Here is a 144,179-nt window from a genome sequence, read left to right on the forward strand (position 1 = left end):
TTTATTATCTTCCCAAACTTCAGGATACAGGTTTCATGAGGCCCTAAGCTACTGAAGGTAACGTGGGCCTATCACCCACGTACCTACGGTACTGCCTCTCCTGGTATGCTCCACGGGGGACCTTAAGGTCCACAAATGACAACACTTTGGAGGTCCCAAGTCGCAAGGTGGTTAGATTGGTCTCAACTAGGGCCAGGGCCTTTTCAGTACTGGCCCCGACTTGGTGGAATGCTCTGTCACAAGAGACCAGGGCCCTGCGGGACTTGACATCTTTCCGCAGGGCCTGCAAGACAGAGCTGTTCCGCCTGGCCTTTGGTTTGGACTCAGTCTGACCCTTATGTCTTCCCTCCCCTTATGGTTTTGATCTATGGGCTAATTTTAAAATGAGGCTGCATTTTAAATTGCATTTTAACCTGTATTTTAAATTGGTGGCTTTCCCCCCTATTATGTTTTTATTGTAATTTTACTGGTGTTAGCCGCCCTGAGCCCGGCTCTGGCCAGGAAGGGCAGGGTAGAAATAAAATTTATTATTACTATTATTAGTCCAGCTGTCCTTTGTCAACAACAAATTGTCACTGTTTTTTGTGTTGAATATATGCTATATGGTAATTTATGGACCTAATAGGTATCTAAAGCCTATTTGCACATGTTGGCATGCAACCAGTCCATGCAGAATGTTGTTGTTGTTTAGTCGTTTAGTTGTCTCCGACTCTTCGTGACCCCCTGGACCAGAGCACGCCAGGCACTCCTGTCTTCCACGGCCTTCGGCAGTTTGGTCAAACTCATCCTGGTAGCTTCGAGAACACTGTCCAACCATCTCGTCCTCTGTCGTCCCCTTCTCCTTGTGCCCTCCATCCTTCCCAGCATCAGGGTCTTTTCCAGGGAGTCTTCTCTTCTCATGAGGTGGCCAAAGTCTTGGAGCCTCAGCTACAGGATCTGTCCTTGCAGTGAGCACCCAGGGCTGATTTCCTTTAGAATGGAGAGGTTGGATGTTCTCGCAGGCCATGGGACTCTCAAGAGTCTCCTCCAGCACCAGAATTCAAAAGCAGGAGAGCCAGGGCCGGATTTAGGTTTGATGAGGCCCTAAGCTACTGAAGGTAATGGGGTCCTTTATATGTCCAGCTGTCAACAACAAATTGTCGCTGTTTTTTGTGTTGAATATATGCTATATGGTAATTTATGGACCTAATAGGTATCTAAATCCATTTGCCCATGTTGCCCTGCAACCAGTCCATGCAGAATGTAGGCACCCTATATATAGAAAGGAGCAAACCAGTGATATTTTAGGGAGCAGGCTAGCAGGCGGGATCCATGACTTACATCACAGGAGCCTACACAACACAAAACACTGTTGCTGTATGTAGGTTTTATTTTATTTGTTTTTTATATTATATTTTGGAAATGTACATTCAGGTTGTTATTTTCCTTTAATTTTTTGGGGGGCCCCCAAGAGAGTGGAGCCCTAAGGTACAGCTTGTTTAGCTTATATGTAAATCCGGCACTGCCCAAGTTCTATATATGTAATCCATGAGAGACCATTGAGGCAGTTCAATGGAAATTGATTCAGTGGAAATGGACTTGATTTGATTGAATGCTTGCATCCCACTTTCCCAGTGACAAATGCCAAACTCAAAGCGGCTCACAACGATTGCAGTAGCATTAAAAAAAAGAACAGACAGTACAATCGCTACAACTATCAAACACAACTGCGCATACATAAAGCAAATAACAGCAAATTCATTCAAAATGATGAATTCACCAGGATTCAATACAGTCATCAGAATTCAGAATATCAGAAAAACGTCATAAAATATCAGAAATCATTCATCAAAATGATCAATGGTTCAGTCAGCAGAGCATGAGACTCTTTATCTCAGGGCTGTGGGTTCGATTCCCACATAGGCCAAAAAAGATTCCTACATCTTGCACAATTCTTCGATTCTATGAAATTCAACAAAGCCACAGCATAGAAATGTTACATTTTAAGAGAGAAATAATGACTGAGCACACCAGCGAGTGCTCCTGCGGCTTTTGGGGAAAGTTCAAAAGGTTAGGAAACTGTAAAGCAGTCTCTGTGTTTCTTATTAATGTTTAAACCTTCCATGCCGATAAGAAGCTTTCAGCATTTGCGAACACAAGTGGCTTTTGAAAAGGAGGGGAATCGTTCAAGGGACGAAAGTTTCCACATTCTGCTTCTCTCTTTTTTCCATGCTCAAACCAGAGCTGTAAATTCTTTATAAAAGCATGTTGCAATTCATTTCCCCTTCGTCTGACTTGTCCCTTCTTGTTTGCAAATGTTTCTGAACATGACCAGAGCAAAAAAAAACACAACAACAACAAAAAAAAAACAAAAAGAAAGAAAGGAAGGAAGGAAGGAAGGAAGGAAGGAAGGAAGGAAGGAAAGAAAGAAAGAAAGAAAGGGGGAAAGCTCCGTTGGAGATAAAAATAAACACTTACCCCACTGTCAACCCCACTGGATAACATCATCAACACAGTTTAGCCACTAGGGGGCTCTGGATTTAATTGTAGTCAGCTCCTACTTTGCAAATACAGTGGTACCTCTGGATGCGAACGGGATCCGTTCTGGAGCCCCGTTCGCATCATGAGCAGAACGCAACCCGCGCCTGCGTGTGCGCAGGTCACGACTCACTGCGTCTGCGCATGCGCGTATGTAATGACTAGATTAGAATGAAGATATGGTTTTATTTGTAGATGTGTGCTTTCCCCCCTCCTTTTTGTGTTTTGTTTTTCTTTCTTGTTTGTATAGTTTTATTTTGGATTCAGTGTTTGTAATTTTTGTTGTAATTTTGCATTGAAAATAAAATTAAAAATTATATTATTAAAAAAAAGGAAAAAGATTTGCTTCCTTTGACCTTGCCATGGACCTCGGTTGGTCGCCGTTGAGGGGCCTGGTAGGAATTTTTCCACTTGGCAAACTGGCACCAGCCACTTGGTTTTCGCCTCCCTCGTAGCAAATCGTCACAACTTTCTGGGTATTGGCGGTTGGGCATTGGTATAGTTCTGTAATTGGAAGAGGGGAGGAAGCGCCATCACCTGCCCCCCATATTGAAGGGTAGTCCAGTAAAGGATTCCGGGGTGTGTGGTCCTGTCCGAAGCCTGGGGAGGTGAGGGCCTAAGGCACGCCCCCTAGCGGTGACCCCGGGGGAGTTCCTAGTTGATGTGCATCAGCAGGACTCCCCCTACTGGTGGTTAACCCTTCCCGGACTTCTAGCGGACGGGCTGAAGCCAGATATAGTCGGTTAGGACCAATGCCTAAGCCAATACCACTCATCACCTGTAACCAATAAAGTTGTGGCCTTTTTTAGCCCATTAACCTTAATAATTGTGTCATGTGTCATTATTTCTACATGGGGGGGGGCGGGAACTCCCCACGCAATTCCAGTGTCTAGTTCAAGGACACATTCCAGACTGGGAACACAATGCAAGGAGGGAATCTGGTGAGATCTCTGGCTGATAGATCTGACCAGGCTGGTCTCCCCTTGCCTTGATTTTCATTCTGGAAGGCAGAGGGGTCTTTCAGCCTCATGGCAACCTCTGCCCTCCGCCTGGCTGCTAGCAGGAGTCCCTGCTCTGCAGTCCCAAAGCAGATGCAGACAGGATCGTTTGAGAGGAAGAGTCTGGAAGCCACTGCCCGATAAGAACTTGCATGCCTGACTGCTGCTAAGTCCAGACATGGCAGGCGAGTGTGAATAACGTTTTAGTATGTGTGATGCAGAACCCGAATCATCGCTCTGGGTGATAAGGACTGGAGCACTGATATTTTGACCTCCAAAGGGTGCCCAGATGCATTAACTTGCTGGTCCCGTGGGTTACCTGAGAGGCGATGGTCAAAGGTGCAATGTGGAGGCAGTCCGTAGTAGCTGAAGCTGGGTGCAGGGCAGGGAGTCGGGTGAAGTCAGGAACAGGCTTGCAAGCAGGGAGCCAGGGCAGGTCAGGAGCTCAGGCAGGAAAGCAGGACAGGGTTCAGGCAAGAACTAGCGACCAACAATGTTGCTTCCCGCAACTTGCGACTGGGGCTGGCCGGCTTTTATCTCCTCTGAGGCATAGGGCGGCCCCAATCCTCTGGTGACTTGCCTCTCCTGGCCTGGAGGCGAGCACTCCTCCTGCGGGAACTTAGTTCCCTCCGCCTCTCTGCCCTGAGCCTCTGCAGCTCAGGAGAGGCTGGAGGGTTCCTGGACCCAGAGGCAACCTCCGCTTCCTCTGACGGGGCTGAGAGTGGAGCACCTGCAGGCAATGGGTCCTCCATCACCTCAGGAGCCAGAGCGGATTCAGCTGGTGCCTGCACCAGAGGATCCAGCACAGGTGAGGGCCCTTCAGGTTCAAGCCCCAGCCCTGGCTCAGCTGGTTCTGGAGGTGGGGAATCCTGTGCAGGCTGGGAACCGTCAGGTCCAAATCCCAGGCCATCACAATTAAGTTGGTTTGGATATTTCAGGAGAGAAGCACCCTGTGTTGCAGAGCCGGACGCACACTTCTGAAGTGCCCTTTTCCTCATCGGAAGCGAGTTGACAGAACATTTCCTCTCCAATAAAACCCCTGTGTCTCACAGGCACCTTCTTCTGGAGGTGATCCCTGGCTGCAAGTCCTGTTTGTATTGTGTTGTCTTGTATTCGCGGCTGTGGAGCCTCCGATGCCAGCAGTGGGAGGGTCAAGCCAGCTTGTTCAACATTCCCCTGCTGAACAACTCAGACTGTCAGATATTTGAAGATGGCTCTCATATCACCTCTCAGTCTTCTCTGTTGTTGTTGTTTAGTTGTTTAGTCGTGTCCGACTCTTCATGACCCCCTGGACCAGAGCACGCCAGGCACTTCTGTCTTCCACTGCCTCCCGCAGTTTGGTCAAACTCATGCTGGTAGCTTCGAGAACACTATCCAACCATCTCGTCCTCTGTTGTCCCCTTCTCCTTGTGCCCTCAATCTTTCCCAACATCAAGGTCTTTTCCAGGGAGTCTTCTCTTCTCATGAGGTGGCCAAAGTCTTGGAGCCTCAGCTTCATGATCTGTCCTTCCAGTGAGCACTCAGGGCTGATTTCCTTCAGAATGGAGAGGTTTGATCTTCTTGCAGTCCATGGGGCTCTCCAGAGTCTCCTTCAAAACCAAAATTCAAAAGCATCAATTCTTCAGCGATCAGCCTTCTTTATGGTCCAGCTCTCTCTTCCATACAGCATACCCAGCTCCTTCAACCATTCCTCATAAGGTTTGGTTTCCAGAACCCTGATCGTCTTGGTCGCCCTCCTCTTCAGACGTTCCAGCATGTCGATATCCCTCCTAAATTGTGGCGCGCAGAACCAGGCACAGGACTCCAGGTGAGTTCTGGCCACGGCAGAATTGACCACTGTGAGAACAGGATCCTGGACTAGATGGGCCATTGGCCTCATCCAGCAGGCTTTTCTTATGTGTTCTTCCCTGGGAATGTCTACCTGTGGTGGATACAGCAACTTTTGTATTGTTCCCCAAGGACCTTCATGCTGGGTATTTGGGTAGTTTGTAGCATGGTGTAGTGGTTAAGAGCGGTGGACTCATAATCTGGTGAACCAGGTTCGATTCCTCCACATGCAGCTGCTGGGTGACCTTGGGCTAGTCACACTTCTCTGAAGTCTCCCAGCCCCACTCACCTCACAGAGTGTTTGTTGTGGGGAAGAAGGAAAAGGAGAATGCGAGCCACTTTGAGACTCCTTAAAGGGAGTGATAAAGTGGGATATCAAGTCCAAGCACCTCCTCCTCCTCTTCTTCTTCTTCTTCTTGTATGGTTTGAGGTGTAATAAGAATCTTAAGGTCTTAGATATATAATAAATGTTCATAAATGTACCAAGCAAACGTGTGCATAAATATATAAACCACATGTCTGAAGCAGCACAGGAAGACAGTCCTGAAACCATTTTGACTCCCAAACTGACCAAATGTTTTCTCTGCAAGGAGGGAGGGGGTGAGGGAACCTTCCCATTGTCTCAGGAATTGGGTAATCATCATTTCAAAGGAATGGGCAGACTACCAGGAAAGGCAATCGATAAGGCATTATCAGATAACCTGGCAGACAGGAAAAACAACAACATTCAAAATTCTGTTGTAGACCACCTTTTATGTGGTGTAGGCATGATGTTTGTGGGGGGTGGTCTTGGGTTACACCCCTTCTGTGATGTATGCATGATGTATGGAGGGGTGGTCTTGAGCTCCAGGGCAGGGAATTTAAAATGTCTATATAAGGGCGGGCACACCTTTGTTCTGGGTCCTCCTCCATCCTCCTGCGTGTGAGGGGAGCACCCTGTTGCAACAGTTCAATAAAGATCAGGCTTACTAGTTGCTACGCTTCTCAGTATTTTCTGGTTGGCCTCTGTTATTTTCCCCCACTGATAGAGAACCCACTTAAGGACTCTCTATGGGCTCTTGGATACCCCATAAGGGAAGAAGGGCAGATTTTGTTTACAATAATATCAAGTCCAAAGTCGTCGTCATCTTCTTCTTCTTCTTCTTGTATGGTTTGAGGGTTGGGGGATGTTATATATTTGTCATTACGTACCAGAAATCCAATCCTTTTAAAAGAAAGAAAGAAATGGCTTGGAATGGAAAGGTAGTGAAGGAGCATCTCCACCCCCATCGTTCTACCCGGACACTGAGGTCCAGCTCCGAGGGCCTTCTGACGGTTCCCTCACTATGAGAAGCCAAGTTACAGGGAACCAGGCAGAGGGCCTTCTCGGTAGTGGCGCCCTCCCTGTGGAATGCCCTTCCACCAGATGTCAAAGAGAACTACAACTACCAGACTTTTAGAAGACATCTGAAGGCAGCCCTCTTTAGGGAAGCTTTTAATGTTTGATGCATTACTGTATTTTAAAATTTTGTTGGAAGCCACCAGAGTGGCTGGGGAGGCCCGGCCAGATGGGCGAGGTATAAATAAATTGTTGTTGTTGTTGTTGTTGTTGTTAAGAAGAAATGCTCAGCTTGGATGCTAAACTGCCCATCCAAGACAGAGAACTGAGGTGGTTTGCCAAAGTCCTTTTCAAAGGGGGGGAAGCCTTCATTCCCTGCCCCCATTGAAGAGCACATGTCCTAAAGTCAACACCCAGCAGGGCATCCTTATCACAACATTGAGGGTGGGGTGGGTGGGACCTGCAATGGCATCATTGTGTTGAAATCAGTAAACACAGCTGGTTTGTTGACAGCTGAAAACTCTCCACCAGAGCATAATTTTGAGAAATACAACCATTCATTGAGAGCCCAATGATAGATATACGGTATGACTAGCAGTTACTTGCGAGATTACATGGTTTGCCTGGAAATTGATGCAAGGCCTGAAAGCTCTTCTGTTTGCTCGTGGATGTTGCCTTGGCTGTTTATCTTGAAGTGGAGCAATGAGTGAGGAGGTGATTTGAGAACTTAAGAAACCCCGGCTGCTGAATCAGGCCAAGGGCCCATCTAGTCCAGCACCCCAATTTCACAGGGGCTAACCAGATGGGAAACTTGGAAGCAGGACCTTCAATTCTTGGCAGCTGGAATTTGTAAGCATACTGCCTCGAATATAGCCATTGTGGTTACAAGAGGAGCATAAGATAGGGTTACCAGACGTCCTCATTTCCCAGGGACAGTCCCCGGATTTGCGAATAAGTCCCCGGACAAATTCCATCCCCGGAATGTCCCCGGATTTCATCTAATGGGAAACGCAGCAGCGGCAGTCTCAGCAGCCTGGAGCAGTTGGCTCTGGCTGGCTTCAGGAGCTGCTCAGAAGTCCCCATCTGATGGTGGTGCAGGGGCTCAAAGATGCAGCTTCCGGGCTGCCTCCACCTTCCCTGACCCCCGCAACTAAGCTGTGAAGGGGGGCTTCATGCTGCCTATCGGAGCAGCCTCCCAACTCCTACTTGCATGCAAACAGGAGCGTGGCGGGGATCTCTCAGCTGGGAAGGGACGCTTCACGCTGCCTATCAGAGCTTGCATGCAAGCAGGAGGGGGCAGGGATCTCTCAGTTAGGCAGCGGGAAACCTCCCTTCCCAGCTGAGGGCTCCCCTCCTGCTTACACGTAAGTAGGAATGGGATTGGGGCTGCTCCGATGGGAAGGGAGGCGCCCTGCTGCCTGAGAGATCCCTGCCCCCTTCTGCTTACACGCAAGTAGGAGTTGGGATGGGGCTGCTCCGAAAGGCAGCGTGAAGCCTCACTTCACAGCTGAGGGATTCCTGCCCCCTCCTACTTGCATGCAAGTAGGAGTGGGATTGGGGCTGCTCCGATGGGAAGGGAGGCATCACGCTGCCTGAGCCTCGCCGCCGCCGCCGCTCTCTGCCCTCCTTCTCCGCCTTCCATGCCTGACCCACCGCCCACCGCTTCCCCACCACCACCACCGAAGAACCAACAACTCAGGGGCTGCCCAGGCTCATGGAGAAAGGAGATAGACGCCTCGGAGGAAGGGGAAACGTGGCAGTTGAGGTCAAGGTGGCGGCCGCCCCTCTCCCACCGCCATCGCCGCAGCATCAACGTCCCGAACGTGTGGTATTTAATTATTTAATTAATTAATTAAAGTGTCCCCAGATGCAACTGGTATTCGGAAGCATTGCTGACTCCAACTGTGGAGGTGCAGCAGGGGGGCAACTTGAATAAAACATTGGGGGCCCCAGGTAAGCCCCACCCCACATAATCAATCACAAGATGCAGCACCCCCCCATTTGAATGGCAGTGGTCGTCAACTTTGCGGGCCCCAAGCCCCCAACCTTGGCCCCTAGGAGTTGACGCCTATGAGGCACGGCATAGACATCATGGTCAATAGCCATCAAGAGCCTTAATCTTTGTGAATTTGTCTATTTCTCCTTCAGGTTGATAGTCACCACACAATCCAATATGGCTTGGAGTTCTGCAAATACCCTTGCATGACTTGGTGTCACGCTTCGGGGGATCAGATCCCTCCCCTGGGGGCAGTAAATAAGCAGATCAAACAAAAGGAGCCTTCTTACCAGATGAGTTCTTTAATAATCACGGCGAGAGACAAAGGAATGCATCTCTCTCTCTAAAAATGGCGGTGCTCCTACTAAAGGTTTACCCCTTCCGTCCCCATTAATCTATGTCACTCCTACATTGGGCAATCTGAGCTTGTTACCGTTGCACTTTCTGTTCTATCACTTTCCAAGCCCATCTAGTCTTCGGCGAGGGGGGGGTGGATTCAGGAGTGCGGTCCAAGGACACTGAATCTGCCAGCTGTCTCTCTACTGCCGTTTCCTTTTCTAGCTGTCCCTCACCCAGTATTTCCCAGATTTCCCCCTCTGGACTATGCCCTTCTGCAAACTACTGTTCTAAATCAATACCATTCCTCCTCAGTCCAGTCCCTGACACTTGGTCCTACTTGAAGGCTTCCCAGGGGTATCTGCTTGGCCATTGTGAGAACAGGATGCTGGGCTAGATGTCATCTTGATGAAAGCCACAGCATACGGCTGTCACCGGAGGCATCTGCTGATAGCAACTAGGACTTGACTGCATGGGTTGGGTTCCATTGCAAGAGCATCCTCAGAGAGCCAAGCCAGTTTACTACCCAGGGCAATAAAACCACCCTGCACGCTGTCAGTTTTGTCTGCTAGAAAGCAGGTTCTGTCTTGCCTTAGTGATCCTAAAAAAAGAGGCATTCATTCACCTGGTTAGAAGATGACACAACATGACTCACGCGCTCTTGCGAAGTCCAAACCTGTCTGTCTTGACCCAGTCACCTGGCAAACACAAAGGATGAGCTCTGGAGGTGGTTACCCAAGACATTTCCCTGCCATCTGCCAACAAGGCAGATGAGCATTGCCCGTTCTTGGCGCACCTGGGCATTCAGGGTTGGATTAAGCCACACAAAGCATTCTATAGAGGTAACCCCTTGATATAGTAGGTTTACTTGACTGTATCCCAATGTGTGAGTGCTCACTGGAAGGACAGATCCTGAAGCTGAGGCTCCAATACTTTGGCCACCTCATGAGAAGAGAAGACTCCCTGGAAAAGACCCTGATGTTGGCAAAGATGGAGGGCACAAGGAGAAGGGGATGACAGAGGACGAGATGGTGGGACAGTGTTCTCGAAGCTACCAGCATGAGTTTGACCAAACTGCGGGAGGCAGTGGAAGACAGGAGTGCCTGGCATGCTCTGGTCCATGGGGTCACGAAGAGTCAGACATGACTAAACGACTAAACAACAACAACAACATCCCAACGTGAACGTATGCAGAGGAAGGCGACCAAGATGGTAAATGGTCTGGAGACTTATGAGGAATGGTTGAGGGAGTTGGGGATGAGCCTGGAGAAGACTGAGAGATGCTATGATGGTCACCTTCAATTATTCAAAGGACTGTCTCATGGATGGTGGGTGCAAGCGTGTTTTCAGCTGCTCTGGAGGGTAGGATCTCATGAACTCAAATGTCAAGAAAGGAGAGTCCAGCTAAACGTTAGGAAGAACTTTCTGATGGTAAAAGCTGTTTGACAGTGGAATGGAACTCCTTGGAAGGTGGTAGACTCTCCTTCATTGGAGGTTTTTTAACAAAGATTCATTAGTGTGATGGCCTGGGACTCGGGCTCGGACTCGGAACCAGAGGAGACTCAGTCTGCACCGGAGCCTTTGCCTCAGGCATCATCTGAACCAAGTCTGGGGCCTGATCCTGAAGAGCCCCAGTCTGCACAGGTTCCCCTGCAACAAACACCAGCTGGGCCGAGTCAGGGGCCTGATCCTGCCCTGGCTCCAGATGTGAGGATGACCTCGTTGCCTTCAGCTGGGCCATCACTTACAGCTGCTCCACTACCAGTTGGGTCAGGGGAGGCTGAGGCGGCCTCTGGGTCTAGTAACCCACTGACGTCTCCCGAGCTACAGAGACTAAGGTCTGAGAGAAGGAGAGACCTGAGTACTCGCAGGAGGAGTGCTTGCCTTCGGGCAAAACAGGGAGGTGAGTCGCCGGGGGATCCGACAAAGATAAAAGGTTGTCGGACCCCGCCCCAGGTTGCGGGAGCAACATTGCTATATGCTAGATCCTGTACCTGTCCTTGCCTGGTTTCCTGCTTCGTGTCCTGCCTTGGCCCTGTTGGACTGACTCCTAGTGGAGCCTTCAGATTCTGGACCGGTCCTGGACCACGTTTCACGGGTTACCCCGGGCCCAGCACAATTAGATTGCAAGGGGTTGGAGTAAATAAGACTTGGGCATCCTTTCCAGCTCTACAATTCTATGAAGAACCCATAGATGTGTGTGGTGGAATCCAAAATGCTAAATGTTCCATATTCTGTTCTGAAGATTACTTGGTCCTTGAATTAAGAGGTCAGCTTCTGCACTGTGTTCCTAAAAGATCTGTGGCATCCTTGGCTGCAAGCAGTTTATTTCCCTTCCAGTTTCTGCTTGGTGCAGTACGTGCGAAGCCTCCCAGTCTCTCACCATTGCACACCTGACCTTGGCCACGTCCTCGGAGGATGTGCAAGTCGTAAAGGGAGACAGGAATGGGAAAGTGCGGCGTTTTCTGCTACACCGAGCAAATTACCATGCCAATTCATCAAGGCAAACATATGGGGATCTGCTCTCTTCCTGCCTTTGCAACGAAGGCGTTCTTGACTGCAGGCGATGAACTGCAAACCTCTCCAGAAGTTTGCAGAGAGCTGAAACCGCTGTTTCCGACCGGAGCGGCTTCTCTCACCCCTTTGGATACAACACCGAAGAACCTAAGAGCTTGCTGGAGCAGCCCAGTGGCCCACATAGTCCAGCATGTTGTTGTCACAGTTGCCAACCAGATTCCTGTTGAAAGCCTGTAAAGGAGGACTTGAGCCCAAGAGTCCTGTCTCCTTCTGTGGTTTCCAGGAACTGGCATTCAGAAGCACCACTGCCTCCAACTGTGGAAGAAGAGCAGAACCATTCTGGCTAGTAGCCACCGATAAAAAGGTAGCGGGTGGCGCTGTGGGTTAAACCACAGAACCTAGGACTTGCTGATCAGAAGGTTGGCGGTTTGAATCCCTGCGATGGGGTGAGCTCCCGTTGCTCGGTCCCTGCTCCTGCCAACCTAGCAGTTCGAAAGCACGTCAAAGTGCAAGTGGATAAATAGGTTCAGCGGGAAGGTAAACGGCGTTTCCATGCGCTGCTCTGGTTCACCAGAAGCGGCTTAATCATGCCGGCCACATGATCCGGAAGCTGCACGCCAGCTCCCTCGGCCAATAAAGCGAGATGAGCACCGCAACCCCAGAGTCGGCCATGACTGGACCTAATGGTCAGGGATTCCTTTACCCTTTACCTTTAAAGGACCCCTGACAGTTAAGTCCAGTTGTGAACGACTCTGGGGTTGCGGCGCTCATCTCGCTTTACTGGCCAAGGGAGCCGGCATTTGTCCGCAGACAGTTTTTCTGGGTCATGTGGCCAGCATGACTAAGCCGCTTCTGGTGAAACCAGAACAGTGCACGGAAACACCGTTTACCTTCCCACCAGAATGGTACCGATTTATCTAATTGCACTTTTTGGTGTGCTTTCGAACTGCTAGGTTGACAGGAGTAGGGACCGAACAACAAACGCTCACCCCGTCGCAGGGATTCGAACTGCCGACCTTCTGATCGGGAAGCCCAAGTCTCAGGTGGTTTAGACCACAGCGCCACCCGCATCCCTCCAGTAGCCACTGATAGCCCTGCTTGAATGTAATAAAACCTTAAAGCAGTTTACAGTTTAGGGGGGGATGCTATAATTTTTTGAGAAGTACATGGCATCCTACAATAGTGATATATATACCGGTGTGTGTGTGTGTGTGTGTGTGTGTGTGTATATATATATATATATATATATCACATAGAAAATACAGCAAAAGTGATAAGTGTAACCAATGCAAATGCATGCAGAAACAGGAAAAAAATGGGGAGGAAAAATTTGAAATAACTGAGAATACAACACAGCATTTAACTATCACATATATTTTTTAAAAGAAAAATAGGCAAGTCAATTCATTTCTCAATAAAGCCTTTCCACGTGCTTATCTGGAGAACAGGGAGTTTAGTGGGCCATTCAATTGATTTAACATAGGAGAAAAACTTAAAAGATTCTTTTTTAAATTGACATGGTTTAAGTCTTTATCTTACCATAGTGTGGAGCAAAATGGTGACCAGCTATTTCCTGTTTCTGAGGAACTTCACGCCCTCCTAACTTATCTTCCTTCTTAGAATTCTTCATCTTTAAACCAGATTTGGATTGGCGCACAGCCTTCCAAACAGAGAACTCTCCTCTGTAGAATTTAACACGTGGTCACTTCACGCTTTAGCTCAGTCTTGCCCAATCTGTCGTCTTCTAGATGTTTTGAACCACAGCTCCCATCAGCCCCAGTCAGGGATGATGGGACTTGTAGTATACAGCGGTACCTTGGTTCTCAAACACCTTGGTACTTGAACAACTTGGAACCAGAATGCTGCAAACCCGGAAGTAAGTGCTCCGGTTTGAGAACTTTTTTCGGAAGCCGAACATGCTCTGTTTTGAGTGTTACGCTTCCGATTTGAGTGCTACCCTGAGGTCTGTCTGCTTTTGCTATTTCTTTTGCGTTTTTGTTTTTGCGGCTTTTTTGTTTTGTTTTTGTGACTTTGTGGAACCCACTTCAGCTACTGATTAATTGTGTGATGGCAGTACATTGTTTATTGCTTTCGTTTTATGGATCGGTGGCCTCGTTAGATAGTAGCATTCATGTTAAATTGTTGTTTTAGGGGTTGTTTTTAAAAGTCTGGAACGGATTCATCCATTTTGCATGACTTTCTATGGGAAAGCGCGCCTTTGGTTTTGGAATGCTTTGGTTTTGGAACGGACTTCCGGAACGGATTAAGTCTGAGAACCAAGACACCACTGTATATTTAAAAATACTCAGAGAACAACAGGTAGTGGAGACCTGCTTTAAGCTGTTGCTCCACGGATGGTGGTCCTTTATGCTACTTGGCAAATCAGTTTTGAAGCTAAGAGGTTCTCCCCAAGCACAGCTCCGTGATAGAGCAATCATTTTGCACGCAGCAGATTTGGAGATTTGGAGTTCAATCTCCGTCATCTTAATTTAAGAGGATGGAGCAGGAAACCCCACTGGGCTTACCCAAATAGCCCCCTGGATCTCTGCCCAGGTCTGCTAATGGCAATTGTAGCTGTACTTTGGCGCCTGCTGACAAGTCCCATTGCAGATTCTCATTGTTTCCTCAAGGAGATAAGAGCTTCGATTCAGACAGATGGAGGGAGTGGAGGTGTGAAAAGTGCACAGGCAAGGAAGTGACAGGGCAGTCGATCAAGTTCAGATAGATCCCGGATGAATTAAAGCAAAGGGCGGATTATCGTGACCGGGAGCAAAGCCACGATCACACAAAGATGTTGAGATGAGGCTATAAAGGGAGCACGGACTGATGGGACCAGTCCCTTCTGTTTTGTTTTTTTGATAGCATTTTATTAATTTTCCAAAAATGACAAAAATAAAAACAACAAAAATACAAAATAAAATAAAATCAAAACAAATTGACCTCCCCCTTCCTTGGTTTCATTATTTATCAATATACCGCATGTCCATTGTTAAGTTTGAAAACCATTTAAATTACCTATTCATAACAAAATTACAAGTAGTCCTAAAATCTTGCTAATGTGTTAACCTGTGTACGATGTTTCTGTATATACACACAAAATATCTTCCATTCTTCCTTAAATTCATTGTCGTCTCTTCCTCTTAGTTTCATTGCCAATTTTGCCCTTTCAGCATATTCCATTTGACTTGCCAATCTTCTTTAGCTGGGACACTTTCTTCTTTCCAATGTTGTGCTAACAGCGTACGGCCATAGTTGCATATATAAATAAGTTCTTTTTTGGATCTTGGTAAGTCCACTCTTGTAATACCTAGTAGGAAAGCTTCTGTTTTTTTTAAAGCAAAGGTTATTTGAAACATCATCTGCATTTCATTATAGATCATTTCCCAATATTTCTTTATAATTTTACAATCCCACCACATGTGAAAAAATGTCAGATGGGTCCAGTCACTTCTGGTCACGGTTACAGAAGGTGGCCTGGCATTAAGTTGTGTTCTGGGACTGAAATGAGGTTTTAGAAAATAATTCCTAGGAATGCATGGAATGATTTTTAAAAAAATAAATTTTATTTATAATTTTCAATTTTACAGCATTCACACACAATCAAGGAAAGAAAGCCCTACGCTTAACACTCAATTCCCCCCTTCCATGGTTCATTTCAGTTTTTCTTTACTGCTGCATATTCTAATTATTCTTTATTATTTCTTTTCCACTTTCCCCCCCTCACTTTATACTTCTACTGCTAAATTTATTCTAATCCTGCTAATGTTTTGAGCTGCTTGCAATAATTTTTCAAATATTCCACCATTTTCCTTTCCAGACATACAAAATATCGTTTGGAAGTGATTTTCCTTTTCTAATGCATGCATTTATTTTGATGGGTTATGTTTGGGTTCTGCCAGGAGGGGAAAGGAAGGGGGGGGGGGGACCCAGTCTTGTTGATGTCTGTTGCCTTACATAAAACCAAATAAACAAATCTTTAAAATAAAACCTAAAAAGAAAATAATTCCCTTTGAGTTGCAGCTAACAAAATCATCTCATTGACGTGAGGACTTCTACATGTGCAATGAAACATTCCCTCTCCTACCACTTTCACTTACTGGTCACAATTTATGTGAAATCCTGAGCTCTGCGAGTGCAGCTTTCTCCTGATTGAAGTGGAGAGTGTTTGAGGACTGGGACCAAACCAAAATGCTTGTTTGCAAAACTATTGTACTACCAACCTTACTGCGTGCTTGTGAAACATGGACCACTTATAAACGCCATCTCCAACTCCTCGAAAGATTCCATTAACAGTGTCACCAAATTTTTTTACACATCACTTGGGAAGACAGGTGAACAAATACCAGTGTACTGGAAGAAGCAAAGATCATCAGTGTCGAAGCGATGATTCTTCAACATCAACTTCGTTGGACTGGTCATGTTGTGCGGATGCCTGGTGATCGTCTTCCAAAGAAACTACTCTATTCCGAACTTAAGAATGGAAAGTGTAGTGCTGGTGGTTGACAAAAGAGGTTTAAAGAATCTCAAATCTAAAAAAATGTAGTATAAACACCGACAACTGGGAAACACTGGCCTTCGAGTGCTCCAGTTGGAGAACAGCCTTTTCCAAACGTGTCATGGACTTTGAAGACACTCGAACTCAGGACCACAAGAGAGAAACACACTAAGAGGAAGGCACGCTTGGCAAATCCACACCGTGATCAACTCCCGCCCGGGAACCAATGTCCTCTCTGTGGAAGGACGTGTGGATCCAGAATTGGCCTCCACAGTCACTTATGTACTCGTTAAAACCGTGTTTATGGAAGACAATCTTACTCGGTTACGAGGGATCGCCAAAGAGAAGACAGTTTATACGGGGGTGGGGGGAAATAAATAAATCCCATCCCACCTCATTCAGGAGGTCTTACTCACTTACTGGGGCCAAGGGCTTTGGCAGCATCTCAGATGCTGGTTAGCCTGACCTTCCCAGACCCTGGTAAGCAGCCCTCTGTCTCATGGCACGAGGTGGGCTGGGGGTTCCCGGAGGTTCCTGAGGTTGCACAATTTGCACGTGGACCCCCGGAGCTGAACCCTCATGTAAAATGCAAGCCCACTGTACAGACAAATGTGTAGTTTGAGCAGAGCTATCAGGTTTTGGCACCGGAAATCCAAATTTATGCACTTGTATAAAGATACATGAATTGGAGAGATTTCCATTCTTCCCTCCAAACAATCCCCAAAGTTTCCTCTCCGATTTGCAAATCTGTATTTCATTTGCTTGTTTTGAAGCTTGCGGCAGACACTGCCAGCTGGAACGGAAATATATCGCCTCTCCGTTAACCGAGTCATCGACGACGGTGTTCGACAAGACTTATTACAAGACCATTTACATACAGGGATGGTGCAATATTTTGAACAATGTCAGCCGGGAGGAGCCGCTTAGTTTCTGAGTGAAAAGAGCTGTTGTCTTCCATGGCCTGCATGTTAACGTCCCTGAAACATTTGGCTGACCACTCCATGGGAAGGACTCTGGACAAGAGGGACCCTGGGCCTGATCCAGCAGGGCTCCCATTCAGCTACTATTTTTTAAAACTCCTCCAATGAATTTTAAATTAAACAGCAATTTAATTATTATTATTTTTTAAAAAAGGTGGGTCCCAAAAATGTCCACCTCAAGTGTCAAAAGCCAGGGGAAGAGGGGCATCTTCAACATTCTCCAAAAGCTGTGCAATGAGGGTGGGAGACACATATCTATGGGGAAGGAGTTCCATGACTTTGGGGCCACCACAGAGAAGACCCTCGCCCAGGCCACCACCTCTTACGTTCAAGTTTTTAATGGGAAGTTTTTAATGTTTGATGTTTTATCATGGTTTTAATATACTGTTGGGAGTTGCCCAGAGTGGCTGGGGAAACCCAACCAGATGGGTGGGGTATAAATAATAAATTACTATGATGATGAAGCCATGGTTTTCCAAGTAGTGATGTATGGAAGTGAGAGCTGGACCATAAAGAAGGCTGATCGCCGAAGAATTGATGCTTTTGAATTGTGGTGCTGGAGGAGACTCTTGAGAGTCCCATGGACTGCAAGAAGATCAAACCTCTCCATTCTGAAGGAAATCAGCCCTGAGTGCTCACTAGAAGGACAGATCCTGAAGCTGAGGCTCCAAGACTTTGGCCACCTCATGAGAAGAGAAGACTCCTTGGAAAAGACCCTGATGTTGGGAAAGATGGAGGGCACAAGGAGAAGGAGACGACAGAGGGCGAGATGGTTGGACAGTGTTCTTGAAGCTACTAACATGAGTTTGACCAAACTGCGGGAGGCAGTGGAAGACAGGAGTGCCTGGCGTGCTCTGGTCCAGGGGGTCATGAAGAGTCGGTCACGGCTAAACGACTAAACAACAACATGATGATGATTATTATTATTCTTATAAGTGGGTCTGTCTCAAGACCTTGTATCGCTGAGTTGTCCTGTTTACTGGTTGGTTGGTTGGTTGGTTGGTTGAACAAAATGCACACGCCTCTAAGTGATTTACAATGGCCAATAAAAATGGTTAAGAACGTCTAAGTATTAGAAATCACCCCAGAACTGGCCCTACTAAACAACTTCCAAGACAACAATGCCCACTCACATCACAAAGAACTCATAACCCACCTACTCTCAGCAGCCAGAAACACCATAACCAGACACTAGAGAGACCTGTCAGGAGTAAGGATGGACCAATGGTACCAAATAGTATGGGAAACAGCCTTACCAGAAAAATTAACCAATAAACTGAAATAGACACAGGGACAAATAGAAGAAGGTGCCTTCACCCCATTATGGCTCCCTTTTATCACATACACAGCACAACAAGACAATGACAATAATCCACCAACAGCATACGGATTAATATGGCTAACCTGATCCAAAACACGCATCCACCCCACTCACACATGAAAACAAAGACCACCACAGCCAACCACAAATGAACAACCACACCCTAGGCCAACCCCAACCTCTCTCACCACCAAAGGAACACAAGCAAATAGCAAAGACAACCTGCACAAATGACGCTGACACAAAACCCACACATACATTAAGTGAAATTGAAACATTGTCCCCCAACTCCACCCCCACCCACCATGCCCCCCTCCACCTCTTCCCCCCTTTTCTTCCTAATGTAACCCTCATGTCTCAACAAATGAAACTGATCTGTAGAAAATGTAACTCGAAAAAAGAGACATTGCACATACTTTTGTAAACCAAGAAATCTTTAATAAATAAATAAAAACACACCCAAGTAAAAACAATTAAAACTAAAGAGAGATTAAAACATGCCAATATCTGCATGCCTGGATAAAAGTAAAGGGACCCCTGACCGTTAGGTCCAGTGGTGACCGACTCTGGGGTTACGGTGCTCATCTCGCTTTATTGGCCGAGGGAGCCAGCGTACAGCTTCCGGGTCATGTGGCCAGCATGGCTAAGCCGCTTCTGGCGAACCAGAGCAGCGCAGGGAAATGCCGTTTACCTTCCTGCCATAGCGGTTCCTATTTATCTACTTGCACTTTGACGTGCTTTCGAACTGCTAGGTTGGCAGGAGCAGGGACTGAGCAACGGGAGCTCACCCCGTCCCAGGGATTCGAACCGCCGACCTTCTGATCGGCAAACCCTAGGCCCTGTGGTTTTAGACCACAGCGCCACCCGCGTCCTGCATGCCTGGATAGCCTTGCCTACACAAAAGTGTTTAAAGCAGGTGCTGAAAAGAATACAGCAAAGGCACCTTCCTTGTTTCAATTGGCTTGGAGTTCCGAGGGCAGGCGCTGCCTCAGTAAAATATCAATTTTGTATGAGTGTGGAACAATATTGTGTGGCTGGCTGGCACCCTGTTACCCTTCCAGGACACTCCATTCCATTCCCCCTCTCCCCTGGTTTTTTGTTCCCCACCAAATGTCAACCAGCACAAACACTGGAGTTTCACCAGCGGTGTCTTGGTTTCATAAGCAATGACATTCTCTGCCTGAAAAATGGATTCAGAGACAGAAAAGCGGGACCTGAACTCAAATGAATACAGCATGGAGGACTCTGGCTCCTGCCAGCCACTCAGCTATGCCCATTTCCAGGCGACTCCATTCCGTTCCCTCTCCTCTGTGGTTTTCCGATTATCTTTTCAGCAATCGTTGGCCACTGAGCATGCTCATTCCTGGTTGGGCTGTTGGGGGTTTGCTTGCTCTTTGGTGGATTTCCCCGGCTCCTGAATATTTTGTGTTCTACTGCGAATGGCTGGGTTTCTCTGAGTTTTCTATCATTTCTCGCTTGCGGGTGAATGGTGGAGTTTTGACCACACAAGCATCGGACCTTGGAGAAGGGAACTGACTAGTGGCATATTTAGGATAATGGATTCCATGCACTCCTGGACTTAAAGGTAAAGGTAAAGGGACCCCTGACCATTAGGTCCAGTTGTGACCGACTCTGGGGTTGCGGTGCTCATCTTGCTTTACTGGCTGAGGGAGCCGGCGTACAGCTTCCAGGTCATGTGGCCAGCAGGACTAAGCTGTTTCTGGCGAACCAGAGCAGAGCACGGAAACGCCGTTTACCTTCCCGCCGGAGTGGTACCTATTGATCTAATTGCACTTTAACGTGTTTTCGTACTGCTAGGTTGGCAGGAGCAGGGACTGAGCAACGGGCGCTCACCCCATCGCGGGGATTCGAACCGCCGACCTTCTGATCTGCAAGTCCTAGGCTCTGTGGCTTAACCCACAGTGCCACCCGCGTCCCTCCTGGACTTACTTGGAGGCAAAGGTCTAACAGTGCAATGGTGCACGATCTACTCAGAGACCTTTGGAGTTTAATGGTGCTTAGCCCCTTAGCAACTTTTGCTAAAGCTGTGCAGGCCACATTCCACTCACTAATTGCAAGAAATTTTAAATGGCAGTTCTGTGAAAACATCTTGGCACAGATAGGCCCCTTTCAAGGGAACAGAAGGCAAGCAAGGGATTCGTTCCAGGATAGTAAGAGCACTGCTGCCCTCTCCTGGCTCTCATGACACATTAATAGGCTGGCAACCGCCTGCCACAAGAGGCAATGGAGTTTGCTTCCAGGGGTGAAGTCAAACTGCTGTGTTTAGCAGCACTGAAGTGACCTCCTCGGGGCACAAACCTCGGGGCTGCCCAGATGACAAGACCCCCCCTCTCGGCCTCGCTGATGGGGTCCAAAGGAAAGCAGGGCAAGACGTTTGACACTAGCTGGGCTTCAGGAAGGGGGTGTACACAGAGCCATCCCATGGTCTTTGGAACTCCACTCTGGATTTTGGTATGGTTTACTCCAAAACCTTTCCTTCTCCTGAAGATATGCCTCAAGGCAGCGGAGGTTTAGGATCAGATTTTTCCTTCTCCTAAGTCGGCTCCCTTCCCAGGTTGACAAGCCCCATCTGCCCCTCACTTCCGTCTACAAAACATGCATGTTATGTACTGAGTTGAATAGGATCCAGAATGCAGCAGTCTGATTGGTCCTAGAACAATAGGATCCAGAATGCAGCAATCTGATTGGTCCTAGAACAATAGGATCCAGAATGCAGCAGTCTGATTGGTCCTAGAACAATAGGATCCAGAATGCAGCAGTCTGATTGGTCCTAGAACAATATGATCCAGAATGCAGCAGTCTGATTGGTCCTAGAACAATAGGATCCAGAATGCAGCAGTCTGATTGGTCCTAGAACAATAGGATTCAGAATGCAGCAGTCTGATTGGTCCTAGAACAATAGGATCCAGAATGCAGCAGTCTGATTGGTCCTAGAACAATAGGATTCAGAATGCAGCAGTCTGATTGGTCCACAGGAGCCACCCAATCCAGCTCCAGGTGGAAGTGAATCCGCAACCTGATTGGCCTACAGGAGAATCCCGGAATTAGCCAATCACGTGGGGCCCATTGTGTAAATAATGTATATAAAGCAGACATTCTGGGGGAACTTCCATTCCTCCTCACCACTATGAGCTGAATAAAGAGCATGAAATCCACTCTCGACTCCGAGTATATTTCAATGCAGAAACCACCTTATTGATCATTGACCTCCCTATTGGTCTTGTATCTTCAATCCACGGGAGCCTGTCTTTGCATGCAGAAGAAGACCATTAATAGGCAGTAGTCTACTAACGTTTGCCTAGTTTAATCAGAGTAGCAATTAGAGCGTTTGAGAAGGAGGGGGATATTTCTTGGTGTGTGTGGAAGGGAATCCCTTAACAGCCACATTTCTTCAAGGCTATGTGTTGCTGTCAATTATTGTTTCACCTGCAGCTTTTTGCCCCACTTTTATTTCCTGGGTGGATCTCCTTCCTCTTTCCCATCCAATCAGGGATCACAGTATGATCCTGATAACATTCTAAATTGTGTTATAGATAATATTCTTATTGTGTTACGTCTTGTGGGTGCTTTGCTCTTCTCAGGAGGCTTGTGTGGAATGAGGGCCTGTCAGAAAACCCCACGTTCTGCAGAGACTGGATCCGACATGGAAAACCTCCAGAATGGATGCAGTCCCAGCAGAGCCTACAAATTTAAAAGGCACCAAACACAAGCCTTGATTGTCAAGGAAAAACCAGGAATGTACTTTCTGCCTGCCAATTTTTACTCTGTAGTGAAGGAATGGGTTTCCCAAACCCAAAACTGACTGTGCAGGCAGTTTGAAACGTGCACCAAAATCCCTATTTTTCCTTAGCTAAAATCCATTAACTTGAGCTCTGAGTCAATGTATAAACAAAAACCAGGCTGTATAAACAAGTGCTCAGAGCCCTCTCCTTTATCAGTTCGTGACGGCAAGGATGACCTTGGCTGTTCCAGTAGAACAGGGATGACACGTCTAGGTCTTATCTTACGTCCTGACCACACTCTGACGCACAGACCTAGTCCGGAAACAGCGCCAGGAGACCTTCTTACTCCAAGATAAGAATATAGGAACAGGAATACCCTTTTATGGTCAGGAGTACAGGAAGGAAAACCCTTTTATGGTTAAGAGTGCCGGAGCAGGAACATCTGTGATGTCAACCTGTGTGTACAAGCTGATGTGCTTGGATTCCTGGGGAAGGGGGAGAGGGTGCCTGGAGGATATATATACTGCATGAAATTTCTCATTTCTTTGGACTTGCTGTGGACTGACCACACAAGTGCCTTCTGCTATCCGCAGAGCAGAATAAACTCTTTCTTTGAATCAACCTTGGTGTCATTTGACTTCCTTCCTCCCTCCCGGGAGCAATGCAGACCCAGTCGGTGAACTCCAATAAGGCTACAGTAGCTGTGTTTTCACCTGTACCACACCTGACGTCATATGATCCCAGCCAAAGGGGGAACATATGGTGTCAGGTGTGGGGCAGGTGGCTTGGGGGAAACAGCCACAAGGGCTAAATTGGGACTCACATGTGGCCTGTGGACTGGAAGAGGTCTCTCATGTCTGCTCTACAATATCATCTTCAGCCCCTCCATCTCCCATCGCCTCCGAAAGAAGATTGGATCGCAATTTCTGGCCTGAAAGGGTGGTTTGCCCTTTCAACACAGCACTCACTTTTTGAACAGACTCTTCAGCAAAACTCACCTCTCCACAGATATTGCTACTGGCATATCTTGACGCTCATGTCTTCGAATCTGTCCACAGCTCATTTGCCGACACGCAGAATGGGAGATTTCTAGAAGTACTTTTGCTTGCTTGTTTTGAGAAAGGAGTAAGGCAGAGAGGCAACAGAACCACAACAGTGAGGAATATATTGATCCAAATAATGCTGAAAGCCATTCGCTCTTGGAGGGGTGATGAGGTCTCTTCTCCTGCTGTGGGCCAAATCTGGTCCTTCTCTTGTGAGTGGCAGGGACTTTTGTCACTCCAGATGTCCTGGGAGCAGAGAGAAAGGAATATTATTGCACAGAGACCAACGGGTTGTCGTTTTCTTAAAATCTCAAGATGACAAGCCAACTGTGTCTACAGGTTAAAGGTAAAGGGACCCCTGACCATTAGGTCCAGTCGTGACCGGCTCTGGGGTTGGGGCGCTCATCTCGCTTTATTGGCTGAGGGAGCCGGCGTACAGCTTCCGGGTCATGTGGCCAGCATGACTAAGCCGCTTCTGGCGAACCAGAGCAGCACACAGAAACGCCGTTTACCTTCCCGCCGGAGCGGGACCTATTTATCTACTTGCACTTTGACGTGCTTTCGACCTGCTAGGTTATCAGGAGCTGGGACCGAGCAACAGGAGCTCATCCCGTCGCGGGGATTGGAACCGCCAACCTTCTGATCAGCAAGCCCTAGGCTCAGTGGTTTAACCCACAGCGCCACCTGTCTACAGGTTAGCCATCACTAATCCACAGAGAAGCTATGATTCAAAACCTTTCTGCGAGCATGAAATGCATTTCCCCCCCTGCGCACTGTTATCTCCTATGAACATTTTGGTACACATCACTTGGCAGGAGAACCACATAGCAAAATCCATGGAGGTTTGAATTTCAAAAGATGGCTGAGATTTGGTTTGCGTCTTGTTTCAGAAAGTGCAAATTGGGAATATTAACTTATCATTGTGAATCAAATCGCTTTTCTTCCCCATTCTTACTTCAGTCTACAGCTCCATTTTGCCCAGGCCTTCTTAGAGCAGAACAGCATGTTATGTGCCTAAATAAATAAATAAAATCATTCACCAGCGTTTTAAAACAACACTTCCTTGGTGTTTATGAGACACTTTGATTTGATACAAAGCTCATGTATTGACACAGAATGCAAATGAAGAACATGCAATTTATCATTTATGAAGGACCAGGTGCGCAGCCTGGGAGTCATTTTGGACTTACAGCTGTCCATGGAGGCACAGGTCAATTCTGTATCCAGGGCAGCTGTCTACCAGCTCCATCTGGTACACAGGCTGAGACCCTACCTGCCTGCGGACTGTCTCTCCAGAGTGGTGCATGCTCTAGTTATCTCCCGCTTGGACTACTGCAATGTGCTCTACGTGGGGCTACCTTGGAAGGTTACCCGGAAACTGCAACTAAGGCGGCAGCTAGACTGGTGACTGGGAGTGGCTGCCGGGACCATATAACACCAGTCTTGAAAGACCTACATTGGCTCCCAGTACGTTTCCGAGGACAATTCAAAGTATTGGTGCTGACCTTGAAAGCCCTAAATGGCCTCGGTCCTGTATACCTGAAGGAGCGTCTCCACCCCCATCATTCTGCCCGGGACGCTGAGGTCCAGTGCCAAGGGCCTTCTGGTGGTTCCCTCATTGCGAGAAGTGAGGTTACAGGGAACCAGACAGAGGGCCTTCTCGGTAGTGGCGCCCGTTCTGTGGAACGCCCTCCCTTCAGATGTGAAGGAAATAAGCAGCTATCCTATCTTTAAAGGACATCTGAAGGCAGCCCTGTTTAGGGAAGTTTTTAATATTTAATGCTGTATTGTTTTTAACATTTGATTGGGAGCCGCCCAGAGTGGCTGGGGAAACTCAGCCAGATGGGCGGGGTATGTATGTATGTATGTATGTATAAATAAATAAATAAAATTATATGTTCAGGTGGCAAGGTTAAGCACCCTCCCACAAACCCAGGGATTCTCCCTTAAAAGTCCTCCCTACCCACCACCCCAGTCTCTCTTTCCCTCTCCCACATCTGATGCCAAATGATAAGACTCTGTCAGTCTCAGACAGCATGGCAAACAGTAAGGGGCAAAGGGAGCTCTATAAATGGATGACACCACATTCAGACCCTTCAGGGGTTCCTCTTTTCCCGCGACAGTTCTGGATTTACCGTCCTGGTTTCTGATTTCAACCCGGAATGTCCTGCTTTTCCTTAGGATGTCCCTGTTTTCACTGGAGAAAAGTTGGAGGGTATGGAGTTAACTGACCCCCGAGCCATCTGAAGGCAGCCTTGTATAGTTTTTCTAATGTTTAATGTTTTGCTGTGTTTTTATATATGTTGGAAGCTGCCCAGAGTGGCTGGGGCAACCCAGTAAGATGAGCAGGGTATAAATAACAACAACAACAACAACAACAACAACAACAACAACAACACGTCCCTATTTTCATTGGAGAGATGTTGAAGAGCATGCACAATGGCTATGCTTGGTATAGCCTATCCCTTCTGGATCAAGAGTGGCTGGGGTAGAGGTAAAGGACCCCTGGATGGTTAAGTCCAGTCAAAGGCAACTATGGGGTTGCAGAGCTCATCTCGCTATTCAAGCTGAGGGAGCTGGCGTTTGCCACAGACAGCTTTCCGGGTCATGTGGCCAGCAGGACTAAACTGCTTCTGGCGCAACGGAACACCGTGACGGAAACCAGAGCGCATGGAAACACCATTCCCGCCACAGTAGTACCTATTTATCTACTTGCACTGGCATGCTTAGAACTGCTAGGTTGGCAGGAGCAGGGACCAAGCAACGGGAGCTCACCCTGTCGCAAGGATTTGAACCGCCGACCTTCTGATCTGCAAGCCCAAGAGGCTCAGTAGTTTAGACCACAGCGCCACCCGCATCCCTACAGCGGCTGGGGAAACGCAGCCAGATGGGTGGGGTATAAGTAAATCATCATCATCAACAACAACTTAATGGTATCTAAAGGATGATTCTAGACGATTTTTAAAACTATCAAACCAATCTTGAAACAACAATTGCATTGCCCCTTCCTCTCTCCCCTGCTTTCTTGCTTCCAAAGTGGGATGCTCAAGGAATTTGATCTCTGCAAATTCTGAATCCCAATGCAAACTTCCCATGTGTGAATTGAAAGGTGGTTCTCCAACTGCTGCGAGAGGTACTTACGGGACCAACCTCACTCGTAGAGTTCTTGGACGGAAGCAACTTCCATGATGGTGCTGGGCTGCACCCACATGGGGGCAGACCTTTGGGTGATGCTGCTCCTGCTTCGGCTGGCAACTTTCCTCCTCAGCAGATCTCCGCCCCACTTCTTGAGCAGGCAGGCAGTCACCTCAGAAGCTGCCACTTGAACGCCATGGCTGGGCGCCTCCTCAAGCTTATCGAGCGCTGAAATAGGAGGGGCAGATGTGTCAGAGGACCAACTCTACAAGTAACAAGAGCAGATATGCCAACAGAACCTGACTACCACTACTATAAGGGACGCAGGTGGCGCTGTGGGTTAAACCACAGAGCCTAGGACTTGCCGATCAGAAGGTTGGCGGTTCAAATCCCCGCGACGGGGTGAGCTCCCGTTGCTCGGTCCCTGCTCCTGCCAACCTAGCAGTTCGAAAGCACGTTAAAGTGCAAGTAGATAAATAGGTACTGCTCTGGCGGGAAGGTAAACAGCGTTTCCGTGCGCTGCTCTGGTTTGCCAGAAGCGGCTTAGTCTTGCTGGCCACATGACCTGGAAGCTGTACGCCGGCTCCCTCGGCCAATAAAGCGAGATGAGCGCCGCAACCTCAGAGTTGGCCACGACTGGAGCTAATGGTCAGGGGTCCCTTTACCCTTTACCTTTTACCACTACTATATACTGCTGCTGCGTTGGCTCGGTTTTTTCCCTTTTAGCCTTCTGGGTCCTGCAGAATTCGGCTCCTGCAGGCTAAAAAGGAAAAAACTGAGCCAAAAAACTGAGCCACGGATAGTGCATATGCGGGACAGGCGATTGGTTGCAGCCGTGAGCAGCAGCTTTTCAGTGGCGATTGGGTGGGTGATTGGTGGCTGTGGCAAGGGCTGCTTAGGATTGGCTGTGGTGGCGGCAATTGGGTGGGTGATTGGCAGCTGGTGGCAGCAAGCAGTCAGACGCTTGTTTTCTTCTGTGATGCATGCGATGGGCAGCGTTTGTCAGTCGGGTAAGTGATTTTCGGCTCAACAACTTTGGGCAATCCTCCCCATTTTCTTAAATTGGAGACCCCAAATGTAGGTGGCGTCTTATATACAGGGGCATGTTATAAACAGAAAAATACGGTATTTTGTGGGATGTTATCCATTGGAGCAGTCAAATACAACATTCCTTGTTTCCCTAGATTGGACACAGGCAGGGGGATGTCACTCCAGCCAGTATAGCTTCCTGTTCCACTGGTCTGGAGCGTCCTCCCCCTGCGTGTGACCAGGGAGATGGGTGTGGCTCTGGCTGACTCCATAAAAAAGCCAAGTCATGCAGCCATTTCTCTCTCTTGATGCCATGATGTTCTCCTGCAGCCATTTTTGTTCTCTTGATGCTGTTCTCTTAATGTATTTTGCTGTCTGCTGGCTCTCAGCCAACAGCACATAGGCTCAATTCCCATAAAGGATGAACTCACACTATGTTCTGTAACTTTTATATGCCTGTTGTCTTTGTCCATGGAGTTTTCTTGGCAGGGATACTGGAGTGGCTTGCCGGTTCCTGCTGCATCTTAAAAAGCATCTTAAAAAGATGCATCTTAAAAAGCAGAGACATCACCTTGCCAACAAAGGTCCGTATAGTTCAAGCCATGGTTTTCCCAGTAGTGATGTATGGAAGTGAGAGCTGGACCATAAAGAAGGCTGATCACCGAAGAATGGATGCTTTTGAATTCTGGTGCTGGAGGAGACCCTTGAGAGTCCCACGGACTGCAAGAAGATCAAGCCTATCCATTCTGAAGGAAATCAGCCCTGAGTGCTCACTGGAAGGACAGATCCTGAAGCTGAGGCTCCAAGACTTTGGCCACCTCATGAGAAGAGAAGACTCCCTGGAAAAGACCCTGATGCTGGGAAAGATGGAGGGCACAAGGAGAAAGGGGACAGCAGAGGATGAGATGGTTGGATAGTGTTCTCGAAGCTACCAGCATGAGTTTGACCAAACTGCGGGAGGCAGTGGAAGACAGAAGTGCCTGGCGTGCTCTGGTCCATGAGGTCATGAAGAGTCGGACACGACTAAATGACTAAGCAACAACAACAACATGTTCTGTAACTACAAGCTGAAGCCTGCCTTCAGGGATCATACTGCGAACTGAATGCGAGTAAACTTCTTGTCACCTTTAAGGAAAGACTCTTGCTTCTATATTCTTTTAAGAGGGATCAAAGGGGACACCAGGAAGAATCCAGTCTGATCAAGCCAGACTGGATTGCTTAACTAAAGAGGTTCAAACGAATCTGCAAACTACCTTCCTGCTGTATCAAGGGGAATGTGTTTTTTTAAGGACGTGCAAGAATAAGAGTAAAATAATGCAACCAGGAGGGGGAGTTAAGGGAAGTCAATTAAGATTTGTGGTTCAAATTTCTGGATGTGAATATTATTATTGTTTTTTATTTTTGTTATTTTTGGAAAATTAATAAACTGTTATCCCCAAAAGAGGGGGGAGGGGAGAGGGGAATGTGCTCTGCTACATGACTCACTAGGCTCCTTCCACCTGCCTTGCTCCACCCTCTAGTCTCTGCTTCTCAATTTGATTGTATTATTTTATGTACTGTGGCTTTCCATTGTTTTATAGTTTAGAAATTATTTATTGTAACTGTTGAGTCGATTTCTGTTTAACTTTTTTATGTTGATATTATTATTTTATACTACTCTAATAATTGTTGAATGTTACTTTATTTGATGTAGGTTGCTTATTTTAAAGTTTTGTTTTATTATCACATTTTTAGATTGTTATGAGATGTACATTTTTTGTTTCTTCAGCTTGTAAACCACCTTGAGTATTGTAATATATTATTGTAAGAAAGATGGTATACAAATAAAAAAATGATGATGATGATGAAGGAAGGAAGGATAATATTGAATCAATATATCCTCTCCGACCATCCTTAACATTCCCACATATTTTTTGTGCAATCCGCTACTTGCATTGTTAGAAAACCCCTACACTGGAAGGGGAAAACAGGAGAAGAATTCTTGAGCAGGTCTCACAAGCAGAGCCCTCATTGGAAACCCTGCGGAGGTGACTTTTGGGTGACTTACAGGCCAGCAGCAGCAGCCGCAAAGTTTCGTCTAGCTCTGTGAGCAGCATGCAGTCCAGAATAACTCCTGGAGGAAAGAAGTCAAACAAGAACAGGTCAGGTATCTGATGCCATCTTAGCTATAAAATCCCCAGAGCGGTTTAATAATAATAATAAAAATAATAAATTTGTATTTGTACCCTGCCCTCCCTGGCCAGAGCTGGGTTCAGGGAAGCTAATGTTGTAAACAAAAATTGCCCTTTCCCCTTATGGGGTATCCAAGAGCCCATATAGAGTCCTTACATAGGTTCCCTATTGGTAGGAGAGAATAACGGAGGCCAACCAGAGAATATTGAGAAGCAAAGCAGCTAGTAAGCTTGATCTTTATTGATCTGTTGCAACAGGGCGCTCCCCTCACATGCAGGAAAGGAGGAGGAACCCAGAAAAATAGCACGCAAGGCCTTATAAAGACTTTTGAAACTGCCACCCAGTAGATCAAGACCACCCCCAGAAACATCATACCTACATCACAGAAGGGGTGTAACCTAAGACATCATACCTCAGATACATCATACCTACATCACAGAAAAGGCAGTCTAAAACAGAAATTTGAATGTTGTTTTTCTCCTGTCCTTGTTTATCTCCTGTCTGGCAGGTTACTTGACTGGATTGCCTGGGGAGCCTGGCCATTCTTTTGTAATGATAAATACTTAGTTCCTGGGCCAGGTCACAGGCTCACAGCCTATTCAAACACAGACATACCCTTAAGACAGGATTTGTGAAGGAAAAGACAATGGGGAGGCTTTTCCACTTTGACCTTGCAGAGAAAACATTTGCTCAGTTTAGGAATCAAAATGGCTTCAGGTCGGTCTTCCTGTGCTGATCTATGTACGTACTTGGTTAATACATTTATGAACATTTCCATATATCTAAGACCTCAAAATTCCTATCACACTAACATCATAAAACTAACACAGTATACAGTCATACCTCGGGTTACAGACGCTTCAGGTTGCATGATTTGGGTTACGGACGCGCCGAAACCTGGAAGTACCAGAATGGGTTACTTCTGGGTTTCAGCGCTTATGCAGGCGCAGAAGCACTAAATCGCGCTTTGCGCATGCGCAGAAATGCCAAATTGCAACCTGCGCATGCACAGATGCGGCGCTGCAGGTTGCGTACGCTGTGGGTTGTGAACGTGCCTCCCGCACGGATCACGTTCGCAACCCGAGCGTCCACTGTACAAAGAACATAAGAACATGAAAACAATCAGTTAATTAAAATACATCTTAAAATTAGTTCAGAGCAAATTAAAATCTGGACAGATGGCAGTCCACGGGTAAAACTGAGAGTGGTTTAACAATCAATAGCCCTTTCCATGGAACCCTGGGAATTGTAGTTCTGGAAGGGGAGCAGGGGTCGTCCAACAACTCACGGCGCCTGTCCCAAACTACACTTCCCAGAATTCTTTAGGGTTGGGGAGCCCAAAGTGGTATAATAGTGAAACTTACTGGGAAATAAGAAATCAAGATAACAAACTTTCTATAAAAGAATGGGAATGGTTGACTGAATATTTACAAACAAACTGTAGACAGATAAGAACATTGGCAGCATAATTGTAATAACCTGCAATTTTATAAATGTATTTAAAGGAGATGAATATGAGCAAATTGATTTAATTTGGATATGCAGAAAATATTAAAAATAAATTTAAGGAACTGCAGAAAGAGGGGGAAGAAAATGAAGTTTTGAACTGTTAAAATGATAGTAAAGTGACTGAAATGCATGAAACTGAAAATCATAAATAAAATATTCTTAAAAACACACAAAGTGGTATAATAGTGTAACATGAGTGTGAGATTCCTGGACTTGTCATACTGTAAATCTGATGAGGACCCTCCTGTAAACTCCGTCTAAGGGGGAAGGTGCAAACGAAGTACTTTAAATATTTAACAATAACCACCAATTTTCATGAAGATTTCATGTCTGCTGAAACTTATTTCCTCTCTCTCCCATGTGTGTGTGTCTCTGTGTGCATACATCTATATGGCTAGAACAGGGGTCAGCAACCCGTGGCTCCGGAGCCGCATGTGGCTCTGTTACACCTTTGCCGCGGCTCCGGGGCGGATACTAGCGAGGGGAGGAGGCGCATTGTGCGCCCCGACACTCCCCACTGTGGCGGGCGCTGTACTGGCTGTGACGTCGCATGGGGGCGGTGCGTGCGTTAGGCACGCACCGTCCCGACGTCACCTTCCCGCCCGCCCGCCCGCTACATAGTAAGGGGCATGTACGCTGGTCACTGCATTGAACGGGGACATGTACGCTGGTCACTGTTTTGAAGGGGAGTGAAGAACACACACACAAAAAAAGGTAACTTGTTAATTTAACGTTTATTTCTATGAGGAGGAGTAATTCTGAGGGGTCAAACAAAGAAATAATAAAAAAGTGACAAAAAAGTTATTTTTATAATGACGAGTTTTGCGGCTCCCAGTTTTTTTTTCTTTGGAAACGGGTCCAAGTGGCTCTTTTTGTCTTAAAGGTTGCAGACCCCTGGACTAGAACAATAATATCTAACCTGGTGCCTTGCAGATGTTTTAATCAATCAATCAATCAATCAAAATCAATCAATCAATTATTAGACTTATTAGTAGCTGGCTATCTGAAAGGTCTCCAAGTGATTTGCATTTAAAAACTTAAACATAATTACATTACACCACGGAGCATTCACATGAAATACTGGCGTTCTCATGCAAAGACCTACAACTCATGTTCACAGGCGGACAGAGAAAACTACGTCCCCCATCAGCCCCTGGCGGCCTGGCCTCTCACCTGACAACTCAAGGGCTCTGATCTGGATCTCTTCCCACCTGCTTTGGAAATAGGCTTTGGTCTTTTTCAAGAGCTCCCTCCTCATCTCTGGGTGGCTGTTTACCTGACATTGATCAAACACAACATTCTCATTAGCTTCCTTGGCTGCCCAAAAAAAGATAGATGAAATAAAAAGAGGCAATAGTGATACGACAAAATGACTCTCTTTTTTTAGTTTTAGTTTTAGTTTTAGTTTTAGTTTTAGTTTTAGTTGTTTTAGTTTTAGTTTTAATTTCCTGTTTAGGGAAGTTTTTAATGTTTGATGTATGATGGTATTTTAATATTTTGTTGGAAGCAGCCCAGAGTGGCTGGGGAAGCCCAGCCAGATGGGTGGGGTATAAATAATAAATAATTTTAATTTTAATTTTAATTTTAATTTTAATTTTAATTTTAATTTTAAAAGCTGTAGTGCCTTTTGTGACAAATTTTCCTTTTGTGAGTTTTATGACCCAACACCGTGCTGTGCATTTTATAGAAATGAAATATACAAACAAAATCAACAGGCATTTCCCGTCTCTTCCCTGTCCTCCCCCCTTCCGTAATATTGGGTGTGGAGTGGCCAGTTTCTGAATTCTTGAGGCCTCCTCTTAGGAACCAGAGAAGCATGTCCCCTCGCAGGGGGGCTCTATTGCAGAATAAAGCTGTGACAACTCAGCACTAAGGCTTTTAACCATACGGTTGGGGGTTTGAGCCCACCCAGGGACAGCTGTGGGCAGGATTCATGCATCGCAGGGGGGTTGAGCTAGATGACCCCGCGGGGTCCCTTCCAACTCGGCAACTCTTCTATGATTTCTCCTTCACTGCCGCCTTCCTGCCACCCTGCCACAAGGACACTGCACTTATAGCAGGCCTAGGAAAACTCGGCCCTCCAGATGTTTTGGGACTACAACTCCCATCATCCCTGACCACTGATGGGAGTTGTAGTCCCAAAACATCTGGAGGGCCAAGTTTGCCTGTGCCTGGCTGATAGCCTCCTCATTCAGGGATCTCTTTGTCTCTCACCAGCTGCTTGCATATGTGCATGCGTAAATTTGGGAGCCCCAAACTGCTGGTGGTGTACAGTTCTTCCAGATGGACTCTCAACTTCCCTTTGGCCAAAAATGGCACCGAATGTAGAAATGCGGCTCTGCAGGCCTGAAAGAAAGAAGAGGGGGGGGGAGCAGAACTGTGCAGTTCCAGAATTATCAGTAGGCTCCTTCAAAGACGTGAATGCACTGCAGGAAAATAATAATAATTTACAGAAACCAAACTGTTGGAAGGAAAATACTGCTCTCTTTCTCTTATGGGGTATCTAAGAGCCCGTATAGAGTCCTTATGTAGGTTCTCAATCGGAAGGAGAAAAATAACAGAGGCATAGCTGTCAACTTACAGATTTGAAAATAAGGGACCAGCAGCCTCGAAAATAAGGGATCAGCAGCCAAAATAAGGGATTTCAGACAACCAGCTCCTTTCCTTTCCCCCATAACAGTCAATCGAAGGAGCCTCCAAAACAAATCCAAAAGCCCCCCCCACGAGATCGCCGCCTGCCATTGTACTCAACCACCTCCTTTCCTTTCCCCCACCATGTGCCCCCGCTCCAGACAGACCTTTTCCCCGGCAAGGGTGAGTGGGACGTCGATGACGTAACCATCCGATTCCAAGCACAGGTATGTTCAGCTTCTGAGCCCCTCCGAGCCAAAGGCATAAATCCCAGCCAGCAGCCAAACGAAGCCTCAAGCGGTGGTTCCCACAGCGCAGCAACCCGGCAAAGGGGATGCAGCAAGGAAAACCACTGTCACCTCTCCGCTGGGAAGCGCTGAGCAAAGGCGAGTCCCCAGGCAACGCAGCCGATTTGATCAGCACAAGGCATGCAAGCTCCACCCCCCAGTCGTTCTTAGAATCCTTATTGGGTGAGCAACACAGTTGGAGCCTCCCTCCTTCCTGGCCGGCAGGGAGGGAGGGAGAGGAGCTGCTTCCTTTGAAACCCGGGAAATTTAAGGGGCATCATCAATAAGGGACAGCAGCGGGACACAGCGCTGGGATAAGGGACTTTCCCGCCAAATAAGGGACGGTTGACAGCTGTGAACAGAGGCCAACCAGAGAATATTGAGAAGCAAAGCAGCTAGTAAGCCTGATCTTTATTAAACTGTTGCAGCAGGGTCCTCCGCTCACCCCATGCAGGGAGGGAGGAGAGGAACCTAGAACAATGGCGTGCAAGCATTTATATAGACATTTGAAAATTGCCTCCCCTGTAGCTCAAGACCACCCCCCAAAACATCATACATGTAGTCTACAGCAGAAAACCTGTCTGCCAGGATACCCGATAACGGTCACTGATTGCTTTTACCTGGGCATCCTGGCCATTCTTTTGTGATGTTAAATACTCAGTTCCTGAATCCAGGTTACAGGCTCAACTTATTCATACACAGATACGCCCTTAAGACAGGATTTGTGAGCAAAGAGACAAAGGGGAGGAAATTTTCCCATTTCCTTCCTCCTTGCAGAGAAACATTTGAGGTCAATTTGGGAGAGTCAAAATGGTTTCAGGATTGCTCTCCTGTACTATTTCAGACACACTTATGTATGTGTTTGCCTTGTAAATTTATGGACGTATGATATGAGACCTCAGAACTCCTATAACATAAACATTGAGCATGACAGATTTACTTCTGCGTAGACACATTTAGGATTGCACTGATCTAGGAGGTGCCAGTCTAGACAGTTATTATGAGAGATCTCTCAGAGATCAAATTATGCAGGAACCTCTATTTTGGGCCTCACCCTGTGCCATCGTAATGTGACTTTGCCAGGAGGCAACGGCTAAGGAACTATCACTTTCCTTTGGTATTCAATGACCCAGATGGGATGGATGGGGCTCTGGATCTTACCTCAGACACCTTGGGATTGGGGTCCCACTGGTGAATCAGAAGAGGCACCAAACTCTTCCTCGCTTGCTCGGCAAAAAAAGTTCTGTATCTGAATTTGGGCAAGTCAGCCAGGATGCCAAAGAGATGGAATGATGCCTCGCGAATCTCCGCATCAACCTGTAGGCAGGAAAAGAAACAACCCGCAACCGATTATCATTCTTTATTTATAATTTCATAAAATGTATACACTGCATGATTGTAAAAGAAATCAGCAACTGCAAAGCAATTCACAAAACGATGAAACAATAAAATCAAGACAAAAATAAACTGCTGAAACAGGTTAAAATTCATGCCGGTGTGGTGTAGTGGTTAAGAGCGGTAGATTCATAATCTGGGGAACCGGGTTCGGTGTCTCCTCTCCTCCACATGCAGCTGCTGGGTGACCTTGGGCCAGTCACACTTCCTTGAAGTCTCTCAGCCCCACTCACCTCACAGAGTGTTTGTTGTGGGGGAGGAAGGGAAAGGAGAATGTTAGCCGCTTTGAGACTCCTTCGGGTAGTGATAAAGCGGGATATCAAATCCAAACTCTTCTTAAGCATCTGGGTAAAAGGTAAAGGTAAAGGGACCCCTGACCGTTAGGTCCAGTCGAAGCCGACTCTGGGGTTGCGGCGCTCATCTTGTTTTATTGGCCAAGGGAGCCGGCGTACAGCATGACTAAGCTGCTTCTGGCGAACCAGAGCAGCACATGGAAACGCCGTTTACCTTCCCCGCCGGAGTGGTACCTATTTATCTACTTGCACTTTGACGTGGTTTCGAACTGCTAGGTTGGCAGGAGCTAGGACCGAGCAACGGGAGCTCACCCCGTTGCGGGGATTTGAACCGCCGACCTTCTGATCGGCAAGTCCTAGGCTCTGTGATTTAGACCACAGCGCCACCCGCATCCAAGCATCTGGGTAGGCTTGTCTAAATAATAATGTTTTTAGCAGCCAGGCACCAAAAAGTGTACCTATAAGAATATAAGGGCAGGGGATACGTACTGGGGAGGAAATACATACAAAAATGTGCATATTGGAGAAATGTACACTAAACCACTGGTGAATTTTCATGCTTGTGAACAAAAATTGCAAACTGTACTAAAGATGCCTACTTTATATCAAGAGGCAGGGAGTTCCAAAGTGTGGGTGCTAAACTATCGAGTTCTTACAAATGTGGAATAGGTGTTACTTGTCACCTGTATCAGTGCTAATTTTTCCAATCAAAGTGGTTGAGTAGGCAACTAGGGGGTAACCCTAGCAAACTGGCAACCATATCTCAGTAAGAAGAATGTGAAACTCTTAATCTGAAAGTGATGGTTGGGCAGACAGGATCCTCAACCTCTTAATTCCAGTAGCTTGCAGAAAATTAGCTATCCGTGGTGTAGTGGGAAAGTTTGGAAAAGAAAGACAAAAATCCTCCAGAGACCTTCGTATTTCTGAAACAAACTTTTTGACAGTTCAAACCACTTTTTAAAAGTTCTCAGTAACCTTTACGACAACCCTGTAAAGCAGGCCAGTGTTATTCTTTCCTGTATATTGAAGATGATGGGAGAGAGGAGGGTGAGAGACTGGTTTGCTTACAGTGGTGGCCAAATTCGGCCCTCCAGATGTTTTGGAACTACAACTCCCAGCATCCCTAGCTAACAGAACCAGTGGTCAGGGATGATGGGAATTGTAGTCCCAAAACATCTGGAGGGCTGAGTTTGGCCACCACGGGCTTAAGAGCATTGAGTGAATTTGCTCACATGCTTAAAGGTAAAGGACCCCTGGCCAGTTAAGTCCAGTCAAAGGTGACTATGGGGTTGCGGCACTCATCTTGCTTTCAGGCCAAGGGAGCCGGCGTTTGTCCACAGTCAGCTTTCCGGGTCATGTGGTTAGCAGGACTAAACCGCTTCTGGTGCAATGGGACACCGTGACGGAAATCAGAGCACACGGAAACTCCGTTTACCTTCCCGCCACAATGGTACCTATTTATCTACTTGCACTGGTGTGCTTTTGAACTGCTAGGTTGGCAGGAGCTGGGACAGAGGAACGGGAGCTCACTCCATCACGGGGATTTAAACCACTGACCTTCTGATCGGCATGCCCAAGAGGCTCAGTGGTTTAGACCACAGCGCCACCTGCGTCCCTTAACTACCACTCAAGACCAATCCACAGCTTCCTGGAGGGTCCATTGCGCAACATCACTGCAGAGCATCCCTTCTTTATAGCAGAGATGAGCTGGCAGCAAGCAATGGCAAGGGCTGTAGCTCATTGGCAGAACATCTGCTTCACATGCAAAAGGTCCTAGGTTCATTCCCCATTGGCGTCTCCAGGCAGGGCTAGGAGAGCCTTTTGGCTTGAAAGCCAGTCAGTGCAAACAACAGTGAAGTAGATGGAACCATAGTCTGACTCATTCATTGCAAGGCAGTTTCCTATGTTCATCATGGGAAGGTAACTTGAAACACAAAGTCGGATCTCAGGAAAATTTGAAGGGTGGGGTTGGGGTTCTATCACTGGCTTACATCACTCAGGTAGGTGATGGTCTTCGTAGAGATGTCTTTGAACATGAAGCCCACATCCTGCCTTTTCAGGTAAGGAAAGACCAGGGCAAGGGCTCTGAGACCCTCCAGCACCACATTTGCGTCGTACAACGTTCCCAGGAAAATAGCCACAATGGTCCTCTTCTGCTGTTTCACCTGGAAGGGAGGACATTAGATGAGCACCCATGATATGGCAGAGAGGCAAGAGTCCTTTTTCAAAATACTCATTTTATCTTCATGACGGATGCAATGATATACAGAACAAAAACGGGGAGGGGGGACTATAAAATCCATAATCCCTTATGTGAAATAATTTACGAGGCCAAATTAAATATATCGACCAGCAAGCACACAGATACACTTTAGCATTTATTCTTAGTAAATACGCCTGGGGGAAAAAATGAAGTCTAATTAAGTCTAAGTCAATAGATATGTGGCTTCTCAAATAACCTCAACTGGCTTAGTTTAGAGCGGCTGTGATTTTGCCTGCAGTACAGTGGTACCTCGGGTTACAGACGCTGCAGGTTACAGACTCTGCTAACCTAGAAATAGTGCCTCGGGTTAAGAACTTTGCTTCAGGATGAGAACAGAAATCATGTGGCGGCAGTGGGAGGCCCCATTAGCCCCATTAGCTAAAGTGGTGCTTCAGGCTAAGAACAGTTTCAGGTTAAGAACAGACCTCCAGAACAAATTAAGTTCTTAACCTGAGGTACCACTGTATTGAATAAAATTCTCCCACTGCTCTAATGAATCGTTTGGTCCTTCTATAAAGAGTTTGAAATACAGGGCAGGGTTCCCCATGTCAGCTGAAGCTGAAGCCCTCAGCAAGGACTTCCCCCCCTTCTTCCCACATGCACCCCACAAATTGGCTGGGGGGGTGGTGTCTGGAGAAACCCCAGTATAGTGCTAGGAGCAGGGGGAGAAAGAGGACTGTTCTGTCTGGCAAGCTGAAATATTAGAATCATAGAATTGTAGAACTGGAAGGGACTCAGAGGGTGGTCAAGTACAGGGGTTCAGCAACATTTTCCAGCTGTGGGCTGCTCCACCTGTTAGGATATAGTTCCATTCCACCTTAAAAGGGAACAGGCATGACTGTTGTGTGTCGTACTTGCTGGGAACTTCTGTTTGTATATTGCTTTTGCTTTTAGCCGTTTGCTGGAGACGAAGGGAAGCAGACATGTTTTTTCCTTTGTCCCTGAATTATGCTGAATAAATGCTGTAAATATGCTTACACATGGCTCTGTCCGCCACTTCTGCTGCGAGAAGATTTATTCACTCTTGCTGATAGAGCGTGCCGAGTCTCTAAATGTATCTGAGGCTCGTGTTGTTGTTTGATCCTGTTCCAAAGGAGACCGGTGATTGCCCAGCTGCCGGCCGGTGGCTGGAGCCAGCTGGGGGCCTGACTGATGCCCCCGTCTCCCCGGCAGTATCCCAACACCACCATCCCTCAGTCCATGTGGTGGCCCGGACTATATTTTTTTTTGGGGGGGGAAATGAACGCATTCCTCTGCCCCACAAATAACCCAGAGATGCGTTTTAAATAAAAGCACAAATTCTACTCATGTCGAAACACCAGGCAGGCCCCACAAATAACCCAGAGATGCATTTTCAATAAAAGGACACATTCTACTCATGTAAAAATATGCCGATTCCTGGACCATCCGCGGGCCGGATTGAGAAGGCGATTGGGCCACATCTGGCCCCCGGGCCTTAAGTTGCCGGCCCCTGGTCTAGTACAACCCCTTGCAATGCAGAAATATGTTCCACATGGGGTTTGAACCTGCAACTTTGGTGAAATCAGCACCACAGTCTAACCAACGGAACTATCCAGCTTGCACAGATAGAACGATCAGAAGACCAGGATGTTGAATTCCACAAAATACACAGCAAAACAAAAAGCAAACCGATAGCCCCCTTCTACGAGCACATTTAAAAAAAGCCATAGGATGTTAATCAGCCAAATGCCTAGCTAAAGAGGAACATTTTCACCTGGCGTCTTCGTTGCCTATCTTTAGGCGCCAGGGGAGCCTCCCTGGGGAAAGCATTCCACGAGCAGGAAGCCACTGCAGAAAAGGCCCTGTCTCATGTTGCCACCCTCAGCTGATGCCTTTGACACACGGGCGTCCTGCAATAATGCCACCTTTAAAAAGCAAAGCCTCACCTTGTCTGCAGCCACGAGGAGAACATTTGCCAGGCCCTTGATTGCCATCTGGCGTGTGCCCAGGTGTTGGTCTCCTGCCCTCTTCATCAGGAGGGGAAGAATGGATTTCAGACGCACCCTTTCTCCTAGCATGGGGTCCCGAATCGCCTGCAAATAAACAGACAAATTCATTTAGTTATTTACCTTATTTCGTTGCATTTATATACCTATTATTATTATTATTATTATTATTATTATTATTATTATATATACAGTGGTACCTTGGGTTACAGATGCTTCAGGTTACAGTTGCTTCAGGTTACAGACTCGGATAATCCAGAAATAGTACCTCGGGTTAAGAACTTTGCTTCAGGATGAGAACAGAAATTGCGCGGTGGCGGTGGCAGTGGGAAGCCTGATTAGCTAAAGTGGTACCTCAGGTTAAGAACGGTTTCAGGTTAAGAATGGACCACAAGAACAAATTAAGTTCTTAATCTGAGATACCAGTGTGTGGGTGTGTGTGTAAATAATTTTAACAAACATATCATCAATCAATATATCCATTTACATTTCCCCCCTTTTTTATCCCCCCCCCCCCCAGGACTTCCCTCAGCTCCCCTCTCTGGTTTCTTTGCACATACTGTTCTCTGCATATTGTAAAATTGTACATATCATTGCCTTATCTCTCATATATTCGTTGTATAAAGTAATTTCGTTGTCCCCGAAGGGGGCAATGACAATAAAGATATTATTATTATTATTATTATTATTATTATTATTATTATTCAACTAATAAACTTGTGGATGTTTATTCAAAAGCTGCCAAGGAGTCCAAATCATTTTGTTGTCTTCTTAGATAATCTGCAAAAAGCTCCCATTCTTCCTTGAAGTCACGATTGTCCTTGTCACGCAGTTTATATGTCAACTTGGCCAATTCTGCATAGCTCATCAGTTTTTCTTTCGTTGGGATTTCCTCATTCTCAGGAAGAGAGATATACTTTCGATTATGGAAGTCCTTTCGATTCCTCTTGCCAAAGCAGAAATGTTCATTGCTATTGTTTTCTCTCTGCTACTGCCCTATGCAGTGACAACACAGAGCCATTCCTGGAAACAGTAGACCACATCCAGTGCTAGTCCTACTCAGAGTAGAACCCCTGAAATTCATGGGAATTGCAAACTTAAGTTCATTAATTTCAATGGCTCTACACTGATTAGGACTAGCACTGGACACAAGCCAGAGCTCTCCGTTCTTACGCTCAAACACCACGGCACCTTCTGAAAGCACCACCTGAGATGCCCAGGTCTTACCTCTGAAAAGAAGGCAGTTCCTGTCAGCCGAAGCTTTTCGGACTCTGAAGTCATCCAGGGGAGGGCGTTCTCAATGATCTTGTGGTCCAAAAGTCTATTCTGAAACAGATGTCTATAAGAGGAAAAGGAACATTACAGCTGTGTGGGCGAGTGAGGGAGTCTGAATTGGGGTCATTCAAAATACGCGGTGCCCCTAGTTCAGAGCAGCTTCATTCCAATACGATATGATACGATAATCTTTGTCGTCATTATCCCATACAGAACAAAGAAATTGAAAATCTACATCAGACATTCAGAAACCAACAAGCCTGCTATTCCAGCTATCCCATCCTGGTTAGCCCCCTAAAAACTCACATACCCCATAATTAAATACAATATACTCCCATAGAGATGATCTTAAAAGGTAAAGGAACCTCTGACCTTAGGTCCAGTGGCGGACGACTCTGGGGTTGCGGCGCTCATCTTGCTTTATTGGCCAAGGGAGCCGGCGTACAGCTTCCAGGTCATGTGGCCAGCATGACTAAGCCGCTTCTGGCGAACCAGAGCAGCGCACGGAAACGCTGTTTTGAGTGTTATGCTGAGGTCTGACTGTTTTTGCTATTTATTTTGTGTTTTTGTTTTCGCGGCACTTTTTTATGTTACTGTGTGGAACCCAGTTCAGCTACTGATTGACTGACTGACTGATTGATTGATTGATTGATTGTGTGGCTGCAGTACATTGTTTATTGCTTTCATTTTATGGATCAATGCTCTCGTTAGATAGTAAAATTCATGTTAAATTGCTGTTTTAGGGGTTGTTTTTAAAAGTCTGCATTACTTTCGATGGTAAAGCGCACCTTGGTTTTGGAACGCTTTGGTTTTGGAACGGACTTCCGGAATGGATTAAGTTTGGGAACCAAGGTCCCACTGTATTACTAATAAATTATTGCTGTTATTATTGTTATTGCCATAATCATCCCCATAACTGGCATTGCCTGGGAATTCTAAGAACCCAAATAACCAGTGCAGTTTGAAATCAGTGGTTAAAATCATTGCAACTTTAAAACCATCAGTCTACGGATTCCAATTATTTCCAAACAGACTTCTTGAACTTGGGGAGGATTGTGCAACATTTGGTTAAAATCAGTGTGTAGCCTTATTGGAGTTCACCGATTGGGTCTGCGTTGCTCCGGGACAGGAGGAAGGAAGTCAAATGACACCGAAGTTGGTTCAAAGAAAGAGTTTATTCTGCTCTCCGGATAGCAGAAGGCACTTGCTTGGTCAGTCCATAGCAAGTCCAAAGAAATAAGAAGTTTCATGCAGTATATATATGCAGTATATATACCTTCCAGTATATATATCCTCCCTCCTTCCCCAGGAATCCAACCACGTCAGACTAGGTAGGCAGGTTGACTTCACATATGTTCTTGCTTTAGCATTCTTAACCATAAAAGGGAATTCCTTCCTGTACTTCTGACCGTAAAACGATCTTCCTCTTCCTACTCTTATCTTGGAGGAAGAGGTCATCATCTCCGAGAACATGCTCTGGCGTTGTTCCCAGACTTAGGTCTGTGCGTCTTTTATGGTCAGCACATAAGATAAGGCACGGACGTGTCTTCTCTGTTCTACTGGTGCAGTCAGGGTCATCCCTGCCGTCACAAACTGATAAAGGAGAGGTCTCTGAGCACAGCCGGTTTTTGTTTATACATTGACTCAGAGCTCAAGTTAATGGATTTTAGCTAAGGAAAAATAGGGATTTTGGTGCAGTTTCAAACTGCCTGCACAGTCAGTTTTGGGTTTGGGAAACCCATTCCTTCAAGTGTCATTCCGAAAGGTTAAGTCCACGATCTTGATTGTTTGGGCGGGGGGAGGCTCGTTTAATTTCATTGTACACAGGTTGCACAATGACAATAAAGGTATTATTATTGCTGTTGTTATTGATTCTAAATCGCGGGCCATTGTCCAAAAATCTGCTCCTTGATCTCAGGAAGCATCCTGCATAATTTGATTGCAATCTCTTAGAAGGTGACCAAATGCATAGCCAACAGGCAAACGATTTCCCCACATAGATAGCAGATAGCCTGAAATGTTTCATTGATCGTCTGTGGAACTCTGTATAGGAAAGCAAAGGAATGTGGCAGTTCCTCAGCTCCATAGTCCACTGCTCCTGAATATAAGAGGAAGTGTGGCAAACATCAAATGAAGGACTTAGTTCACTAAGAAATCCCAAGTCCCTCACCTGTTAGGGACGCGGGTGGCGCTGTGGGTTAAACCACAGAGCCTAGGACTTGCTGATCAGAAGGTCAGCGGTTCGAATCCCCGCAACGGGGTGAGCTCCCGTTGCTCGGTCCCTGCTCCTGCCAACCTAGCAGTTCGAAAGCATGTCAAAGTGCAAGTAGATAAATAGGTACCGCTCCGGCGGGAAGATAAACGGTGTTTCCATGCGCTGCTCTGGTTCACCAGAGGCGGCTTAGTCATGCTGGCCACATGACCTGGAAGCTGTACACCAGGTCCCTCGGCCTATAAAGCGAGATGAGCGCTACAACACCAGAGTCGGTCACGACTGGATCTAATGGTCAGGGGTCCCTTTACCTTTACCCTCACCTGGCCAGCAAAGAAGCCCCCTCCTGGTGGGTTCTAGGATCACCAAGTGAAGTCCAGATGTTCACCTCTCCAAACTCTGCCAGTGATGGATCAGTGGTAAGCTTCAACACGAGAGCCTTCAGACTTGCCACAGAAAGTCTGTGGAGCAAAAGGGCACAGAAAGGGTATCTGAATCGGAAGAAGGTCAAAGTCGGATACTTGAAGCAGAACAGACCAATACAAACTGAAAATGGTCTGCCACTCTGGTCCTAAAAGCACTGAGCCAGCAGCTGCGGGTGACCTAGCTGGGCATATTTCAAGGGGTTAGGATTAACGTTCAAAGCCATAAATGACGAGATCCAACTACCTAAACCTGCCTTTCCCAATATCAACCATTTCAGGCACGGGCGGCCTTTTTGATTGTGCCACCCTCTGCAACAGGGTATTCTTGGTGGTGGCTCCCCATCTGTGGAACCCTCTTCCTGGTGAGATGTGTCTGCCTCTCATTATTAACATTCAGGAGCAATTAAAAAACAACAACACACAATTCTATTCATTTGGGAGGTTTGATGGCCAAAAGCTATAGCTCCTGGCAACCTGGAAATTAATAGCTGTGAGGGCTATGGGACTGTTTTTAAATGTTTGTTGATGTACTTTATGTTTTAACTTTTTCTTGATGTACTGAATGTCTTTATTTTATTTTATAGCATTTTGCTTTCCTAGCTTTTTGCTGTCTTGGGCTCCCATTGGGAAGAAGGACAGGATAGAAATCACACAAATTAAAAATAAAAATAAAAAAGACTGTTTTGCATGGAAAGAAGTCATAAAGATGGAACTCTGCATGTGCAGCTGTCTAAGAGGAAGCCCAAGGTTTGCACATCTGTATGCTATGTTCATGGGGTTGTTAGATCAGTTCCTGCAGGCTGACAAGAGAGGCCTCTGTATATGCAAATTTACTTGTTCAGAAGGGCTGCTGTCACAGGAAACCATAGATCTGTAGAGCTGGAATGGACCACAAGGGTCATCTAGTCCAACCCCCTGCAATGCAGGAGTCTCAACTAAAAACCCCCTGACAAATGGCCACCCAATCCCCGCCTTACAAGCCTCCAAGGAAGGAGCGTCCACAACATCCCAAGGGAGTCCATTCCTCTCTTAAGCAGCCCTTGCTGTCAGAAAGTTATTCCTAACGTTTAGTCGGAATCTTCTTGCTTGTAGCTTGAATCCATCAGTTTGGGTCCTACCTTCCACAGCGACAGAAAGCAATCTTGCCCCACCTTCTGTGCTGGGCTCAGGGGTAACCCGTGAAATGCGGTCCAGGACTGGTCCAGAATCTGAGGGTTCCACTAGGAGTCAGTCCCACAGAGCCAAGGCTGGACATGAGGCAGGAAACCAGGCAAGGACAGGCACAGGATCTCAGGCAGGATCTGGCATACAGCAATGTTGCTCCCGCAACATGGGGCAGGGTCCGACAGCCTTTTATCTCTGTCGGGGTAGCGTCCGGTCCTGATCCCCCGGCGACTCACCTCCCTGTTTTGCCCAAAGGTGAGCCCTCCTCCTGCGAGTACTCAGGTCTCTCCTTCTCTCAGACCTTAGTCTCTGCAGCTTGGGAGACGTCGGTGGGTTACTAGACCCAGAGGCCGCCTCAGCCTCCCCTGACCCAACTGGTAGTGGAGCAGCTGTAAGTGACGGCCCAGCTGAAGGCAACGAGGTCATCCCCGCATCTGGAGCCAGGGCAGGCTCAGGCCCCTGACACGGCCCAGCTGGTGTTTGTTGCAGGGGAACCTGTGCAGACTGGGGTTCTTCAGGATCAGGCCCCAGACTTGGTTCAGGTGATGCCTGAGGCAAAGGATTCGGTGCAGACTGAGTCTCCGAGCCCCAGTCCCAGGCCATCACACCTCCTATGTGACACAGCCGTTCAGTTATTTGAAGACAGGTATCGTATCACCTTTCAGTCTCCTCTTCTCCGGGCTTAACATACCCAATTGCCTCAACTGTTCCTCATAAGGCTTCCCCCCCTCATGCTTATTTCCATGCTTATTACATACAAAAAACAACAACAAAAAACAAAAAACCAATACCGAAAAGGGGTACAACTTAACAGGGGAGGGGAAAGGAAAGAAAATAAAATTTACACCATCTGTTAATAAGATAAAAATTATGACATAAATTTGTGATTGCAATTTCATGTTACAATAAAAAAAATTCATTATCTTTTATACCTCCCATTTATTCCTTAATTCTTTTTACATAAATTTACTGCCGTATCAAAATACTATTTTTTATATAAATTTATATAAATTTTCACAATTTATAAATGTTTATATTTATCTAACTAATTAATAAAAACTGCTGGGGTGACTCAAAAGCTGCTACAGATTTTAACATGGTATAATTTTGTTTAAGATATGTCCTGAAGGCTTCCCATTTTGATACAAATTCAATTCTCGGTTTATTTTTAATTTTTTTCAGATAGACTATCTGATTCACCATATTCAGTGAATTTTTGTATCCACTCTTGTCTAGAAAGAATTCTGTCGCTCTTCCACCTTATAACTATAAGAACTCTCACTGCCATATTGCATACGAAGAAAAATCTTTAAATTTTTAAGGAATATCTGAATCAGTAATGCCTAACAGATATGCCTCTGGTTTCCTAATAAATGAGATTCTTAACATTTTTTATAATTCAAAGCCCAGACCCAAGATCTATAATCTTCCAGAGGAGGCCCATGCGAAAAGAGGTGGGCAAATGGGAGACTGACCTGCAAGGGTTGCCTTCAGACACATGCTGCTCTCTCAGAAACAGCCTCCGGCGACCCTCGTAAAAGGGCATCCTCTTCTCCAGGGTTTTGCTGACCTGCTTTAGGAGAGTGCAGAACAGCTCTGGGAACAGCTCTGGGATGCCCTCTTCGGTGTGTAGCACGGACAGGACTTCGTAGATGGCGCAAGTGGCCTGAACAGAGAAACAGCAAGAGAATGAAAGGACACCTGGGTGTGTGAGAGGACGTCTTCCAGTAAAAGGGCCGTCGTAGAACTGAATCATGGAATTGTAGAGTCGGAAGAGGTTCCTGTGGTCATCTAGTATCAAGCGGCGGAGGAAACAACCCCCACAGCAGGTTGCCAGGAACGGATAAGACAAGGGAAAGTCCTTACCATCTGCTTTTTATTCAATATTTACAGAGAGAGGCTTGGAACGCAGCCTCTGTCAGGAGTTCAGCCTACACTCGAGTAGGACCCTGGTAGAGACATAAATGCCCGACTGGCATGTTGCCTCCTACCCGGTCAATCGTTCGGGAGCTTCAAAATCTTTCTTCTCCCCGAACATCACAGCAACCGATGCCAACCGACACCGGCACACTTAGGGATCTGCAGAGTTTGTGCGTCATGCGTAACAGACCTCAGCAACTCAGCATTTTGGCTAATCTACTTTATTTACATATAAACACACACGGAGCACTGCAACATGGCTCCCTCTCTCTCTCTCTAGCATCAGACAGCAAAGAGAAAAAGAACAAAGGACAATAGTCCCACTTCATGGAACACAGTAACACAAACACCCTGTTTTCGTCACTTCCCACTCTGTGGAGTCAAAACATATACCGTCATGTGAAAGACAACAATCCCATGACTGCAATCATGGAGCAGGAATTCTAACAGCCTCTTGGAGTAATGGCGTTGTCCCGAGTGACTCTCCACCCCCTTTTTCTCCCACTTCCTCATTCACCATCTCCTCTATGGGTGGTGCTGAGGGCCCTTTGCTTCTGAGCTCTTTGCTCTCCTACTTTCAAGGCTTGCCAGGTTCTGGGAGGGGAGGGTCTGGAATGCTTTCTAAGGACACTGTGTCCATCAGCTGTTGTCCTTCTGGTGGTTCCTCTTCCTCATCCTCCTCTCCCTTTATTTCCCAGCTTTCCCCCTCGTCTGCCTCTGAGCTGTGACCTCCCTCAAACCCCCGTTGTAATTCTGAGCTGTCTTCTTCTTCTCTGGAAGGGTCAGGCTGGGGAGGCGGTCTCCACCATTCCTCCTCTGCCCAGTCCCTGACATCTAGTCCAAATTCTTGCAATGCAGGAATCACAGCGAAAGAATCGCTGACAGGCAGCTATCCAGTCTATGCTGAAAAACCTCTGGTGAAGGAGAGTCCACCTTCCAAGACTGCCTGATTTTCTGACTGCTGTATGGAAAAGCACATGAATGTGACCTTGGAAGAGTTTGTAAGTAAAGCATTTTTAACTTACAAAATGTGAGGTTTCTTTCTATGCTAAGAGAGAAGAGAGGGACTTTGGAAACAACTTAGGAGAGAAAATTTTATGCTGGAGTTCTCTCACCAAAGAGTACTTGCCCCAAACCTGGATCTTAGGCATCCTGGAATTCTCTTTTTCATATATACCTATATTTTCCTCTTCAACCAAGAACAAAAGACCATCCAACAGATTTCTGGTGCGTGTGAGGCTACCCCAGTAACCAGGCTCTCCTGACGCTCTTATGTTTTTCAGTCTACATTAAGCGAGCTGAAATCTCTCCTCTCTAAGAATCCCTCCATGTTTCCCAACTGCTCCTCACTTCTTTTCGCTCACCTTGAGAGGTCCTTCATCTGCAAATTCTATGCTCTCATTGCTGCCTGAGGAGAAAGGGGCTTCCAGACTTGAAGGCTCTGCCACCCTGGCCGCTAACTTGCATAAAATCAGTAAGGCCTGGGAAGGGTCTTTGCCTAGAGACCTCCAGAGTTCACCCGTTTCACTGCAATGCAACAACACATAAGTTGAAGAGGATTTGTTTTCCCATAAGCACCATTCACTTAAACCCAGTAGGTCCAATTTGTGGGCTGAAATGCAGATGCAGTCTCCCCCCAAATGTACAAAAGCCTCAGCTTAATGCTGGCATGCACCTGTCCATCGGGAGGCGGCGGCAGAATAGGCTCTCGATCACGGAGTCCAGGTGAAAATGGGAGACAGCAGCCACAGCTTCCACAAGGACCTGCCGCAGATCTTCCTGTTTGATGGTGGGCAAGCGGCTGTAGAAAATGTCCAGGATCTCTGAAACCTGACAGGAGCAATTCAGGTGCATGCATTACTATCAGCATTCCCACTCGTTTGAGTCAATTGCATTCTAGAAATTCCAAATACCTTCTTAGAAATTTAACGCTACTCTGCTTTCTTTGAACAAAGGAGCATAAGAACCTGCTTTGTCCCGAGCCAGGCCACTAGGCCTGCTGGCTCTCTATCATACTCACAATGGCTCTCTGGGGTTTCAGAGAGAGGCATTTCCCTAGCCCTATATTTCTATATGGTCTTATACAGCCCAAGGGGGTGGGTTGGTCCAAGGAATGTGCACACCACGAACAGATTAACATTGCAATCCTATTTGGGGGAAAGGCTGTAGCTCAATGGAAGAGTATCTGCTTTGTTTTTGCAGAAGTAAAACCAAGTTCAGTCGTACCTTGGATGCCAAACGCCTTGGAACTCGTACGTTTTGGCTCCCGTACAATCAAAAAACGGAAGTGAGTGTTTTTGAATGATTTTTGGAAGACAAACATCCGGCGTGGCTTCCGCGGCTTCCAATTGGCTGCAGAAGCCACGCTTTGGTTTCTGAATGTTTTGGAAGTCGCACTGACTTCTGGAACGGATTCCGTTTGAAAACCAAGGTACGACTGTACTTCATTCAGGACCCAGTGGTGCTCTGCTGTGCTAAGCTGGTTAGGTCAAAATTTAATTTCGGTTTATGTTCATTGGTTGCTCGAAAACAAGGGTGAGGAACTTCAGCCATGGGGGCCACATGCACCCCCAAGCCTCTCTACCTGGCCCCTGGGGCTCTCTTTGGCCACACCCCCTTCTACAAGGCCACACCCCTCCCTGGCCCTGCTGTGTGTCCTCTGCAAGAGCTTTTACCTGGCAGTGTTGGGTATGTGTTGGGCATGGGCAGAATGTGCGAAGGTGAGAGTAGCATCCATCACTCAGCCAACTTGCCCATCCAGCCCCACCCACAACTGGCATGTACCCCCCCCCCCCGCAAAGGACTATGAAACATGATCCCTGCCTCTGCTCAAAACCTAAAGCCAAGCTTCCACACCAGCCAAAGCCTGCTCCAACAACCTATTGTAGATTGGTGCCTTTGGAGACCTGTCTGACACATGTCAAACAAAGCTTATAATAGCCCCCCCCCCCATTGTGGCAAGTAGTCACCTGGGCTCCCATAGAGTCTCCGGAGTCCCAAAGGATGGTTAGCAGCCAGCGGCCAGCAGAAATGGCGCACATTTCATTTCCGGACACCAGGTCTTCCAGGATGACCTCGATGAAATCCAGGGCTTGATCTGGTGGGAAATGCACGCTGACCACCTGTGAAAACGCCAAAAGTAAAGGTTTGTGAACCTATGATCACAATAACAATTGCACTGAAATGCAACTGTGGTTCATTCTGACCATAGAGGGGGAAATCGTCAAAGAAATGGAAGTGGCATGTACTCCCTTGAAGGTGGTGGGTTTGTTAGGATATTTCCGTTCCACCTTAAAAGGGAGCAGGCTTTGTGAGTCACAGAGTCTGCGCATTTCCTGTTCACAGGAAGTTTATGTTTTCTATTGCTTTCGTTTCTCTCTCGGTGTTGGAGACACTGAAGCAGGCAGTCATGTTTTTATTTGTTCTGATCAACGCAGAATAAACTTGTAAATAATGCTCTCCTGAGTGCGACTTCTGCTGTGCATTATCTGCTGATAGAGAGTGTGCATCGGCTCTAGAATGTGGCAGGCTATTTCTGGAGCTCATGTCGCTAATTGCTGATACTGCGTGCCTACGGGAGATCGACGGACGTCCGGACACGGCTTGGGGGCCATGATGGACTTTGTCTCCCTGGCAGTATCCCAACAGGGTTATCCTTTGCTGGAGATTTTAAAACAGAGCTTGGATGGAAATCTGTTGCGGATTCTTCATCTCTGATTCCTGCATTTCTGGGGGTTGGACTTAATAATAATAATAATAATAATAATAATAATAATAATTTATACCCCGCCCTCCCCAGCCAAGACCGGGCTCAGGGAGGCTAACACCCAATATAAAAAAATTCCTTCCTGTAGCACCTTAAAGACCAACTAAGTTAGTTCTTGGTATAAGCTTTCGTGTGCATGCACACTTCTTCAGATACACATCTGTAACTGAACCCAATATAAAAACAATTGATTGAAATACAACTTAAAAACAAGATTAAAATACAACCTTAAAACATTAAAATGCAGCCTCATTTCAGTGGAAACTCAAATCAAAAACTTTTTTGGGGATGAAAATGTCAAATCTTCACCAAGACCAAGTATCCAGACTGGTCTTACATGGGCCAGAAAAAAGCCAGGAAAGTCCCCAAATAGGAGTTCCATCACAGAAGGAGAAAGGAAAAAGGAAAGAGGGGGAGGGATCAAGTTGATTCCAAGCCAAAGGCCAGGCGGAACAACTCTGTCTTATAGGCCCTGCGGAAAGAAATCAGATCCTGCAGGGCCCTGGTCTCATGAGACAGAGTGTTCCACCAGGCCGGGGACAGCATTGAAAAGGCCCTGGCTCTGGTTGAGGCTAATCTGACTTCCTTAGGGCCCGGGACCTCTAGGGTGTTGCTATTTATGGACCTTAAGATGGTCCTTGGGGTCCCTTCCAACTCTGTAGTTCTGTGATTTAATGAAATCTGGTCCACAGATGTTACCCAAATGATTGGGAAATTCACCTTGGCCATTCTGCATGAAGCTTCGAATAGAGCGCGGGGGACCTCTTCCTTCAGGTCATGACAGGCAGCCAGCATTTCTTTTTCCTCCTCTGCTGTGACTTTTGACTGAGCTGGGAAAGAAAAGGCAAGAAGGGAGTGTTAGGATATAGTTCCGTTCCACCTTCAAAGGAACAGGCATGACTGTTGTGTGTCACATGCCTGTTTACTTCCAGCACAGTCTGCTGGGAACTTCCATTTGTATATTGCTTTTGCTATACTGCTGTGTGCTTGGACACGAAGGGAAGCAGACATGCTTTTTCTTTCTTCCTGAACTATGCTGAATAAACGCCTGGAAATAATGCTTACACATGTCTCTGTCCGCCACTTCCGTTGTGAGAAGTTCTTCACTCTGCATGTTGCGTGGCGAGTTCCCTCTTGGGCAAAAAAAATGAGAGGCACAAATACAAGATGGGTGACACCTGGCTTGAGAGCAGTACATGTGAAAAGGATCTAGGAGTCTTGGTTGACCACAAACTTGACATGAGCCAACAGTGTGACGCGGCAGCTAAAAAAGCCAATGCAATTCTGGGCCGCATCAATAGGAGTATAGCATCTAGATCAAGGGAAGTAATAGTGCCACTGTATTCTGCTCTGGTCAGACCTCACCTGGAGTACTGTGTCCAGTTCTGGGCACCACAGTTCAAGAAGGACACTGACAAACTGGAACATGTCCAGAGGAGGGCAACCAAAATGGTCAAAGGCCTGGAAACGATGCCTTATGAGGAACGGCTAAGGGAGCTGGGCACGTTTAGCCTGGAGAAGAGGAGGTTAAGGGGTGATATGATAGCCACGTTCAAATATATAAAAGGATGTCACATAGAGGAGGGAGAAAGGTTGTTTTCTGCTGCTCCAGAGAAGCGGACACGGAGCAATGGATCCAAACTACAAGAAAGAAGATTCCACCTAAACATTAGGAAGAACTTCCTGACAGTAAGAGCTGTTTGACAGTGGAATTTGCTGCCAAGGAGTGTGGTGGAGTCTCCTTCTTTGGAGGTCTTTAAGCAGAGGCTTGACAACCATATGTCAGGAGTGCTCTGATGGTGTTTCCTGCTTGGCAGGGGGTTGGACTCGATGGCCCTTGTGGTCTCTTCCAACTCTAGGATTCTATGACTAGAGCGTGCCAAGGCTCTAAAGGTATCTGAGGCTTGTGTCGCTGTTTGCATGTTGTGTGGCGAGTTCCCACCTCCCCCCCGGTGGAAATAAAGACACATGACACAAATATTTAGGTTAATGGGCAAAAAATGGCCACAACTTTATTGGTTACAGGAATGAGCAGTATTGGTTTAGGCATTGGTCCTAACCGACTATCCGGCTTCAGCCCGATTGCTTGAAGACCGGGAAGGGTTAACCACCAATAGGGGGAGTCCTGCTGATGCACATCAACTAGGAACTCCCCCGGGGTCACCGCTCGGGGGGGTGCCTTAGGCCCTCACCTCCCCAGGCTTCGGACAGGGCCACGCCCCCCGGAATCCTTTACCGGACTACCCTTCGATATTCGGAGGAGATGATGGCGCTTCCTCCCCCCCTTCATCTACATGACAATATCCCTACCAATGCCTAACTGCCAATGCCGAGGAAGTTGTGACAATTTGCTACGAGGTGGGCAAAAAACCAAGTTTGCCAAGTGGAAAAAATTCCTACCAGGCCCCTTAACGGTGACCAACCAAGGTCCATAGCAAGGTCAAAAGGAAAACCTAAAGGGGGGGTGGCGGCAAAAGAGGGAGCTCCCTGGCCGCGCCAGTGTGATATCGCGCAAGCTGGCCAGGGGATGACGCGGCCAGGGGTCCCCTCAACCGTGTGGAGGCTGAGAGCCAGCCCCTGCGCACGTGGAGAGGGCGTGAAGCCCACAACTCCACCTCCTCTCAAGTTCGGAAGTGGTTTTCCGAGGACTGGAGATCATCCGGCTTCCGGCCGGTGGCTGGAGCCAGCTGGGGGCCTGCCAAATGGCCCCGTCTCCCCGGCAGCGTCCCAACAGGGAGGGGAGAGAGAGAATAACCATGGATCTATTTCCTGACCAGTTCATTTCAGGCTGGATAGATTTTGTTGCAAGGAGGCATGCTATGATTCTATGGTTTTAGTCTGGCCAATTATGGGTTAAGAGTCCCGAATAGCTGGCTTCTGTTTCTTCGGTAGCAGCTTAAGAAAGGTGAGAACCTCATGGTTTCCTTGTGTGAGATAGTCATCAGAGCTTGGGGAAGGCTGAGATTCCTGCCTTGCAGGGGGTTGGAATAGATGACCCTCGAGGTCGATTCCAACTATACAATTCTATGATCCTATGAAGGTTACACCTCCCGCTCAGCTGACAGGTGGAAGCATTTATTATTATTATTATTATTATTATTATTTTGGTGAAAAAAATTCTTTATTGAAACTCATTAATATCATTACAGATTTAACTTCACACATACACATGCATACAAAGAAAAATACATATTCTTAAATTAATTTACCATATGGTGTTAATTTAAACTTCTAGTTCCACTTAGATTTCAACTAAGCTAAGATGAAATAATATTACATAAAATAAAGTAACATATAACAAAATAAAGTAAAATAAAGTAAATGTAGACTTCCCATCATTTCCCGATATTGTTGACCTTTATGATTTTGAATGTACTTATAATTATTACCTTACATTTAATATACTTTCTAATACTTTCTTACAACATATCGTACCGATTTTCCTTTATTTCTTGATATTTTTCATACACAAGGGGCATTCAAACACTGCCATAGATAATATGTCGCTGTTTCCCCCCCGTAAGTATCTCTTAAACATTTCCCATTTTTGAGAAAATAATTGTTTTGTGTTACTTCAAACTATTTGTTAATTGAGCCATTTCCACAAAGTCTAATAATTTATTTTGCCATTCCGTTAGTGTTGGTATCTTCCCCCCTTCCAATTAGATGCTATTAATAGACAGGCGACCGCTGTTGCATATAAAAAGATTATATAATAATAATTTAATCTTTCTGTTTTACTATGTAAAGTACTCATTTTGTAGCGCCCCCATGGTGGGGCGCTACATTCACGAAGATGCGAAGGGCCAATGTGTGAATGTAGCGCCCCACCATGGGGGCGCTACAATTTTTACATCCTTAAGATATCAATGGCTTCCCTTCTTCTCTTTCCATGGTTCATTTTACATATCACAAATCCCTGCTCTCTTACCACGGTTGAATGAAAGTATTTTTAAACATTTTTTTCAATTCATTATGGATCATTTCCCAATATTCTTTTACCCTTTTAAAAGTCCACCACATGTGAAAGAACTTCCTTCCACCTCTTTGCATCTCCAGCAGTTATCTGATTCAGTCTTATACGTCTTAGCAAGCCTACTTGGAGTTAAATACCACCTGTAAATAATTTTCAAGTAGTTTTCCTTCAAAGGATAACATGTTGTTGTTGTTATTATTATTATTAACCCAGAAGCAGGTCCCCTCCTCTGGTTTCCAGCCACAGGTCTACAGAAGCATTTCTGCCTCCAGCTGTCCAAAAAGAGCACAACTGTCATGGCTAGCAGCCAATGTTCTCTTTTCTTAAAAAATGTTTTGGGGTACCTGCATTTTGACTCAAGAAAATCACCATTTTATACCTTATTTTTCGCTCCCTAAGACGCACTTTTGTCCTCCTTAAAAGTAAGGGGAATTGTCCGTGTGTCTTACGGAGCGAATGCACTGGACAGCAGAGGGATCTGTAAGGTTACCAGGGGGTTACTCGAGAGCAATCAGGCAAATGCCTCCCTGGTCGGCTGTAAAGCCTCGTTATTGGTGCCCAAAACCCTTCACCATGCAGAGTGCCACTATTCCGTGGCTGGCTCATTCACTGGCAGAAACCGTCAGTGGGCGGTCCTTAAACCTTCCGCAGCAGAGTAGTTTCTTGACGCCCAATCTGCGCTTTCCCTCTCGGCGCGAAAGCCTACTGCGCAAGGAGGGCGTGGGTAACGGAGGACATCTCTCCTCCCCGCTTTGCCCAGGCAAGGTGTCCTGGCACCGCCTCGCCTCCTCCGAGCCCTGAAGCTCCTCTCCACTGGAGGCGTGGTTACTCTCCTCTGCTGAGGTGGTGCTGCTTCCCATGATCTTTGGGGGCTCTCTGCAATCCATCCGGCTTTTCCCCTCTCCCCCCTGAGCCGATGGCAGCTCCCTGACAGAATCCCTTGGCTGCCACTGCAGTTGCGAGCTGAGGGATACCTCCGCAGTCAGAGCCATGGCTCCTGTCAGTCCAGCTCTTGCTGGCTTTACAGCGAGGCGGGAGGAGGGATGGATGGGAGCCACGGATCTCCTCCTGCCTCTCTGTAAAGCAAGCAAAGCACCTGTCCCGATGTCTCCTCCTCCTCTTCTCGCTCTGGGATGGAGCAAGCAAAGTGAGAGCTGCGCAAAACTGGACAGAAGCCATGTAAGCGGCTCTCGCTTTGTTTGCTTGCTTCGAAGCAAGAAAAGCGAGAGCCGCTTACACGCTCTGCACAGAATATTTTTTTCTTGTTTTCCTCCTCTAAAAACTGGGTGCGTCTTATGGTCAGGTGCGTCTTATGGAGCAAAAACTGTGGCAGTTCAAATCGGAAAAAATACAGTAAATGGACAAAAGTACAAAGATTCACAAAATGTTTAGGGGTATGTGTACCCCCAGAAAAAACGATTGCTAGTAGTTATCGATAGCCCTCTCCTCCATTAAACTAAATTGATCACTCAACCAGTCATCCAACCAACCAACCAATCAGAAAGGGGAGTGAAGGTTGGGAGTTCACACTGCCCCCGTTCAAAACATCCTCACCTTGTATGTGCAAAAGGCAAGTAATGCACTGGGCAGCCCACTGCCGGCATCTGATGGAGCCATCACAGGTGTAGGGGGCAAGGAATGCCACCAGTGACCCAAATTGCTGGAAATTTTCTCCATCCTACAGAAAAAGAAAGATTTTTAAAAATCTGTTCATTTGAGCCTGTCTGATCTTTATGACCTGCAACAGAGGCGGGGGTCTTTGGGGTGTGTGTGTTAGTGTTAGGATTCTTTCCCCGTGTTGCAGTCATGGGATTGTTTACATCACATGATGGTGTATGTTTTCATTCCACATTGTGGGAAGTGAAGGAGATAGGATGTTTTTATTACTGTGTTGTAGGACATGTGTCCTTTTGTTCTCTCTCTTTGCTGTCTGATGCTGAAGAGGAAGGAGCTGAGTCAAGATGCTCCGAGTGTGTACCGTACTTTTCGTTCTATAAGACGCACCCAACCATAAGACGAAGGGGAGGAAAACAAGAAACAAGAAGCCTCCTGAGCGAAGAGGGAGTGCTCCTCCATCTTCGCTCAGGAGGCTTTGGGGGGCTATCCCTGAAGCCAGGAGAGCAAGCGGGATCAGTGCGCACCGATCCCTCTTGCCCTCCTGGCTTCAGCAAAAGAAAGCCTCCTGGCTTTCCCCCGACCTTCCGCAAGAGCTGCTTGCTCTTTAAAGGGAGCGCGGCTCTTGCAGCTTTTCTGGGAGGCGGGGGAAAGGACAGAGCCACACACTCTGTCCCTTCACCCACCTCTCACAAAAGCCAGGGATAGCTGCGCAAAGCCTCTGCAGGGCAGCGGGATGAAGGCTCCCCACTGCCCTGTGGAGGCTTCACACGGCTAAGCCAAAAGCTAGAACAGTGAGAGGGAGCGATGCGCAGTGCTCCCTCTCGCGGTTCTGGCTTCTGGGAGAGCACACAAAGCCTGCATTCGCTCCATAAGACGCACACACATTTCCCCTTATTTTTTAGGAGGGGAAAAGTGTGTCTTATAGAGCGAAAAATACGGTCTATGTAAATAAACGTAGTTTAGCCGAAAAGCTGCGCTACTGAGTCTGAACACTGACTGCCTACACTCTGCTGATCCTGAAGTGTGCTGATGCTCTTGGTATCAGTTGCTGTGATGTTTGGGCTGGAAAAAGCTTTTGAAGCTCCCGAACGACTGACCAGGTGGAAGAGAACATGCCAGTTGAGCATGTGTCTCTGCGGGATGCCTACTCGTGTGTAGGACCTCCTGACAGGGGGTCCCCCCTCCATGCCACTTGTGAGATGGATGGTGACCAGGGCTGGGGAGAAATCTGATTCTGATTGACTTTCAACGAGGAGCTACTTGATTTGCCCCTCTCGAATGAATGCGTGAACTTTCATAAGTCACCCTTCTCTCAATTTTGCACTGAAATTATCTGCCCAAATTATGTGTACAAGCGTGGAAACATTAGGGGGAAGTGAGTGCAAACATGGACATATCAGTGAAAGTAGCAGGGAAAATGTATTATATATTTTTTTGGTGGGGGGTAGAAATCCTTGCAAAAATGTGTACATTCAGAGCCGTTCGCAATTCGTTTCTGCGAGTGTTTTAAGTCATTTTTAAGATTACATTTTAATGGTGTTGCTTACAGATAATAATAATAATAATAATAATAATAATAATAATAATAATAATCTTTATATATACCCTGCCCTCCCCAGCCAAGGCCGGGCTCAGGGCGGCAAACAAGCAATAATAAAAACAAGTTGAATGAATACAACTTAAAAACAAGATTAAAATACAACAATTAAAATATTGAAACATTAAAATATTAAAATGCAGCCTCATCACAGGAGGAGAAAGAAAAAAGGAAAAAGAAAGAGGGGGAGGGAATCAAATTGGCTCCAAGCCAAAGGCCAGGTGGGACAACTCTGTCGTACAGGCCCTGTGGAAAGAAATCAGATCCTGCAGGGCCCTGGTCTCATAAAGCAGAGCATTCCACTAGGCCGGGGCCAGTGTTGAAAAGGCCCTGGCTCTGGTTGAAGCTAATCTAACTTCCTTAGGGCCCGGGACCACTAGGGTGTTGCTATTTATGGACCTTGAGGCTCTCCGCGGGGCATACCAGGAGAGGTAGGTACGAGGGTCCTGGGTTGTGAAGGGCTTTAAAGGTCAAAACTAGCACCTTAAATCTGACCCTGTACTCCACCGGGAGCCAGTGCAGCTGGAAAAGCACTGGGTGAATATGCTCCCATGGCAGAGACCCCGTGAGGAGCCTCACTGCAGCATTCTGCACCCACTGAAGTTTCTGGGATAGTGGGCAGAGATGTGCAGACTGAGCAGATGGCAAGCAGGTGAAGAGAAGGAAACTCACGGGGAGCTGAAAGTTCTCCTGGAAGGCAGCGAGGGTCTGGGAGCTTGCCTGCAGCGCTCTCTCCCTGCTACAGTCCGATACAGTGAACCAGGGGTCTATGAGCTGTTGGCGGAGCAGGAAGGCAAATGCAACTGATATTAGAAAATCTATTTTTGTTAAATTCCTATCCTGCCCTTCATCTGACAATCACAGGGCAGTTTGCAATATAAAAACACTGCCAATTTTGTCCACCTCATTAGCTATGGCTATTCTCACACGGCCTTGCCACCGTGATGTTGTCGTTGGAATTCTACTCAATATTGATCCAGAGCAGATTCCAACATATAGTTAGTTAGCAGAGTAAAAGCTTAAACAAGTTGCAGGATTCCCAAAAAATAGATCAGAGGCAATTGAATTTCATCCAGCAGAGCTTTACTGCTACTGAGGGCAAATGAGCATAATGGTCACAGGTCCAATACATTCAGGATTGGCGCTGTACATAAGAAATCCAGTTGCAGCAGACTTAACTTAAACTTACAATAACTAATAATACAGTCACATCTCGTGTTGTGGCCGCTTCATGTTGCATCTTTTTGTGTTACGTCCCGCGGCAAACTGGAAGTACCGGAATGGGTTACTTCCGGGTTTTGCCACTCGCGCATGCGCAGAAGTGCTAAATCGCGCTTCCCGCATGCACAGAAGACCAAATCGCACTGCGCGCCTGCGCAGATGCAGTGTTTTAAGTTGTGGGCATTTCACATGACGGACGGGCTTCTGGAACAGATCGCGTCCGTAACACGAGGTACCACTGTAAGTCTAAAACCTTAACGCTAAACATAGTATGTACAGAACACCACACCAGAAGGAAAAGAGATAGAAAGTGAAAGTGACACCCGGGCTCCTTCTGGCCTTACTTTTATAGTCAGCATGACCTCGACAGAAAGAGATAAGAAAACCAGTTTAAACCAGCTGTGCTCAGCTTCTCTGAAGAAATAACCCAAACATCCTGAAGTTTCTTTCACACAGAGAAGCTTCCAGAAGCTTCCAGAACCCTCTTGAATTAAGTAGAATAGGAAAAATCTCTACACATCAGATCAAGACTTTCTGCACTAAGAAATGCAAACTGACAGATGTATGCGTTGGTAACCTTGCAGAAAGACGACTGCAATGTTCTCTGTGTGAGTATCCCCTGGAAGACAGTCTGAAAGCTAAAATAAAAATGGCAATTCATTCCTGAGTGGATTTGGCAGAGCAGGAACACCTGTGAAGGCAGGGAAGTCGTGGGGGAGGCCTTTTAAGCATCTCCAGCTGCCTGAAAAGGTCTCTAAATTGGTTGCCTAATCCAAACCAATGAACGCCAATAGAGAAAGTTTCTCCTGCGGCTCACCTGGAACATCTCGACCATCAGCTCAGGTGTTGGGTGGTCCTCTACGATGCTTGTCACGAGTTTCCTGAGGGCGTCCATGGAGCAAGAGTACAGGGACTGAAAGCACAATGCAAGTAGGGAGATCAGAAGGCCAAGCTAGATGGGACGTCTGGAGATCCATGACTGGATTAAAAATGCTCTAATAAGCAGCTGCAGAGGTCCAGTCGGGACATAGGACTCTGCCTTGCACTGACTCAGACACTGGGTCCATTTATCTCAGTATTGTTCAATCAATAGCAGCTCCCCAAGGTTTCAGACAGGAGCCATCCTTTCCCCCGAAATATTTTATTGTTTTCACTTATTTCTGCAAGAAGCAACCATCAGTCTTCAACAATCCCACCCACCCCAGCAGAAGCGCCAAATGGCTATATAATTTCGTTTAACGTTTAAGTCATTTCAGTTTTATCATTCCATAAGTCCTTGGAGGCCTATAACCAGTGTTTTTTGGGGGTTTGTTAAAGGGAAAAATGTTGCCGGTACTCACCATGAAGTTGGTACAGAAAGTGGCACACTTTTATTTTTTATTAAAAAAACTATCAAAAATAAAATGATTGCAGATCACCAGCAGTTCGCGGTCATACACCGTATAGTTTTGCTCCGACTTGCTCAGCTTCCTCGAGAAAAAGGCACACGGCTTCCAGTCCTGCTTGCCCCCCCCCCGGCTGCAAAAGTACCGCCCCAATGGCTCGGTCGGACGCGTCGGTCTCTAGCCTCATGGGCTTCTCCAGATTAACGTGCAGGAGCTGCTCTTCCGAAGCGAACGCCTTCTTCAGTCTTTCAAAGGATTGCTGGGCACTTTCTGTCCAGGCGAACTTCCTTTTGCTACTGAGACAATCTGTGATGGGCGCCGTCAAGTGGGCGAAGTTCTTGATGAACTTCCTGTAGAAGTTGCTGAACCCTAGGAACCTCTGCACGTCCTTCCGGGTTTTGGGAGCCTTCCACTCCAGCACTGCCTGCACCTTGCTTGGGTCCATAGCTAGTCCCTTGTCTGACAAATTGTACCCCAGAAACTCGACCTCTCTGGTGTGAAATTGGCATTTTTCCAGCTTGACCCACAACTGGTGCTTCTGCAGCCTCTTTAGTACTTCCCTGACGTCTCTGACATGTTGCTTCTCATTGTCTGAATAGATTAAGACGTCGTCCAAGAAGGCTACGCAGTTCTTGTACAGCAGGGGCCCCAACACGTGGTGCATGAATGCTTGAAAGCAGGCAGAGCCCGATTGTAATCCAAATGGCATGACTAAGTACTCAAAAGCCCCCAGGGGGGTGAACATGGTGGTTTTCCATTCGTCCCCCTCCCTTACCCTGATCAAATTGTACGCTCCCCTGAGGTCCAGCTTGGTAAAAAAAATTCCCCTGCCTCACCCTTGTTAAAATGTCGTCAATCCTGGGCATTGGGAAGGTCATGGGTTCTGATACCAGGTTTAACTCCCGGTAATCTACGACTAATCTGGGCTGATTAGTCCCTTTTTTGTCCACAAAGAACACCGGACTGCCCCCCACCGCCTTTGATTCCCTTATGAACCCCCTCTTCAGGTTCTTGTCAATAAACTGCCGTAACTCCTGCATCTCCCGGTCCGACATGGCATACAGCTTACCCACAGGCAGCTGAGCCCCTGGGAGTAAGCTGATTTGGCAGTCAAAGGGCCTATGGGGGGGTAGTCTGTCCACCTCCTTCTCGCTGAAGAGTTCCTTTAGGTCAGCGTATGGTGGTGGCACCTCTCCCTTTGTTTCCACCGCCATCCCAGCCACCCTGGCCACTGTCATTCTTGGGGTCCCCCCCCCCCCAGACTGTTGGGAAAAAGCACCAAGGCAAAAGCCAGCTCCAGATGGCTGGAATGCAAAACAGTGCAGATGTACTGTTGGAGAAAAGGTGGAGCCTATTCTCTGTACTGAGCACCGGATGTTAGCTCAGTGTGTCATCTGACCTGTACTGGAAGTACAGGGGAGGAGTGTGTGACTCTTCTGATGGAGTCTGAAGGGAACAGTCACATTTCTATGTACTGTTGAGTGACAGGAATAAAACATGTAGAAAGGACTCCTGTCTGTCTTTCTTCCCCTCCCTGGGGGAGTGCAGGGAGGGAGAGAAGGAGGAGGGTGTGTCCTGCTCACGATTGAGGAGGATCGCCGGTTTGTTTACCTAGCCTGCCGGAGGTCGCAGACGGACGGTAAACATCCAGTATCTCGCTCAATTGCCTCGGGGGAGGCCAGGTACCTCTGCCTGTGGGCTGGTGATACTGACATATGGCAGCCTTCGGATGGTTGCGATTCATCGGACATCTGCATGAGAGGCTGGTGGATTGTCCTCCTCTGCTCCAAGGGAGAAGGCAAGCGTCTGAAAGAAGCCAGAGGCTCCACAGACAGCTGGTGGAAAGAAGAGGTGTTTTCCAAGCAACGGAGCTCAAGGTATGCTGCATTTCGGGCTAAAAGTGTGAACGCAGGAAGATTAATTCCCTGGTTCACGGAGCTGCGTTTCAAAGAAAACAAAAGCTCCGGAGGAAGAGGCCTGCATTCCACAAATTCTTGTGGTTAAGATAAGATGTCCTATTGAAATGCATTGTTGCTAGGTAACGGAAAGTTGGAAAGTTACTGGCAAAGGGGCTGGACTGTGATTATGAAGCCTGGGAAAGCGAAACAAAACCGGAGAATGTTTTGGCTACAAAGTTTACGTGCCCTTGGAAGGGACTTTCAATAGCAGCCAGAGTTTAGCTACCAGGTGCAAAAGGGCGTAAACAACATGCAGTTTGCCTGCCTGCGTGAAAAAGGAAAAAACAACTGTTGGATTTTACAGCTTGTTTGAAAGTAAGAGAGGCTTGGATTCAAAATGGATGCCAAGAAAGGGGGGAGACTTGCCTAACTCATCTCCCCTGACCAGAGACAGTTATTCATCAGGGTCTGGATGGATAACTACCCCAGAAGGGGTGAGCCATGATGATGCTGGCCAAGTTCCTAAGAGCTCAACAAAAGCTGAGGAGAGCTTTGACCCCAGAGGGGAGAGTGCAGGAACTGTGGCTGTAGGAACTGTTGGTGTTCCTGAACAAGGTGCAATGGGTGTTGCTGACAGGGGGAGGGAAGAACAGAGTTCAAATCTCCCCACTGATGATGCTACTGGGAAGCATGGAGTAGCATTGAGTGCTGTCCGATGCTACAATTGTGGACAGACTGGGCATCTACAGCGAAACTGTAAGAAGCCGCGCCAGTCAAGAGGAGCAAAGAGCAGCTCTACGAAGCCTGAGGCGTCAGGCAAAAGCCGTTCCAAGTGCCAGGTGAAACCTGCAAAGGCTATGATGGCGAAAGGAACCACGCCAGATGTTGGGAACTCGTTCATAATTGACACGGGCGCCACGGTTCATATGTGCCCGCACAGACAACTGTTTACGACGTTGAAGAAGCAAAGCTTCACTGTGAAACAGGCCAACGGTCAGGAGTTGGAAGCGACTGGAATTGGGACTGTGTATCTTGAGAGTCTGAACTTGACTATAAGTGATGTTTACCTGGTTCCAGAACTGAGATTTAATCTGCTGAGTGTGTCGCAGATTGCAAAGAAAGGACTGAAACTGTCCTATGATGCTAAAAGCTGCAAGATCTACAAAGATGGAGAACTGTTTCTTACTGCCAAAGAGAAAGATGGACTGTATTTGTTGACTTTTGATCAAAGTGATTACATGAAATGTAATTCTTCTGTTTCTAACGAAATCTCTCTCGCAGGTGTGACCAGTCTGAGCACCAGGAAGCTGACCAAGAAGGTCGACAGATCATTTCAGCGGGTGTATGCTGATGTGATTGGTCCTCTAGAACCATCTAGAGGCGGTGCACGATTTTACCTTTTGTGTGTGGATTGTTTCACTAATTATTCTTGGGTTTATATGATGGAGAAACCGCAAGAAACTTTAGAAAAGTTTCAGGAGTTTTGTGACAAGGTTAAAAATATGCATGATGCTAACATTGATTGTCTTTTCACAGATGAGAAGCAAATTTTTCTGTTACAGAAGTTTCAGAAGTTCCTGGATGGAAAAGGGATAGACCACAAAGTTGCAGTCTCGCAAGAAGCGTGGAACAGGGGGGTCTGTGTAAGAGTGAACAAAGAATTGCAAAAGGGGATGAATGCACAATTGCTGAGTTCACATTTGCCACATGAATATTGGGCCGAATCGCTAGCGTCCTATCTTCATGTGTGGCTGAGAAAAGTCTCAACAGAGTTGGGATGTTCTCCTTTTGAGAAGCTGTTCAATAGAAAACCTTCTGTTGCCTATTTTAAGGTTTTCGGGTCTCATGTGAGAACAGAAGCTCCAGGTGGAGTAAAGAATGCCAGAGGCATTTTTGTGGGTTATGAAAAGGGTCTCTACAGAGTAATTTTGTCTGAATCTGGTCAAGTGATTCTCACAAAGTTCCTAGAGAGTGCTCCAAAGCAAGAGCGGATAGTACAGACATTTCCCACAGGTGGCGATTCAGATGATGATGATTTTTCTGATGTCACAGATTACAGTGGTACTGACGATGACACTGATAGCTCAGAGAGTTCAGTTGTAACAGTCATTGAGAGGAAATCTCACACAATGGATAGACCTTCACAGGTGAAGGAAGAACCACTGATAGCTACTGGTTCTCAACAGAGTCCAAAGGTTGAACCAGTGAGCACAGAGGATCAGAACCTCATACGCAGGTCTGAGAGAGTTACAAAGGGTGTACCACCAAAGAGGTACTCAAAAGAGTTTGCTAACTTAGCTGTTGCATGTGTTGCTATTGTTAACAACTCAAAGCAGGTTGGAGCAGTGTCTAAGTCAGAGACAAAGACACAACAGAGAGTAGCTAGCCAAGGTAATGCAGAAGCACTCATTCCTTGGAAGCCAGACAACCAGAGAGGTACACTGGTGAAACCAGTGGTGGGGAGTTCCAAAGGTGGAACTGAAACAACAGGGGACTGTTATATGTATAACAACTGTTTGTTCTCTTCTCTGGATAATGTTTTGCCAATTGATGCTTTTGGGGGAGGATGTTGGGAAAAAGCACCAAGGCAAAAGCCAGCTCCAGATGGCTGGAATGCAAAACAGTGCAGATGTACTGTTGGAGAAAAGGTGGAGCCTATTCTCTGTACTGAGCACCGGATGTTAGCTCAGTGTGTCATCTGACCTGTACTGGAAGTACAGGGGAGGAGTGTGTGACTCTTCTGATGGAGTCTGAAGGGAACAGTCACATTTCTATGTACTGTTGAGTGACAGGAATAAAACATGTAGAAAGGACTCCTGTCTGTCTTTCTTCCCCTTCCTGGGGGAGTGCAGGGAGGGAGAGAAGGAGGAGGGTGTGTCCTGCTCACGATTGAGGAGGATCGCCGGTTTGTTTACCTAGCCTGCCGGAGGTCGCAGACGGACGGTAAACATCCAGTATCTCGCTCAATTGCCTCGGGGGAGGCCAGGTACCTCTGCCTGTGGGCTGGTGATACTGACACAGACAGTGTTCCAAACAGTAAGCTGACCCAAAGGTGACTGACCGCTGATGCCATGACACTACTGGATCATGCAGTGCCAGCCAGCTCATTCCCAGTATTATTGGGGGTCCTGCCAGTGTGGCCACGTGAAAGGCAATGGTCTCCGTGTGCCTGGAAACCCTCATTCGCATTGGTGGGGTCTGGTGTGTCACTTCCCCTCCCAGAAGTTCCCTGCCATCGATGGTGGTCACTTGCAAGGGAAAATCCAGGGGTAGCAAGTGTATTTGGTGCTCCAAAGCGAAGTCCCTGCTGAAGAAATTGCAGGAGCTGCCCGAATCCAGCAGCCCCTCAACCTTGACTGGGTGCCCATTCGGGAGTTCTAGCACCACTGCTGTGGCTATCGCTGCCCTGGGGGGGGATCAGGCACTTCTATTGGTTGCTGGCCTGGCTGCTGGCCCCTCTGGTTGGCAGCCAGGCGTTGTCGTTTCCCTGCGCCTGCCCTTCCTCCCCCTTCTCCTCACGCCCAGCAGCCCCCACCATTCCTTGCCAGGCCTTTCTTTGAGGGCAGACCCTTGCAAAATGTCCCGGCCGTTGGCAGAGGAAACACTTCTTGGTGGTTTTCCAATCCTTCCCCTCCCTCTTGCGACCTTCACTGGAGTTTGAAACCTCGCGCGCGCCATCTATTTCCATTGGCTCAGTCGCCTGGGAAAGCTGTCTTGGTATTTCAGGAATGCGGTAGTCATGGCAACGTTCCCCTCTCACTTCGCGTTTCTCCTGAGCCCGCGCTTCCTGCCTCACTCCAATCGCAAGCACAGCCTTGGTCAGCTGATCCATCGACTGTGGGCGGGGCGCGCGGGACAGCTCGTCCTTCACCGTTGGGGACAACCCCTCCTCAAACAACATTTGAATAGGTTCAGAGTCCAGATCCCACCCGAGACGGTGGATCAACATTGCAAAGCGCGACCAGTAGTCTCTAACTGACTGGCTCCCCTGCTTGCACCCCATCAGTTCTCGCCGAGTCACACTTTGCTGGACTTCACTGGAATACATTGCATCCATCGCCTGAAAGAATTTCTTAAGGTCCTTCAAGGCATGATTTTGCGTCGCCATAAGGGGCCTGATCCATTCTCTTGCCCCATCCTCCAGATGCCCCACAATGTAGGCTACCCTTTGCTCATCGTTAACAAAGTCATCATGCTGCAGTTCCAAAGCGTACTCTATTTCCGTTCGGAACGCATTGTAGTCCTGGGGTTTCCCCCCAAACTTGTGTACCAGCCCCGGTACCTTCCTTGCGATGGGGGTGGGTCTGACCTGAACATCCTGAGCTCGTCTTTCGTCCAGCCGCGCCATCAGGAGAGCTACATGCTGTTCCAAGTCTCGGTTTCTCTCTACCAGACCTTTCACTGCAGCTGCTTGGTCCGTCTCTCCGGCTCCTCTGGTCTGGCTCATGGTGCTGCCTCTCTGGAGCTGCGCACAAGCAACGTTGGTGACTGACGGATTGCTGTAATGGATTTAGGGGTTGCTCGTGCGTAAGTTGCCGCCACTGCTGGCGATGTTACCTGGTTAAACCCTTTCTGACTGAACAGCCTCCAGCATTGTGACTGTCTCAGTCGCTGGCAGAATCCGTCAGTGGGTGTTTCTTGAACCTTTTCCAGCATAAAAGTTGTTTGACGCCAAGTCTCCTCCTACTCTCCCTGCGCGGAAGTCTTCTGCGCAGGGAGGGTGTGGGCAGCGGAGTACCCGTACTCTCTCCACTGGTCTCCAGCGAGGAGTCTTGGAGCCTCCTCTCCGATCCCCCCATCTGCCCCCCTTCTCCACTGGTGTTACGCTGATTTCCTTCCCCAGCAGATGGGCTGCCTCTCTCCCTACTGGGACCCTCTCCGGCATCCCTCTGGAGCCTTCCCTCCACCTCTAGCTCCGATGGCAGTTCCCTGACAAGGTTGATTGAAAAGCAGTGATTTTCTTGTCTGTCCGATTGTTGTGGACAGGGCTTGTCAGTTGCCCATTAACATCATGTCCCAGAATTGTGCGATCTCAAGTAGGGGTAGGTCTACACTGGTCAGTTCTAACGTTAGAAATGCGTTATAAAAATGTGACAACAGAGGGTGCTGTAGGGCAGCAATCTGTCGTCAATGGGAAATTGCATTATCAGCTATTATTATGTGCGTGTTTTTACAGCGTTTTTACAATCAATGGAGATCCAGCCTAGGTCTGCATTCCTACTTGGAGGTGCTAGAGATTTAAACTGGAAAGAGTCTGGCTGCTGGATCAGACCGAAGAGAGCTGATTTAGTCCAACATTCTGTTCTCATAGTGGCCAGCTAGCTGCCTCTTGGAAGTCTGCAAACAGGATATGAGCAGAAGAGGACTTTTGTGTCCTGTGGCTTCGAGCAACTAATGCATTTTCCCGCATTCAGTATACACAGTATGCAAATTTTTGTGTGAATTCTCGGTTGAATGACTGCACCATGAAATTTGGAGAGGTGAGAATGACTCATTCTCTCTCTCTCTTTCTGGGGGGAAGCTTGTATTAAAATGTGAGCTAAATCGAACTCCCACCCAGTGCCGGATTTACATATAAGCTAAACAAGCTATAGCTCAGGGCCCCACTCTCTTGGCCCCCCCCAAAAAAAAATTAAAGGAAAAAACCACTGGATACATTTCCAAAACATAAGATAAAAAAACAAATAAAATAAAACCTACATACAGCAACAGTGTTTTGTGTTGTGTAGGCTCCTATGATGTAAGTCGTGGGCCCCGCCTGCTAGCCTGCTCCCTCAAATATCACTGGTTTGCTCCTTTTTATATAAAGGGTGCCTACATTCTGCATGGATTGGTTGCATGGCAACATGGGCAAATGTCTTTAGATATCTATTAGGTCCATAAATGACCATATAGCACATATTCAACACACACAAAAGCGACAATTTGTTGTTGACAAAGGACAGCTGGACATATAAAGGGCCTCATAACCTTCAGTAGCTTAGGGCCTCATCAAACCTAAATCTGGCCCTGGTCCCACTCTTTGGTATGATCCGGGTAGTGGCCAATCAGATGCATCCAGGAAACCCCCATGTGGATGAGAAAAGAAGATCTGGAAATAAACTTTTGCTACCTACCTCGATCTTTAGAGCATCCCCCGCCGTCTCTTTCAGCTGCTCCAGGGAAGGAAGAGGAAACAAACTCTTGATGCTCTGATCGAGGAGATTGCGAATTTCCTCCATGGCCAAACATGGCTTCACTTTGCTGGCAGGAGGAAGGTGGACTGATAGGTCACACAGGAGAGACTTGTGGATATCTGAAGAATAGTAGGCTGGACCTCAGTTTGGTTGTGGAACATTTGCTCCCACAAGAGGGAGCGATGGCTGTTGCCAAAGTCTCTTAAACAACCCAGACAGAATCCAAAGAGGAATAGCTCAACTGATAGAACGTGAGACTCCTTAATCTCATGGGTTATGGGTTCGAGCATTGAGCAAAAGATTCCTGCATTGCAAGGGGTTGGACTAGAGGACCCTTGTGGTCCCTTTATGATTCTGTGAAAAGAAATTATGTGGAAAACGGCTAAGAAACACACCTACCTCAGGAATGCCAGGGCAGTGATGGCATGGGGACGAAGTGCAGTATTCAGAGAGTCCAGTGGTTCCTCCTTGATAAAATCCTGTGAACACAAGACGGGCAAAGGGCAAAAGGAATTGAGGGTGGGGGAAAACCCTTGAGGGGCAGAGAGATTTCCTCCACTGGCATGCCATGGCCTCTATGATTTCCAAAGGATACCAAGAAAGGATCAAACACTCTTTGCTAAGCCAGTGATTACCGTATTTTTCGCTTGATAAGATGCACCTGACCATAAGAAAAAAAAAATATTCTGAATGAAACAGTGGATGTGTGATTTTTGTGGTTCATGCTATGGCCACAGCCTCCTTTATTGCTATATTCCCTTATCTCCCTCCCCTTTCTTCTCCTTTTCTTCTAATTTCTCTCCTCATTTCTTGTTTTAGTATTCCTGTCTCCTCTCCTTGCAAGTTCGCTGTCTTTACCTCCTCCCTCCCAGGCAGCCTCCTTTATCGTTAGCGTCCCTTGTCTCCCTCCTGATCGCTTGCTGATCAGCTGCTTTGTTTCAACACCCCCTTCCCTCTTTCTAAAAAAAAATTGCACGATCTGCTTTTTGCCCCTGGACAATTCAGCTCCAGGGACCACGCATTCGCTCCATAAGAGACGCAGACATTTCCCCTTACTTTTTAGGAGGAAAAAGGTGCGTCTTACGGAGCGAAAAATACGGTAACTTACCTGAAAGGCTAAGGGACAATCAAGCCATGAGGGAAGGATACAGAGGCGACATTTTAGGAGCACCAAGGTGGATCTTGAACGGCCGCCACTGCATTTAGCTACAAAAGTACATTTGCACTACGGGGCTGACCTTTGGGAAAATAACACCGTTCTGCAAATTTGAAGCAGGAGCTGGCTGTGCACAGTGCCGATTGGCTGGGAGCCCATGATGTCATCAGGAAACCTACCCCCTTACAATCCTAGGAGAGGTTCTGAACCTTTGTTAAAAAGTTTCACGCAAAGGTCTCTCTGAGTGATGGGGGCTGCCATGGCCTCAGGCAGAATGTCAGGTTCCTCACCAACAAGATGTCCAGGAGCTCCTTTTTGCAAGTTAAGACGAAGTTCTGGAGGTCCTGGGTCTCGCATATAGCCTGGCAGATATCTGTGGTGCTCTCAACAAAGGCCAGCTTGAGATTGGAGTCCTGCGTTGCCAAAAGAAAACATGCAACCCCCCCCCCCCCAAACTATTATATTAGGAAACATTGCTCCGCAGAAACGGATATAGTATGCAAAAATGTTTATATATGGAGGAATTTTCAATAAAATTTGGGTGAATTTTCACAAAGGGGAGAGCGCTCTAGTGCTGCTTTTAGATTTTCCATTGGGGGCAGCTGTTTGGCCACAGTGAGAACGGGGTGTTGGGCTAGGTGGCGCGGGCAGCGCTGTGGTCTAAACCACCGAGCCTCTTGGGCTTGCTGATCAGAAGGTTGGCGGTTCGAATCCCTGTGACGGGGTGAGCTCCCATTGCTCTGTCCCAGTTCCTGCCAACCTAGCAGTTCGAAGCACGCCAGTGTAAGTAGATAAATAGGTACTGCTGCGGAGGGGAAGGTAAATGGTGTTTCCGTGCGCTCTGGTTTCCATCACGGTGTCCTGTTGCACCAGAAGTGGTTTAGTCCTGCTGGCCACATGACCTAAGAAGCTGTCTGTGGACAAATGCTGGCTCCCTCGGCCTGAAAGCGAGATGAGCACCGCAACCCCATAGTTGCCTTTGACTGAACTTGACTGTCCAGGGGCCCTTTACCTGTTCAAGACTCCAAGTCAGATAATCCCTTGCTCACCTTGTTCTCAATGCTGACGCCCAAAACCTGGACAAATGAAATGGACAAATTGCCTGGACAAATTGCCAAATAACAAACACAGCACAACAGTCAGCCCATTATCATCTTCTTCTATTATTACTGTTACTATTACTATTATTAAAATTTGTATACCGTCCTTCAACTGAAGTTCACAGGGCAGTACACAACATAAAAATCCAAAACGAGAAGCCAAAATACACAACGAAAACAATAATATACACAAATAAATCAATAAACCCCTTCTCACAAGCACATTTAAAAGGACATAGGTGTTTGGGTGAGCTTTCCATCCTGCCCTCCACAAAGACCTACAACGAAGGTTTCGAAGGACCTCTTAGTGCTGGTAGGGATGATAGTGTTAGGATATTTCCGTTCCACCTTAAAGGGAGCAGGCTTTGTGAGTCACAGAGTCTGCGTATTTCCTGTTTCACAGGATGTTTCTGTTGTGTCTTTGTTTTCGCTCTCTGTGTCACAGACACTGAAGCAGGCAGTCATGTGGTTTTTTTGTTCTGATCAACGCTGAATAAAACTTGTAAATAATGCTCTCCTGTGTGCATATTTCGCTGTGCATTATCTGCTGATAGAGCGTGCATGAGCTCGAGAATGTGGCAGGCTATTTCTGGAGCTCGTGTCGCTAATTGCTGATACTGTATCTACGGGAGATCGATGGAACGTCTGGCAGCCGGCTTGGGGGCCATGATGGACTTTGTCTCCCTGGCAGTATCCCAACAACAGGTTTCAGGCCCAGATTCACGGCACTTACAGGAGAGTAAGACTGCGACGGACTGCTGAGAGGTATGTGAGCAGAAATGAGGCTTTTATGTTGCCGCGGCAAAGTCTCTTTGATGTCCGGCTGGCCTAATTGGTCTGGAAGCTGTGCCTGTGGCTTCGTGATTTATGGGTGCCAAGATAAGGAGTCTCTGAAGTGAATAGGGCTCACGGCTCAAGTGAAGAGCTGGAATGGAGTTTTTCCACGCTTCTAAAGCTGCTGAGTGCCCAAATTTAAATCGGCACAATTATGAGACCTGGGCTGTGTGGTGTGAGAGTTTGCTGTGTCAGTTTGGAGTGTGGCATACTGTGTCTGAAGCCCCTCCAGTTCCTCTGACAGATAGATGGAGGGCCGAAAATTCGAAGGCCATAGACGTAATAGTCTTGTCCGTCTCTCTGGAGGAGATTAAAACGTTAGCTGGCAACACGACTGCACGTAAGATGCGGAATGCTTTGAAAGTAGCCCATCTGCCAATCATCCCAGCCCAGAGTTTGACTGCATCGGAGGTCCTGGCTGTTTCCCAAAATGTGAGTGAATGCAGGGATGCTGAGGGCACCGATTGCAAGCTGCAGGGGGAGCTGACTGTGATGTCATCCCAGGCAGCATTCCAGCCTCCAGGGGGAGCCAAGGAGTCGGCAGCTGAGAACTCTGTTTCTCGTGAGAATCAAGGTCATCGCCTTTGCAGAGGCCGGAAGGCCAGAGGTAAACAGAGACAGATACCTGCAGATGGCCCGAAGCAGAAGGGGGGTGAAGAGCCCACGCCAGTGGAAAACAAGGCTTTCTTTGCTGGCACAACTTCACCAAAGGCTAAAGGCAAGTCTGATGGCCAGGAGCAGGGGGGCAAGCAGCAAAAGCCCACGCCGGTGGAAAACAAGGTTTTGCTTGCTGCAAAAGCTGCTCCAAGGGCCAAGGCCAGATTTATTATAGATTCTGGATGCACCCGCCATGTGACAAAAGACCGGCATCTCTTTATCTCCTTTAAACCTCAAGAAGGTGAGATCCACCTGGCTGACAGAAAGACGTTGCGAATCGCAGGAGAAGGGACTGTGAGACTGGCAAGCCTGCACACAACCATTAAAGGTGTACTTTATGTTCCAGGTGCTGCAGACAACTTGCTCAGTGTCCCACAGCTGACTGGGCGTGGTTTTGAGATTTCCTTCAAGAGGAGCGTCTGTGTCATCAGGAAATGCAAAGAGGACATTTTGCATGCAAAGTTTATAGATGGATTGTTCTGTATAACTTATGATGACAATGGTGCTGTTGTGTCTAATGTTGATTCTTGTTGTGTTGCACAAACTAACAAAGTTCTTCATGCAGGATGCATTCATGATGCACACAGAAGATTTTGTCACCTGTCTTGGCAGGCGCTGGCCAAGATGCCAGGATTGGTTCAGGGTTTGAACATCAAACCCTGTAAGTTTCACATGAAATGTGTATCTTGTGCAGAGAACAAGGTGAAGGTTGCTCCAAAAGGCAAGGAGTCTAGCAGGCAGGCTTCCAAACCCTACCAGCTAGTCCACGCAGACCTGGTAGGTCCACTTGCGCCCTCTTTGGGAGGAGCAAGGTACTTCATGGTTCTGATTGATTCTTTTTCCAGGTACATTCATGTGTTTATGCTCGAGCAGAAATCACAAGCGTTTCCTAAGTTCAAGGCATTCTGTGCTTGGTTGGAGAATGTTCACGGTAAACGTATTGGCTGTCTCTTTACTGATCGGGGCGGGGAGTTCACTTCTCAGCAGTTTGAAGCTTTCCTGACTGAGAAGGGAATCCAGCATGACTTGTCAACGCCTAGATCGGCATGGATGAATGGACTTGCGGAGCGAGCAAATCAAACGTTGCTTCAAGGCCTAAAAACCTTGTTGCATGATGCCAATCTCCCTGATAAGTATTGGGGGGAGGCTTTGTCGACTTTTGTTTATACCTTTAATCGCAGACTGTCATCACCTATTGGTTGTACCCCCTACGAGAAGATGTTTGGTAAGAAACCCAACATCAAGCACATGAGAATCTTTGGTTCTGACATGCGGGTACACACCCCACAGAGCAACAAGCTTGGGAAGCCTGGGGCACATGGTTTGTTCATGGGGTACGAAAAAGGTGCATACAGGGTATGGATGACTGATTCTAAGTCCATTAAGTTCACAAAGAGTGTTGAGTACGATCCTAAGTGGGGGGAAAATGTGGAAATTTTCCAGAGTTACCCAGAGGAGGATGAAGGTGATGTGAAAAAAGCAGAGGAAGCTGAGGAAGCTGAGGATGATGATGATCAGAGTTCGGATTCCAGTTCAGTGGGCGACGCTGCTGCTGATGTCAGTGACAGTGATGACACAGCAGACTACAAAAGCACAAAGGCCTCAGTCAGACCATCTGATGCGTCTGACAATGAACTGGAAGAACCACTGTTCACCATTGGTCACTTTTCTCCTAAGAAGGAGGAGATGAGTCCAGAAGACTTGCGTCTAGTACGCAGATCTGAAAGAGCGACGAAGGGCAAACCTCCAAAGAGATTTGCTGATGAGTTTGCTAAGACAGCAACTGCTGTTCTTAGTAGCTCAGAGAAGGTGTGGGAACCTTCAAGCTTCAAAGAGGTTCAAGAGTTAACCTCTAAAGATGCTGAGCCTTGGCTTAATGCCATGAAGGCTGAAGTTGATTCCTTGAACAGGAACCAAACTTGGGAACTGGTACCGGTAGTCCCCGGAATGAGACTGGTTGGCAGCAAATGGGTCTTCAAGGCCAAGACAGACCAGAATGGCAAGGTTGTCAGACACAAAGCCAGATTGGTTGCCAGAGGTTTTTCACAGGTACCAGGACATGATTACCACGAGACCTACTCACCCACAGTCAAATATGAGAGCATTCGGCTGATGCTCAAGATTGCTGCGGAGGAGAAACTGCATGTTTCCCACCACGACATTAATACAGCTTTTTTGTACGGGATTTTGAACGAGGAGCTGTTTATGCTTCCACCTGATGGGATGCAGATACAGAAGGGAATGGTCTGTAAACTGCGGAAATCCTTATATGGTTTCAAGCAGAGTGCCAGGTGTTGGAACACAAAGCTCACTATGACATTGCTTTCTCTAGGTTTTCACCAGGGCAAAGCTGATCCATGTGTGTTTGTCAAGGAGGAGGGGCAAAACAAACTGTATTGTTTATGTTTTGTTGATGATCTTCTGATGTTTCGGAAGAATCAGGCTTTGTACCAAAGCACCCTAGCTCAGCTGAAGGAGCACTTTGACATGAAGGATCTTGGCGAGGTATTCAACTATCTTTCTCTGCAGGTGGAGAGGGACCAAGTAGGTAATTTTCTGGTACACCAAACACAGAAAATTGCTGATGTATTAACCAGGTTGAATTTGGTTGATGCAAACCCAGCAGACACACCGATGGTGACAGGTTACCAGGTAGATAGTACTGCTGAAGCGTTTTCTGACGCTACGCTATACAGATGCATTCTAGGCAAGCTGAATTTCATTGCTAGATGCTCAAGACCTGACATAGCTGTAAGTACTAACCTGCTTAGCAGACATGCTAATAATCCTACTGTTCAGGATTGGAAAGCTCTGAAGCGCATAGCCCACTATTTGAAAGGGACTTTGCACTATAGGCTGAGGTTCACCAGTCAGAAGACTGGAGGTCTTGAAATCTTTGCAGATGCTAGTTTTGGAAGTGACACCACGGATGGTACAAGCACTTCTGGAGTATGCTACATGTACAACCACTGTCTGTTTGACTGGCTGTGCAAGAAGCAGACGACAGTGAGCCTAAGTTCCTGTGAAGCAGAACTCAATGCTCTGTCATTTTCACTCATGGATTGTGAATGGTTGATGCAACTGTTTAAGGACATCAAAGTTTCTGTGAAATGTCCTATACAAGTGTATCAAGACAATAGATCCTGTTTGGCTTTGCTGAACTCAGAGAGTTGCAAGCAAAGAACCAAGTACTTGCAGATTAAGCTACATCGTGCAAGAGAGTGTATTGAGAAAGGACTCATTCAGGTGTCTTACATGGCAGGAAATGAAATTCCTGCTGATCTGTTGTCTAAGGTTGTTAACAGAGAACAACTTAAGGTTTATGTACAGAAGTTGCAATTGGGTTGAACCACAGGTACTACAGGTTACACGGAAAGGGGGAGGATGTTAGGATATTTCCGTTCCACCTTAAAGGGAGCAGGCTTTGTGAGTCACAGAGTGTGCGTATTTCCTGTTTCACAGGATGTTTCTGTTGTGTCTTTGTTTTCGCTCTCTGTGTCACAGACACTGAAGCTGGCAGTCATGTTTTCTTTGTTCTGACCAACGCTGAATAAACTTGTAAATAATGCTCTCCTGTGTGCATATTTCGCTGTGCATTATCTGCTGATAGAGTGTGCATGAGCTCGAGAATGTGGCAGGCTATTTCTGGAGCTCGTGTCGCTAATTGCTGATACTGCGTGTCTATGGGAGATCGATGGAACATCCGGCAGCCGGCTTGGGGGCCATGATGGACTTTGTCTCCCTGGCAGTATCCCAACAGATAGGTCCTTGACTAAGGCCCATTGAACTTTGCCACCCTCTGGAGCCAGCTCTGTGGCAAAGACCACCCTCTCCTTTAAAGCACTTGCCTGGCAGCTCTTCCGGTAATAGCAGAGGACATTCTTCATTATGTCGGCCTCCACCCTGGGCAGGAGGAGCTCCTTGGGGGCTTGGAGAGCCACCTTGCCGTAGGTGAGCATCAGCGTTTGGTGGACGTGACCCCGTCTGCCCTGCTGGTAGTCCTGAGCAACAGAAAAAGTTACTGGGCATGGGTGCTTCTTGTTCCATTTTGGCAGCCTCCGCATGAGCTGTTTAACTTTAAACCTGAAATCACCAGCCTTGTTTTCACTTTTTGCAGAGAATCTAGACCGCACCGTTGCCAGATTCTTGCTACCCAGTGTTTTCAACCTTGTCCTCCTTTATTTTTTTGCCAACCTGATTTGAGGCTATTGTTTTTCCGGCCAACAAAGAACTGAAGCACCAGCTTGCTCAATGCAAACTGGCAAATGCTTTTTGTGGTTTTTCAGCGTTATCGGACCTTTAATTAGTAGCTTCCTCCTTACAGGTCCTATTGCTTCCTGTTCGGCACGGCAGCAGCAATACTGACAAAGAGTCACTTTATCACCCTTTAATTGCTTATTAAAAAAAGGGATGCGGGTGGCGCTGTGGGTTAAACCACAGAGCCTAGGATTTGCCGATCAGAAGGTTGGTGGTTCGAATCCCCGCGACGGGGTGAGCTCCCATGGCTCGGTCCCTGCTCCTGCCAACCTAGCAGCTCAAAAACACGTCAAAGTGCAAGTAGATAAATAGGTACCGCTCCAGTGGGAAGGTAAACGGCGTTTCCGTGCACTGCTCTGGTTCACCAGAAGCGGCTTAGTCATTCTGGCCACATGACCCGGAAGCTGTACACCGGCTCCCTCGGCCAATAAAGCGAGATGAGCGCCGCAACCCCAGAGTCGTCCACGACTGGACCTAATGGTCAGGGGTCCCTTTACCTTTACCTAATTGCTTATTGCCTGTTTGTTCTCTCTCTCTCTCTCTCTCTCTCTCTCTCTCTCTCACACACACACACACACACGCACAGAGAAAGAATAACTGATCTCCTCTTTTTAAAAAACAACAGCAACAACATGAATTTATTTTAAGGATTATTTCCACAAGCTCACTCATCTGAATTTGGGAGCTCTCTCTCTCTCTCTCTCTCTCTCTCTCTCTCTCTCTCTCACACACACACACACACACACACAATAACTGATCTCCTCTTTTCTCAAAAAAACCACAAATTTATTTTAAGGATTATTTCCACAAGCTCACTCATCTGAATTTGGGAGCTCTCTCTCTCTCTCTCTCTCTCTCTCTCTCTCTCTCTCTCTCTCTCTCTCTCTCTCTCACACACACACACACACACACAATAACTGATCTCCTCTTTTCTCAAAAAAACCACAAATTTATTTTAAGGATTATTTCCACAAGCTCACTCATCTGAATTTGGGAGGGGTAAAGGACCTCATGAATCTCTGCAAAACATGCAACGGCCTTCAATGAGCTTGTAAACACACCACAGCAACTTTATCCCCTCTCTCAGCAAGTCCCAAGTTGCACCCCAAAGGAGGTTTTTCAAAGAGGAAGTGTGAGGAGGAAACAGAGATGGTGCCGTGGCCCTGTAAGTCAATGCAGGATGCTCCACTGGCAGCAAACCAGGTCTGGGCTAGCGGGAGCTCATGTCTCTCCTGGCGCTGTGCAGAGATAAAGCAGAAATGCTGACAGGGAGGCCGTGGGCTTGAGGAGGAATTAAAAAGAGGAAAGCTGAAAGAAGCAGCAGGGGAGAGAGGAATTCTTGGGAGGTGTTCCACTCTGCTTGCAGAGTAAGCAGTTTAAGGGAACAGAGATAAAAAGGTGGTGCCTTCTAAGGCAGCCCGGAAAGAAATGTCAGATGAGAAAATGGATTTGGAGAGTGGGAGAAGCCCTCAAACCTAGAACAATAGTAAAGGAACAAGAAATAGATTGGATTCAGAATCATAGAATTAAGGGGTCACCAAGGGTCGTCTACTCTAGGCATAGGCAAACTCAGCCCTCCAGATGTTTTGGGACTACAACTCCCATCATCCCTAGCTAACAGGACCAGTGGTCAGGGATGATGGGAGTTGTAGTCCCAAAACATCTGGAGGGCCAGGTTTGCCTGACCTTAAGGCCCATAAATAGCAATGGGATGATATGGGATTGGGGGGGGCAACTCCCATCTCTTGAGGGGGTGCAATTAGTGCCAGCACTGTCCGTTAAGAGTTTGGGTGTAATCTTCGATACCTCCCTCTCTATGGAGGCGCAGATTACAGCTATAACAAAGGCGGCATTTTTTCATCTCTGCCAAGCTAAGCAGTTGGCTCCTTACCTCTCTCGCCCTGACCTAGCCACTGTGATCCACGCGACGGTCACCTCCAGACTGGATTATTGTAACTTGCTCTACGCGGGGCTGCCCTTGAGACTGACCCAGAAACTCCAGCGGGTGCAGAATGCCGCGGCGAGACTCCTTATGGGGTCTTCGCTGCGAGATCACATTCACCCGGTGCTATACCAGCTGCACTGGCTCCCGGTGGAGTACAGGATCAGGTTTAAGGTGCTGGTTTTAACCTTTAAAGCCCTATACGGCCTAGGACCCTCGTACCTACGGGACCGCCTCTCCTGGTATGTCCCACGGAGGACCTTACGGTCTTCAAACAAAAACATCTTGGAGGTCCCAGGCCACAGATAGGTTAGGCTGGCCTCAACTAGAGCCAGGGCTTTCTCGGCTGCGGCTCCAATCTGGTGGAACGCTCTGTCACAAGAGACCAGGGCCCTGCGGGACCTGACATCTTTCCACAAGGCCTGCAAGACAGAGTTGTTCCACCAGGCCTTTGGTCAGGGCCCAGCCTGACTCCCTCCTCTGGCAACCTGCACAGAATTTTGCTCAACGGTTGCCATTAATTTGATTTTAATTAATTTTTATAATGAAATGTTTTTAGAATGTTGGATTATTTGATTGTTTGATTATTTGATTGTTGTTAGCCGCCCTGAGCCCGGCTTCGGCTGGGGAGGGCGGGATATAAATAAAATTTATTATTATTATTATTATTATTAACACCCTAGAGGTCCCGGGCCCTAAGAAAGTCAGATTAGCCTCAACCAGAGGCAGGGCCTTTTCAACACTGGCCCCGGCCTAGTGGAACACACTGCCTCATGAGACCAGGGCCCTGCAAGATCTGATATCTTTCCGCAGGGCCTGTAAGACAGAGTTGTTCCACCTGGCCTTTGACTTGGAATCAACTTGATCCCCTCCCCTCTTTCCTTTTTCCTTTCTCCTTCTGTGATGGAACGCCCATTTGGGGACTTCCCTGGCTTTTTTCTGGCCCACGTAGGACCATTCTGGATAGTTGGCCTTGGTGAAGACTTGATGTTTTCATCCCCCAAAAGTTTTTGATTTGAGTTTCTACCAAAATGAGGCTGCATTTTCATGTTTTTGTTTTTAAGTTGTATTTTAGTCAATTGTTTTATACCTGGTGTTAGCTGCCCTGAGCCCGGTCTTGGCTGGGGAGGGCAGGGTATAAATAATAATAATAATAATAATAATAATAATAATTTATCTAGTTGAACCCCCTTTAATGCAGGAATCTCAGCGAAAGCATCCCTGACAGATGGCCACTCAACCTCTGCTTAAAAACCTCCAAGGAAGGGGAGTCCACCACCTCCCAAGGGAGACTGTTCCCCTGTTGAACTGCTATTACTGTCAGAAAGTTCTCTGTGATGTTTAACCCGAATCTCCTTTCTTGTAAGGCAGTTCTTAAACCTGTGACACTTAACCCAGGAGAGGAGTCTTTCTTCCATTACCTTGTAGCGGCTGATGATAGAGGACATCTTAATTTTCAGACCCATCCCAGCTCCAAATTCCTGCAACGTGGCTAAGGTCAGATCTAAATGTCCCATGGCTGAGAAAGAAAGGATCTGGACGATCTTCTGAAAAGTGGAATAGAAACAGAAAAGAATCAGCTGGCCAGCCTTGTCAGGTCTCAGTGCTTTCTGTTTTTATGATTAGTTATGTTTTAAGTTATGTTTTAAGGGACGCGGGTGACGCTGTGGGTTAAACCACAGAGCCTAGGACTTGCCGATCAGAAGGTCGTTGGTTCGAATCCCCATGATGGGGTGAGCTCCCGTTGCTCGGTCCCTGCTCCTGCCAACCTAGCAGTTCGAAAGCATGTCAAAGTGCAAGTAGATAAATAGGTACCGCTCCAGCGGGAAGGTAAACGGTGTTTCCGTGCGCTGCTCTAGTTCGCCAGAAGTGGCTTAGTCATGCTGGCCACATGACCCGGAAGCTGTACGCTGGCTCCCTTGGCCAGTAAAGCGAGTTGAGCACCGCAACCCCAGAGTTGGTCATGACTGAACCTAATGGTCAGGGGTCCCTTTACCTTTATGTTTTAAGTGATTTTTATACACTGTAATTTTTATTTTATTTTTTGCAATTGTTATGTATTCTGCTGAGGAGCTTGGGTGAGAAAGAGAATACAGAAATATCTGAAATTTTTAAAAAATGAAATACATACTAATCCCAGAGACAAAAATGGATGCCATGAGTTTGAGGTCAAACATTTTGGTGATATCTTTATGGCTTTTTCAGATCACTTCCTGGTTTGACGCTGTGCGTCTGTGCATGATCGCGCACATGTCGGTTGCGCCAAAAATGGGAGTTGCCTGAGTCATGAAATTCAACTCAGTGTTGATCCAGAGCAGAACTCCAATGTATAGTTAGCAGAGTAAAAACTTAAACACGTTGCAGAGGCAATTGTTTTTCATCCAGCAGAGCTTTACTGCTACTGAAGGCAAGTGAGCATAATGGTCACAGATCCAATACATTCAGGATTGGTGCTGTCCATGAGAAATCCAGTTGCAGCAGACTTAACTTAACCTTACAATAACTTATAATAAGTCTATAAACCTTAACACTATATACAGAACACCACACCAGAAAGAAAGAGAGACAGAAAGGGAAACCCTGGCTCTTTCTAGCCTTACTTTCATGGCCTTGAAAGAAGAGATAAGAGAACCAGTTTAAGCCAGCTGTACTCAGCTTCTCGTAAGAAAGCAGACTTCCGGGGTGGCGCCATCGGTAATGGCGGATTCCCTCTGATCCGGACTGGCTCCACGGAAAACGGGTCTGTTCCGCTACAGCGAAGCGGGGACCCTTTAAAAAATCACAGGCGGATGAAGCCTGTGACCATGGGACTCGGCGGGCACCTTTCGCGCCTCCCCCAATTCGTAAAGGAACCCAATTACGGGCTCCGGAGCGAAGAGGGGCTAGTGGCACGGTGCTGAGAGTCAACTGCTTCTTCCGTGGAGCGAAGTCGCACAGCCGTTGCCGGAGAGCGCTACCTTTTTCCTGGGACAATTTAGCTACAAAAACAACTACCCATGAGCAGATCAAATTTGGACAATTGGACTTTAAACAACGATCTGTGAGTAGAAGGGAAAATTGGATTAAGAAATTCCTCTTAATTTGGCACTGAAGCGGGAAGGTCTAAACAGGAAGTCAGCCTTCCGTTTCTTGTAGATAGATCAAAGCAAAGACATGGCAAACTAGAGTTTAGAAAATCGTTTGTAAAGGGTCAACTTTCATCATCTAAAATTACTGAACCCCCTTCGGAAGCAGGAGAAGAGGGGTTTTTTCCCCCGGATTGTTTAAACCTGCAGAAGAGAGTGTAAAGAAAAGTAATTTTCCACCGTCTTGAACCTGGGAGCGGGGTGTCAGGACAGACGTTTTTGGGAAGTTCATTGACTATAGACAAATGTTTTGACAGACAGTTAAAAGAAGAGAAACATAGTGATTCCATTGTTCTCTTTCGCATTTTAAAGGAACAAATATTGACAAAATATCTGAAAAAGGAAACTTTGTTGTTAGATCTGCTGTTAAAAAAAAGAAAAAAGAAAAAAGAGATGGATACAAAGAAGTTCTTCCCATAGAGGGAGCTTGTGAAACTGTTATTAAATTTGAACTGGGGAGCTTTGCAGCTGCAATAGATTAATATCGTGGGAATAGACTTCTGACCTTGCATAACAATGTACTCAGAGGCTCTGGTGCGTGCTTTCTGCAAGACAAGTGCTTTATTGGAACAGTTACATGAGAAGACGGATTTGATGACTGTTGCGATCAGAAATTTTGGACAGGTAGTGGGTATCTATATAGAACCCACTCAGGAATCAATTCAGGAGTGTGCTCTGACAGATCAGATGAGGGAGGAGGTTGTGGCTGGACCCCGGGAGGCAGAGATGGAGGGAACCGTGGCCCAGCAGAAACTTGAGTTGTCGGATCTGATGAATGAACCTGGAAAAAGCCAGATTTGGAGAGATAGAGTCATGTTTGGCTTGGAGATGGGGGGCTGGATAGACCCCCCTATGCAGGGATGTTTTGACTTTTCAAGTCTGGCGTTGGGCCGGGAGGAGTTTGGAGTGGTGGGGGTCCTTAATTTTGGAGGGACCTTGAAACATGCTTTTAAATACCACATGGAGTTCAGTGCGGACTATGGAAAAGGGGCTGATCTGTCGAGAAGGGACAAAAATACTGTCAAGCTGGAGTCTCCACGAGTGAAAGGAGCAGAAGACAAAGTAAAGTACAGGTATAAATATCAAGAAGATCTGCGGAAGGGACATGGAAGAGACTTAAGGGCCTCGGACATAAGGTTACCAGGTTAATGAACTAGATGGATGGGATAGAAAGGACTGACAAAACCCGAGACCAGGAGGAAGAGACATTGGATGAAGATTGGAGAAAGTTTCAAAAATTCTATTTAGGAATGTTTTCTAAAATTAATGAGTATTAGAAAAATGTTGGAACGAAATTATTTGGCTTTAGCAGAAATGTTAAAAAGAACTATGCAAGAATATGTTATGGCTATGAGAAATTGGTATAAATAAGATTTAAGTTTTCAGTTTTAGGGTTTTTTATAGTAAGATAAGGTTAAAATAGATTAAGGTAATTGAATGACAGAATATTATGAAAAATGGGAAGGATTTGCTGTGATAATTAATAACTAGAATACAAAAAAGGGAGGGGTGAGGAGGTTGATGAAATAAGGTAATGACAGTTAAGGATTTGGGAATATTGGATCTGTTTTTAAATTTTTGTGGTTTATTTTTGTTTTTTGATTTTGATGTGTTATGTGTTTTGTTTTTGTTTTTTGATTTTGATCGATTTGTATTATCGATACAAAGCAACCTTGCTCCTTCCTGCCACTCACCATCTGGCCTGGGGCGGGGCCTGAGGCCTCATAAGGACTGCTGCGCTCTGCTGCCCAGGAGGACTCTCCTGTGTGAGTGTCTGAGGGCCCTGCTCCTTCCTGCCACTCACCATCTGGCCCGGGACGGGGCCTGAAGGACTCACAGGGACTGCTGCGTTCTGCTGCCCAGGAGGACTCTCCTGTGTGAGTGTCTGAGGGTCCTGCTCCTTCCTGCCACTCACCATCTGGCCTGGGGCGGGGCCTGAGGCCTCATAAGGACTGCTGCGTTCTGCTGCCCAGGAGGACTCTCCTGTGTGAGTGTCTGAGGGCCCTGCTCCTTCCTGCCACTCACCATCTGGCCCAGGGCGGGGCCTGAGGCCTCACAAGGACTGCTGCGTTCTGCTGCCCAGGAGGACTCTCCTGTGTGGGTGTCTGAGGGCCCTGCTCCTTCCTGCCACTCACCACCTGGCCCAGGGCGGGGCCTGACAGGCCTCACAGGGACGGTTGTTGTCACTGCTGCTGCGACCCAGGGGGATCCGGAGGGGCGCAGAGTTTGTTTTAAAATGTTCCTTTTCCTTTCATTTTTTTGTATATGCGGGGACGGGGATGGGGGTGGGATGGATGTTTAGTTGGGAATTTGTTTGATTTTAATGGATTTGTAATTTTTATAGTTTTTCATTTGTATTGTTTTTTGTTTTCTGGGGTTTTTTATTGTTTTAAGGTCTTATTTTGTTCTTAAGGGGAAGGGTCAGGGCTGCCGGGGAGTGGGTCCCAGCCAACAAAATGGCTGGGGTATGTTCCACGGAGGGGGATGCGCTGGGACAACCGATCTCAGTGATCACGGGTAGGAGGAGGAGTTACGCTAAGACCAGACCATGTCATTACAGAGGAGGCAGGTTTAGTCGTTGTCTGAGGACTATCCCTGCCTCCGGGTCTGGTCCTGTCCGGACGGATACTAGAATCAGCAAGGGATACCCACATAGCCTGAAGGTGCTGCTGTGCAATGCCAGGTCAATGATTCATAAGACCACTGCCATCCATGACGTGATCATGGATGGAGGATTTGACCTGGCTTGTGTAACAGAGACTTGGTTGGATGAAGCAGGTGGGCCTGTTCTTGCCGCTGCTTGTCCACCAGGTTTCTCTTACGCACAGCAACCCAGGCCCTGTGGGCGGGGAGGGGGGGTTGCAGTGATTTTTAGGAAGTCATTAGTTTGCACCAGGCATCCTATTGGGAAGACCCAGTTCTCTGAGTGCATGTTCTGGAAGTTGGGCAATAGGGGCAGTACAGGATTCCTTTTGGTGTACCGACCTCCCCGCTGCACCAAGGATTCCCTGCCCGAGCTGCTTCAGGTCGTGGCGGATGTTCTCCTGGAGACACCTAGTTTGGTTGTCCTAGGGGATTTTAACATCCATGCCGACACGACCTTACAAGGGGCCGCTCGGGACTTCGTGGAAAGCATGGCCTCCATGGGGCTGTCCCTGAATAAGTTTGGCCCAACCCATAGCCACGGACATGCCTTGGACCTGGTGTTTACCTCCATGGATGCTGGTGTTCTGACACTAAGTAAAAGCGAAACAAAAGAAGTGCCATGGTCAGACCACTTCCTGGTGCAACTTGACTTCTCCGCGACCCTTCCCCTCTGCAGGGAGGTGGGACCGATTCGGATGGTCCGCCCCCGCCACTTAATGGATCCAAATGGTTTCCAGAGAGCGGTAGGGGATGCTTTATCCCATGTTGATGGCCTTTCAGCTGATTCCCTGGTGGCCCGCTGGAATGTGGAGTTAACCAGGGCTATTGACTGTTTGGCTCCGAAGCGCCCTCTCCGATTGCATGGAGCCCGGATGGCCCCGTGGTTTTCCACGAATCTGAGGGCAATGAAACAATCGTTGAGACGGCTAGAGCGCCGGTGGCGGATGACCCATTCTGAAGCTGACCGGACACAGGTTAGAGCTCAGTGTCGAGCCTACCAAGTGGCGGTAGCGACGGCGAAGAAGGCTTTCTTCGCCGCCTCTATTGCATCTGCAGAAAACAGCAGCAGGAGACTTTTTCAGGTGGTCCGCAATTTAGCGGAACCACCTGCTACATCGGGGCCCAATACGGGCCACATGATCTCCTGCAATGATTTTGCAAAGTTTTTTGCAGATAAAATCGCTCAGATTCGGGAAGAGGTAGACGCCACCGTGGGAGCAGGGCCGGGGCGGGGGAGTGCTAGAGTCCTGTCTAGTCAAATTGTGTGGGATCAATTCCAATCTGTTACCTCCGAGGATGTGGACAGGCTGCTTGGACGAGTGAAACCAACCACCTGTCTCCTTGATCCTTGCCCATCCTGGCTTATAAAAGCTAGCCGGGAAGGGCTGGGCGATGGGCTTCGTGGGGTGGTGAATGCTTCCCTCCGTGAGGGAGCCTTCCCAGACCCGCTGAAAGAGGCGGTTATTAAACCGCTTCTTAAAAAACCATCTTTAGATGCGGCCACGATGGCCAACTATCGCCCAGTCTCAAATCTTCCATTCTTGGGCAAGGTGATTGAGCGAGTGGTTGCTGAACAACTCCAGGCACGCCTGGAAGAAGCGGACCATTTGGATCCCTTCCAATCGGGATTCAGGCCTCATCACGGGACTGAAACTGCCTTGGTCGCACTGGTTGATGATCTCCGGCGGGCTAGGGACAAAGGTGAGAGCTGTTTCCTAGTTCTGCTGGATCTCTCAGCGGCGTTTGATACCATCGACCATAACATCCTTCTGGACCGTCTTGAGGGGCTGGGAGCTGGGGGCACTGTCATACAGTGGTTCCGCTCCTTCCTCCTGGGCCGTGTTCAGAAAGTGGTGGTGGGGGATGAGTGTTCAGACCCTTGGGCTCTCACTTGTGGGGTGCCTCAGGGTTCTGTCCTCTCCCCCATGCTTTTTAATATCTATATGAAGCCGCTGGGAGAGATCATCAGGGGGTTTGGACTGGGTGTTCATCAGTATGCAGATGACACCCAGCTCTACCTCTCCTTTAAATCAGAACCAGTGAAGGCGGTGAAGGTCCTGTGTGAGTGTCTGGAGGCGGTTGGAGGATGGATGGCGGCAAACAGATTGAGGTTGAATCCTGACAAGACAGAAGTACTGTTTCTGGGGGACAGGAGGCGGGCAGGTGTGGGGGATTCCCTGGTCCTGAATGGGGTAACCGTGCCCCTGAAGGACCAGGTGCGCAGCCTGGGAGTCATTTTGGACTCACAGCTGTCCATGGAGGCACAGGTTAAATCCGTGTCCAGGGCAGCTGTGTACCAGCTCCATCTGGTACGTAGGTTGAGACCCTATCTGCCCGCGGACTGCCTCGCCAGAGTGGTGCATGCTCTGGTTATCTCCCGCTTGGACTACTGCAATGCGCTCTACGTGGGGCTACCTTTGAAGGTGACCCGGAAACTACAACTAATCCAGAATGCAGCAGCCAGACTGGTGACTGGGAACAGCCGCCGAGACCATATAACACCGGTCTTGAAAGACCTACATTGGCTCCCAGTACGTTTCCGAGCACAATTCAAAGTGTTGGTGCTGACCTTTAAAGCCCTAAACGGCCTTGGTCCAGTATACCTGAAGGAGCGTCTCCACCTCCATCGTTCTACCCGGACACTGAGGTCCAGCACCGAGGGCCTTCTGGCGGTTCCCTCACTGCGAGAAGCCAAGTTACAGGGAACCAGGCAGAGGGCCTTCTCGGTAGTGGCGCCCTCCCTGTGGAACGCCCTCCCACCAGATGTCAAAGAGAACAACAACTACCAGACTTTTAGAAGACATCTGAAGGCAGCCCTGTTTAGGGAAGCTTTTAATGTTTGATGTATCATAGTATTTTAATATTCTTTTGGAAGCCGCCCAGAGTGGCTGGGGAAACCCAGCCAGATGGGCGGGGTATAAATAATAAATTATTATTATTATTATTATTATTATTTGATTGCTGTTTGTTTTTCCCTTGTTTTTTCCCTTCTTTTTCTCTTTGTTTTTTCTGTAATTTTAAAATTCTTAATAAATATCATTTTTTTAAAAAAAGAAATAACCCAAACATCACGAACCTTCTGCTTGTTTCTTTCACACAGAGAAGCTTCCAGAACCCTCTTGAATGAATTAGAATGGGAAAGATCTCTGCACATCAGAGCAATACTTTCTGCAAACTGACAGCCTGGACCTTGTATTATACCACCAACTGCATTTTTGGTGGGAGGGGGCGTTGGAAGAAACTGCCACTAGTAATATTGTACTTTTGTGTGGATGTTAATTGCAGACGGTTTGAGGAGCCCGTTCTGGTCTGAGAAGCAGGGAATGTAGCAAAGAGACAAAGCAAAGAAATCACAACTGAAGGGTTCAGAAGTGGTCCCACCAGCATCGCACCTCTCTCTCAAGCTGTTCCATATAGTTTGCGTTTTCTATCAAGTGCTTCATCCGACTCTGAACAAAGGCTGGGTCTTCACAACAGGTCAGGGCCATTCCCAGAGATTTATAGAGGAACCTCTGAAAAGGAAGAATAAGGAAAGGATAGGCTAGGTCAGGGGTCGGCAGCCTAAGGCCCATGGGCCAGAAGTGGCCCACGGGGGTCGTTAAACTGGCCCACGAGCTGCCCCCAACTGAGCCACCCTGTGCTGGTCCCATGGGTTAACCATGAGGCGAGGTCTGAGTCCAGTCCGTGGTCAAGGGTGCAGTATGGAGGCTGTCCGTCAAGGCTGAAGCTGGGTCCAAGGCAGGGAGTCGGGTGAGGTCAGGAGCTCTGGCAGGACAGGGTTCAGGCAGGAACAGACTACCAACAAATGTTGCTCCCGCAACTTGGGACTGGGACTGGCCGGCCTTTATCTCCCCCGAGGCATAGGGCGGCCCCAATCCTCAGGTGACTCGCCTCTCCTGGTCTGGAGGCGAGCACTCCTCCTGCAGGAACTTAGTTCCCTCCGCCTCTCTGCCCGGAGCCTCTGCAGCTCAGGAGAGGCTGGAGGGTTACCGGACCCAGAGACAACCTCAGCTTCCTCTGACGGGGCTGAGAGTGGAGGACCTGCAGGCAATGGGTCCTCCATCACCTCAGGAGCCAGAGCAGACTCAGCTGGTGCCTGCACCTGAGGACCCAGCACAGGTGAGGACCCTTCAGGCTCATGCCCCAGCCCCGGCTCAGCTGGTTCTGGAGGCGGGGAATCCTGTGCAGGCGGGGATTCCTCAGGTTCAGCCTCCGAATCCGAATCCCAGGCCATCACATACCCGCTCGGCGAGTCCCTGCGCACTGTGCTAAACCAGCACAGCATGGTGCAAGGACTCACTTCTGCAGTGCTGGAAATCGCACCTGCACATGTGCAGACGCCAGAAATCATGGGAGCACATGCGATCCGGCCCACGGAGGGATCTCTGTTGGAGTGAACCGGCCCAGGTGAGGTAAACCTTGCCGCCCCCTGGGCTAGATGTTGATGTCACGGATCATAGTAGGTGCATCATGGGAGAAGAGAAGAAGAGTTTGGATTTGATATCCCGCTTTATCACTACCTGAAGGAGTCTCAAAGCTGCTAACATTCTCCTTTCCTCTTCCTCCCCCACAACAAACACTCTGTGAGGTGAGTGGGGCTGAGAGACTTCAAAGAAGTGTGACTGGCCCAAGGTCACCCAGCAGCTGCATGTGGAGGAGCGGAGACGTGAACCTGGTTCACCAGATTACGAGTCCACTGTTCTTAACCACCACACCACACTGGGAGAAGAACAAAGGAAGTTGGGTTATACCATTGATCCATCTAGCTTAGTATTGTCTGCATTGCAGGAGTGCCAATTTGGCTCAGTGACTGTGGGAGCCCTGGACCGTTGGTGCCACACAGTGTGCATGGCCCTGGCCCCTTCATGGGGAATTTTGTGGGGGCTCAGGCACCCAGGGCCCTGGGGAGTTGGCGCCTATTCTATACTGACTGGCAGAGGCTCTCCAAGGTGTCAGAGTGGGTGCTCTCTCAGTCCTAACTGGAGATGCTGAGAATTGAACATGGGACCTTTTACAAGCAAAGAAGATGCTCTACTAAGGGAGCTAGAGAGAGGACCATCTGAGAATCCTCATCTTCCCCACTAGGGATGACATGTTTCCAATCTTAGCTTCAGCTCTCGGCATCTCCACATCAGTTTGTATTTTAAAAAAAGAAATCCTCGTGAAAACTTCTCAACATTTTAGTGTGAATTTCTCCTAATACATATTTCTGTATGCAGCTTTGTCCTGGCTAAGGAGGACTCTCCTAAGGTTGGGCGATATATCGAACTATCTTCCAAAACCAGTTTGAAGTTTCCTAATTTTTGACCTGGTAATATATCACGAATCATGTTGTGACGCCAGTGAAACCAGTCAATGCTTCTCTCGATTCCTGCAGCCCCTGCTAATTCTGCTGGCTGAGCAATCCTCCAGCAAATTGCAAGAGACTGTTGCCATCAAAAGTCACAATTTGGGGAAAATTCTGAAGCCTATCAATGTCTCTAAATAACTCCATCCATATTTCAGACATCATGATTATCATTATGTTTAGTTGGTGATATATCACGATGCTGAAAACCAGATATTGCCCAACCCTAATCCAGACTTCATGCCTTTTATTAACTAATTAGCAAAGGAACGAGGACAAATGCCTTTGGAGAGATACACACCCTTTCGGGGGACTGCTGGGCGTAGCTCGTCATCTGACTTTCCAGTTCTCTGCTCAGATTCTGGGTCCAAATGTTGTCATCAATGGTTTCCAAGGTCCTTCTCAGGAACTATGGACAAAAAGCAAAAGCAGGAACAAAATATGTTGCCTACCATCACTTCCCAAATGTCCAGGGAAATCTGAACATATGGCAACTGATGTAGGCAGTGCCGTTTTTGCCCATTTTACTCAAAAATAGCTCCAAAACATCCAATTTCTTTTTGCAAAACAAGCTCAACAACCTTTCTGTCTGGAATGGTGACCTTACATTTGCAAAGAAGGGAGATGCCCTTTTGAAAAATTGGGATGAGGAACCCTTGTGGGAGAAAATTCTCTTTGGGGGGGTTCAATATTTGGGGGCGCACACCAGATTAGTCAGGCTTTTAATTCAGGAATGCAAACCACCTTATGTAGGAAAAACACATCATTCGGCTGTTTATTTTCCAACCAACCACCTTCTGCCTCTCCAGCACTTCACCTTCTCTTCCTCCCACCATAGTCCTTGAAAACAGTTGTTGTTGTTGTTTAGTCGTGTCCGACTCTTCGTGAACCCCTGGACCAGAGCACGCCAGGCACTCCTGTCTTCCACTGCCTCCCGCAGTTTGGTCAAACTCATGCTGGTAGCTTCGAGAACACTGTCCAGCCATCTCGCCCTCTGTCATCCCCTTCTTCTTGTGCCCTCAACCTTTCCTAACATCAGGGTCTTTTCCAGGGAGTCTTCTCTTCTCATGAGGTGGCCAAAGTATTGGAGCCTCAGGAGAGTTACAGTTACTCAACCCAAATTATATAGGTTTTGTAGTGAAGGCTGTGTCCTTGCAAATGGATACTGCAGAATTTCTACCCCAAGTCTTTAGGACTATACTTCCCATCATTACCTGACATTGGCCATGCTTGCTCGAACTGCTGGGAGCTGGGAGCCCAGCAACAAACTGAGCTGGTTGGACCAATAGTTTGACTCAAGAGCTTAAATCAGTGATGGCCAAACTTGGCCCTCCAGCTGTTTTGGGACTACAACTCCCATCATCCCTAGCTAACAGGACCAGTGGTCAGGGATGATGGGAACTGTAGTCCAACAACAGCTGGAGGGCCAAGTCTGGCCATCACTGGCTTAAAATGAAGGGATAACCAGCCAGTATCCAGGCCTGTTAAATCTTCAGACCTGCCCTACCACATCCCCACCTGTTGCAGGTGAAATCTCAGCACTTCCTTACCTGCAGCAGCTGTTTCTCCCATTCCTGGCTCCTGATCTCAGTGCTTTCTATGAGAAAAAGGGGAGGAAAGTGTGCCACTTTAGCTGAAACATGAAACCACCGAATTAATAGCGAAATAACATCATAATAAGAACATGGCAATCTGTTTTCTAAAACGTCCTTCGGGTCTCAACATTCCAGGCCATTTCAGGCTTCAAAGGTTAAGACCAGCATCTGTTGCAAGTGCCAGGTAATACGCATTCCGCTATTGTAAGGACTTGATGTTACAAGTCACTGGGTGACCTTGGGCCAGTCACTGCCTCTCAGCCAAACCTACCTCACAGGGCTGTTGAGAGGGTAAAATGGGGAGCAGAGAACCATGTACACCACCTTGAGAAGAAGGTGGTATATAAACACACTAAAGTAAAGGTAAGGGTACCCCTGACCTTTAGGTCCAGTCACGGACGACTCTGGGGTTGCACGCTCATCTCACTCTACAGGCCGAGGGAGCTGGCATTTGTCCGCAGACAGCTTCCGGGTCATGTGGCCAGCATGACTAAGCCGCTTCTGGCGAACCAGAGCAGCACATGGAAACGTTGTTTACCTTCCCACCAGAGCGGTACCTATTTATCTACTTGCACTTTGACGTGCTTTCAAACTGCTAGGTTGGCAGGAGCAGGGACCGAACAACGGGAGCTCACCCCGTCGTGGGGATTCGAACTGCCGACCTTCTGATCAGCAAGCCCTAGGCTCAGTGATTTAGACCACACTGCCACCCGTGTCTCTATAATCACATTAGACAGGCAAATATGGCCACCTGACAGCCAGATGTGCAATTTTACTCCCAGGTAAAAAAGAAAAGGGTGGTTGTTACTGGCGGAGGAAGAGGAGTGCAGGGGGAGCGCACTGCCCCCGGCAGTACGATCCCAGTGGGGTGCCACCATGGCTGGTCCCCTGGCTGTGCCCCCAGGACACACGCCAGCCCTGCCCCCACCTGCTCTCTGCCCCCCTCTACCCCCCGGTGCCGGAGCATGAAGCTCCGTCACTGGTGGTTGTGGTTCTGTCTATCTGGCCAGGGTGAAAGTGTTTCTGGGTGGCCATGCGCAAAGGAGGCTTACCTGTTTGTATCATCGCCTTACTTAGGAAGGATTCCCAAAGGAATGGGATTTGTTTGGCCCACAGCTTGGTGATGGCCGTGTGGATGTTGCAGTGCAGGGCGTGTAAGAGTTGCAGCGCCCAGCTCCCTCTTTGGTTCGGATTGGATGCCAAAACCTGTCGGCAGGAGAGCGTGAGGAATGAGGATGTTGTTTTCTCCACAATGCTGCAACTGCTAGACAACTCCAGGCAGCCCAGACTTGCTTGTGCTCCTGGCTAGAACAAGCTTGTGGTTAGAATGCCCGTAAATAAGGCAGCTTGCCGCTGGAATATGGTTTATTTCAGGGTCGGCAAGGTTTACCTCTCCTGGGCCAGTTCACTCCAGCGGAGATCCCTCCTTGGGCTGCAAATTCCAGCATCTGCGTCTGTGCAGACGTGATTTCTGGCACCACGGAAGCGAGTCCCTGTGCCGTGCCACACTGGTTTAGCGCAGCGCGCGTGGGGACTTGCCAAGCGGGCGGCTCGGTTCGAGGGTAGCTTGTAGGTCAGTTAAATGACCCCCGTGGGCCGCTTGTGGCCCATGGGCCTTAGGTTGCCTATCACTGGTTTATTTGTAGCTTAAAGGTAAAGGGACCCCTGACCATTAGGTCCAGTCGTGGCCGACTCTGGGGTTGTGGCGCTCATCTCGCTTTACTGGCCGAGGGAGCCGGCGTACAGCTTCCGGGTCATGTGGCCAGCATGACTAAGCCGCTTCTGGAAAACCAGAGCAGCGCACGGAAACGCCATTTACCTTCCCGCCGGAGCAGTATCTATTTATCTACTTGCACTTTGACATGCTTTCGAACTGCTAGGTTGGCAGGAGCAGGGACCGAGCAACGGGAGCTCACCCCGTCGTGGGGATTCGAACCGCTGACCTTCTGATCAGCAAGTCCTAGGCTCTGTGGTTTAACCCACAGTGCCACCCACGTCTCAGTAGCTTAGGGCCTCATCAAACCTAAATCCGGCCCTGGCAGTACACTTAAATTGAAGTTCCTATATTGTTGGTCAATAAATACCCAGGGGAAGGGGATGTGATATATTGCATCACACTTGCTTATTTCATTTTTCAAGGGGAAAAGACCCTGATTTTTTTACTCATTCCTCACCAGAAGCCTCGCTACCAATCCGTGGGCGCTTGGAAGGCCTACTAAAAAGAAAAACAAGAAGAAAATTCAGTACGCCAGGCTTGGAAGGACGGTGTGGTTTTCTGCTGTTGGCTTCATATATAGTTCCCACACTGGCCCACTGGTGGGAAGAGAGTGGAGGGTGCGTCTCAGCGCATTGCTCTCATTCAAGCACGTGGACCGGACTTTGACTGTTGGGATGCTGCCAGGGAGACGGAGGCATCAGGCAGACCTCCATGACGTCTCCGGACGATCTCCGGTCTCCCGTAGAACAGCATCAGTCAATTAGCGACACAAGCCTCAGACACATTCCAAGACTCGTGCGCACCCTTTCTGCAGAGTTTCCACAATGGAAGATTCAGCCAGGAGAGCGTATTTACAGCTTTATTCAACATAGATGAGAACAAAGGAAAAACATGACTGCTTGCATCCATGTCCAGGAAAAACAGCCGGAACAAAAGCTATATGCAAAACGGAAACTCCCAGTGAGCAGGAAGTAAACAGGTATGTGACACAAAACAGCCTGTTCCCTTTTAAGGGAAATATCCTAACATTGACAACCTCCTTCCACAAACCTCCTTTGCAAGAGCCAAGGAATAGTGTTGCGTCGTCCTCTCGGCCGAAGGCCATTTCTTTCAGGCATCTACAGAGCGGGGTCAGAGTCGGAGTGTATGGAGCTGGTACAACGAAGAAGAGGAGCCTTGGCCACAGAGCCTGCAAAGAGGAGGGAGATGCGATTGTTTTTTTGCTCCGATTGGCGCTGGGTCCTGTTTTACTGGAACCACTGTGATGATAGGCTTAGCTAGGGCTGAGATCAATATCCAGCAGCTGGGCTCAACGCCAGATTTCGGGTGCTTCCCCTACACAGGGTGCGAAGCACAGGAGGCACATCATAATAATAATAATAATAATAATAATAATAATAATAATATGCCTGTTGTCTTTGTCCATGGAGTTTTTTTGGCAGGGATACTGGAGTGGCTTGCTGGTTCCTGCTCCAGGTGGATGACATTTGGTCAAAACTCTCCACTATGACCTGTCCATCTTGGGTGGCCCTGTATGGCATAGCTCATAGCTTCTCTGAGTTATTCAAGCTCCTTCGCCACGGCAAGGCAGTGATCCATGAAGGGATCATCTTAAAAAGCAGAGACATCACCTTGCCAACAAAGGTCCGTATAGTAAAAGCTATGGTTTTCCCAGTAGTGATGTATGGAAGTGAGAGCTGGGCCATAAAGAAGGCTGATTGCCAAAGAATGGATGCTTTTGAATTCTGGTGCTGGGGGAGACCCTTGAGAGTCCCATGGACTGCAAGAAGATCAGACCTATCCATTCTTAAGGAAATCAGCCCTGAGTGCTCACTGGAAGGACAGATCCTGAAGCTGAGGCTCCAATCCTTTGGCTACCTCATGGGAAGAGAAGACTCCCTGGGAAAGACCCTGATGTTGGGAAAGATGGAGGGCACAAGGAGAAGGGGACAACAGAGGACGAGATGGTTGGATAGTATTTTCGAAGCTACCAGCATGAGTCTGACCAAACTGCGGGAGGCAGTGGAAGACAGGAGTGCCTGGCGTGCTCTGGTCCAGGGGGTCACGAAGAGTCGGACACGACTAAACAACAACAACAACAACAACAATACAGTGGAACCTTGGTTTTCAAAAGTAATCTGTCTTGGAAGACCGTTCGACTTCCGAAATGTTCAAAAACCGAGTATCAATGGGCTGGCTGCAAAGTCAATGGGGAGGGGGGGGGAGAAAAACGCACCTTGGAAGTTGTTCGACTGTTCACAAATGGAAACAATTACTTCCAGGTTTTCGGTGTTCGGGTTCCAATCATTTGGCTTCCGAGATGCTCGAAAACTGAGGTTCCACTGTACCGATATTTATGCGGGTAGCTACTCAAAATTAGGCCCAGTGAGTACCAAAATGAATTATTGTGAAAATAAGAAATATTTTTGGGCGGGCAAGGGCAAATTTTGTCCTTGCTCAGAACATCATATTACCAAAGTCTGCCTCTGTTGGGGTGAAGAATCCCACAGCTTCCCAGAAGCCACAGCCTCCTGGAGTGATTTTTGCCTCTTGCTTGCAACGAAAGAGGATGGAGAGATGTGTTCGTAGATGCCTCTGTGCAATGCTCCACCCACTTATGCCTTGGGCCCCGCCCATCACTGACGTGCGACCCCCAGTAGGATCCTCGTAAGGGCATCTGGCTCTCAGACTGCATCTGTCAATTTCGTTTTTCTCCATTTCTCATTGTTCCCTTATTTTTTCAATAGATTTTATTTAAGTTTGAAAGAAAATATGCAAAGGTTGATTTTAAGTATCCAATACCATTTTTTAAATCAAAGATAAAAGAAACTAATCTAAATAGAAACACCGGAGGGGTTTCCCGTTTTTTCCAGTCTTGAATTCAGTTCTCCACATTTTGCAATTTCTTTTAAAGACCTCGTGAAAATTCATCAGCGTTTGTGTGCGAATTTCTCCTAATGAACATACTTAGTATGCAGTTTTGACAAATGTGCTCATCTTTGCAAGCAATTTCCCTGAACACAATGCATTTTTAAATGTTATTTTCACTACCACCTAACCGTCCTTTGGCAAACTTCCCCCTAACACGAGTGTTTTCAAAGGATATGTGAGTTTCGGTTTGCACCTGGCATCAGAAAGAGCTAATTTGATCGGTTAGCCCAGGGGTCAGCAAACTTTTAAAGCAGGGGTCTGGTCCAATGTCCCTCAGACCTTGGGGGGGGGGGCTGGACTATATTTTGGAGGGGGGGAAATGAACGAATTCCTATGGCCCACAAATAACCCAGAGATGCATTTTAAATAAAAGGACACATGCTACTCATGTAAAAACACACTGATTCCTGGACCGTCCATGGGCCGGATTGAGAAGGCGATTGGGCCGGATTCGGCCCCCGGGCCTTAGGTTGCCTACCCATGGGTTAGCCTTTACATGCAAGCTGAACTGAACGTCTCCTCTGCGGTATGTGGCAAGGAGCTCTCACAGACCTGTGCTGTGACCCAGGAGGGGTCTTCTCCCATGAAAAACTCATACGAATCACTCACTTTGCTCATCCCTTCCGCAGAGGTGTTCAAATTCTCCAAGACGTCGATGCAGAGTTCCTGAATACGTTCTTCTTTCTCCTTCTGCTCGACTGCGGGGTCCTTCCCGTGCTTTGGCAAGAGAGGCAAATACAGTGGCACCTTGGTTTAAGAACAGCTTAGTTTATGAACTACTTGGATTAAGAATGCTGCAAACCTGGAAGGAGGTGTTTTGGTTTGTGAACTTTGCCTTGGAATAAGAACATAATAAATTTTTATTTATACCCCGCCCTTCCCGGTTCAGAAAACCGGGCTCAGGGCGGCTAACAACAAATTTAAAACACTTAATTGATACAACAAAAAACAGTATAAAATACAGTATAAAACGTGAATAACAATAAATTCAGAATTAAAAAATCAATTTAGGGGGGAAATCCATCCAATAAACATTAGATGATCACCAGGGCTAGCTAGCTAAATTAGTCCCACTTGGGCCAGCGAGGAGACCATGGGAGAATTAGCTGTGGGATCCCAGAGCGGGTAATCTTCATAAAAAGGGGAGTGGAAGGGAAGGAAGGGGAATAAAAGATCAGGCTAAGTTCAAATTGAAAGCCAGGCGGAATTGCTCTGTCTTACAGGCCCTGCAGAAGGAAGTTAAATCCTGCAGGGCCCTGGTCTCATGGGACAGAGCATTCCACCAGGTTGGAGCCATCACTGAGAAGGCCCTGGCCCTGGTGGAAGATAATCTGACTTCCTTAGTCTCCTATATTGTCAGAGCATTTTAGCAGCATGTTTCCTGACTTACTTGATGACTGATGTGCACACTGAACTGGCTGAAGATGTAGACAACCATCTCCCACACGGGACATCCCTCGACATTTTGAGAGCAAAGAAGCTCTTTGATGAAATGCAGGAGTGCTTTTCTCACCTGTGGCAGTGGGGAAAGCAAAGTCATCTCACCTTTCGAAAGGCGATACCACAACACCATTCTACAAATCTAGGGAGCGATGGCATTTGGAATCCTGTGTGTGCGGTTCTGGTTGCCTGAGCTCCCAAAGGAGTTGGAAAAGGTTAGGGCCACCAAAATGATCAAGGGGATGGAAGTTGACGCTCCTACGACGAAAGGTTGAAGTGTTTAGGACGTTTTAGTGAAAAGGCATGTAAAAGGAGACATGAGGGAAGTTTGTAAGATTATGCATGGGGAATGAGGGTAGAGGAAAGATTTCCTTCCCCTCTCATAACACTTGTGGACATGCAACGAAACGGAACGCTGGAAAATTCAGGAAAGGTAATAGAAAGAGCTTCTTCATGCAGCAGAGAGTTAACTTATGGAACTCACTTCATCATGAAGCATTGATGGCCTTGCTGGTCATCTAGATGACTCATTGGTTGGTTGGTTGACAGGTTGAGTGTGTCAGTTTGCATTTCTTAGTACAGAAAGTATTGATCTGATGTGCAGAGATTTTTCCTATTCTACCCAGTTCAGGAACGTTCTCAGTGCCGGGTTTACGTATAAGCTAAACAAGCTATAGCTTAGGGCCCCACTCTCTTGGGGGCCCCAAATAATTTAAAGGGGAAAAAACTGGATGTACATTTTCAAAATATAAGATGAAAAACAAATAAAACAAAACATACAGCAATCAATTTAAGTTAGAGCTTATTAATTATTTCACTATTAATATACTTCTTAATTGTATTTCACTATTATTGTATTTCAGTTCAACAATTACTTTGATAAAATAAATATTTTGTTATATGCAAATGGCTTGAGATACCTCTTAGGTCCATCAATTACCATATGGCATATATTCAACACAAAAACATCGGCGATTTGTTGTTGACAAAGGACAGCTGGATGTATAAAGGGCCCCATTACCTTCAGTAGCTTAGGGCCTCATCAAACCTAAATCCTGCCCTGAGCATTCTAGACAGTTTTCTTTCTATGTGAAAGAAACAGGCAGAAGGTTCTTGTTTGGGTTAATGCTTCTGGGAAGCTGAGTACAGCTGGTTTAAACTGGTTCGGTCAGATGCTGGGTGGTGGTTACTCGTGAGTAACCAGGCAGGACTCTGACCTGCCTTTTACAGGTTTTATTGTGCAATGGAATTGGCAGAAATGACTGGCAGAATCCGAGACCAGGGAGAAGAGTCGGTGAAAGAAGACTGGAAGAAATTTAAAGACTATTTACAGAAATATTGTAAAATTAATGAATCTTAGAAGGATGTTGGATAGAAACTAAGTGGTTTCCAGCTGTAATGCTTTAAGAGATACGAAAAAAGGTTCACAAATGGGTAAAAGCTTAATGGTAAGGATTTGCTGAACTAACAAACTGAACTGGAATACAAAAAAGGGAGGTACGAGGAGGTCCGGGGAAATAAGTGTATGGAAGATATGCTATGGAAAATTAATGTGTTTTTAACTGTTTTTATTTTGTATGTTTCTTTTTATTTTTCATTTCTTTGTTATACCTTAATAAGGGTTTTGTTATTCTTTTTTCTGTATTTTGTATTTTCTTGTATTTTTATTTTTGTTTTTGTGTAATTCTTGTATTCTTTGAAATTTTAATAAATATCATTTAAAAAAAAATACAGGTTTTATTGTGCAAACTATTTACAGTGCAGATACACAAAGTTCATGTCCGTCTTAGTCACTTGCAGAATCCGGGAGTGGCGCCTTCCGGTCCCCCCCCCCAACATAAGAACTCTGCCTCCCCTCCTTGTGTTTCACCCCTCTGCACAAGCTGGGCGACGGAAGTGGTGTGTGTTGGCCTCCTGGCCAGGTGAGGTGCTGGGGCTCTCAGCAGCATCCTTGAGCCCTCTCCTCGCTTGGCTGGCCCCTTCCCTCTCTTCTCCACTGGAGGTGTGGCTTTTCCCCTCATTGGAAGAGGAACTGCTATCTCTGTTATCTCTTCTTTCAAAGTCCTGCTGACTATAATAGTAAGCCCAGGAGGAGCCTGGCTCTTACTTTCTCTTTAAGTCTTATTATAAGACTTGTAAGTTTTATTGTCAGTGCCGCAACTGGGTTTTTTATGGAATGTGCCAATCCTGAGTGTGTTGGATTTGTGACCATTAAGCTCATCTGAAAAGCAATGACGAACCTAGACAGCATCTTAAAAAGCAGAGACATCATCTTGCCAACAAAGGTCCGTATAGTAAAAGCTATGGTTTTCCCAGTAGTGATGTATGGAAGTGAGAGCTGGACCATCAAGAAGGCTGATCGCCAAAGAATGGATGCTTTTGAATTATGGTGCTGGAGGAGACTCTTGAGAGTCCCATGGACTGCAAGAAGATCAAACGTATCCATTCTTCAGGAAATCAGCCCTGAGTGCTCACTGGAAGGACAGATCCTGAAGCTGAGGCTCCAAGACTTTGGCCACCTCAGGAGAAGAGAAGACTCCCTGGAAAAGACCCTGAAGTTGGGAAAGATGGAGGGCACAAGGAGAAGGGGACGACAGAGGACGAGATGGCTGGACAGTGTTCTCGAAGCTACAAACATGAGTCTGACCAAACTGCGGGAGGCAGTGGAAGACAGGAGTGCCTGGCATGCTCTGGTCCATGGGGTCACGAAGAGTCGGACACGACTAAACAACTAAACAACAACAACAACACCCCAAAGGGGTGCAACAGAGTGGTCCATTTAGTTTTATGGAGGAGGGTGCTATTGATGGCTACCAGCCATTATGGCTAGGCTTTGCTTCCGCAGAGAAGGCAGCAATACTCCGGAACACGAGTTGCTGGAATCCACAGCAACTGGTACAGTGATGCCTCGCAAGACGAAAAACGCGCAAGACGAAAAACACGCAAGACGAAAGAGTTTTCTGTTTTTTGAGTCATTCCGCAAGACGAATTTCCCTATGGGCTTGCTTCGCAAGACGAAACGTCTTGCGAGTTCTTGCGAGTTTGTTTCCTTTTTCTTAAAGCCGCTAAGCCGCTAAGCCGCTAATAGCCGTGCTTCGCAAGACGAAAAAACCGCAAGACGAAGAGACTCGCGGAACAGATTAATTTCGTCTTGCGAGGCACCACTGTATTCAGATAAAATCTACCTCAAACAGTGAAGGGAGAAGAAATCTGTAGAATTTATCTGTCCCGAATCTTCCAGCATTTCAACAACTCAAGAAGAGCCCCTTCCCTGGTCTTACCCCTTCACGGTGGTCATCCAGAAGACATTTCACGGCTTCCACAATTGGCTGTTTCTTATTTCTGCTTTCACACGCTAAAAGAAGCAGAAGATGCAGAGCGGATTTCAGTGGGGCTCCAACATGGACATTTGTCAGCTGCATCTCATACAAGCATCCGTGAAATAATACTAATACTAATACTAATACTAATACTAATACTAATACTAATACTAATACTTTCAGCTTTCAACAAAATATTAAAATACAGTAATGCATCAAACATTAAAAGCTTCCCTAAACAGGGCTGCCTTCAGATGTCCTCTAAAAGTCTGGTAGTTGTTGTTCTCTTTGACATCTGGTGGGAGGGTGTTCCACAGGGTGGGCGCCACCACCAAGAAGGCCCTCTGCCTGGTTCCCTGTAACTTGGCTTCTCTCAGCGAGGGAACCGTCAGAAGGCCCTCAGAGCTGGACCTCAATGTTTGGGCTGAACGATGGGGGTGGAGACGCTCCTTCAGATATACTGGACCGAGGCCATTTAGGGCTTTAAAGGTCAGCACCAGCACTTTGAATTGTGCTCAGAAATGTACTGGGAGCCGATGTAGGTCTTTCAAGATGTGCCCTTCCTTGCAAAACCTGCTCAGCCCATTCCCAGTTCTATCTGCCCATCTCAGTGGTCCCAATCCGCATGCTGAACTGGAGCTTAGGAGCAGTGGATCATCAGGTTTGAAGGCATCTCAAGGGGTATCCCTGGTAGGTGGGGTTAAAAAAATACAAAGCAAATCATGAAAACTGAAGCCTGACCAACCCTACCTGAAAATGCTCTGTAAATGCTAATATTACTCTTCTATGCACCTAAGCCGGTTATATGGATCATGGACGCTGCTACTTACGGCCGTCATTGCCAACAATCATTTTCAGATGCATTAAGAACCCCACACGGATATATTCAGAGTCCTCCTTCATCTGAGCCTGCAAAAAGTCCAAAGCATCGACGGGACAGCAGCCGACTGCAAGGAAAGGAATAGCAAATTTGGGCAAGTCAGACTTCCCATCATCCCATCATCTTACAGACCATCATTATCATTATTTTGCAAGTGTGTATGTGTGTGTTTGAGTCAGTTCACGTTTAAAAGCTAGCCAACCTAATTCACCGTTTCTGAAACAAGATGAGAACACCAAGACGTAGCAATCTTTTGCCCTTCTCTGAATTTTGCGATGTAGTTCTCTGGCCAAGCAGTGTGTACAAAAATGCATCTACCACAGGGAAGTGTGCTTCAAAATGCACACATTTGTGCATTTTAATATTTTGTTGGAAGCTGCCCAGAGTGGCTGGGGAAACCCAGCCAGATGGGCGGGGTATAAATAAACTACTACTACTACTACTATTATTATTATTATTATTATTAATAATAATTGATGAAAATTAGATACACAAATGTATTTGGGGACATAGCTTTGTCAAGGTGTGTTATTAGGTCAAATTGTGAATGCAAAAATGTATCCGTTAGGAGAAATTTGAACTAAAATGGTGAATTTTTGTGAGCACTAGAATAGATGGATAGATAGATAGATAGATAGATAGATAGATAGATAGATAGGTCTGATGTGGAAATGTGGAGAAATGAAGAGTGGAAAATGAGAAACTGACAGAAAATACAACTGACAGATTCATCTAAGACCTAAGACCTGACATTTCTGAGGAAAACCAAGAAGGACATGATATTTTCAGGTCTCTGGTCTGGGGGTGGAGCAGAGTCTTGTTGTAGGACTCCCATCAGTCCAACATGGCCTAGTGAATATTGTTTGGGTTTGCTGTTGTCTTTTTGTATCTTTATTTTAGACCTTGTGTGCTTCAAGTGGAAATCGCTCAGTTTGGTTGTGTATTTTTTTAATGTTTTATTTATTGTTTTGTTGAAATGTTTTGGTTTTTTTCATGCCGCAAGCTTCCTTGAGCATGACTTGAACTGTGGAACGATGGCATACAAATGAAAGGAAGGAAGGAAGGAAGGAAGGAAGGAAGGAAGGAAGGAAGGAAGGAAGGAAGGATATTTAGGGATGGTGGGAGCTGGAGTCAGGCAACACTTGGTGGGTTCATTTGGGGAGGGGGTGGGCACAGGTTATCTATTCCTGCTCCGGCTCTTACCCAAGTGTGCAAAGGCTTCCATAAGGACATTCCGGTGATCCATGCAGAGCTCCCGGTGTTCAGAAGAGGTCTGTAAGAAGAAAGAGGGAGAAGGCTGCAGGCTTGAAGAAACCATCTTTTCAGATCAGGAAAGGGCCAGTCATGGAAGAAGGCTCCCCAGCTTGGTTGGAGGATGGATGGCAGCTAATGTATTGAGGTTGAATCCTGACAAGATAGAAGTACTGTTTTTGGGGGACAGGGGGCGGGCTGGTGTGGAGGACTCTCTGGTCCTGAATGGGGTAACTGTGCCCCTGAAGGACCAGGTGTTCAGCCTGGGAGTCATTTTGGACTCACAGCTGTCCATGGAGGCGCAGGTTAATTCTGTGTCCAGGGCAGCTGTTTATCAGCTCCATCTGGGATGCAGGATGAGACCCTCCCTGCCTGCAAACTGTCTCACCAGAGTGGTGCATGCTCTGGTTATCTCCCGCTTGGACTACTGCCATGCGCTCTACGTGGGGCTACCTTTGAAGGTGACCCGGAAACTACAACTAATCCAGAATGCAGCAGCTAGACTGGTGACTGGGAGTGGCCGCCGGGACCACATAACACCGGTCTTGAAAGACCTACACTGGCTCCCAGTATGTTTCTGAGCACAATTCAAAGTGTTGGTGCTGACCTTTAAAGTCCTGGGAAAACCCAGCCAGATGGGCGGGGTATAAATAATAAATTATTCTACTCATGTAAAAATACGCTGATTCCCAGACCATCTGCTGGCCGGATTTAGAAGGCAATCGGGCCGCATCCGGCCCCCGGGCCTTAGTTTGCCTACCCATGCCCTTAGGTTTGGTTTGGCAGCTGCAGCTATTGTTACTATTGTTACTATCATTATCTAGAAGACATCAGAAGGCAGCCCTGTGTCGGGAAGTTTTTTTAATGTTTGACCTTTTACTATGTTTTTAAATGTGCTGTAAGCTGCCCAGAGTAGCTGGGCAAGCCATCAAGATGGGCGGAATATAAAAATAATAAGAATTTGTACAGAGCTCTGTTTGGTGGAGATATGGAGAAGGGCCTTCTCCGCTGTGGCACCTGCCAGGTGGGATGTTGAAATCAGACAGGCACCAACAATGGGGTGCTTCTAAAAACTTATCATTCAAGCTGATCACTAGCATTAGTTCCTGTTACCTTTGGTTACTGTGCTGTTGCTGTTTTATTTAAATGTGGTGTGTGTGTGTGTGTGTGTGTGTGTGTGTTCTTACAATGTTGAATCGCTTTTGTATCTCCTGCAAAAGCTCCTTTCAATATGCATGGCTTTTTTTTAAAAAAGGTCTAAAAGCCCATTAATTAATAAAATAAATAAATAGCAACAAAATAGGGGGAGGGCCAAAATTCAGTGGCAGAGCATCAGCTGTGCATACAAAGGAAGGACCTCAAATAATAATAATAATAATAATAATAATAATAATAATAATAATAATAAATTTATTTATATCCCGCCCTCCCAGCCGAAGCCGAGCTCACAGCGGCTAACAACAGTAAAAATAACACAGTTTACATAAAATCACAATCAATTAATTGAAATACAGTCTAAAATCAATTCATTCTAAAATTAATTCAGAGTCAAATTAATGGCAACCATTGGGCTAAAGTTCTATGAGGATTACAGAAGGAGAGAGGCGGTCAGACTGTGCCTTGGCCAAAGGCCTGGTGGAACAGCTCCGTCTTGCAGGCCCTGTGGAAAGATGTCAATTCCCGCAGGGCCCTGGTCTCTTGTGACAGAGCGTTCCACCAAGTCGGGGCCACAGCTGAAAAAGTCCTGGCTCTGGTTGAGGCCAGCCTAACCTCCCTGTGGCCGGGGACCTCCAAGATGTTTTTATTTGAAGACTGTAAGGTCCTCCGCGGGGCATACCAGGAGAGGCGGTCCCATAGGTACGAGGGTCCTAGGCCGTATAGGGCTTTAAAGGTTAAAACCAGCACCTTAAACCTGACCCTCTACTCTACCGGGAGCCAGTGCAGTTGGTAAAGCACTGGATGAATGTGATCCCGCGGCGAGAACCCCGTAAGGAGTCTCGCTGCGGCATTCTGCACCTGCTGGAGTTTCTCTGTCAGTTTCAAGGACAGCTCCACTGCAGTCCTCAGCACCTTCAGGTAGAATTGAAAAAAAAGCAAAGAAAGTAAAGACAAATTGGGGAAGCCCTTTCTGAAACCCTGGAGACCTGCCATCAGCTAATACTGAGCTAGATGGACCAGTGAGCTGACTCAGCATAAAGCAGATTCTTATGAAAGCTACCAGATGACACGGGAACGATTCTCCTTCTTGGATTTGTCTTTCCACTGTGAACCGTTGGTGCTTGAACCTTTCCATTATCTTCTGTTGCCCTGAAGTACTGCGTGGGACTACCTGGAAGAGATCAAGAAACGTCGGTACCTAGGTTGCTTTGAAACCATCCCCAGCTTGCATTGCCGGCACAGTAAAGGTAAAGGGACCGCTGACCATTAGGTCCAGTCGTGGCCGACTCTGGGGTTGTGGCGCTCATCTCGCTTTACTGGCTGAGGGAGCCGGCGTACAGCTTCCAGGTCATGTGGCCAGCAGGACTAAGCCGCTTCTGGCGAACCAGAGCAGCACACAGAAACGCCGTTTACCTTCCCGCTGGAGCAGTACCTATTTATCTACTTGCACTTTGTGCTTTCGAACTGCTAGGTGGGCAGGAGCAGGGACCGAGCAACGGGAGCTCACTCTGTTGCGGGGATTCGAACCGCCAACCTTCTGATTGGCAAGTCCTAGGCTCTGTGGTTTAACTCGCAGCGCCACCCGCGTCCCTAAAGGTAAAGGTAAAGGGACCCCTAACCATTAGGTCCAGTCGTGGCCGACTCTGGGGTTGCGGCGCTCATCTCGCTTTATTGGACTCTGGTGCTAATTTTACCATGTTGGCTGAGAGGTTCCCAGTAGAGGCAGTTCTTAGGCTGTCAACCCATGGAACTGGAGGCCATGTTGACTCTTCTGAGGTCTCTCTGGTAGGGATAAAATTGGCCCAAACCACCCAGGAGCTGCCCTTTGCACAAACGACAAGTGTACAGCGCACCCAGGTCATTTCCAAAGGTGACACGATTGACGACGTCTCCCTTGACCTGGGCCTGCGGTGCTAACGTTTACAAAGGTCACTTGGATCCGAAAAACCACCAGCTTCCCTGATGTCTTACCTGCTTGAATACAAAGTCACAAACTGCCTGGGATATCTTCTTTGGGATTGGGGGTTTGTACTCCTCGCAGACATCCAAAAAAATATTAAGCCTCTAAAAAAGAAAAAGAAAAAGAATTGGTTCATGCCCTTATAAACATCTGTGACATGGCCACATTTGTAATTGTGGGATGTTATCCATTGGCGCGGAAGTGGGTGGCGCTGTGGGTTAAACCACAGAGCCTAGGACTTGCCGATCAGAAGGTCGTTGCTTCGAATCCCCATGATGGGGTGAGCTCCCGTTGCTCGGTCCCTGCTCCTGTCCACCTAGCAGTTCGAAAGCACGTCAAAGTGCAAGTAGATAAATAGGTACTGCTCCAGCGGGAAGGTAAACGGCGTTTCTGTGTGCTGCTCTGGTGGAATATGCAGAAATGGCGAGATTGACGGGAAAGATCAGAAACCAGGAAGACCAAGAATTTTTTTTAAAGACTAGGTTTGGAATTGCCCAAGAAAGATGTTAAATTATTTTTGTATGCCACAACTGCTGCTCATATTTTGTTAGCTAAAAAGTGGAAAATCCAAGAATTACCAACAATAGAAGAATGGCAGATGAAGACGATGGATTTTTCGGAGCTAGCCGACCTAACCGGAAGAGTCCACTACCAGAAGGAGGAGGAGTGTCAGGAAGAGTGGAATAAATTTAATGATTATTTAGTTCAATTTGTTAAGTTAAACTGACTGAAAATAGCTTGCAGATACCTAATGGGCTAAGGATTTTATTTATGTTAAGTGATGAATTAATATGTTTAATTCCATAAGGTGAAGATCTAAGGATGTTAATGCTTATGTTAAATTTTATAAAAATTGGGATTTGGAAAACCGTTAAAAGGACATGCAATTAAATTCAACCAAAGGGAAGTGAGGAAGTCACCTAACAAAGCTAATAACTGTAATTTTCAAGAAGGCTATGATTTATGTTTGTTTGTCTTGTGTGTTTGTTTGTTTGTTTGTTTGTTTATAGTATTGTGAAAACTAATAAAAAAATTTGGGGGGAAAAGTATTTTTTAAAAGACTGGAATAACTTTTTAACATATTTGAGAGACCACTGTTGAAATCATTGGCAGGAATATAAGGACACAACGTAACATGAATTTTGGATACTATGATTATATAATAGATAGATTACCGTATAAGATGCAGATTGTATTTTTTTTAAGAAATGGAATCCATGGAGCAAAGGAAGGAGGTCTGAAGATTCGAAGGAACCTTATTTATTTTTAGAATTGTTACGTTTGTTGTGTACAACCTTTATGTAAAACCGGAAAAAAAATATTTAAAAAAAATACAAGCTGAAGAAACAAAAAAGATCACACACCTTATAACAATCTGATCCAATTCAAACATGTCATAATAAAAACTTAACTTTTAAAAAAATGACATATCAAATAATGTAATACTCAATAATCCATTAGGATACAATAGTGCACAATAAAATTACACATCAGCAAATAATAATACTTAAACAGAAATTCCCTCTTAGCGATTACAATAAATAATTTCTAAAATGTAACTGATAAAAATAACAGTAAGTCACAGTGCATAAAATAACACAAATTGAAAAGCAAAGACACACAACTTATAAAATTGGTTGTGTTTTTATATATATATATAAATATCCCTTTACTTTGGCAATGAGGAAAGAATCCAAAATCTTGCTATCTCGGAGGACTTGTGGGATCCTCCTGATGATCTCATCTTGCTTCGTTCTGCAGCGGACCAGAGCTCCTAGCATGGGCCACTGAGCTTTCATCAAGGCTTCCTTCACCTGCAAAAGGACACACATGGAAAGATTTTCCGTGGAGCTGAGTGCTGCTTTCAAACCAGTGCAAAGGTTCTCCAGTGGGTGGTCACAGACCAGATCAAGGTGCTCTTGGAGGAAACTGATTTTCTAGATCCATATCGTATGGGGGTTTGGGCCCGATTTTGGCACAGAAACTGCTTTCACTGTGTATGACAACCTTTTCCAGGAGAGACATAGGGGCAATGTGTCCCTGTTAATTCTCCTCGACTTCTCAGTGGCTTTTGATAACCATTGACCACAGAGTCTGTCCGGAGCAGCTGTCTTGTATTGCAATGTTGGGAACCGCCCTGAGATCCATGCATGAAGGGCGATGTATTGTACACATTTATTCAAAACCCAATGGCGACGATTTAGTTTAATTAATAATAATAATTTATGTATGCGGGACACGGGTGGCGCTGTGGGTTAAACCACAGAGCCTAGGACTTGCTGATCAGAAGGTTGGCGGTTTGAATCCCTGCGATGGGGTGAGCTCCCGTTGCTCGGTCCCTGCTCCTGCCAACCTAGCATTTTGAAAGCACGTCAAAGTGCAAGTAGATAAATAGGTACCACTCCAGCGGGAAGGTAAACGACGTTTCCGTGCACTGCTCTGGTTCGCCAGAAGCGGCTTAGTCATGCTGGCCACATGACCTGGAAAAACTGTCTGCGGACAAATGTCGGCTCCCTCGGCCAGTAAAGTGAGATGAGCGCTGTAACCTCAGAGTCAGTCATGACTGGACCTAATGGTCAGGGGTCCCTTTACCTTTACCTTTTTTATTATTTATACTCTACCCACCTGGCTGAGTTTCCACAGCCACTCTGGGCGGCTCCCAATCGAGTATTAAAAACAATTAATTCAACAGAATTGATGAACTTGAGCCAGGGGTACCAGCTTTGCAATGTCTGACAGTTCATTTATACCTCCAGCGCCCCCTGCTGCCCCCTAGCCGCTTAGCACCCCCCCTCCAAGCTAATCCCATCGGCCCGGAAGGGGAGCTGCTCCCTTGCTTTGGGCGCGGCTGTGATAAGATGAAACTTTCCTGGTGCTCACCTTCGGTTCCTCGTCATTCAGCCAATCGCCAGCCAAGCGTTGATAGATGGGAATGACGGGGCTGCAAAGCTGAGCTTCTGTCTCTCTTGGGAACGAACATGCTCTCCAGTTTTTGTAGTAATAGTTTATTGCTGCACAGAAATGTTCCATAACTGAATGAGTGAGAAAGAGAGAGAAAGCGTCTGAGAAGCGATTGCTTGGCACTGAAGCAATCGAAAGTCGGAGGTTGTGGGTCCACACTTGGCCACAATGGAAGACTGACCCTTCGCTCTATCCCAATTCCTAGGAGTGGGGTTAAAAAAATACAGTGGTGCCTCAGGTTAAGTACTTAATTCGTTCCGGAGGTCCATTCTTAACCTGAAACTGTTCTTAACCTGAAGCACCACTTTAGCTAATGGGGCCTGCTGCTGCTGCCACACCACCAGAGCACGATTTCTGTTCTCATCCTGAAGCAAAGTTCTTAACCTGAAGCACTATTTCTGGGTTAGCGGAGTCTGTAACCTGAAGCGTATGTAACCTGAGGTACCACTGTATTTGTCTTGAGGTGGAAATACTGTTAGGCCTGTTATTACTCAGACTCGTGTCACGGCCACAACAATGGGACCTGATCACAAGATTGGCAAGAACCAGTTAAATGGGAAACTAATGGCTGACTGTTACAGTGAAAAGCAACTCTGACATGTACAGCAAAAAGAAAAAGGTGTTGAGTCAGTTGTATTTCATGGGCTGTAGTTGGATGAAAAATGGTGACGTGCTGGGCTGGCCAAAGGTGGTTGGGGAGAGGGAAAACAACAACAACAACAACAACAACAACAACAATTTATTATCTATACCCCGCCCACTCTGGGCGGCTTCCAACAAATATTAAAATACAGTAATGCATCAAACATTAAAAGCTTCCCTAAACAGGGCTGCATTCAGATGTCTTCTAAAAGTCTGGTAGTTGTTGTTCTCTTTGACGTGGTGGGAGGGTGTTCCACAGGGCGGGTGCCACCACTGAGAAGGCCCTCTGCCTGGTAACTTGGCTTCTTGCAGTGAGGGAACTGCCAGAAGGCCCTCGGAGCTGGACCTCAGTGTCTGGGTAGGACGATAGAGGTGGAGACGCTCCTTCAGGAATACTGGGCTGAGGCCGTTTAGGGCTTTAAAGTTCAGCACCAACACCTTGAATTGTGCTCGGAAACGTACTGGGAGCCAGTGCAGATCTCTCAGGACTGGTGTTATGTGGTCCCGGCGGCCGCTCCCAGTCACCAGTCTAGCTGCCACATTCTGGATTAGTTGCAGTTTCCGGGTCACCTTCACAGGTAGCCCCACGTAGAGCGCATTGCAGTAGTCCAAGCGGGAGATAACCAGAGCATGCAGCACTCTGGCAAGACAGTCCACGGGCAGGGAGGGTCTCAGCCTGCGTACCAGATGGAGCTGGTAGACAACTGCCCTGGACACAGAATGGATCTGCGCCTCCATGGACAGCTGTGAGTCCAAAATGACTCCCAGGCTGCGCACCTGGTCCTTCAGGGGCACAGTTACCCCATTCAGGACCAGGGAGTCCTCCACACCCACTTCCCCAAAAAACAGTGCTTCTGTTTTGAACGAAGGGGAATTTTCCCCACAGTCTGGCACTGGAAGGAGCACAACAATGGTGCCAGGCGAACCGCCCTGTAAAGAGCATTCTACAATCAGGGGGCCACCACCAAATAGGCCCTGTTGTCTCATTGCCTTCCAAACTTCTCTTGGAAGGGGCGCACAGAGAATGGCACAGATGATGGTCTTTAAGGAACAGTTAGCAGTTGTAGGGGCTATACTGGAATGGAAGGAAGATGATGATATTCCATTCCCCCCCCCCCCGCCCAAAAAAGAAAAAGAATCACTCACCGTAGCATATTGCTTCTTTCATGTGGCTAGTCATGGGCCACTTAATCATCACCCTTAAATACACACAGGTCAGTGACAAAAACGGGATACACCTGAGTGCTGAGTGAAGAGACACAAGCAACCTTTCGTTAGAGGATGGTAATGATTTATTACAATTTAGGATCACAAACTCTGGGCAGCCCTTCTGTTGGAGATGCTTCTATATGGGACTGAACTTCAGCTGGTTTTGGTATGCAAACACACAATCTTCTGTTGCAGTGTGACCCTTCCTGAGGTTAGATCCCCTAGCGTGGCCTGGGTGAAATTAAACAGAACCAGCTTTGTCAAGCCACTAGTCCTCAGTAAAAAATATATATATATTTTTGACGATTTAGAAAATTTGGAAAATATTTAAAGTGACTTTTCCCAAGAGGCCAAAATCCTGGCTCCTTCATGGGGAATTTTGTGGGTGCTCGGGAACCTGGGGGCACAGGAAACCAGCACCTATGGAAGGGGGAGAGAAAAACCCTCTTTCCAAAGGAAGAATGGTTGATGGAAATCTTGGAAGATGCAGAGAGGGTGAAATTGACGGCGCTGATAGAAGATACAAATTTATTTATTTTATTTTATTTATTTAACATAATTATTACAAAATATGAGCAAAATATTGCAAATACATATACGTATTTCAGGTAAGCACACACATATATGAAAAAGAACTAAAGAAGAAAAGAACAAAAGAAGAAAAGAAAAAAGAAGAAAAAATAAAGAGGAAAAAAGGAGAAAAGTTGGAAGAATTTCTTCCAAATTTATTCTACAAATATCTCAATATGAAAATAATAATAAAATTTCATTGATTGACTTCCATCGCTTACACCGCACTTCCTATATACATTTTAAGCAAGATTGTATCTGTTATTCTGCATTTTTCCCATACTATCTCACACAAATATTCTAATCAATAAGTTTTCTAAATCTTTCATAAATCTATTCTAAACACAACCAATACCTTACATTTAATCTTTGTCTACATAAATAATCAAAAAATAATCAAAATCAAAAAATAATTAAACATTTCCATTGTTTTTGGATTATATTTTTTGGTTTTTGTATTATCAAATTTAGAATCTTTTTAAAGAAGACTGGAAACTCTTTTCTTGTCTATATAAAAAGTTATTTCCCATATGCGAAGACCACAGCAGGGTTTAAAGTGTAAGAAAACAGCAGGAAAAAATTAAGACAAAACCCTAAGATGCAATTGTATGTATTTTGAGTTATAAACAGCGATGACGGGCGGGTGGGAAGTCACTAGTTTTGTTGAATTGGAATATAATTGTTGAGTAACAAATGCAATTTCCTATACGGAAAGAAGAATAACATATTATTACAAAAAAAAAAAATCACTAGTCCTCAGTGTTTACCCCCACAACCCATATGTAAATTGCATCCTATCTGAGATGGGAATCAAACCCTTTCCCCTTCAATGGGAGAACATGAAGAACTGGAGGGAGCCCTACCATAGCGAGAGGCCAGGTTCCCCAGGGTCCTGAAGACCATGTGATGAGGGAGGATCCCAGTCTTGACATTCTTTTGAAGTCTGTACATCACGTCATTGAAAAGAGAGCTTGCCAGAGATAGGAGGACATCATTGGCTTGCTGGACGATTCTCCCAGACACATCTTTCTAAGGAAGCAGAAAGTCTTGTGGGTTTGTGGTGGTCAGTCTGGATTATGCTGCCCAGTTCTTGGCACTGACAATCGGGAAACACTGGCCTGCGAGCGCTCCAGTTGGAGAACAGCCTTTACCAAAGGTGTCATGGGCTTTGAAGACACTCAAACTCACGATGTAAGGGAGAAATGTGCTAAGAGGAAGGCACGCCTGGCAAATCCACACCGTGATCATCTCCCACCCAGGAACCAATGTCCCCACTGTGGAAGGATGTGCGGATCCAGAATTGGCCTCCACAGTCACTTACGGACACACCGCTAAGACCGTGTTCATGGAAGACAATCTTACTCGGCTACGAGGGATCGCCAAAGAAGAAGAAGAAGAAACTAAAAGGTCTCAAATGTAGCCCTAACTAGATGGGATAGGGAGTCAGACACACGGCTGCCATTTTCAAGGGCAACTCTCTCTTCTTTGAGATGTGCAGTCCTACTCTAAGAAACAGGATTTTGTACAACAGTCACTCTTAACTAACCAGAAAGGTCCCTGAAAATTCTTGTGGGGATATTCAGATTAAAGAGTTACAGTCAACATTCATCCTACTCCGAATGTTCTCATTGACATTAATGGAATTGACTGCCTTAGTAGAGCATGTCATTTAAGGCAGCAAAACATAATTTTTGCAAATTTCTTAAGTGAGGGGCCTTAAAAATAATTTTGTGTGCGTGAGGAATTCAAATCTGCTATTATTTTTTTGACTGGACAATATTTAGCTTGGTGAGTCTATGTTTGATGAAGAAGCACAAAAACTGCTTTCGGAAAACCAAAGAATTTTAATTTTGCCTACTGGAAGGTTATGCTAAATAATAATATGCTAAATAATAATGTCAGGTTATAGTAAATAATAATATCAATAATAACTGCAAGTTGTTGTTGTTTAGTCGTTTAGTCGTGTCCGACTCTTTGTGACCCCATGGACCAGAGCACGCCAGGCCCTCCTGTCTTCCACTGCCTCCCGCAGTTGGGTCAAACTCATGTTTGTAGCTTCGAGAAGTACTTGGCAATCATTTAAATGATGCTATGCAATTTTACACATGTTTTACTTACCAAGCAAAACTAAATTATATTAATGTAACCAAAATATATTTTGAATTCCCATGTCACATTATAAGTACCACTCATTTTTGGAATTTGAAAGTTTAAAAACTTGACATGCCCTGCTACCTTTGGCCCATCTGCTCTGAGTAGGGCTTTGATACAACCCAAAGCACTTGAACCCACATGATGTCAATTCTGTTCCTACCTCCTTCAGCATCTCCACCAACACATGAATGGCCGCATCAATGTTCGGTGGTCCGGCCCACTGGATGAGACTTTGGGCAGCCAGGTCGGCATTTTGCTCAGCGCTGCAGCAGATGTAGTTGTAAATTTCTGAAAGGCAACACGGGTCATTGTACTGGTTGTCACGGATGGGTGTGCGTATCTGATCTGCTGGTTTTGAAGAACCATGAATGCAACAAGCGCCTCTTCCTCAAGCTGCCGCAGACCTCCCCCATTGATGGAGATGCTCATCATTCAAGGCATTGTTCGCTAATCACGTGAGAATGTAAGAAGATCCTGCTGGATCAGGCCAGTGAACCATCTGGTCCAGCATCCTAGCTGAACAGTTGCCTGTGGGAAACCTGCAAGCAGGATTCAAACACAACAGCCGTATCCCCTCCTGTGGTTTTCAGCAGCTACAAGGTGTGACCAGAAAGTTCGGTGAATGGTCACAGAAACTGGACAGCGAGAAATATTTGAACATACATGCCTTTGTTGTTGTTGTTTAGTCGTTTAGTCGTTTAGTCGTGTCCGACTCTTGGTGACCTCCTGGACCAGAGCACGCCAGGCACTCCTGTCTTCCGCTGCCTCCCGCAGTTTGGTCAAACTCATGCTGGTAGCTTCAAGAACACTGTCCCACCATCTCGTCCTCTGTCACCCCCTTCTCCTTGTGCCCTCCATCTTTCCCAACATCAGGGTCTTTTCCAGGGAGTCTTCTCTTCTCATGAGGTGGCCAAAGTATTGGAGGATCTGTCCTTCCAGTGAGCGCTCAGGGCTGATTTCTTTAAGAATGGATAGGTTTGTTCTTCTTGCAGTCCATGGGACTCTCCAGAGTCTCCTCCAGCGCCATAATTCAAAAGCATCAATTCTTCAGCGATCAGCCTTCTTTATGATCCAGCTCTCACTTCCATGCCTTCAAAGTAGGCCTCCTCTGATATAATGCACCATTGACTGCCATAAAACTTAGGGAACAAGCTGTACTACCAAAATGATTAAGGTTTTAAATGTCAATTTTAGGTTATATTTTAATGATCAAGATTTAATATATATATTTTAATGGCCGCTATATCTGAATTGTCTGTTATACCCAATTGCAATTCAATGTATTCCTGTTGTGTTTTATGATTTTCCTGATATTGTAAGTGAGCCGGAACTGGTCTGTGACCGTAATAATAAAATTCATTCACTAATGCACTGTTGACAACGTTCATAGAACTGTTGGAAACTTCTGGAGAAGTCCTCTTTTCGTAATGCTTTCAGTTCCCTCGTCACAGCAGCTTGGACGTGTGAAATGTTGGGAAAGCTGTGCAGATTTCAGTTCTGGAAAAAGTAAGAAATCTGGTGGGGGTCAGATCAGGAGAATATGGAGAGTGGGACAACTCAGTGACTTCAGTAATGATTTCACATGGAATATGCCATTCTTCTGCCATCATTCGGATGGACAAACGCTGATCCCGCAACAATAACTCATGAACTCTGTCAACATTTGCCGACATTCTGCTGGCTGATGGTCCACCAGACTGAGGGTCATCTTCGATGGTCTTCGATGGTTTGCCGCCCTTCACGAAAAATGCTTAAACCACTCGTACATTGTCTTTCGAGTTACAGCTTCATCTCTGTACACAATTGTGAGCATTTCGTGGGTTTCCGATGCTGATTTTATGTCCGAATACTTCTCGCTGTCTTCTTTCTGTGACCACTTACCAAACTTTCTGGTCACACCTTGTAGTGTTCAAAAGCATCGCTGCCGCCAACCATGGAAACAGAGCTTTGCCATCATGGCTAGTAGCCATCAGTAACCCTCTCTCCCTCCATGAATTTGCCCAATCCTCTTTTAAAGCCATCTTGGTTGGTGACCATCACTGCTACCAGTGGCAGGGAGTTCCACAGTTAATAATAATAATAATAATAATAATAATAATAATAATAAATAATTTTTATTTATACCCCGCCCTTCCCAGTTCAAAAAACCAGGCTCAGGGCGGCTAACAACAAATTTAAAACACTTAATTGATGCAACAAAAAACAGCACAAAATACAGTATAAAACGTGAATAACAATAAATTCAAAATTCAAACATCAATTTAGGGGGGAAGTCCATCCAATAAACATTAGATGATCACCAGGGCTAGCTGGCTAAATTAGTCCTATTTGGGCCAGCGAGGAGACCAGGGAAGAATTAGCTGTGGGATCCCAGAGCGGGTAATCTTCATAAAAAGGGGAGTGAGAGGGAAGAAAGGGGAATGAAAGATCAGACTAAGTTCAAATTGAAAGCCACGCAGAATAGCTCTGTCTTACAGGCCCTGCGGAAGGAAGTTAAATCCTGCAGGACCCTGGTCTCATGGGACAGAGTATTCCACCAGGTCGGAGCCATCACTGAGAAGGCCCTGGCCTTGGTGGAGGATAATCTGACTTCCTTAGGGCCCGGGACCTCTAAACTATGATCATTCATGGACCTTAAGGTCCTCTGCAGGGCAGACCAGGAGAGACGGTCCTGTAAATACAAGGGCCCTAAGCCACAAAGGGCTTCATGCACTGCGTGAAGAAGTCATTTCATTTTCCTGTCCTAAATCCTCCAGCATTCAGCTTCATTGAATGTCCACGAATGTCAGTGTTATTAGAGTGAAAAACTTTTCTCTCCCCAAACAATAATATCCCCCCCCCCCAAGCTGTAACAAGATGTAGCTGTTTGCAAGAATAACATTTAGTTTGACATCATCCTGCACACCCATTTTCAGTCCTCTCCTGGGAGTGGGGGAAATGTTCTATTTATTTTGCATTTAAAGACGAACCTACTGAATTTTCACTTGTTCAAAACTATATGTGAACCAATGCATAACCATTCTGCAGAATTTGCGCCTCTCCAAAATCTGCAGTGGAGTTCTCCAAACAAGAAACGTGTATGCTAATATTATTCTAAGGTAAAGTGTCTCCACAGAAGTATGACTTAAAATAACATCAAAAGTTGCATTATATTAGGAGAAATTGCTTTGCAAAACTGCGCGCAAAATGCGCATGTTAGGAGAAATTTGCAACAACAAAACAATGAGCTTTCATAGAATCATAGAATTGTAGGATTTGAAGGGACACTCAGGATCATATCATTCAACCACCAGCAATGCAGGAATATGCAGCTGTCAAACTTGCAACCTTGTCATTATCAGCACCTCACTCTAACCAGCTGAGCTATTCAGTTTCACAAGGACTTTATAAATTGCAAACTGATACGGCAATGCAGAGAACTGAAGACAGAGAAAATGAGGAACTGAGTGAAATTGAAACAGACAGTTTCGTTCATTCCTCCTCTCTCCCCACATGTCTCCTTCCTTCTCAGATACTTGTAGCTTTAAAAGTTCTTGTCGGGGAATGTTTGTAAAATGCTGAGTAGGTAACAATCTGGGCCATTCTGCAGGTGAAAGCTCTACAGTGATAACGAGTTCTTGCTTGTTTTGTTCTTGCAAGAATTACCATATTTTTCGCTCTATAGGACACACTTTTTCCTCTCCAAAAATGAAGGGGAAATGTGTGTGCGTCCTATGGAGCGAATGCAGGCTCCTTGCCTTGAGCGATAGCAACGGGAAGCCTCCGAAGCGCAGAGGGAGCGCTCCCTCCGCACTCCGGAGGCTTTGCGTTGCTTTTGCTGAAGCCTGGAGAGCGAGAGGGGTTGGTGCGCACCGACCCCTCTCGCTCTCCAGGCTTCAGGCAGCTATCCACAAGCCTTCGGAGCGCAGCAGGAGTTCTCCCCACGCTCTGAAGGCTTGCGGATAGCAGCCTGAAGCCTGAAGCCCAGGCAGTGCAGTGCCAACTCCCGCTGCGCTCCCCAGGTTTCAGGCAGCTATCCGCAAGCCTTTGGAGCGCGCCTCCAGCACCGCAAGCTCCGGGAGCAGCGACAAGGCTGCGCGCAACCTTGCCGCTGCTCCCGGACCTGTTCTGGGGGCTGGGGTTGGGGGAAGCTGGGGCTTCCCCCGACCCAGCCCCGCAACTAAAAACAAAGCCAAGACAGCGAGCGGGATCCATCCCGCTCCCTGTCTTGGCTTCTGCCAAAGCTGTGCGCAGCCAATCCTGGCTGGAGAGGTTGCGCACGGCTAAAGAGGAAGCCAAGACAGCCAGCGGGATGGATCCCACTCGCTGTCTTGGCTTCTTTGCTCTTTGGGGCTGGGGGGGGAAAATAACTTTTTTTCTTTATTTCCCCCCCTAAAAACTAGGTGCACCATATAGTCCGGTGCGCCCTATGGAGCGAAAAATACAGTAAGTAAAGCATGGGTGTGTTTTTTTTAAAAAAAGAAAATAATTCCTGATTGTCAAAGTGGACGCTGTTATTCCTCAAGGATCAAGATGTGCTAAGTAGGAATGATGGGAATTATAGGCCAAAACAGCTCAGGGGGGGCTAATTCAGAATGACTGCCTCACCTACCTCTCATTGTCTTTAAGTCACCAGATACATCCATGACGGAAGCCGTCAGTCAACTATCACACCAGTTCACAGGCCAAAGGGCTGCCTCACAGCCTTGCCAGGAACTCGGAGTCAAGTAACAGGGCAAGCCCGTGCATGTTTACTCGGAAGTAAGTCCCACTGAGTTGAAGGGGGCTTACTCCCAAGTAAACGTGCACAGGACTGCAGCCCGAGTGGAAAGCAAACAGAGACGGGGCTTCCATTGTGATATGGGTGGTGATGGTGTCATACTTTACTAAAGCAACCTGACCAATGACGGCCCTGGAATCGACGGGGGATTGTTGACACCATTAAGACCTGGAGATTATTGCCTCAGACCTGCACATCAGCCCTGTGTCCTTGGATATACACACCAATGCCTCTAGCAGGAACGTTTTGGTGAAGTTATGGATGGCGGCTAACAGATTGAGGTTGAATCCTGACAAGACAGAAGTACTGTTTTGGGGGGAAAGGAGGCGGGCGGGTTTGGAGGACTCCCTGGTCCTGAACGGGGTAACTGTGCCCCTGAAGGACCAGGTGCGCAGCCTGGGAGTCATTCTGGACTCACAGCTGTCCATGGAGGCGCAGGTCAAATCCGTGTCCAGGGCAGCTGTTTACCAGCTCCATCTGGTACGCAGGATGAGACCCTACCTGCCCGCGGACTGTTTCACCAGAGTGGTGCATGCTCTGGTTATCTCCCGCTTGGACTACTGCAATGCGCTCTACGTGGGGCTACCTTAGAAGGTGGCCCGGAAACTACAACTAATCCAGAATGCGGCAGCCAGACTGGTGACTGGGAGCGGCCACCGAGACCGTATAACACTGGTCTTGAAAGACCTACATTGGCTCCCAGTACGTGTCCGAGCACAATTCAAAGTGTTGGTGCTGACCTTTAAAGCCCTAAATGGCCTCAGTCCTGTATACCTGAAGGAGCGTCTCCATCCCCATCGTTCTGCTCGGATGCTGAGGTCCAGCTCCGAGGGCCTTCTGGCGGTTCCCTCCCTGCGAGAAGCCAAGCTACAGGGAACCAGGCAGAGGGCCTTCTCGGTAGTGGCACCCGCCCTGTGGAACGCCCTCCCACCAGATGTCAAAGAGAACAACAACTACCAGACTTTTAGAAGACATCTGAAGGTGGCCCTGTTTAGGGAAGCTTTTAATGACTGATGCATTACTGTGTTTTAATATTTTGTTGGAAACCGCCCAGAGTGGCTGGGGAAGCCCAGCCAGATGGGCGGGGTATAAATAATAAATTATTATTATTATTATTATTATTATTAGTTCTGACACTCCATATCTTGAACCCCATTAGACCCAGCTAGCATTCCCGATGGTCAGGGATGGTGGGAGTTGTAGTTTACCAGCACCTGGAAGGACACTGATTCTCCATACATGGCTTATACCATTGCCCACACATTTCCCTTTACAAAAAGGGAGGAGAGAGAGAGAGAGAGAGAGAGAATATGAACACCAAAACAGTGTTCAGCTTATTTTTCAGTTGCTATTCTGTTCATAAGGTTTTCTAGATTATAAATGTTTTATTGATGATTTGTTAATCATGCCTTATGCTGCAACTGTGATGTTTAGTCTGTGGTTGTTGTTGTTTCTTGTCGCTGGCTTATTAACAGTGTTTTATAGATTGTAATTGTTTTGCTGACAATTTGTTAATTATATGGTGTTAATTGAATAATAGGAAAAGCTTTCAGATGGGTGTTTTTTCTGCAGGTATCTTCTGCAACATGTCACTGAGTGCAATACAGTGGTAAAGGTAAAGGTAAAGGTAAAGGGACCCTGACCATGAGGTCCAGTCACGGATGACTCTGGGGTTGCGGCGTTCATCTCGCTTTATTGGCCGAGGGAGCTGGCGTACAGCTTCCAGGTCCTGTGGCCAGCATGACTAAGCCGCTTCTGGCGAAACAGAGCAGTGCACGGAAACGCCGTTTACCTTCCTGCCGGAGTGGTACCTATTTATCTAATTGCACTTTGACGTGCTTTCGAACTGCTAGGTTGGCAGGAGCAGGGACCGAGCAACGGGAGCTCACCCCGTTGCGGGGATTCAAATCGCCGACCTTCTGATCGGCAAGCCCTAGGCTCTGTGGTTTAGACCACAGCGCCACCCGTGTCCTTGCAATACAGTGGTACCTCGGGTTAAGTACTTAATTCGTTCTGGAGGTCCATTCTTAACCTGAAACTGTTCTTAACCTGAAGCAGCACTTTAGCTAATGGGGCCTCCCTCTGCTGCCGTGCCGCCGGAGCATGATTTCTGTTCTCATCCTGAAGCAAAGTTCTTAACCCGAGGTACTATTTCTGGGTTAGCGGAGTCTGTAACCTGAAGCGTCTGTAACCCGAGGTACCACTGTAATAGTGAGCAGGTGATGGATTTCTACTGGAGAGTCCACACATGTTGTTCTGCTGCATGGTGATGTTGGGGATGCTGTTCTTCCCGAACACCACCATGTTACTGCCACCCGGAGGGGAACTCCAGCGCTACAGTGCAACAAAGCTGTGCAAAAACAAAACCAGGAATATTTGGGATTATGAAAAGCAGGGGTCCCTTGACCCTTGAGTGTCTTCCCAGTTCAAGTGGGGTTGGTGGAGTGGTTCAGGGTGGGCTTGATGCAAATTTGCCCCACGTTGACAGCGGGAACATCATTCCCAGATTTAACGATATTTCCTCCAACCCAAAAATGTCTGCAGAAAACAAGTATAAAGTAATTTTGCAGCATGAACCAGTGGCATAGTGTGGGTTGCCAGCACCCAGGGCTGCACAGAGGGGAGGGGGAGGGACGGAAACAAAGAGAGTACACATGAGCATTCAACTGCCTAATGGCATCCACAACACCCAGGAGATCTCGGCAGCAGAGATAAGATAAGGAAGAGCCGTTCCGTTGTCCAGAGAGGTCACTTCCTGGTTCACATGGAGAAGCCGTTTTCAGTGAAGCCCAGTGACAGAAGAACCAGCTGTATTGAGGCAGTACCAGGTGTTGCAATTTTGCACCTCTAAGAAAATTGTGCCCGGAACAACCGCCCCGTACCCACCCCCATGCTACGCCACTAGCATGAAGACTGATCGCCGAAGAATGGATGCTTTTGAATTCTGGTGCTGGAGGAGACTCTGGAGAGTCCCATGGACTGCAAGAAGATCAAACCTCTCCATTCTGAAGGAAATCAGCCCTGAGTGCTCACTGGAAGGACAGATCCTGAAGCTGAGGCTCCAATACTTTGGCCACCTCATGAGAAGAGAAGACTCCCTGGAAAAGACCCTGATGTTGGGAAAGATGGAGGGCACAAGGAGAAGGGGACGACAGAGGACGAGATGGTTGGACAGTGTTTTCGAAGCTACCAGAATGAGTTTGACCAAACTGTGGGAGGCAGTGGAAGACAGGAGTGCCTGGCGTGCTCTGGTCCAGGGGGTCACGAAGAGTTGGACACGACTAAATGACTAAACAACAACAGCATGAACACAACATGAAAAATGCATTAGGTTGGGGAACATGCTTGCAAAAATAGCATCTTTTCCTTTGCTGGAGCAGGTTTTTTTTTGCTCCTTTTCTTTTAATTTCTCTCCTAATTGCTTGTTTTAGTATTCCTGTCTCCTCTCCTTGCAAGTTTGCTGTCTTTACCTCCCCCCTCCCAGGCAGCCTCCTTTATCGCTAGCGTCCCTTATCTCCCTCCTGATCGTTTGCTGATCAGCTGCTCAGCGGCTTCGTTTCAACACCCCCTTCCCTCCTAAAAAAAAAAAAAGCACAATCCGCTTTTTGCCCTTGGGAAATTCGGCTCCAGGGACCACGCACTCACCACTCACTCCATAAGATGCATAGACATTTCCCCTTACTTTTTAGGAGGAAAAAAGTGCGTCTTATGGAGCGAAAAATACGGCATATTAAAAGAAAGGCACACCGGAATGCTGGCGGAGACAGAACGCTGATCTGAGCTTGGCCTGATCCCTTTCATTGCAAAGCTGGCTGGGAAACAACGTCTCTTAATCGTTTGTGAACTTTGCAGCTAAGCAGAGTTCTACCCTAGCGTTTCTCAGGTACTTAAGCTTTTCCCCAACTGCGGCATCAACTCCTCCACCTTCCAGGAAGTGCCCTTCCCCAGATGTCCAAACATGGCCAGCCGTAAAACAGCGCTGCTAATTAACACTCGGATCTTGGAATCCACCCTGAGGTCAAACGTCCACCAGCATTCGCCGGCAGAAAAGATCCCAGATGTTTCTCTGTTTGCTTAGGCAGGCTCCCAAATTTATTGTACTTCATTAAAAGAAAGAAAGAAAAACGGGAGATCTGGCAACGTAAAAGCATTTCTGCATGTAGAACACACACACACCCTACTTGAGACGTGACGGTCCTGTAATATTGCCCTCCGACGGGGTGGGTGTGGAGCTAAGTGATTTAAGGTACCCCCCCCAGCTCTGACTGAAGCCTTTCCACTGGGTTCCTCGCCTTTGCCTCCCAGTATCAATGAAGGAATTAAATCATGACATTAAAACACTGAGAGGCTGTTTTCATTGGCGTGGGCCAACATGATCTAATTCAAATGTCACAAAACGTCAGCCGTGCCTGGTCCCCTCCTCGACGGATGGATGAATAATAAAGACCTCTTCTCAGCCAAGGACAGTAAATTTAATAATCTCCGTGACCCGATACTGTTTGAATCCGTAAAAGATTTATAATAATGGAGCAATGTGTCTGAAACCTCCCCCTACCGAATCGTATGCTCCACAGCCACTCCCCTACCCCAGATTCCTGACACACTACTGTCAAGACCTTTCTTGTGCCAAACTCTCCAAAAGATATTGATTATGCCTTATCGGTCACATATGCCCCAAGTTTCCGACGTTTGGAGTCCTCTTTGCAGCGAGCCACTTGCTCACAGGTGGTCTGAATTTGGGCAAAGCCCGAACGGAGATTTAATATTTCATAAGTGCCTGCTCCATCTCAGGGCTCTGTTATTGACACCACATGGGACGCCAGGAAATTAGGTCTTTCTGGGAACGGTTTGCAGAAGTATGCGGCCCGTCAGGCCCTTTCTCAGGGGTGCATTAAGGAGAGAGAGGCTCACGGTTTCAAGCAAACGAACCTTCTCCAGATGTCCGCCACAGCAGTGCTCCAAATTTCTCTCGTGATGGACACGGCGGGCTTGACAGAGAGGATTACGGGAGATAGGCGGGAGTGGGGTACGGTATCACAAACTTGCCGAGAAGAACAACACGGGCAGAAATTCCTGAGGGGCTCGAGCCAAGGGGTCTGAAATGTGTTGTGGAAAAAGCAACATGGGGTTCATCTTGTGCCCCCCTTCCCTCGCCCCCCTCAAGATGAAATAAGCATGCGGTGAAATTCCTCTCTCTCCCCCGTCCTCCGCCAGCCCTCGCAGCTACACTCAGGGACAGCCTGCTTTAATTCTTCCTCTTTGCGATACTGTTTATGTTACACACATTGAAGTTAGGACATGTCTTTAATAAGATGGAAATTGGAAGCGAGACGTGAAAAAGTGGGGGGGGGGCCTGCGCTGGCCGGTCGCCAAGGTTCAAGAGCGCAGTTGGGGGGCCGCTGAACGTGCGCTCACACACAAAGAGAGAGAAAGCAGATGGAGAGACGCAAATAAGACGCAGAGGCTGCATCTTCAGGGTAGGCCAGGAGGGGGTGTGGAATTAATGGGATTACTCCTGTGAGCTTTTCTGACAGGGCCTAAAAACACCTTGCTCTTCCAGGAGGCAGTGCATAGCCGTCAAGTGTCCCTGTTTTCCCGGGACATTCGTGGAATTACAGAAGCTTTCCCTGGCTTCTTTTTTTTTTTTTTTAAATAGTTTTTATTAAGAATTATTTTATTAAGAATGAGAGTCCCATGGACAGCAAAAAGATCCAACTTCTCCATTCTGAAGGAAATCAGCCCTGAGTGCTCACTGGAAGGACAGATCCTGAAGCTGAGGCTCCAAGACTTTGGCCACCTCATGAGAAGAGAAGACTCCCTGGAAAAGACCCTGATGCTGGGAAAGATGGAGGGCACAAGGAGAAGGGGACGACAGAGGAAGAGATGGTGGGACAGTGTTCTCGAAGCTACCAGCATGAGTTTGACCAAACTACAGGAGGCAGTGGAAGACAGGAGTGCCTGGCCTGCTCTGGTCCATGGGGTCACGAAGAGTCGGACACGACTAAACGACTAAACAACAACAACAACATTAAGAATTTCAACATAACAAATTATCAAAAACTATCATCTTCATCCCCCCCCATTTTTCCCTCCCCCCTCCCCAAGAAGAACCATCCCTCCCACATGTTATTCTCTGCATATTGTAAAATTGTAAAGATCCTTAAATTATCTGCCTATTATGTTAACAATCAATAAATTTGTGTATGTTTATTCAAAACCTGCCAAGGAGTCCAATTCAGGACATAATATACAATTTGAAGACTGGGCAAAATTGTGGAGAATAGATTTAAAATTTACAGACTGTTCTCTTTTGAAAGAAAATTATATGAAAATGATGTATTTGTTGTTTAGTCGTTTAGTCGTGTCCGACTCTTCGTGACCCCCTGGACCAGAGCACGCCAGGCACTTCTGTCTTCCACTGCCTCCCGCAGTTTTGTCAAACTCATGCTGGTAGCTTCGAGAACACTGTCCAACCATCTCGTCCTCTGTCGTCCCCTTCTCCTTGTGCCCTCCATCTTTCCCAGCATTAGGGTCTTTTCCAGGGAGTCTAGAATGATGTATAGATGGTATATAACACCAGTACAGATTGCAAGAATATACAAAAGTGGGTCACTTGTATGCTGGAAGTGTAAAGAAAAAGAAGGGATATATATATGGTGGGAATGTAGAGAAATAAAAAATTTTGGGAAATGGTATATAATGAGTTGAAGAAAATGTTTAAATTAACATTTGTAAAAAAAAAAAAAACAGAAGCATTTTTGTTAGGGATCGTAGGAAAAGACCTGCCAAGGAAAATAAAGAATCTATTTATGTATGCAACAATGGCGGCAAGAGTCTTAATGGCACAAGGATGGAAGAATGAGGAAACCCCCGACAAAAGAACAGTGGCAAGAGAAATTGATGGACTCTGCAGAATTGGCGAAATTGACATACAAACTGCGAGACAAGCTTTCCCCGGCTTCTGATTTCATCCGGCAATGTCCTGTTCGTGAAGAGCATGTGCCAGCGCTTGTGCGAAGCGGCACTCTTGTGCGCAGGGAAGACATTTCCCTGCTGGAGCAGGGGCAGCGGACATGAGTAACGCTCTTGCTGCCCCTCTCAGCCGCCACCAAACATAGCTGTCAACCTTCCCTTTTTTTGCGGGAAATTCCCTTATTCCTGCGCCATTTCCCGCTGCTTCCCGCTGCTATCCCGGATTGTTAGATATCCCATAGACTGTCCCTGGGACAGGTGAGGCTGCTGATCCCTTATTTTCAAATCTGAAAGTTGACAGCTATGCCACCAAAGCCGCCGCCTCTGTCATGGCGGCATGAGGTGTGTCGTAGGCTAAGTCAGGGTGCGAGGAGGGAAGAGAGCCAGGGCCAGATTTAGGTTTGATGAGGCCCTAAGCTCCTGAAGGTCATGGGGCCCTTTATATGCCAGCTGTCAGCAACAATTTGTCGCTGTTCTTTGTGTTGAATATATGCTATATGGTAATTTATGGACCTAATAGGTATCTCAAGCCATTTGCCCATATTGCCATGCAGCCAGTCCATGCAGAATGTATGCACCCTATATATAGAAAGGAGCAAACCAGTGATATTTTATGGAGCAGGCTAGCAGGCGGGGCCCATGACTTACATCATAGAATCATAGAATCATAGAGTTGGAAGAGACCACAAGGGCCATCGAGTCCAACCCCCTGCCAAGCAGGAAACACCATCAGAGCACTCCTGACATATGGTTGTCAAGCCTCTGCTTAAAGACCTCCAAAGAAGGAGACTCCACCACACTCCTTGGCAGCAAATTCCACTGTCGAACAGCTCTTACTGTCAGGAAGTTCTTCCTAATGTTTAGGTGGAATCTTCTTTCTTGTAGTTTGGATCCATTGCTCCGTGTCCGCTTCTCTGGAGCAGCAGAAAACAACCTTTCTCCCTCCTCTGTGTGACATCCTTTTATATATTTGAACATGGCTATCATATCACCCCTTAACCTCCTCTTCTCCAGGCTAAACATGCCCAGCTCCCTTAGCCGTTCCTCATAAGGCATCGTTTCCAGGCCTTTGACCATTTTGGTTGCCCTCCTCTGGACACGCTCCAGTTTGTCAGTGTCCTTCTTGAACTGTGGTGCCCAGAACTGGACACAGTACTCCAGGTGAGGTCTGACCAGAGCAGAATACAGTGGCACTATTACTTCCCTTGATCTAGATGCTATACTCCTATTGATGCAGCCCAGAATTGCATTGGCTTTTTTAGCTGCCGCGTCACACTGTTGGCTCATGTCACGTTTGTGGTCAACTAAGACTCCTAGATCCTTTTCACATGTACTGCTCTCAAGCCAGGTGTCCCCCATCTTGTATTTGTGCCTCTCATTTTTTTTGCCCAAGTGCAATACTTTACATTTCTCCCTGTTAAAATTCATCTTGTTTGTTTTGGCCCAGTTCTCTAATCTGTCAAGGTCATTTTGAAGTGTAATCCTGTCCTCTGGGGTGTTAGCCACCCCTCCCAGTTTGGTGTCATCTGCAAATTTGATCAGGATGCCCTTGAGTCCATCATCCAAGTCGTTGATAAAGATGTTGAATAAGACCGGGCCCAAGACAGAACCCTGTGGCACCCCACTAGTCACTCTTCTCCAGGATGAAGAGGAACCATTGATGAGCACCCTTTGGGTTCGGTCAGTCAGCCAGTTACAAATCCACTGAGTGGTAGCATAGTCAAGACCGCATTTTACCAGCTTCTTTACAAGAATATCATGGGGCACCTTGTCAAATGCCTTGCTGAAATCAAGGTAGGCTACATCCACTGCATTCCCTTCATCTACCAGGCTTGTAATTCTGTCAAAAAACGAGATCAGGTTAGTCTGACACGACTTATTTTTCAGAAATCCATGCTGACTATTGGTGATCACAGCATTCCTTTCTAGGTGCTCACAGACTGTTTGCTTAATGATCTGCTCCAGAATCTTCCCTGGTATTGATGTCAGACTGACTGGGCGGTAATTATTTGGGTCCTCTCTTTTCCCCTTTTTGAAAATAGGGACAACATTTGCCCTCCTCCAGTCTGCCGGGACTTCGCCTGTTCTCCAGGAATTCTCAAAGATGACTGCCAGTGGTTCTGAGATCACATCTGCCAGTTCTTTTAATACTCTTGGATGCAGTTCATCTGGCCCTGGAGACTTGAATACATCTAAACTAGCCAAGTATTCTTGTACTATCTCCTTAGTTATTCTGGGCTGTGTTTCCTCTGCTGAATCATTTGCTCCAAATTCTTCAGGTCGGGCATTGTTTTCTTTATCGGAGAAGACTGAGGCAAAGAAGGCATTGAGGAGTTCAGCCCTTTCTGTGTCCCCTGTTTGCATTTCACCATCCTCTCCTCTGAGTGACCCCACTGTTTCATAGGAGCCTACACAACACAAAACACTGTTGCTGTATGTAAGTTTTATTTTATTTGTTTTTTATCTTATATTTTGGAAATGTACATCCAGGTTTTTTTCGTCTTTATATTTTTTTTTGGGGGGGGGGCAAGAGAGTGGGGCCCTAAGCTACAGATGTCAAAGAGAAAAACAACTACCAGACTTTTAGACGACATCTGAAGGCAGCCCTGTTTAGGGAAGCTTTTAATGTTTAATAGATTATTGTATTTTAATATTCTGTTGGAAGCCGCCCAGAGTGGCTGGGGAAGCCCAGCCAGATGGGCGGGGTATAAATAAATTATTATTATTATTATTATTATTATTATTATTATTATTATTATAGCTTGTTTAGCTTAAACGTAAATTCAGCACTGGAAGAGAGTGGGCTGCTGCCAGCTAGGGGCTGCGACAGGGGAGGCTGACACACGTCCCAAATTTCTACTGAGAAATGTTGGAGGACGTGGCAGTGACTGTGAGAACAGCATGGTGGACTAGATGGGCCATTGGCCTGATCCAGGAAAACTCTTAGTAGGTTCCTTTTTGTGCACTCAATGAAAAAAGATTGTTATTCTTTTAACATGCCCTCGGTTGCCTTCGATGACAGCATCCTCAGTCAAGGCTGGATCTAGACACATCGAAAAAAGCGTTTCAGGAAAACGTGTTATAAACCTCAGTGGGAAATCACGTTGGCAAAAGATGGAACTCCACAGCGCCCTCTGGTGTCTCATTGTTACAACTCATATAAAACGCTTTTTCTTCACTAGTGTAGCTGTCCAGTATCTGATCACTTGTGTTGACTCGCACGCTTCTATTCTCTGACCTCCTGTGACATCAGCATGTCACATTGTGACATCATACCAGTCACCATGTGATTCCTGATTGAACAGGACCCACCTCTGTGTGCTTTTATTTTCTTTATTTAACAGATTTATAACAAACCTTTTCTTGGGGGGGGGGGGAGTGGAGGAATTCTACTGTCTTTTGCAAAGGCATCAGAAACAGAAGACAATTTCTTAGGGTTTAGGCCAATATGTAGAATTTCAAAAAGAAGCAGGAGACTTGAACTTATTGGAAGGCACCCTTTCGCAGGCCAAATTCAAATGTTTATCACTGAGGAGCAACCAGACAACCATTTTTCTCTGTAGCCACACATTTTGTCACAGTCAGTGCCCTCCACGGAAAATGCCAATGTCAATGTATATTTAGTGGGTTGTATTCAGAGTACTAAGGGACGCAGGTGGCACTGCGGGTTAAACCAAAGAGCCTAGGGCTCTGTGGTGATCAGAAGGTCGCCGGTTCAAATCCCCACGACAGGGTCAGTTCCCGTTGCTTGGTCCCTGCTCCTGCCAACCTAGCAGTTCGAAAGCACAAAGTGCAAGTAGATAGTAAGTAAATAGGTACCACTCCAGCGAGAAGGTAAACGGCATTTCCGTGCATTGCTCTGGTTCACCAGAAGCAGCTTAGTCATGCTGGCCACATGACCCAGAAGCTGTACGCCGGCTCCCTCGGCCAATAAAGCAAGATGAGCGCCGCAACCCCAGAGTCAGTCACGACTGGACCTAATGGTCAGGGGTCCCTTTACCTTTACCTTATTCAGACTACTATGTTTGTCCTTAAGGTAGACCCACTGAAATTGTTGTTTTTTAGTCATTTAGTCGTGTCCAGCTCTTTGTGACCCCATGGACCAGAGCACGCCAGGCACCCCTGTCTTCCACTGCCTCCTGCAGTTTGGTCAAACTCATGTTCGTAGCTTCGAGAATACTGTCCAACCATGTTGTCCTCTGCTGTCCCCTTCTCCTTGTGCCCTCCATCTTTCCCAACATCAGGGTCTTTTCTAGGGAGTCTTCTCTTCTCATGAGGTGGCCAAAGTCTTGGAGCCTCAGCTTCAGGATCTGTCCTTCCAGTGAGCACTCAGGGCTGATTTCCTTCAGAATGGAGAGGTTGGATCTTCTTGCAGTCCATGGGACTCTCAAGAGTCTCCTCCAGCACCAGAATTCAAAAGCATCAACACTGAAATTAGTGGACCTAAGTTGGCCATCAATTTGAATGGGTCTACTTTGGAGAGGAGGAAGAATGGATGCATTACATCGAAATTGCAGGGGTTTTCCCAGACTTGGGTATCCAGCTGTTTTGGGACTACAATTCCTATCATCCCTGACCACAGGACCTGCTAGCTAGGGATGATGGGAGTTGTAGTCCCCAAAACAGCTGGAGACCTGAGTTTGAGAAACACTGTGTTAAATTGTTCCCAGGATTTGATGCAGGGCCCCACTTGGACTGTAACTTCCCAAACTGATACATCAGCGGCCTCACACGCGCTGGCCGGGACAAACCCTTCACTTTGCATTTGCCTCTGTGTGTTAATTCTGCGTTAATGCTCTCCCAAGGCCTCCTTGTCAGCCCCGCAGATGGAGGGAGGCTGCGCTATCGTCTCTCTAAATCACACGTCTCGCGGCGCAGGAGCTTGAAGGCCAGAGGGCCCTCAGGGACGCATTTGCACGTATCCGAGGTCCTTTGATGAGATCTTCTGCAGCGGACAGCTTGTCTGCCTTCCAGATGTTACAGTTTAACGATCCATGTTTAGACATGGGGATTTCCTCGGTCTTTGGAGATGAGCGGCCGGTCGACGGGTCTCGCATCACCCGCATCGTGCACTTTCCTCTTCCTGTAAGCTAGAGGACGAAGGATGTGAGAGGAAGCGGGTTCATCCACAAATATTGCAATTCCATAAAGAAATGCTCTTTGCTGGGTGATCTGCTCAGGCCCTTTGCATTGCAAATGCGCTCTTAAGAAACTGGGACCATTGGTCTAAATTAGCTGGGTGAGTGCAAGGCGGACCATTAAAAATCTGTGCGGGGGAGGAATACTAAACTCTCATAGAATCATAGATTAATTGTGATTCCTCTTCATTTCATTTCACTTTTAATTTGTAGGTTGCCTTTCTATATTACCATACACAGGGTGGTTTATAAGCTGCAGAAACAATGAAGACCGTAGACCTTATAACAATCTGATCCAGTACGAACATGTCATCATAAAAACATAACTTGAAAATAGACAACTTATCACAAATAGGGGACGCGGGTGGCGCTGTGGGTTAAACCACAGAGCCTAGGACTTGCCGATCAGAAGGTCGGCGGTTCGAATCCCCGCGACAGAGTGAGCTCCCGTTGCTCGGTCCCAGCTCCTGCCAACCTAGCAGTTCAAAAGCACATCAAAGTGCAAGTAGATAAATAGGTACTGCTCCGGCGGGAAGGTAAACGGCATTTCGGTGCACTGTTCTGGTTCACCAGAAGCGGCTTAGTCATGCTGGCCACATGACCCGGAAGCTGGACGCCTGCTCCCTCAGCCAATAAAGCGAGATGAGCGCCACAACCCCGGAGTCAGCCACGACTGGATCTAATGGTCAGGGGTCCCTTTACCTTCACCTATCACAAATAGAGTAATATTCAATAATATTGAAAATAGCCAGCAGGGGGAGCTGTTGGCTTTCAATACTCATCCCAAATTTGCTTTCCGGATGGCAGAAGAATGGCAGAATTTTGGGTCCACGTCACAGAAAACACAGAAAACACTTACATGCATGTATGACATGGCCGGGCTGTGCCAGGGCTGTGCCAACTGTACTGTAATCTAGACTCAAAGGCTGCACCCTCTGAATGTTCACCAGGGCACCCCTGGGAGTCCAGAATTGTGTGAGCCGAAGGAGGCGATTCGCTTACCATTTGCACCAAGCCTGGCAGATCCAGAGGGCTGCCCATCCCTGGCAGATGAAACTTATGGACTATATGGAATTGGCAGAAATGACTGGTAGAATCCGTGACCAGGGAGAAGAGTCGATGGAGGAAGATTGGAAGAAATTTAAAGACTATCTTCAGAAACATTGCAAAATCAAAGAATGCTAGAGTGATGTTGGTCTGAAAATAAGCAGTTTCCAGCTGTACAGGTTAAAGTTAATGATAGATTAAGATTAAAGATTAGGATTAAAGATGTTTAAAGAAATGAAAATTTGATACTAAGAGGAAAAATTTTAATGTTACATGACACCAAGACTAAAGATCAGGTTTAAAGAAGTTGAAGTTATATATTTTAATATCTTATTAAAGTTAAAGATTGGGATAAAAAAAAAGTGGAAAAGAAATTGCTGGATAAACAATTTGGATTGGAATACAAAAGAGGGAGGTATGAGGAAGTCCAGAAAATAAGTAACTAAAAAATGGATAGGGAAAAGAGATATTGTTTTTAACTGTTATGCTTTTTGTTTTTATTGTTGAATTTTGTTGTGTTTTTTGTGTGTGTTGTTGTTATATGTATTGTGGATGTTTTTCTTTTTTCTTTCTTTGTTGTTTAAAATTTTAATAAAATTATTTAAAAAAACAAAAAAAACAAAACAGAGGGCTGCCCATCCCTGGGCTATAGGTTGCAGCCCCTTTGTCCATCGAGGCCTGTGCAGACAGCATCCCAAACCCTCCAATATTTCTCTGATTAAAAAGGGTCATCCCGTTCTACATCACGAAGCTTCTCCCTCGTTGGATCTCGCAGCACATCGACATTATACACACGTCGACACCTGTCACCTTGAGCCAATGGCAACCTTTCCACCAATCCTGCCTCACAGAATGGCTGCAAAGGAAAAATGTGCAAGGGAAGGGATCGTGTACAGCGCCTTCCACAGATAAACGGAATGAAATTAAAATTTGGCTGCAAGTTGACTTGAGTCCCTGTCACGTGGCTGGGATAACCCAGCCAGATGATGGGTGGGGAAGTAAGAATAATAATAATAATAATAATAATAATAATACCCCACCCATCTGACTGGGTTGCCTCAGCCACTCTGGTCAAATAGATAGATAGATAGATAGATAGACAGACAGATAAATAGAGGAGAAATAAGCGGCCAGATTGCTCGTCGGAGCAAGACAGTTTGAGCATATTACACTGATCTTGGTCCGATTGCACTGGCTACCACTTAGCTTCCAGGTCCAAATCAAAGTGCTGGTTTTGATCTATAAAGCCGTCTATATATAGGGTGCCTACATTCTGCATGGACTGGTTGCACGGCAACATGTGCAATTGGCTTTAGATACCTATTAGGTTTTACCTAATAGGTATCTAAAGGGATGCGGGTGGCGCTGTGGGTTAAACCACAGAGCCTAGGACTTGCCGATAAGAAGGTCGGCGGTTCGAATCCCTGCGATGGGGTGAGCTCCCGTTGCCTGGTCCCTGCTCCTGCCAACCTAGCAGTTTGAAAGCACGTCAAAGTGCAAGCAGATAAATAGGTACCGCTCCGGCGGGAAGGTAAACGGCGTTTCCGTGCGCTGCTCTGGTTCACCAGAAGCGGCTTAGTCATGCTGGCCACATGACCCGGAAGCTGTACGCCGGATCCCTCGGCCAATAAAGCAAGATGAGTGCCACAACACCAGAGTCGGTCACGACTGGACCTAATGGTCAGGGGTCCCTTTACCTTTAGGTTTTACCATATCACATATATTCAACAAAATAAACAGCAACAATTTGTTGTTGACAAAGGACAGCTGGACATATCAAGGGCCCCATTACCTCCAGGAGCTTAGGGCCTCATCAAACCTAAATCTGGCCCTGGCTACAAAAGATCTGAGAGGCAAAAGAATCTCGTGAGCCCCTGTGCCAGAGAGAGAGACAGAGAAACAGACACACACACAGAGAGAGAGACTTGTGCATTTCCACAGCCCTGATGCATTCAGCAGACCCTGGACCGAAGGGCCTGCAGGAACATCTGGGATGCTTCGAAGCAGCCCCTGCCTCTGGGCGGCCTGCGCTGTGCTAAGCCGAAAACACATCCTCTTGGGGTGTCAGGTTCACTCTGCTCTCCTCGCGTGCCAGCAGCAACGGCAGCACCTGTGAGCGGCAGATAATGAGCCCCCACTTGGCAGCTGACGCTTCCAGATGCCACAGCCTCCTGCTCTTTCTCCCCCTCCCCCCAGGAAGAACATCTGGGCCCCGAGAGCTTCCTGCTGGCACCTGAGGCCACACGGCTGTCTCTTGCGGTGGTCTTGGAGCCGGCTGGGACGGAGGGCCTCTTGCCTGCCAAAAGGACATTTGGGAGAGAAACCCGGTTTCCCAGCCCAGCACCCCCTTCGCCCGAGAGCCGGCAACAACCAACGTCCAGGAGGTTCACGCAGAGAGGGAGCAGTTTTGCGGGACACACGGGGCGTTCCCTTCCCACCTGGCCCTTGACTCTTTCTAAAAGCAAGTCACCATTTCTAAAAAAGAAACATTTGCCTGGGTTTCTTTTCTTTTAAAAAAAGTAATACTTTTTTTTTTTTTGGATGGTTCCCATTTCCTGGCTTTTTTTGGGGGGGGCAAACAAAACATTGTCCTGTTTGTTTGTTTTTTTTTAAAAAAATGCATCAAATCCTAGAGCCTTGCAACACATACAGATGTCTGGGGAGAAGGGAATTTGCTGCACCTGCTAAGAATGAAAATGTAAAAGAGATGAATCACACACAACCCCACACCCTTGTTCTAGAGCCTATAATAATAATAATAATAATAATAATAATAATAATAATAATAATATATTATTTATACCCCGCCCATCTGGCTGGGTTTCCCCAGCCACCCTGGGTGGCACCCAATAGAATAATAATAATAATAATAAGCAATAAAACATTAAGCATTAAAAACTTCCCTAAACAGGGCTGCCTTCAAATGTCTTCTAAAAGTTTTGCAGTTCTTTATCTCCTTGACATCGGCTGGGAGGGCATTCCACAGGGCGGGCACCACCACCGAGAAGGCCCTCTGCCTGGTTCCCTGTAACCTCACTTCTTGCAGTGAGGGAACTGCCTGAAGGCCCTCAGAGCTGGACCTCAGTGTCTGGGCTGAACGATGGGGGTGGAGACGCTCCTTCAGGTCTACTGGGACCATACCTAAGTAGATGGGATGGCTTATCCTTCCTCAGTCATATGATTCTTGCATTGCAAGGGGTTGAACCAAATGGTGCTTTGAGTCCCTTCCAGCTCTGTATACCTGTGGTTCTATGTGCAAAGCAGGGTCCTCGTCTCTTGTTAAGTTGTGGGTGAACATATCAGATGACACAGCGATTCTTCAAACAGCTCTTGTTTCTTCACAGGCCAGAACAGAACTGAACTGAAGGGTTCAGCCAGCCTGCTTATATAGAGCTCTACTACAAAGCAACAGTAACCACTTTCTGTAGCTATCCAATCACTGAACATCACTTTCAATCCCTTATTTGCATATGTGGACCTGAGTGAAAACTATCTAAAGTATCCCCCTGCTGGCCCAGGGTGAGAACTTCAGTACATAACATCTCTCATTCTCCAGCCAAAGGGAGAAGTAGGCAAGAGGCATTGAAGAACCACAATGAAGATGTTCACCAGAGAGTCTTTGCTGAGCTCTTCTGTCTGGCACCCTGCCATAATACCAGTGCCGGATTTGTGTATAAGCTAAACAAGCTATAGCTTAGGGCCCCACTCTCTTGAGGGCCCCCAAGAAAATTAAAGGAGAAAAACCCTGGATGTACATTTCCTAAATATAAGATAAACAACAAATAAAATAAAACCTACATATAGCAACAGTGTTTTGTGTTGTATAGGCTCCTAAGATGTAAGTCATGGGCCCCGCCTGCTAGCCTGCTCCCTCAAATATCACTGGTTTGCTCCTTTCTATATATAGGGTGCCTACATTCTGCACGGACTGTTATGTGCAAATGGCTATAGATACCTATTAGGTCCATAAATTACCATATAGCATATATTCAACATGGAGTTTTCTTGGCAGGGATGCTGGAGTGGCTTGCCGGTTCCTGCTCCAGGTGGATCACGTTTGGTCAAAACTCTCCACTATGACCTGTCCATCTTGGGTTGCCCTGCATGGCATAGCTCATAGCTTCTCTGAGTTATTCAAGCCCCTTCGCCATGGCAAGGCAGTGATCCATGAAGGGGCTCCATGATCACTGCAGATGGTGACAGCAGTCACGAAATTAAAAGACGCCTGCTCCTTGGGAGAAAGGCGATGGCAAACTGAGACAGTATCTTAAAAAGCAGAGACATCACCTTGCCAACAAAGGTCCGTATAGTTAAAGCCATGGTTTTCCCAGTAGTGATGTATGGAAGTGAGAGCTGGACCATAAAGAAGGCTGATCGCCGAAGAATGGATGCTTTTGAATTATGGTGCTGGAGGAGACTCTTGAGAGTCCCATGGACTGCAAGAAGATCCAACCTCTCCATTCTGAAGGAAATCAGCCCTGAGTGCTCACTGGAAGGACAGATCCTGAAGCTGAGACTCTTATACTTTGGCCACCTCATGAGAAGAGAAGACTCCCTGGAAAAGACCCTGATGTTGGGAAAGATGGAGGGCAGAAGGAGAAGGGGACGGCAGAGGACAAGATGGTTGGATAGTGTTCCCGCAGCTACCAGCATGAGTTTGACCAAACTGCGGGAGGCAGTGGAAGACAGGAGTGCCTGGCGTGCTCTGGTCCAGGGGGTCACGAAGAGTCGGACACAACTAAATTACTAAACAACAACAACAACAACAACAACATACCGTCTTTCTATCTTGCAACACTTAAGGCAGTTTACGAGCTGAAGAAACAAAAAATGCACATGTTATAACAATCTAATGCAATGCAAAAATGTGGTGCTAAAACAAAACTTTAAAATAAGCAAGCTACATCAAAAAAAGAAACCGGAGGCCTACCTCCTGGGAATAACAGATCTGGATATTCCGCAAAAGAGGAAGGGTGTCTTTTTATATGAGACGGCAGCAGCAAGAGTTCTGATCGCGGCAAAGTGGAAGAGTAACGAAATCCCCTCTATACAAGATTGGATCCAAAAGCTGACAGAATATGCCGAATTAGACGGTCTATCAGAAAAAAATAAAGAATAAATCAAAACAGGAATTTGTCTCAAAATGGGAGGTTTTCAGAGAATATTTGAAAAATAAATATAGTAGTTTAAATTCTGTTGCAGCATTCAAGGAACTTCAGTAATAGTTGCAAGGTAGATATAAGAAATTAGATATATTAAGGAAAAGTTTAATTATGATAAAAGTGTGTATTGGCAATATGGAATTGAAATATGGAATCGATGGGAGGTTGGGTCTTTAGTGTTAAGACCAATTTACGTTTTATTGTTTGTTAAGAAAATTATGTGTCTATTATTATTCCTGTGTGTAATTTGGTATTTGTGTTTTTTCTTGCTGTATCAATAATAATAATAATAATAATAATATAATAACAATGAAACATTCAACAATCGTTAGGATAGTATAAAATAAGAATGATAATATCAACATAAAAAAGTTATACAGAAATCCACTCAGCAGTTACAATAAATAATTTCTAAACTATAATCAATGAAACAATGGAAAGTCACAGTACATAAAATAAAACAATACAAATTGAGATTCAGAGACTAGAGGACTAAATGACTAAACAACAACAAATATATTCAACACAAAAACCAGTGACAATTTGTTGTTGACAAAGGACAGCTGGATATCTAAAGGGCCCCATTACATTCAGTAGCTTAGGGCCTCAGCAAACCTAAATCCGGCCCTGGTCATAGGACTAACTTGTAGTGAGGCACAGCCTAAATTACACCTCGCCTGCTCCCCGTTTTTGAGCCTACGGGGGTCACGAGATATAGGTCCAGGGTGCCTGTCGTTTCTGCCCGCCACCACCCTTGCCCACCTCCCTGTCTCAGAAGTGCCGTCCCGATGAACGCGTTCTGTTGGCGGTTAGGAGGAAGTGATCTCAGGGGCTCGCCTCTTCGCCCGCAAACAGGTTTCGGCTGCAACGTGACATTCCACCCCTCTTGCTCTGGTTTACACCAGAATCCAGCCCCGTGGCCTGCAGATCCTCAGCGTTAAGAGCAGGGAGAGGCTGACCTTGACAACCTCATTTCTCATTCCTTTCTTGTTATAGGTAATATAGTCGAGAAATGTGGTTTTAATTAGGGCACTAATGAAAACTGAAAATCCAGACAGACACTTGACAAACTCTGGTTCGCTTTATATTACATTTGTGCTAACTACAAAGTATTCAGCTGGGGGTAACTTTATCTCCCCTTCCCTTGAGCATCCGCCTGACTTAAGCTGGATAATTAATGTGTACTTTGGCTGGAGGTCAGCTTACAGTTGGTTGAGTGGTGTTTTTCTGGCATATATATATATATATATGATTTTAAAAGACGTTGTAATGAAACAAATATGTTTATTACCTCTTCGCTTGCATCCAGAGGGAACGCTCAGACCTGCGGAGTAAGATGCACTGACCAGAGGAATAATAGAAGATCTACTAACAAGGCAATATTGCATGTTTCGTTTTGTTGAGGCTGCACCAGCTTTAATGGCAAGCAGAGACAACAGCGGCCGCAATTGGTGGCACCGTTTGCAACCGTCCCGGTTCAAACAGCGCATGAGAGGGGGCGCTGGTGGGGTCGTCGTCGTCGATTTATTATTTCGGTCACAGACCAGTTCCAGCTCACATACAATATCAGGGAAGTCATAACACACGATTTTGCTGTTTAGTCATTTAGTCGTGTCCAACTCGTCGTGACCCCATGGACCAGAGCACGCCATGCACTCCTGTCTTCCACTGCCTCCCACAGTTTCGTCAACTTCATGTTCGTAGCTTCCAGAACACTGTCCCACCATCTCGTCCTCTGCTGTCCCCTTCTCCTTGTGCCCTCCATCTTTCCCAACATCAAGGTCTTTTCCAGGGAGTCTTCTCTTCTCATGAGGTGGCCAAAGTCTTGGAGCCTCAGCTTCACGATCTGTCCTTCAAACACACGATAGGGATACATTTAAATTTGCAGTTGGGTAGAACAGGGACGATACAGATATAACAGCAGTTAAAAACATATCAGTTAAATCTTAATCACTAAAATATAACCTAAAATTGTCATTTAAAGCCTTAGTCATTATGGTAAAGGTAAAGGGACCCCTAACCATTAGGTCCAGTCGTGACCAACTCTGGGGTTGCGGCGCTCATCTCGCTTTATTGGTTGAGCGAGCCGGCATACAGCTTCTGGGTGATGTGGCCAGAATGACTCAGCCGCTTCTGGCGAACCAGAGCAGTGCACGGAAATGCCATTTACCTTCCCGCTGAAGCGGTACCTATTTATCTACTTGCACTTCATGCTTTCAAACTGCTAGGTTGGCAGGAGCAGGGACCGAGCAACAGGAGCTCACCCCGTCGCGGGGATTTGAACCACTGACCTTCTGATCAGCAAGCCCTAGGCTCAGTGGCTTAACCCACAGCACCACCCACGTCCCAGTCATTATGGTAGCATGGCTTGTTCTTTAAGTTTTATGGCAGTCACAAAGAATTTGGCCTGGTGGGGTCATATATTTGCGTACTTAAATTTGTACCCCACTTCCCCACCGAATGGTACAGCAAGAAAGCACATATCAGTTGCCAGTCCATTTCCAGGCCCAATTAAAGGTGCTCAGGTTAGTTACAGACCCTCCCAGGTCTGCAGAGAGAAGTCCAGGGGTGGTGGCCCAGGACAGGGTCTCCTTGGTAGCAGCTCCTAAGTTGTGGGCTTTACTCCTCACAGATGCCCATCTTGCTTCTTCGCTGTATAACTTTTGCAGAAGACGCACCTTTTCGTCCTGGCCTTTGACACCTGAGATGTGACTGTAATCAAGTTTAAACTGATTTTAATATGTTGGGACCTGCCCTGGGGCCTACTGGTGAAGGACAGGTAATAATAATAGAATCGTAGAGTCTGAAGGTCATCTCTTTCATTCCCCTGCAATGCAGGAATCTCAACACGCGGTCCCCCATCCAGTTGTAAACCATACCGGACCCTGCTTAGCTTTGCAAATGTGCTAGCAGTTTTATTGCTGCATAACAATTATAATTATAATTAATTATAATGCAGGTAAAACATCCTATTGTTGTGTACGGAGTTGAATAGGATCCAAAATGCAGCAGTCTGATTGGTCCTATAACAGTAGGATTCAGAATGCAGCAGTCTGATTGGTCCTAGAACAATAGGATCCAGAATGCAGCAGTCTGATTGGTCCTAGAACAATAGGATCCAGAATGCAGCAGTCTGATTGGTCCTAGAACAATAGGATCCAGAATGCAGCAGTCCGATTGGTCCGCAGGAGCCACCCAATCCAGCTCCAGGTGGAAGTGAATCCACAACCTGATTGGCCTACAGGAGAATCCCAGAATTAGCCAATCACATGGGGCCCATTGTGTAAATAATGTATATAAAGCAGATACTTTGGGGGAAATTCCATTCCTCCTCACCACTATGAGCTGAATAAAGGGCATGAAATCCACTCTCAACTTCGAGTATATTTCACTATAAACTCAGAAATGGCTCACCAGGTGAGGTGGAGCTGCAACAGTTACTGCTTGGGAGGTGGGAGGAGGTCTGTGTTGTGCAAATATGACAGCAGAAACACCAGATTGGCTCCGCTGATGCGTTTGAACTACGCCAACCTGCCCACTTGCCTTGCTCTATAAGCTCTATAACCTCCTGCCAGGAAGCTCTTCCCCAGTTGTGAGTTGCTTCTGTATGAACTCAGTACAGATAGCCAGCTAAAATCACGTCTACATATTTACAAGTCAATTTGTGGACCATGTTATTGTTGTTTAGTCGTGTCCAACACTTCGTGACCCCCTGGACCAGAGCACGCCAGGCACTCCTGTCTTCCACTGCCTCCTGCAGTTTGGTCAAACTCATGCTGGTAGCTTCCAGAACACTGTCCCACCATCTCGTCCTCTGTCGTCCCCTTCTCCTTGTGCCCTCCATCTTTCCCGACATCAGGGTCTTTTCCAGGGAGTCTTCTCTTCTCATGAGGTGGCCAAAGTATTGGAGCCTCAGCTTCAGGATCGGTCCTTCCAGTGAGCACTCAGGGCTGATTTCTTTCAGAATGGAGAGGTTTGATTTTCTTGCAGTCCATGGGACTCTCCAGAGTCTCCTCCAGCACCATCATTCAAAAGCATCAATTCTTCAGCGATCAGCCTTCTTTATGGTCCAGCTTTCACTTCCATACATCACTACTGGGAAACTACTACTTGTGGACCATGTTGTTGTTGTTTAGTCGTTTAGTCGTGTCCGACTCTTCGTGCCCCCATGGACCAGAGCACACCAGGCACTTCTGTCCTCCACTGCCTCCCGCAGTTTGATCAAACTCATGCTGGTAGCTTCAAGAACACCATCCAACCATCTCATTCTCCGTCGTCCCCTTCTCCTTGTGCCCTCCATCTTTCCCAACATCAGGGTCTTTTCCAGGGAGTCTTCTCTTCTCATGAGGTGGCCAAAGTATTGGAGCCTCAGCTTCAGGATCTGTCCTTCCAGTGAGCACTCAGGGCTGATTGTGGACCATAGCCCTGGCTAAATAAAAGAAAGCATCCTTCTGCCAGAGAAGGGTCATTAGAGACAAGACGAGGAGCCACCACAGAGAAGTTCCTGCCAATTGGGCTTCAGATCCTGATGGGACATGGGGAGGGCCTTCTGGATCAGGCCAGATCTGGTCCAGCATTCTGTTCTCGCAGTGGCCGACCAGATGCCTTTGGGAAGCCAGCAAGCAGGATCCGAGCACAAGAGCATTTCTCCCCTCCTGAGGTTTCCAGCAACTAGGGTTCAGAAACCTCGGTCCAGTATACCTGAAGGAGCGTCTCCACCCCCATCGTTCTGCCTGGACACTGAGGTCCAGCGCTGAGGGTCTTCTGGCGGTTCCCTCACTGTGAGAAGCCAAGTTACAGGGAACCGGGCAGAGGGCCTTCTCGGTAGTGGCGCCCACCCTGTGGAACGCCCTCCCACCAGATGTCAAGGAAATAAATAGCTATCTTAAAAGACATCTGAAGGCAGCCCTGTTTAGGGAAGCTTTTAATGTTTGATGCATTACAGTGATACCTCGGGTTAAGAACTTAATTCGTTCCAGAGGTCCGTTCTTAACCTGAAACTGTTCTTAACCTGAGGTACCACTTTAGCTAATGGGGTTTCCCGCTGCTGCCGCGCCGCCGCCACGCCATTTCTGTTCTCATCCGGAGGTAAAGTTCTTAACCCGAGGTACTACTTCTGGGTTAGCGGAGTCTGTAACCTGAAGCGTCTGTAACCTGAAGTGCCTGTAACCTGAGGTACCACTGTACTGTATTTTAATATTTTGTTGGAAGCCACTCAGAGTGGCTGGGGATTGAAGTTAAGTGGCTTCTAGCTGTACAGGCTTTAAAGTTATAAATATATCAAGATTAAGGATTAGGATTAAAAAGGTTAAAAGAATGGAAAAATTGGTTTTTAATAGGTAAAAATTTAATGTTATAATATATTAAGATTAAGGATTGGGATTAAAAAGGAGGGAAAGAAATTGCTGGACTAACAAACTGAATTGGAATACAAAAGAGGGAGGTATGAGGAGGTCCGGGAAATAAGTAAATATAAAAGAAGTGATGAAAAGACGGGATTGTTTTTAACTGTTTTTTCTTTTTTCTTTTTGTATTTTGCATTGTGTATTTTTCCTTTTATTCTTAAATTCTTCTTTTTTATTAATGTGATTCTTTTTTTGGTGAATTTTTAATAAATATCATTTAAAAATATATATATATATTATTATTATTATTATTATTATTATTGCTGCCTCTGACTGTGGAGGCAGAGCCATCATGGCCAGTTGATAGCTCTCTTCTCCATGAATTTGCCTAATCTTCTTTTGAAACCCTCAAGAGTGTGGGCACTACGGTCTCCTGCAGGAGTGTGTCCCTTAGTTTAAGTAAGCAGCGGCAATGTCTACTCTTCCTCACTGAGTTCCTCTTCCCATTCCTCTCCTGCCATCCATTAGAGCTGGCATGGGGGAGCTCTGGCCCTTCAGAAGGTGGACCTCCCAACCCCCATCAACCTTGGCCATCATGGATAATGGTCAGGGATGATGGGATTTGCGAAAGCCATGGGTTCGCCATCCCCGTATTGGAATAAACCATTGTTTTGCGCAGGGCACTAAGCCTGCTGGCATCTTTTGCAAGCTGTGAGTGCACCCCACCCCACTGATAATCCTTCGCAACATGCCGTGTTGACGCAATTTGGGGGGGGGGCTGATGTGGAGGGGGGAAAGGGGGAGTTTGGAATCCACCTTCAAGTTCTATTATCTGGTGCGCATTGGAACTCGGCGCATTATCGGCAGCGATTTAAAATGCAAAGACAACCAAAAGTGACAGGGATTAATTTCTCCACACAGAGACTTATTCAAAATTCTGTCTGGATTAAAGCAGGAAACGCATTCTTTGCCCTCCTATTAAAATACCGGAGGAAAGATTAGATTTTGCTCCAGTAGGTCTCAAACGTTTCTTTGTGAGGAGATGAGATCGTACATGTCTCTTTGCGCTACCGATATTCTCCAGGAGGTGTCACAAAGCCGCCTGAAATCTACAGTGTTGTGAATTTGATTTATAAGGTTGATTTTTCATGCCCTTTTAAAAAAAAGGAAAAAAAGTCCTAAAATGTTTTGAGATGTTGGCTGCCGTCGCCTGTGGAATACCTGATTTCAGTTCAATCAAGCATGCAGCCCAGCACATGCAGAAGGGCAGGCGAGGTGGGAGTCTGCCCATAAAATAGCCGAAAAACTCCCTGTGAACCACATTCCTGATCCGTGTCAAAACAGCCTATATTTATTTCCCAGATTTATATCCCTTCCTATGCTGTAAAAACAATTCCAGCGTGGGCCGCGGCACACAGAATGGGTAAAAAACAATTAGAAACAATCGCAAAAACCGTACAGAACCACAACATGCACAATTTCACAAAGGAAAAGCATGGATCTGCCCCGCTTCCGTGGATGTGGCAATAATCCTGACTCAAAAAGCCTGGCAGAAGAGGAATGTTTTTAACCAGCCTAAATCAGAGCTTGCCTTATCCAGAGAATCATAGAATTGGAAAAGACCCTTAGGATCATGTAGTCCAATCCCTTGCAATCCAGGAATATACAGCTGTCCATTATGGGGATCGAACCTGCAACTTTGGCATTATCAGCACCATGCTCTAGCCCAAGGGTAGGCAAACTAAGGCCCGGGGGCCGGATGTGGCTCAATCGCCTTCTAAATCCAGCCCGCAGACTGTCCGGAAATCAGCGTGTTTTTACACGAGTAGAATGTGTCCTTTTTTAAAAAACGCATCTCTGGGTTATTTGTGGGGCATAGGAATTGGTTCATTCCCCCCAAAAATATAGTCCAGCCCCCCACAAGGTCTGAGGGACAGTGGACTGGCCCCCTGCTGAAAAAGTTTGTTGACCCCTGCTACCCAGTTGAGCTTATTATTAATATTTATTAATTCAATCTATGTACCACCCTTCATCCAGCGATCACAGGGCAGTTTACAACCTACCTTATTGTGGGAGCACAAGGTGCCATCACTGAGCAGGCCCTGCTATGATTCCCAGTAGCTGGGTTATGCTCAGTGATGGTCTTACTGGAAACTAAATCCCAATAGTTCCAGTGTTTGATGGCAAGTGGAGTGCTGAGGCACATATCAGTGTTCTAGAACAGCCTTCCCCAGCATGATGCTTTCCAGATGTTTTGGACAAGAAAGGAGATTCTGACTAAACATCAGGAAAAGGTTTCATCATCACATGTTCTTACCTTCCCTTCACCTTAAGGTCCCAAGATGGGTTACAACAATTAAAACATGTCCAAAAATTTATGGAACGACACACACAGAGGGGGTCTGAGGTGCTGGTAAAAGCAAAAAAGGAATACCTTATGCATTTTGAGCAATATGGTCCTCCTCAGAAGTAGACTCTTGAGACATTCTCAAGAAATAAC

At 46.8% G+C, this 144,179-nt stretch overlaps 1 protein-coding gene across 7 annotated transcripts; it reads right to left on the reverse strand.

Moving 5' to 3' along the window:
• Positions 1–23,192: 23,192 nt before the first annotated feature.
• Positions 23,193–118,075, reverse strand: LOC308476643 (maestro heat-like repeat-containing protein family member 2B). Of its 7 annotated transcripts, none has more exons than XR_013986022.1 (44): positions 117,848–118,075; positions 113,417–113,544; positions 111,966–112,131; positions 110,470–110,568; positions 108,601–108,752; positions 107,394–107,534; positions 105,732–105,824; positions 104,821–104,931; positions 102,555–102,624; positions 101,302–101,418; positions 100,433–100,506; positions 97,102–97,224; positions 96,321–96,458; positions 93,831–93,969; positions 93,238–93,278; positions 92,116–92,269; positions 91,019–91,065; positions 89,770–89,877; positions 87,514–87,633; positions 79,772–79,897; positions 76,000–76,152; positions 70,610–70,636; positions 69,851–69,973; positions 68,804–68,883; positions 68,345–68,471; positions 59,763–59,858; positions 58,397–58,498; positions 56,065–56,188; positions 51,255–51,364; positions 49,738–49,890; positions 48,444–48,598; positions 48,133–48,295; positions 46,324–46,514; positions 43,583–43,720; positions 41,000–41,111; positions 39,713–39,859; positions 37,534–37,707; positions 35,016–35,171; positions 33,151–33,282; positions 32,110–32,212; positions 29,303–29,368; positions 26,242–26,454; positions 24,047–24,105; positions 23,193–23,337 (listed from the first exon to the last, which is right to left on the reverse strand). XR_013986022.1 is itself a non-coding variant. In XM_081004389.1 (43 exons), the coding sequence occupies exons 1-42, from the start codon at positions 117,879–117,881 to the stop codon at positions 26,243–26,245; spliced, it is 5,004 nt and encodes a 1,667-aa protein (XP_080860515.1). In that variant the 5' UTR covers positions 117,882–118,075; the 3' UTR covers positions 23,193–23,337; position 26,242. The 7 variants fall into 7 exon arrangements, 5 of the variants coding, with proteins under 5 accessions (XP_080860515.1, XP_080860516.1, XP_080860513.1 ...); XR_013986023.1 differs by having other exon boundaries at positions 26,233–26,454; XM_081004389.1 differs by lacking the exon at positions 24,047–24,105 and having other exon boundaries at positions 108,601–108,731.
• Positions 118,076–144,179: the final 26,104 nt, after the last annotated feature.

This window comes from Podarcis pityusensis, assembly GCF_964106645.2.
Source record: "Podarcis pityusensis genome assembly, chromosome: 1".
NCBI lineage: Eukaryota > Metazoa > Chordata > Lepidosauria > Squamata > Lacertidae > Podarcis > Podarcis pityusensis.

Excerpts from the sequence above, each read along its gene's own strand:
- LOC308476643 (XM_081004387.1), bottom strand. The coding sequence starts at position 117,881 with ATGGATGTATCTGGTGACTTAAAGACAATGAGAG. Across the intron at positions 108,753-110,469 it reads GAAAGAAGCAATATGCTACG|TTATGGAACATTTCTGTGCA; the intron begins GTGAGTGATTCT and ends TCACTCATTCAG. Across the intron at positions 105,825-107,393 it reads ATTCTTTCCTCATTGCCAAA|AGGCTTAATATTTTTTTGGA; the intron begins GTAAAGGGATAT and ends TTTCTTTTTTAG.